At 38.0% G+C, this 123,649-nt stretch overlaps 4 protein-coding genes and 5 long non-coding RNA genes across 26 annotated transcripts; 7 read left to right on the plus strand and 2 right to left on the minus strand.

The window, feature by feature from the left end:
* Positions 1–21,560: 21,560 nt before the first annotated feature.
* On the plus strand, positions 21,561–23,990 carry LOC103407699 (rust resistance kinase Lr10-like). Its single transcript, XM_029094373.2, has 2 exons — positions 21,561–22,624; positions 22,768–23,990. Exons 1-2 carry the CDS (start codon positions 21,940–21,942, stop codon positions 23,874–23,876), a joined length of 1,794 nt encoding a protein of 597 aa, XP_028950206.1. The 5' UTR covers positions 21,561–21,939; the 3' UTR covers positions 23,877–23,990.
* Positions 23,991–36,094: 12,104 nt separating this feature from the next.
* LOC114821627 (uncharacterized) lies at positions 36,095–117,670 on the minus strand. Its single transcript, XR_011573696.1, has 3 exons — positions 117,550–117,670; positions 116,748–116,825; positions 36,095–36,140 (listed from the first exon to the last, which is right to left on the minus strand). It is a non-coding gene; the product is annotated as an uncharacterized lncRNA (long non-coding RNA).
* Positions 51,991–54,745, plus strand: LOC114821622 (uncharacterized). Of its 2 annotated transcripts, none has more exons than XR_003769272.2 (7): positions 51,991–52,078; positions 52,404–52,537; positions 53,236–53,380; positions 53,460–53,585; positions 53,737–53,824; positions 53,932–54,003; positions 54,591–54,745. It is a non-coding gene; the product is annotated as an uncharacterized lncRNA (long non-coding RNA). The 2 variants fall into 2 exon arrangements; XR_003769270.2 differs by having other exon boundaries at positions 53,482–53,585.
* Positions 54,740–55,027, plus strand: LOC139189909 (uncharacterized). Its single transcript, XR_011573694.1, has 2 exons — positions 54,740–54,876; positions 54,983–55,027. It is a non-coding gene; the product is annotated as an uncharacterized lncRNA (long non-coding RNA).
* Positions 59,568–61,700, plus strand: LOC108173599 (uncharacterized). The gene is made up of 3 exons (XR_003769306.2): positions 59,568–59,702; positions 61,345–61,367; positions 61,463–61,700. It is a non-coding gene; the product is annotated as an uncharacterized lncRNA (long non-coding RNA).
* LOC103447655 (rust resistance kinase Lr10-like) lies at positions 62,504–72,718 on the minus strand. 2 transcript variants are annotated; one of them, XM_070809057.1, is made up of 6 exons: positions 71,762–72,718; positions 64,781–64,810; positions 64,636–64,656; positions 64,491–64,526; positions 63,919–63,948; positions 62,504–63,771 (listed from the first exon to the last, which is right to left on the minus strand). In XM_070809057.1, the coding sequence occupies exons 1-6, from the start codon at positions 72,525–72,527 to the stop codon at positions 62,639–62,641; spliced, it is 2,016 nt and encodes a 671-aa protein (XP_070665158.1). In that variant the 5' UTR covers positions 72,528–72,718; the 3' UTR covers positions 62,504–62,638. The 2 variants fall into 2 exon arrangements, with proteins under 2 accessions (XP_070665158.1, XP_070665160.1); XM_070809059.1 differs by lacking the exons at positions 63,919–63,948; positions 64,491–64,526; positions 64,636–64,656 and having other exon boundaries at positions 62,504–63,803; positions 64,750–64,810.
* LOC103410480 (disease resistance protein Roq1-like) lies at positions 65,875–70,736 on the plus strand. 12 transcript variants are annotated; one of them, XR_011573665.1, is made up of 10 exons: positions 65,875–66,299; positions 66,564–66,641; positions 66,838–66,968; positions 67,111–67,157; positions 68,522–68,589; positions 69,169–69,311; positions 69,623–69,737; positions 69,908–70,013; positions 70,220–70,276; positions 70,526–70,736. XR_011573665.1 is itself a non-coding variant. In XM_070809077.1 (10 exons), exons 3-7 carry the CDS (start codon positions 66,935–66,937, stop codon positions 69,193–69,195), a joined length of 642 nt encoding a protein of 213 aa, XP_070665178.1. In that variant the 5' UTR covers positions 65,875–66,299; positions 66,564–66,641; positions 66,838–66,934; the 3' UTR covers positions 69,196–69,311; positions 69,623–69,711; positions 69,908–69,986; positions 70,220–70,717. The 12 variants fall into 12 exon arrangements, 8 of the variants coding, with proteins under 8 accessions (XP_070665178.1, XP_070665183.1, XP_070665172.1 ...); XR_011573667.1 differs by having other exon boundaries at positions 69,908–69,986; positions 70,220–70,409; XR_011573668.1 differs by having other exon boundaries at positions 69,908–69,986.
* LOC103414731 (rust resistance kinase Lr10-like) lies at positions 91,425–93,515 on the plus strand. The gene is made up of 2 exons (XM_029094343.2): positions 91,425–92,169; positions 92,317–93,515. Exons 1-2 carry the CDS (start codon positions 91,491–91,493, stop codon positions 93,441–93,443), a joined length of 1,806 nt encoding a protein of 601 aa, XP_028950176.1. The 5' UTR covers positions 91,425–91,490; the 3' UTR covers positions 93,444–93,515.
* LOC103418470 (uncharacterized) lies at positions 109,698–114,405 on the plus strand. 5 transcript variants are annotated; one of them, XR_011573684.1, is made up of 8 exons: positions 109,698–109,873; positions 109,966–110,110; positions 110,230–110,369; positions 110,846–111,019; positions 111,106–111,215; positions 111,855–111,927; positions 112,460–112,556; positions 114,323–114,405. It is a non-coding gene; the product is annotated as an uncharacterized lncRNA (long non-coding RNA). The 5 variants fall into 5 exon arrangements; XR_003769254.2 differs by lacking the exon at positions 114,323–114,405 and having other exon boundaries at positions 112,460–113,073; XR_011573687.1 differs by lacking the exon at positions 114,323–114,405 and having other exon boundaries at positions 110,239–110,369; positions 112,460–113,073.
* Positions 117,671–123,649: the final 5,979 nt, after the last annotated feature.

Below are 123,649 nucleotides of genomic sequence, written 5' to 3' on the forward strand. Positions count from 1 at the left end.
GATTCTCTGGTACCACCTCTATTTTTGGTAGTTCCCCTTCTTTGGGATTCTCGGGTACCACCTCTATTTTTGGTAGACGTATTTGAAAAGGTGTAGCTAATGACATTGAGGAAGTTTTGCTGGACCATTTTCACTTTTTTTTTGCTGGAGTGGGAGAAATTTTGGGTTTAGGATGATGGGCCCCCTTATAAACCTGTTTCACTTCGATCCAATTAGGATTCAGAATAGGGAAAATAGAGCAATGATTGATGACTATATTATTCCCCTAATCTCAAAATCGAACTGGGGAAGTCATCCAATTCCAATTATGGTGCTTAATAAGGATTTGCATTGCCTGATTGATCAACTCTGGTCAACACGCGCCAATATTCTTTAGGTCATTGTTCAGACAAGGGTTGCGAGAAGTGATGTTTTTAACTCTAACCCCTAAGATGTCACCCTCTCAATCACCATCGACTACCCAGACATCCTTGAACCAATCTTTATCTTGCCAAGGAAAATCTAGGATATATGGCGTTCATAATAGGCTGGGTTTTGGCATGAAATAGTAAAGGTCGTCAGAGGTTCTTCGCACGTTGTACATCATCCTGAATTCTTGGAGCCCGAGATCAGACCTTTACCAATGATTAGACAAAGCACGTGATAAGTTTGAAGGCAGCTAGGGCCAAGTCACATATAGCAACGTCATAACTGATCAGAATACCTTTTACAAGATTAGACAAAGGGAATCTTAGGCCTAGGGATTAGACGAAGCAGGAAGATCGACTTGAACATTTTGCTCAGGTTCCCACCAAACCCTACATTGGTTTAATAGGTCTTGATGGCTTTGAATGAGGGCCTTGCCTTCTTCTTGACTACATAAACTCATCAATGGAAGATTGTACGGAAAGTTCTTTGATGATTTTGAAGTTTTGCTCGAAGAAACAGCCATTAGAGAAGACTGAAAGGATTTAAAAATTTGAATGTGTGGGTGAAAAAGTTGAAACCTTTTTCCTTGACTGATTTGAGGATTTTTTGAAAGATGAAAGGAAAGAGCTTGAGGTTATATAGGTGGAATGTTGCGAAGTAGTCCAGCCGTTAAATGAAGTCCCACCTCTCTAGGGATTAATAAATTCGACAAGTATTTTTGACATAAATTTCTCCTTTTTCATGCATATGCAACAAAGATAAACTTCATCATTGGGACCTTTGGTGCGTTTGGTACGTGGGACGGGACGGGACGGAACGGGACGAGGCGTTCCGTCCCGCGTTTGGTGCGCCAAAAATGGGTGGAACGGGTTGTTCCACAGGACAGATTTTGGGTGTTTTTGCGTCCCACCTCCCCCCCTGGAACGGGTTTGTTCCACGTATGTGGAACGCAATGTTTTACCATTTTAAGACAAATATACCCCATGTCTTTTTCAAAAATTACACCTTCATTCCGTCCCGTTCCGTTTCGTCCCGTCCCGTTCCGTCCCGTCCCGTCCCGTCCCGTCCCGTTCCGTTCCGTCTGCGTACCAAACGCACCCTTATGGCACAATACTCGAGACAACACATCTCAATTTGGAATGTCTCGTCGACTCTATAAAAAGGGATCACCTAATGAAGATTGAAGGCTAAACAATCCGTATTCCAGCTTACTTTGAAAGGCATGGTCTTGGTCTTTGAATAACTATCCATCCTCAAGGGGAACAAGTTCCTTTTAGATACATATAGTTAGGGGCAATTGGGGGACCATGATTTGCCAGAGCCGAAGTCGGGCTAATCAAAATAAAGTTACCTCAAAAGTTCGGTTATGGTCTTAACATGTCAAAGCGGAGCTAGATTAACCGAGCTGTGGTGCCACCAACATCCTGTTCCGGAGCAGTGTCCAAAGTCCAAACGATTTCACTGAGAATGACCATACTTGTTCCGCAAGACACTGGGATATGATCTGGTATGGAATCAACCAAATCTTCTATATGTCTTGGAGTTCATACAATCTAGGAATTGGTATGCACCACAAGTAATCACACTCCTAAAGAGGATGCAATATCTACTTCTAGATATCCTCTAGGATTCTCCCAGCTTGACACAAGGATTCTATCCTAAAAATGTCTCTCTCATGACTGGTATAAATATACCCTTCTAGAGTTCGTTTCTAGCAACACAGTCGTCGCACTCTAATTCTCTTGGCCACTGATTGAGTCTTATACTTGCTTACTAACTTGATCGCCGAAAAGCCTTTGGCCGGCACACATTCCCCCTGGGCAGTTTTAGGCTTGCTCACGATTGTTTGTTATTTTACAGGTTGCTCGGATTTGTGCTTCACCATATGCGATGGTGTGCGAATTTGGTTCAAGCAACCGTGTTGACAAAAAAAGTCAACATAGGTTCAAGAACTGGACCGAACCATTCAGACCGTCCTGACATAATCGCTCCAAACTAAACCGAACTAAACCGTGACTATAAAAAATTTGTAAAAATAAAAATAACACAATTGGCAACCTGATTCTGACTACAACTCTAAAATCATCCTCCAGTGATCGGTGTATGTACTTTTGGAAATTGAATGCATTGTTGTTAAGGCAGATGAGTCTACAAAATTTGTGAAAACATATTTTAGATATAAACTACTGAAATGTGAGAAATAAGAACCAAATAACAGTGAAATGAATGATATAAGACTTATATTTCCGAACAACAATGCATTCGATTTCCAAAAGTACATTCAACGACCACTGGATGATGATTTTAGAGTTGTAGTCGGAATCATCCTCCATTGATTTGATATAAAAACATATTTGATGGGATTTAGTAGCAAATGTTGGATTGTAGAATCTAAAAACGGATTGAGAGGCTAAAGTGTAATTCGGATATTAGTACTACAGCCTAGTAGCGTACTTGTAAGTGAGAGATCTTAGGTTTGTATTTCAGGAATAAGGAGTTCATAGCGAATTTATTCCATATATAATTGTGCATATAAAATAATGTAATTCGAAAATTAATTTAGTGACCATGCTACAATTAATTATATCATCAATTTTGGAATCCCTTTCTTGGCTTATGTCAAAATTCAAACAAATTTAAACCTGTTGTAGGCCTATTTAACTAAACTACACTAAGGTGTAGAGAGAGAGGGGGCTGGCAGTAGCAAGAGAGAGAGGAGAGATTTAATTGTGAGATGTGTATTGTATCACCCCATTGTGCCTTTATTTATAGTAGTAGGATAGGTAAAAACTTTACCTTACTAGGATTACAATTTTTATTAAGTAATCAACTCCTAATAGGAATACAAGAGATATTCCTAGATTCACTAGGATTTACAAAATCACATTCTTATTCTAAATATGACTGCAACACTCCCCCTTGAGTGTGTAAATACTCAACAAGCCGTCGCATCAGATCTTCAGCAGATAAGGTAGAATAGTTGATGAAGTCAGTGGCACAATGGGTGAACGCAACTCTCAAATTTAAGAAAGTATCCATTGGTAGTAAAACTCATAAAACCTCGCTATAGTAAAACTCAACATGGGAGAAAAACTCATAGACTAAGGAGAAAAGTGAGAAGTATGCATAATGTCTAAAACAAACGTCACACAAGATGAAATTAGTGAACTCAACGGAGTATGATCATCCCAGGATAGGTGCCTCATCAAAATCTTGTTAGGTAGCAATAACCCAGTAGGAAAATGCTCTTAATCATAGGAAAAAGAGTTCATTAAGGTCAAGTGAGTATGCTTCTGGATACTCCCCCTGAGTTAGACATAACTTCTAAATAAGAAAACTACAAGTGATTCAACTCAGATAATTTAAGCATATCGATTCCTTGGACGAGCTTCTGAAAAGTAGACTTAGGTAATGACTTGGTGAAGAGATCAGCCAGGTTGTCCTGGGAACGGATTTGCTTGACTTTAATGTTCTGATGTTGCTGCTGCTAATAAGAGTAGAAGAATTTCGACACTATGTGCTTGGTGTTGTCTCCCTTGATGTATCAATTTTTAACTGCTCGATACATGTTGCATTGTCTTCAAAGATCATCGTAGGAAGGTCAACGACGGAAGTAAAACCTCTAGAGCTTCGAATATGTTGCATGGCTGCTCTCAACCAAAAGCACTCACACGATGCTTCATGCAGGGCGAGGATCTCAGCATGGTTCGAAGAAGTCGCAACTAGCGTTTGCTTGGTAGACCTCCAAGATATAGCGGTGTCTCCAACGGTAAAGACATAATTGGGAACGTGTCCTATATAGGTCAGACAGATATCCAGCATCTGCATAACCAACAAAGCAAGAATCAATCCAAGAACTGATAGGGGCTGCAACACTCGAAGATTCGGGGGTATAAAACAAGCCCAAATCCATCGTACCCTTGAGGTAGCAAAAAATGTCTTTAACAATATTCCAGTGCTTGCATGTGTACGCATTACCGTATCTTGCCAAACGATTAACAACAAAGGAAATGTCAGGTCTAGTGCATTAAGCCAAGTACAATATAGCCCCAATTGCACTTAGGTATTGAACTTCGAGTTCCAAAATCTCTTCCTCATCCTCCTTTGTATGGAAGGGATCTGGTTTAACATCTAGAGTCCGAACGACCATAGGTGTACTCGAAGGCTTTATCCTAACATCGCAACACCTTCTGGGTATAGTTTGGTTGATGTATTAGGATTCCATCTGAACAATGCTCGATCTCCAGGCCGAGGCGATATCGAGTTTTCCAAAGATCTTTCATCTCAAATTCCGATTTCAAGTGTGTAGCAATTTCTTCAAGCTCTGTGAGAGTTCCAATGAGGTTCATGTCATCGATATAAACTGCAACGATTGCAAATCTAGAATGTGGTTTCTTTATGAACATGCATGGGCATAATTCGTTGTTCACATAACCCTGACTTATCAAATATTCACTCAGACAGTTATACCACATCCGCCCGGATTGTTTTTGAATCCTTAGAGTGACATCCTCATTCTAATAGAGAAAGTGTTCCGTGGTTTAGAACTATTTGAACCAGTCAATGGAAGTCCTTCTAGAACTTTCATGTATATTTCTGTATCTAAATCCCCATAGGATACGCGGTTACCACGTTCATAAGCTGCATATTCAGCTTTTCAGAAACTACCAAACTGATAAGGTAGCGGAACATTATGACGTCTATTACGGGGGAATACGCCTCCTTGTAATCAATCCTAGGGCATTGAGAGAAGCTTTGCTCTACGAGGCATGCTTTGTATCGCACTATTTCATTCTGCTCATTACGCTTCCTCACGAAAACCCACTTGTAGCCAACGAGCTTCACATGTGGAGGAGTAGGAGCTACGAGCCCAAACACCTTATGTTTTGCAAGTGAATCAAGTTTGACCTAGATTGCTTGTTTCCAGTTTGACAAATTTGTTCTACATCGGCATTCATCAACAGAACGTGGTTGCATGTCATCACTAAGCATGATGTCAGTAGCTACTAAGTACGCGAATGCATCGTCGATGATCATCTCATTCTTATTCCAAACCTCATCCAATACTGCGTGGTGGACCAAAATCTCACGATTCTCAAGAAACCAGTTTATCTCATCTAAGACATCACCGTAATCTAGAATAACCTTCATGCGTTGGAACGGATGAGTGAGTGATGGTCAGATTCAAACTGGGGTCACTAGTTGGTGCTGATTTCCTCTTTCGGGTTTGTGAATCCTTTGAACCAAGGGGTCTACCACGCTTCAGGATTGGAGCATATGATTGGCTAGCTGCCAATGTACTAGGCCACGTGGAAGGTACAGCCTCCCCACCATCGGGGACGGTCCGGCCTTCCCAGGCAGGATAGTGACGTATATGGGATACGTATATCCTTGCAGGTGCGTTTGCAGCGGGTATATGTGATATTGTCACCTTTGCTAGATTGGTAAAAGCATCTAGTATGCTCTAAGCAATGCTCTGAAGATCTATAATTTGGCGCACCTCAGTTTCAAACTGAGCAGTGCGGGGTTCTAAATAAGACATAGTGGGAGCATACCATGACAATTCGTGGCATTCTCCAGGAACATTAGCATGTTTATCTCCTCCTAACGACAGGAAAACTGTCTCATCAAAGTGACAATTTGCAAAATGTGCAGTAAAGAGTTCTTCTGTTAAGGGTTCTAAATAGTGAACAATTGATGGCGAATCATAATCGACATAGATTCTCATTTTTCTCTGAGGACCCATTTTGGTACGTAGTGGCGGCGTTATTGGCACATAAATAGCGCACCCAAACACCCGTAAATGAGAGACGTCAGGCTCGTATCCAATGACCAACTGTAATGGTGAATGTGGTTGGGTAGCGGTGGGCCTCAGGCGGACCAACATAGCTGCGTGCAATATTGCATAGCCCTTGGCAGATACCGATAGTTTGATTCACATAACCAAAGTCTGAACTATTAACTGAAGGTGCTTTATGAAAGCATTTGCCAGGTCGTTTTGGGTGTGAACATAGGGTACATGATGTTCCACATCAATCCCTACTAACATGCAATAATCGTCAAAAGTTTGTGATGTAAACTTTCCAGCATTATCCAGTCGAATCGACTTAATCAGATAATTAGGATGGTAAGTGTGAAATCCCGTTCCTGGATTTCACTGTTATCACCTACATATTTGTATTATTGAGATTTTATATTATTTCTCGATAATTTATTTTAATTTGTTGAATTTAAATTTTAATTAAATTAGTTATTAACGTTTGAAGTTTGGGGCATTTTAAAAATAAATAGAAAAATCTAGAATTCTCTTATCAAATATGGTGTGCCACATGGGTGGCCCAGATTTAATGAAAAGGAAAATGGATGGTGGAGATGCAAAGGAAAGGACTTGAGAGAGGAGTGGAGAGCATGGGCACTGCCCAATTAGAAATTAAGAAAAGAGGGAAATGAGAGAAGAAAAAAATGAGGGAAGAAAAGGAAGAAACGGGTTTGTACGACCCGTGGGTATTGCCGGCCACCCATCTCCATTTTCCGACGAATTTCTTCAAACAACCACTTGGAAACACTCTCTTGACCTTCCCTCTACATGTTTCACCCTAAAAATCAAAGGTTTTGGACTTGAATTAGGGAGAAACCGCATTAAGGGTGCGGCGGGTGTGTGTGTCAAATCTCCCAAATCCCAAATGTTTACACACAATGACCAATCAAAAGACTTCCCTTAAGCCCCTGAACAAAGCCCAGGCAGTGGTGGAGGCGTCGGAGCAAGTTTGGAGGTCGAATTGGAGCACACCCAATTCTAGGGTTCTTACGGGTTTTAGAGAAATTGGAGCACTTCTTGATAAAATTGGCCTTGGTCACAGGTATAAATTTTACTCTACTCATTGAGATCTTCATTTCTGTAATTTTTGGTAATTTTTAAAAATAGTTGAATTTTCCGGCAAATCGGGGCGGCCGACCGCCACCCGCGGCGGCGACCCGGCCAGCAGGCCGACGATGTCCTTTTAAGTTCAATTAGATGCCTTGATTTCATAACTGACATCCTTATGATATAGTTTGATTGTTTGAACCTAATTTCATTACGATATGTGGTTAGGTCAAAATGTGATTCGACGATCCGACCGTTGGATCGTCAGCAAACTTTAATGCGTCATAGAATGTAATATTTGAGGATGGTTTGAATTGATGGATTGGGAATCCGATGTACTGATCTTCCTAATTTGGATTTCTAAGTTTGTAAAATCAAACGTTGGTCGCCACTTGAAATTGTAATTAGCGGGGATCCGACCGTCGGATCATGATAAAATTTTGGTAGGTTGTTTTAGAAGTATAATGTGGACTTTAGAAGGTTACGGATCTGAAATCCAATGTGCGGATCTTCCATATTGAATTGTGTAGAATTGTGGATCCTACCTTTGACCGAGAGTTGACTTTTTGTCAACATGTCTCCAAACGTTCTTAATGCTAAATTTAGTACTACGAGAGACTTAAGTGAAGTCTAGTGGACCTCCATTGGTCGGAGAGTGACTTGAATATTTGTGATACGGTTATTACTTTAATCATTTATGTTAAAATCATTTATGAATATGAATTCGTCTTATAAATATGATTTCTATTGAAATGTGATTTTCATATATTTAGCCATAGACTTATGTTTATTAAACATGATGTGGCTTGTGTACTGATGATAATGGTGAATATGTGTGTTTAATTATTTCTAGTAATGCAAAGGATAAGTATGATAGATTTTATGGCAATGTGATCTTAGAATCCTATTAGAAGTATTTTGTAGAACTTATATGCTTGTGAGACCTATTAGGTGGTGGTCATGAGAAGTGGATATGGTAGGTGACTACGTTGTAAGTATAGAGGGGATGAGGGTTAGATATACTTGGTACATTCAGTGGGTACCATATCCACATGGATTCCGTTGAGTGATGTTCCGGAATCATATCGTTGTTTGGATTCTGTTGATGATGTTCCGGAATCGTATCGTTGTTTGGATTCCGTTGAGTGATGTTTCAAAATCGCATCGTTGGTTGGATTTCGTTGAGTGATGTTCCGGAATCGTATAGTTGTTTGGATTTCGTTGAGTGATGTTCCGGAATCTTTGGATTCCGTTGAGTGATGTTCCGAAATCGCATCGTTGGTTGGATTCCGTTGAGTGATGTTCCGGAATCGTATCGTTGGTTGGATTCCTTTGAGTGATGTTCCGGAATCGTAACTTTAATATGTGTGATATTGGTGATTACCTATGTTTCATAATTATGACCCTCTGCAGATATAAATTGGTTTTATGAATATGTTTTCTATTGAATTGTCATTTCCAATACTTAGACATCGATTCATGTTATGAAATGGGGTTTGGCGTGTATATTTGAATTATGGTTTGATTTGTATGATTGGCATGTTGTGACGAAATGTGAGGACTAGTAATGGACTGTTAACCATTGTGATGGAGATTGGTTGCTTCGATATTGTTTGATTTTCCGCTTTGTTGATCAGTTCTAAATTTGGTACTTGTGCTTAATTTCCCTTTGTTGAGCTTTTGTAAATTAAGTAACTTGTGTTTGTCTCAGTTATTTGAGACGTCGTACATTATGGTTGTTAGCCTTTCGTGATTCCGTTGAGTGATGATCCGGGATCGTATTCACCTTGGGTTTTATTGAGTTTAGATTGTCATAACTTCATAGATGTAGGCTTCAGTCGAACTGTGTCGCTCTAGCTCAGCATTCCGATGAATTGTATGTGTTATTGATGATATGGTTATTGGCATTATTGATTGATGTGATAATTGGATGGTGTTGGAATGCATATGTGAGGGTGAATGACATTATGACTAGAGATTATTATTGTGCTTATTTAAATGTTCCTTGAGGTGCCACATAATTGAATTGTGGTATTATGTTGAGACCTAGTAGTCTATGTGATAAATGTTCGAGAGTAATGAAATGGTGAACTACGAATGGCTTGATCCCTATTGAGGGTACGTAGGCAGTCTAATGAGAATGTTAGATGCAGCCATAAAGCTAGAAAAGAAAAAAAATTATTGTGAAATTTGGACCTTGAGTGGCCTTCTTTCATATCCTGGAGGCAGGGTATGTTAGAAGTTCGAGTTTTCAGTAACATCACGTGTCGATCCTGGGCGTAGGTCAGGATCGGGGCGTGACAGTAAGCCCTTACCTTAATAATTTGTGCTAGGTGTTTAGCAAATGCAGCATTGCGTGTGGACAATAGGCAAACATGTGACCATCGTGTCGATGCATCAACCAACACCATAAAATATCGAAATGGTCCGCATGTTGGTTGGATAGGTCCACAAATATCCCCTTGAATCATCTGAAGAAACTTAGGAGGGGGTCATGAAGAAACATAAGGAGGTAACTGATGCCCATGTGATGATTTGAGGATACAACGCATCATGTCATGTCCAGGATGTACTAAACTATCATGCCAAAGTAGCAAAATGTTCTGGAACTCAGGCATAGGGTCGGCCATATGATGAGCTTCTATGCCACGAATGGTTGTGATGTACAACCCATTCGGGAGACGTTCCAACTTCTCATGAATACGTTTTTGGGCCATATTCGTAAGAAGTGATACAAAGAAATTCAGAATCATTATCTTCAGTGGTTTCAATATGATATTGATTATCTCAAATATCTCTAAAGCTTAGCAACGTTCTTCCGAAACATGGAGAATAAAGTGCCTCCTTAATGGTTAAGATTGTACCATTGGACAACATGATACAGGCTTTTCTGTATCCTTCAATCAGGTTGGATGGGCCTGATAGAGTTGTCATCAGAGCATTCTTGGGTATTAAGTTAGTAAATAATGTCACTCACGCAAGATGGTGTGCATGTTAGCATTATCAGCCAGACAATTAACTTCCCCACTAGACATACCTAGAAAGAATTTAATTGAATTGGTCACATGTATAAATGTAAGTCCATTCATTAAAATAAGCAATTCGAGAAAATAATATCCATCAAATAACAATCCATAATTCAAAACAAACCAAAACCAAACAAATTATTCCAAATACTTAGAAAAATTGTTCAAAATTAAACCATGAACCTAGAAAAATAGGGGGGAGGGTTCGGCCACTCCTAGTGAGTTTGGCCACTAGGGGTAAAACACCCTAAAACATGTCTAAAATTCATTCTTCCATCGGAGCTGATGCCTCCTGAAAATCCAATATCTCCATTGATGTAATAGTATCTTCCGAATGTTCCACATATGCAAAGTTAGACTCACGACGGGAATGATACTTGGCAATAGCCTTGGGGGTAGCTCGGCATACGCATGACCAATGATCCTTTGGTCCACAGCGGTAGCACATGTCCATTTCAGTGGAAGCAGACTGAACGGGAGCTTTGCCCTTGTTCTTGAAGTTTGGGGCCTTAGGGGCAACAGGTGGATGCTGCTAGGTCGGATTTCCTCCCTTAGGGCCGACACTCTATTGACTTTAGGCCCGTTGTTGGGCTTACCGCCTATTATCATAGCCACGACAATTCTTTCGTCGTTTGTGGCTGCTAGAATTTCTCGTATGTACTTCAAGCGAGGTGTTTAAGCTAGTCGGTCAGGCTTGATGATTCTTCATCAAAAGTTGGTTCTACTTTCAACAAGAAGTAGTACAGAGATCAAATCCAAAAATTTGGTGAATTTATGTGCCCTATATTGTTACTGCAGGACAATATTGGTTGCATGGAAGGTCGAATAGGTCTTCTCTATAAGAGATCTGATTCGATTAGTTCCACTTTACAGAACTTTAGAAGTGATCGGATTCTACAAACTTCATAGTTGTTTCATTCATGGACTTAAAGTCTTGGAAGCAAAGATGTCGCCAAACGTGTCTTGCTTCAGGCAAGTAGAGGTCTTTCTAGTGATCAAAACGGTTGGCCAGAACAAGCTAGAAGGTGTGTGGGTCCTCCTTAATGAGGTACTCGGTCTACAGTGCATCATGGATGTGTCTTCGAATGAAGATCATTGCAGTAGCTTTTTCATCTTTGTCGATGGGTTCATCATCAATTGGTTCCTCGATAGCGGCTCGAAAACTCTTTGCAGTTAGATGGAGCTTCACATCTTGAACCCACCTCAGGTAGTTTCTTCCAGATACTTCCAGAGCGGTGAAATCAAGCTTTTTTAAGTTCGACATGTCCCTAAAACAAAGGGTACAGAAAAAACGTGATTAGTCATATGGTGATCCATAGACATATATCGTAGAACATTCAGGTTCTATAGACATGTATTGGTTTAATTTATGCATGAAAGTTATAGGTTTCATGTGGTAAGTTTTGAATGAAAACTTCAGGTTTCAAAGGCACTAAATATGAAACTACAGGTTCAATTTAGTTTTATGAACGATTAGTTCATGAGTGAAAGGTTTCTGCAAGAAACACAGAATGCAATATGTTGATTTAAGTATAGTGGATTTGAGTTTCTTCGGGAACTCAAGTGTGAGAGCTTCGTTACTACGAAAGTATGCCAACGGTTCAAAGTATAAAAATAAATTATTAAATTGTTAATGTCCAAAAGTGATCTTTAGGTCAATAATTTTGGATTCATTATCATATTAATGGACTGCATGTCACTTTTAATTAATGCAATAGATCGGGACTAAACGGGGTCGATCGTGGACGCAAAATTATTTGGGAAAATGCCTTGCAGGTTCGGCTGCAAGCATGTTGGGCCTCGATGAGGCCAACAAGCCTCAGGCTGAAAGGCTTTGGGGAGCCCAATAGCCAAGGCTGTTGGCTTTAGGTCGAAAAACATAGCCCAAAAATTTGGGCTTGGGTTGGCTGCAGAAGGGCAACCCACTGGTGGCTGTAGGCCACGAGCCGAGAGGGGACACAGGTGCAGGCCTAGCGGATTGCTGGCCTTGGGTTCAAGTAGGGAACCCAGTCGAGGCTGGGTCCGGGTAGGGGCAAGCTTCAACCCAGTGCACAAGGCTGCGGGAAGCGGGGCAGGGCTCAGGACAAAGCCTAGCAGCCTTTTGCTGCTTGCAGTTTTGGGCTGAGAATAGAGGGAAAAATCCAGGGAAGGCTACAAGCTTCCGTTTGGAGGTAGGTTAGGCATAAGGCCCGAGTTAAGCTAGCCAGGCTGAGGCCTGGTGTGTCCATGTGCTCGCAACAAAGCCTAGAGGGCTGCTGCCAAGGTCCAAACGTCAAAACGACGTCATCCTGGTGGCGTGCTCCACACGGCTGAGCTTCAGGTCAATGGTGGTAGTGTGGCGGAGCCACGGTGGTAGTGTGGCGGCTGTGCCGCATGTTCCCAATATATATTTTTTTACATCCATAAGGTTTGAAAAACCCTATATTGCTTCTAATTTATTTATATATTTTGACTCACAATTCCACATTGCAATTTAATTGGTTAATGCATGAAACATATATATATGTATATTGAAAAAAATATGAAACATATACAATATATATATATATATATATATATATATCGGAAGGAAAATATAACCATAGAGGGGTTCATACATCATGGGGAGTGTTTTCATGCATCGTGGACGTTTCAAATATCTTCCTTTATTTTAAGCATACCTGATTTGCAGAAAACTAATAAGAGCCTTTGAATTTTGTGGAAGATAGCCTTCTCCTACAATCCGTCAGTTCCTCAGCTTCTGGCAAGAGCTTGTTGATAACGTGTTGTAGGTCTATTTAACTGAACTATACTAAGGGGTAGAGAGAGAGGGGCTGGCGGTAGCGAGAGAAAGATGAGAGATTTAATTGTGAGGTGTGTGTTGTATCACCTCATTGTGGCTTTATTTATAGTAGTAGGATAGGTAAAAACCTTACCCTATTAAGATTACAACTCTTAATAAGTAATCAACTCCTAATAAGAATACAAGAAATATTCCTAGATTCACTAGGATTTACACAATCACATTCCTAGCTATTCTAAATATGACTATAAACACGGAAATTCCTGAGATGAATGAGACAAGAACACGTGTATAAAATAATATTTTTGTATTAATGATTTTGGGGTTACAATCTCTCAGATTTAATCCTCTGATTCGATCTCTATAAGGTGTTGATTTGTGGATGGGCTGCTGATCCAAAGGGTCATCGGGGCTTGATCTTTAGGATGAGCAGTGGTGTATGGATCTTCAAGGGCTTTTGTGCTTGATCTTGAAGAACAGTGGTTGAATTTATTAATGTTGTTGATCCAAAGGGCCGTCAAGGGCTTGATCTTAGGATGAACGGTGATGAACGATGAACACTTTCTTCAAGGGCAGTCGGGGTTGGATCTTAAATTGGTGGAAGTTCTTCAAGGGTCATTGGGGCTTGATCTTGAAGGAGGATTTGACGAAGAATGGAGAGAGCTTTCTTGATCCTTCGGGATTTGCTTGGAAGATTTGGAGTTTCAAAGCTTCAAGGTTTTGGTGTGATGTGAATTGGTTATGAATTGGTCTCTAAAATGAATGCCTTGGCTTCCTATTTATAGAATTCCAAAACTTTAATTTTTGGATTTAAATGATCATTTGAAATAAATCATTTCTGCCAAATGTTGACACATGTCATGTTTGATGACTTTTCTGATGATTCTTGATTTTTCGTTAAGTCACATGCTATGTGTAAAATTTATGTGACACGTGAACGTTGAAATTTTAATTATTGATCAACATTTATTTCACCGAAATTTCGATGTTTACGATGACTACAGCAAAACCCTCATTTTTTCAGATTTTGGAAAGAATGGCGTCATTGAATTCAATATCGTGATATGGGAGATTGAGTAAGCTAAATTTGGAGTATTTTAATGTCACACTAAATATGGCACCGACAATAGACGTAAGCCAAAGTCATAGGTTTAATGCAGACAAAAGTGAATACTAAATACTATATACTGGATACTGAATGGAGGGTGGCTTTAAAGCTTTCGGCGTACCAAATTATGATACTAATTGACTTGATTCCTTCACATGGTATATAGGCAATCTAGCTCGAATGTTGGATGTAACCATAAGATTGAATAAATTAATATTTTATCATGTTCCGAAGTTCAGCACATGACATTATTGTGAGGTCTAGGTATAGTCCTTAGAGTGATAAAAACAAGGCTCCTCCAAGGAGGGCTAGTTGGAGGTGTGAATTGACATTTACTTCACACTCATAGGAAATCAGTCCAAGAACGAAAGCTTTCTTTCCAGTTGCTATCCAAAATTTTGGAATTATATGTGTTGTCCAAAGGATTATTCTTCTTTTATTAAATTTCTAAGGAAAATGAGCAAGAGGCGTAAAAGTTGAACGAATGAAATTTCAACAATCTGGAAAGGGATTGTGAGTTTGCCACACCATTTTTCTTTCTTTTATGCCTTCATGTTTATTAGAAGACAAAAATAAATGACTTTACATTGGAGAAAAAAAAAAGTATTTTCCTTTGAAAAAAAAATCAACTATTTATTTAAGAGGATGTGAATGATTGATGCATAATGTGAATACAAAGAACGACCTTAGAGGGAGACGAGACATTTATTAGAAGCCAAAAAAAAAAAAGTTACAATGATATAGTAAAAAGGCAAGAAAACCTCGTTTTCTAAGTGGCAGTCATTGACACACTACTTGATTAGAAGAAAAGTCATAGTATTTTATTTACTTTTGTTGGAATGTATATTAATAATTATAATATTTAATTCAAAATATTGAATGAAAAACACATAACCGTTTGAAAGGGATCAAGGCATTCCTTGGTAAAACGGTATCATCTAATAGATGAATGTTTGTATCTCTTAATCAACCAATATCTTAGGTTTTATATAAACTCATGTTAGTATAGCCGTGAAAGATATAGAAAATTAGAGTTAATTTTTATTCTTGAGAAATAGGGTTTCCCCGCTTTGTTTCTCTCATGCTTCGTATGTCAAATTCCAAGTCGTGTCTTGAGAGTACGGAATATATAAAGTTCGCCAGAGTCCGAAGATTGAAGTGTTTTGACTTCGAATTATAAATTGTTGAATCCTGGGAGATGGACGCCTACCAAACTACAAGCACAAGAGTAAGGGCGAAATTCTATCTTTAGGACATTGCATTTATGCAAGCCTCAATCTCCAAATTTATCAGTTTTTCTAACTTTATCTTTAGTTGTTTATATTAATCTTGTAAACTATTGATGTTGTTATTTACTTTATGATTATTATCATTGGAATTCTTGTGTTGTTATCATATTTTCTAATATTGCCTCAACAATCTAAAGATAGAAGTTTTATCCCTATGGAACAATCAGAAAAATATGAATGTTCGCAGTTCTCATATTGAGAGTTTAAAGCTGTGGCTTTAAAAGTGTTGGACAACATAAGGTGTCGTATTTGATGTGAAGCCAAGAATTGAATGTTTCTTGACATTATACTGTGAGTTTACTCTCGTTAGTTTCTGATTTAGGTGAGAAATAAATATATGTTTATGTGGACTGTATGCAATAGGGTAAATCTAGGTTTGTATCTCATAATTGAAAAGGATTCGATACAGATATGTCTCAGAAAATGCATTCAATTTGTATGGGCATTGCCACATTCAATAAAAAGTCATATTGGTTGACTGCAAGGGTCAGATGGTTTGTGGTCAGACCAATGGATATTTGGGCATCCCCGATGACTTTTCTCAACAGATGCCTTGCTTGATCAGTTTGGTTGGCGATTGCCGAGCAAAATGTCTGCATCATAAACTTTCAATTCATTCCCACAAGGACTAGATATGCATGATACAAATGATCGAAGATTTTGATTTTCGCATGGGTTTCATTAATGTCAGATTTGAAGATAATTTGATGAAACCAAAATTTTCCTTCAAGACTGATCAAAAGGATTTGGAATGTTTCGAATGCATATACACATGGCTATTAGAAGATATGTATATAATGAATGATATGATGCCAATCCAATTCTAGGTTGGAACTTGAGCATGATGGGAATATTTAGAAGATTATACTTCTAAAATCTTTTTAAAGGGAAAAATTATGACGGATCTTGGGTGAATGACCAAACTGCCTATTTCAGATAGGTGCATACCAAATGTTTATTGGTTAATAAAGAAATACAATAGTAATATGCATATATTTATCAGATTTATGTGTGTATTCATAAAATCCATGCCTGCATTACCAGGTATATAGAAATGCATTTATTATCGTTTGTCATATCATTATTGCAGATTTGTATTTCTCCATTGTATATCAAGTGTTGTACTATGGAGAATTATGAGTACTTTCTCGAAAGAGGAGTAATGTAATGGGAACCATGTTCTTCATGGTAAGACGATGAAATTTGACTTTGAGTAGTGACAATCAGTCGTGATGTTGAGACGATCAGTCGTGATGTTGTCCTTAGTTAAATTGTAAAGCATGAAGTCATTTTGTTTGAGTTATTCGTCTTGAAGATGACGCTTCAGTTGTGGGGGCCAAAGTCTGCTTTGAAAGGTTTAAGCACTCTAAGGTGAGGCTTACTGTGGAAACTGTGTACATGCTACAGACAAACCCCTAACAATTGAAGATAGACTTAAAAATGACTTGTGTGTTCTTCATGCCACAATGCGATTGTTCTTTCTTCGGGATAGAGAAGATAGCCCTCCTTATGTCCGTATGTGGCTATGAACTTTGGTTTGTGACAAAGAGAACCATTGATTTCAAGGTCATTGAAATGAAATGGGCATGACAATATCCATAGGTGAGATCAAAGGCCAAAGATATAATTGGAAAGCCTAACCATATTGTCTATAAAGCAGATTTATGCCGTGTTTACAAACCACATGTACATGGTTTTTGTTTGCTCCCTAAGTCCGCCATGGTGCCTTGCGGGCAAGCCAGGGATTTACTTCACATACGAGATTGGTGGGTGCGGGCGTGCCACTACTAGATGCCGCTAGTAGACGGGATTTGAATGATTGAGGTTGCGCCTTTGGACTTCAAATCAAGAGATTGTGCCATTTGAGTGGGAATTGCTCAAATTAAGGTTCTTTGTTTGCCTTGAAAATAAGGACTTTACTTATATGGAGAGATAGAACAATATGTAAATGATAAGGTTGCTTGGAAATATAAATGACAGAGGAAAATGACTAATATTGCAGATTGCTTGTGACTGGAAATGAGTACATAAAAGCTACAAATGAGATCGATACCGCAAATGAGCAGCAGAGCTAATAAACTTAAATAAAAGAAGGCTTTTGGCAAATCTGGTTTGAGCAGAGTTTGTGCTTTTGTTTGTTTGTTTGAGTGTCCATAATCCTTCTCCATCTACTTCTTTATATAAGGATCTGGAAGAGCCCCCTTATTGAGATCTTTGTACTTGCCCGAAAGAAGCTTGGGCAGCTTGCATTTCCTTACTTGGGTAGCTTGCATTGCTTTTGCCAACTTGCATGTAGAAACAATATTAAAAGGGGAACTTGCATCTCCACCATATGTTTTTAGCACATGTTTTCCTACTTGTAATAAACTAACATTTAAAAGAAGCAAGTTGGCTTCTTTCACATATTTTTTGCATCCACATCCGTAAGTTGCCTTCCAACCCTTTTGCAAGGATGCATGCATCTTGATTAAACAAAGCTTGACAAATCTCCACCACCAAAACAAATTGGAAGAACAATATTATAGTGTCAAACCCCTCCACTTGCCTCTAAATATCTTTCCAAATTAGCTTTCTTGCATATTAATCCTCTAAATGCCATATTTTACCCAAATTACCCAAATAAGTAAAAATGGGTATATTTTGAGTGCAAACAGTTTTATTACATTCGGGCAAAAGATTTGGTGAAAGAAAATAACCAACCAAGTCATTTGGGATAATGGGATTTCACGAGGATGATGGAGGAAGATTTAGTCTTCTTTATATCTTGTTCAACTATTAATAATTAAATGTGACAAAAAAAAAAGAGTTTTGCTCATAAGCCAAGTTAGTCATGGATAAAACCAAAGGACATTCCTTTGAGAGAAATTATACACTGAAAATGTGGGGGTCTTTTGGAAAGAAAAAGATGATACATTGAAAATGTGTGGAGCATCTTGCAAAATTAAATTAGACATGATGATGCTTATTAAGTAAGCATATGAATAGTCATGCATGGTAGTCATAATATGGAAAGGATGAAAGTCAAGAAGTGCTTTTCCCATAATAGCTAGTGAGGCATGAAGGCCTAGGAAGATAAATACATAAGGTCTTATCTTTAGTTGTTTCCTACTTTTTAAAGAACAAAACATGATCGATTTAACAATAACGTTAGAAATTAACCACAATTATCGAAGAATTGTGGGGGTAGCTTAACTATTTTTGAGATATGAGATTTACTTACAAAGAATGGAAACATAATTTGCTAATCAAATGAGACAATCAAGATGTCATCTCTTGTAATGAGTAATTGTTTAAGGTATGGCAAGGTTATAGACCTTCTATAGATACCTTAAATGTGGGGGAAGTCTACTTCGGTATGGCAAGGTTATAGACCTTCTATAGACACCTTAAATGTGGGGGAAGTCTACTTCCTAGTGTTAGCAAATTATTACATAAGTCCTAACATATGTTTCGAGGACTTAACATTGGAAAACAACTATTCTCGTATGAAAAATAATTTCATAATATGGAAGTGCACACCATAAGAGTAGTCAACCTTAGTGGTACCAATTAGTAAATGTTTGACTAGGGAGTAAGTTAATCATCGAGGGGAATGAGGCTGAAGCCAACATAACTAATGAATCAGTCGGGCGAAAACCTAACTTAGTTGATTGGGGATCCCATGGTCTAAGTTCAATAGGCAAACTAGTTGGGCATGATTCAAAGAAGTTAACATACTATATACCTCATTCCTATGATGGAAGAAGTGTGTTGTCTGCAGAAGTTTTAGGGTGTATATTTATACTTAATGACAGTGATATCTTATAAATAAGAGGAATAGAGCAGACTATTTTTTATCAGTGGTTACCTATGTGAGAATAGAAGTGGGTCGCTTCTGTGAGAATGAGATGGCTAAATTCTCTAAAGCTCTCATGAATCCGAGATTTGTTCATGACCAAAATAAACACAACCGTATGAACCAGAATATATTAGGATTAGGGATGTATGTTGCTTATTGTCTCGGTTTACTGCTGCGGTGAACAGTTCAAGATTCCATATCCACTGCGTCACCAAGTAAATCCGATAAGTATTCACTAGGGTAGGTTCAAGTCCAAAAGACACCTCTCCTGATGCATATCTTGTCCGCCTGTACTCTCAAATTCTTCCTAATTTTTCATTCATGTAGGGGATTGTTGGAATTTATATATTATAATATTAATAATTATAATATTTAATTCAAAATATTGAATGAAAACCCCATAACCGTTTAAAAGGGATCAAGGCATTCCTTGGTAAAACGGTATCATCTAATAGATGAATGTTTGTATCTCTTAATCAACCAGTATCTTAGGTTTTATATAAACTCACGTTAGTATAGCCGTGAAAGATAGAAAATTAGAGTTAATTTTTACTCTTGAGAAATAGTGTTTCCCCACTTTGTTTATCTCATGCTTCGTGTGTCAAATTCCGAGTCGTGTTTTGAGAGTACGGAAAAGACAATTTCTATGGGGAAAAAGTTGAAATAGGGGATGAAGATTCCCGATTTTAATTTCGTTAAATAGGTGTAATTTCACAATTCCAACTACAACAAGAATCACAAATTCATATGCGGAAAAATCTTGCGAGCACCAAACTTTACTATTAGGGCGCCAAATTTCATGATAAAACCTGATAAGGGGTTTAGGGCTGCATCTTTCACTCTATTAACTCTCCAATCTTCGAAGGGATTTTCGGCTCTTGCATCATCTCTTGCTTTTGTTCTAGGTCAGCGTCTCTACTCTCTTCTTTCTTGAATTATTTTAGCTTTTCGGGTATACTCTTTATGCCAATTGTGAATTTTGCTAGTTATTTTTATTTTATGATAGTCATATGTTTGCTGTGCTTTTTTTCTTCCGATTGAATTGTGTATTGGTTGGATCTGTAACACAATTTTTCAGTTTTTTTTATGGACTTTGGTGTTAGTTCCTTGTTATAGATATTGTGCTTTTGAAGGTTTAACAATAGGCAAGGCTGAATATGATGATTTCGGTGTTAATTACTTTCTCATGGTACTATACCAGATTGTTCTCTCTTTGCATTTACATGTAACTAACTGTTCATTGTAGAAATGTAGTATTTGGAAGACCTTTTTTTTCTGATTTAGTGTATGTTTGTTGGACAAAAGAAACATGTAGAAGAGAAAACATGATTAATAACATTGTGCGTCTATTTTTTTTTTTTTTTGACAGAAGCGATAGAGTATTCTATTACTAAAAACAACCAAATACAAGAGGTGTCATGGCTACAATTTCTCCATGGCAAATTTTTTGCAAACATTTTGTAAACGCTCTACGGCTACCACAATAGACCATTATAAACAGAGATTCCGGATAAAACTGTCACAAGGACGGCAGACACGACAATCCTCACACCCGTACCCTAACATAAGAGCAACTCCATCCATGGAGCCCTACCCCCTGGCAATCCACTATTCAATCCACCATATTGAACAGTAACTGCCTTAAATGAATAGTAATTACCATTAATGAACAGTAATTGCCATTTACATCTTCATCCTTGGAACCCTCCCCCTAGCAATAAGCAATTAAAATAATAGTTTTTTTTGTTTGTTTAAATAATAAAAAATTGCAAAAGCTCTGGTCCCTCTCTCTCTCTCTGACACAAAAAAAATAAAAAATTGCAAAGCCCTCGGGCCACATGCCCATCGACTCCCCACCCCCCCCCCTTCGCTCGGGCTCTCACTGTCGCTCAACCTCCACACGGCTGGACCTCTCTCCACCGGCCCTCGGGCCCTTTGTCCTCGCCTGTCGCCCGAGCAACCAGCCTCCGCTGGAGTTGCTCTAAAGCCATCGACAATGAGGCTAAATAAATCGCTTAAGAGATACAAACAAATCACCGCAATAACACAATCTACTTAACCCGCCCAAGGCGCTACAAACAAAATCTTAAACCTAAAGTCGATGACATGTCCACATGCATGTCCAAGGGGAAGAGACGTTGCAGGAGGCATGGGTTGCCCGACCATGTGGGTCTGTCGGTGGCAAGGACAACAAAGCAATACCAAACTACTTCTATCATTCTCCTTAGCGCTATATTTTTCCTTAGCGCCATAAATTTCGCTTAAAAAGCATAGGAAGGAAGGCTAAAATTAAGGCGAAGAACCTGCCTCCACTAATTTCCATAGGGGAGAGAGAGAGAGAGAGAACACCAAGCAGTATTATAATATAGGTGGTCTTAAATAACCTTCCGTGGAGTCGCAGTAAGGACTTCAAATATCCCAGAGAAAAGTCAGTCAATAGTTTTTGACAGAGTCAGTCAACGGCGAAGACAGAATTGTGTATCATAATGCTCTCTCCCTCTCTCTCTCTCTCTCTCTCTCTGTCGTCAATGGATAACACCATATAATTACTACGTGTATATCACTGCTCAATTACACAATAGAAAAATCCTTGCGCATTATTTTTGTTCTTATTAGCTCAGAAATGCAGAAATTGATCATCTCTTACTTTTGCATATTGTTACTGGTTTTCTTCAAACTAGTTGGAGCAAGCCATGCGTGCCTGGAATCCAAGTGTAGCGATGATCAAGGCGCAGCTATCCATTTCCCATTGCGCATCAGCCGCAAACATCATTGTGGAAATCCTGGGCTTGAATGCAATGTAAGATATGAGCAGCAAATACTAGTAAAATTATTTGTCAAACACATAGATTACAAGCGTCAGGAAATCCAAGTGTATCCCCCAAGTGATTGCCTGCTGCTGAAGCCTGTCGAAGTCACAAACATAGATTACAAGCGTCAGGAAATCCTAGTGTCTCCCCCAAGTAACAACTTGTCATATTCTTTCATCAGAAACTTAACCTTATTCAGTTGTCCTACTTCTGTTGCAAGAGATACATATGCGTATCAAGTCCACTGCCTCGGTGACCCTGGCAGCAGAATTTATGCCCTTGATTCTACATATCAATTAGAAAATCTCTTCGAGAATCTACAATCTTGTTCAAAGATGTATGATGTTTTATCTGGCAATTGGGAGGGTAATGGTTCTGTTCTTCAATTCAAATGGTCAAAACCAAATTGTACAGAATGTGAAGCGGAGGGAAAGATGTGTAGATGGAAGAACAATGGCACCAACAGTGAAATTGAATGTCAACGCGTGAGGAAACCAAGTAAGGAGAACATTATATTCATTGCTAGTTTTAAACATCGTTACATTTATGTCTGAGTAATTATTATTTGAAGGATGTTGTCCGATCCATTTTTCTGAGGATATTAATTGTCAGTCTCGATTTAATTTGCAATTCTTTTACAGGCAACACATGGAAATTAGTGGTTACAGGTGGAATTCTGGGTGCTTTGCTTCTTGTTCTACTGATGATTGCAGCATATCGGGTATATAGCACTGATAGGAAGGAAAAAGAGAGTCGATTAAGAATTGAAAGATTCTTGGAGGATTATAAAGCACTCAAACCAAGCAGGTATTCGTACGCAGATATTAAGAGGATTACAAATCAATTCAAGGACAAGTTGGGCGAAGGAGCCTATGGAACTGTCTTTAAAGGAATGCTCTCTTCTGAATTCTTTATTGCTGTCAAAGTCCTCAACAGTTCAAAGGGAGATGGGGAAGAGTTCGTAAATGAAGTGCGAACGATGGGTCATATCCACCATGTCAACGTGGCTCGCTTGGTTGGATTTTGTGCTGATGGATTTGTACGAGCTCTTGTTTCCCTGCAGGATTTTATTTCATCTGCAGATAGTAAGAATTCACTTCTTGGTTGGGATAAGCTGCAAGATATTGCCCTAGGCATAGCCAAAGGAATTGAATATCTTCACCAAGGATGCGATCTACGAATCCTGCATTTCGATATCAAGCCCCATAATGTGTTGCTAGACCAAAACTTCACTCCAAAAATTTCTGATTTTGGTTTGGCCAAGTTATGTTCCAAGGATCAAAGCTTGGTGTCCATAACTACAGCTAGGGGGACCATGGGCTATATTGCACCTGAAGTGTTCTCCAGGAATTTCGGAAATGTGTCTTACAAGGCAGATGTCTACAGCTTTGGAATGCTGCTGCTTGAGATGGTAGGAGGAAGGAAGAATATTGGTTCAACCACGGAGAACACTACAAATGAAATCTACTATCCACAGTGGATTTACAATCTTCTAGAGGAAGGGGATGACCTACGAATCCGTATTGGGCAAGAAGAAGATGGTAAAATTCCAAAGAAACTTGCTATTATAGGGTTATGGTGTATCCAATGGCACCCGTCGGATCGTCTTTCCATGAAAACAGCCGTTCAGATGTTAGAAGGAGGAGGAGGAGAAAGCTTGACCATGCCGCCTAATCCCTTCATGCCTACAGGTCCTACAACTAGAAATGCAAGACGCCTAGAGCGAGAAGCAATTGCTGAATTAGAGTAAAACGTATATGACAGATATGTAGATTCGTATTGAATGTGTAATGATTCAAACCTAAAGGGATATTTTGATAACCATTTCATTTTGGCACCAAACAAAAGAAATTTGTTTCCACTCCATGTTTAAGCAATAGATGCCGATTATTGTTTATCATTTATTAAATTTTATTTTTGGTTACGGTAGAAGCCTAGAAGGCAATCGAGCACCGGACTTACCAAATTCTAACTCATTTCTACACACCAAGAGCTTGATTTCGGTTCTTATTTTTACTATTTAAGCTATAAGCCGTGATAATAATTAGAGCACTATCATTTGTTGTGAGCTTCAACTGGTTATTTTGTATGTTTTAAACTTTTAATTAGAATTTATTTTTCACTTAGACTTATCTTTCCGTATGGCATGCCATCCCAACCCTAGTTTTTCTCCTCGCTTGGAGTTTGGGATACGAAAACTTGCCAAACAAAGTAGATTGATTAGTAACCGAAGCTAATTATTCGACTGAATATTGTTTAGAATTTTAATTAACAGAAACAATATGAATCTTTTTTGTTTGTTTTGAAAACTAGAGATTAAATTGTTACTTGTTAGAAGTAGAGTGATTGGTAGACATCGAATCCTTACATAAGTGCATAGGCATTATTGCGTGAGGATGACGTGAGGGCAAGGGAAGTAGCAGCAGACCGTGTGGGCTGCTGTGGTTCATCTGCTCGGGTGACAGGATAGCCTTTTTGACGAAATTATAAAGCGCATAAACTTTTTGACCAAGAGAGTGGTCAACTAGGGGTGGGCACTTGAAATCGAAAACCGAAACCGAAACATGAACCAAATCGGACCGCACCGAACGATTTGGTTTTGCGGTTTTGAAACCGAACCGCATTGTAGGAAACGGTTTGGTTTTGGTTTTGGCTTTTGAAAACCGCACCGAAACCGAAACCGTATCTCAAATTATATGCCATGTTTTAATTAGTTGTTTGTTAGAGTCCATACATTTAGTATGTACATGTCATAATAATGATTATTTTTTCCAAGTTATATCCCTCATCAAGCTTGGCATCTCAATGTTTCTTTACAGGAAAAGAAGAAAACTTTGTCACAGTTATATCCTTAGAACCCTAATTTTCAAGTTTAGAATGATAGCCTATATAATATATTAATCAGAAATGCAAATGAAAACTCAAAAGGAACAATGAGCATCAAATAAGAGTAGTCACAGAAGGAGAGATACAAGACCGAATCTCTAATCAAGTAATAAGTTGCAGCACTTCATTTGGGTACTTTTTCCTGCTCACAGAGTTTATCACTTGTGCAAGAGTTTATCATCTGTGCAATTAGCTAGCTAGAGTAAAGAAAAGAATTCTCATGTGGGTGGTTAATTAATGTATGTGTGGAAAATGAGACTGTGGTATGTGTAAATAAGTATAAATTTTAAATTGTAGATTTTTTTTTCTAAAAAGCCAAACTTAAACCGTTTGAAACCGCACCGAACCGATCGGTTTTGACTTTAAAACCGCACCGAACCGCACCACAAAAAGTTGTGATTTCGGTTTTGGTTTCACTCAAAACCACACCGAACCAAACCGTGCCCACCCCTATGGTCAACAAATGGGACATGGATTCGTCGAATCCAAATCCTAAGAATTCATTAATCTATATTATTGAAATTTGATCAAAAGATTAAAATTATTATAATTTTAAAATAAGCTCGTATTTGTAACTGTTGAATCAACCTTTAATGATCCAGATTGATAAATCCTTAAGATTAGGATGTATGAATCCGAAAAGGATCAATGTCCCAAAAAATATGCAACGTTTTGCAAGGGTATTAAATTTATGAGTGGGATAGACACAAATAGCAGACCGTGTGGGGTGCTGTGGTTGATCCACTAGGGTGGCAGGATAGCCTTTTTGACCAAATTATAAAGCAGACTTTTTGACCAAGAGGGTGGCCAACAAATATGCAACGTTTTACACGGTATTAAATTTATGACTGAGGATTTGGATCCTCTCCTGAGCTAATGGAGATGATCTTCCTGACCAACCATTATGGGTTGTTGGATTTTTATCCAACGGTTATAATTATTATAACTTTAAAGGAACTCCCTTTTTATAACCGTTGGATAAAAATCTAACAGTCCATAATGGTTGGTCAGGATGATCCTCTCCATTGGCTCAGGAGAGGATCCAAATCAGATGGACACAAGTAGCAGACCGTGTGGGGTGCTGTGGTTCCTCCACTAGGGTGGCAGGGTAACCTTTTTGACCAAATTATAAAGCAGACCTTTTTGACCAAGAGCGTGGCCAATAAATATGCAACGTCTTGCACGGGTATTAAATTTATGACTGGGATGCACACTCATCTTCTTCCTCATTCGTTGTTTATGTAAAAAAATGTAATAAATTGTAATAATGATCTTTCAACTTTAATTAAATTGAAACAATAGTTTTTTAATTAAAATTCATTATTATTAGTCTATTAACTCATTAAAACGTGTAGCTATAGTCATTTTCGTCAACTCCTTCAGAATTCTGTCAAAATAAGTTATGTTGAAAGGACCATTGCTATAATTGGGTTAAAGTTAGGGACCATTGCTATAATTGGGTTAAAGTTAGGGACCATTGCTCTAATTGAGTTAAATTTGAGGAATCATTTCTCTAGTTGGATTACAGTTGATGGATCATTGATACAATTTTTCTTATTTGATTTTTCATTGTGCCCCTTGATTTAGCCTCAAGTGCATGACATGTGACTATTTTGACGGAAGTTCTAATGGAGTTGACGAAAATAATCATAGTTGCACGTTTTGATGAGTTAAGAGACCAATGATAATGAATTTTTAGTTGAGGGATCATTGCTCCACTTAGATTAAAATTAAGAGATCATTACTATAATTTACTCTGAAAACTAAAGGCCTCCTATTTTAGTTATGTTTGTACCATACTTGACCAATCCCAAAACTACTGAGCACCGGTCAACGTTATACCATCAAGGATCCAGAAGAGTTTCTCTCAAACCAGGAGGCCAATCACAACACGACACATGTCGATATCAAAAGCCAATCATAGCGCGACACGTGTCAACATCAGAAGCCAATCACAACACGACACGTGTCAATGTCAGAACAAAACTAAAAACTCTCTTCTATAAAAGGAGATCATTCTCCCTCAATATTTCCTAATGTTCTTTGTACTAAATCATTCACTAGTACTGACTAAATGAGAGTTTGAACCTATGTACTTGTGTAAACCCTTCACAATTAATGAGAACTCCTCTACTCCGTGGACGTAGCCAATCTAGGTAAACCACGTATATCTTGTGTTTGCTTCCCTGTCTCTATCCATTTACATACTTATCCACACTAGTGACCGAAGCAATCTAACGAAGGTCACAAACTTAACACTTTCTGTTATACCAAAGTCCTCACTGATTTTGTGCATCAACAAGTTGCATTGGAGAATCCTTTCAACCATCCAAATCCAAAACATGGATCTAAGGAGCCAAGAAACAAAGAGGAGTTCGTCCATATTCATGGATACAAGAAGCTATGAGCAAGGGAATGAGGACCTCACTTTGGGTGACTATCATTTACTTCTGCAAAGAGGACCTACAAAAATATAAAGTCAACTCACTTTGCTTTGAATTTGAGTTGAGTCTTTGACTAACTACTAGACTCTGAATTTCATGAGTTAAGTTTTGTTTTTGAATGCATATAAGCATGCTAGAGCCTTTAATTGTTAATTACATGTATATGTGTTGCTCAAATGAACTTAGTTTATCAAATTTTTCTCTCAAGACCAAGGTATTAAATATCGATGATATCGGAAATATCGGTAGTCCAAAAACACGGAAATATCGATGGAAATATCGATGGAAATATCGGGATATTATCGATATCGATAAAAATAATATGGAAACCACGGAAATTGTAAGAAAAACTTGGAAATTTTTATTGAAACTTTGCAGAATGTTTATTTAGTCAATTATCTATTAGTTTATCACAAAAATTTGGAAGGAAATGCATTGCATGATGGATTTAACTGATTTAAGTTGATTATATAGCGAGCTGGCAAACATTGTGAGTGTAGAAAATATGTAGTAATTAATGAAAGAAGTTTAAACACACCATAATCATTTATATATAATGAATTAGTACAATATTTTACACTTTATACATTGCATGGTAAGATACATGAGTGACTAAGTACCACATAGAGTTCCTATGAGGTTCAAAATTTTCACTATCTTCATCATCTCTATGTGTAGAGTAAGTGTATTGTGAAGAGTAGTCAGCAACCATGGCAATGGCTTTCAAGAACCGAAATCCAAAAGTCAATAGGAAACCGAATACTTCGGTATTTTTCGGGATTTCGGGATTACCAAACAAATGGGATTTGGAAACCAATCCCATATCGAAAATTTCGGTATTTTTCGGGATGGGATTCCCGAACTTCGGGATGGTTTTGGTTTGGGATTTTTCGGTTTGGGTTTGGGACTTTTTCGGTTTGGTTTGGGATTTTCGGGAATTTTTTCCAACCCTACATGTAAGTGACCAAATAAAAAATAGAAAAATTAAAAACCACATGCCATTGACTAAGTAATTAATTGACACAATTTAAAATATAATACCACAAAAAATTTGGAATATGTGCAAATTTGTTTCTTGCAAAAAGAATTCAAAACAAAACCATATATATAAATATTTTAGCATGTTTTCACAAAAACATAAGTGGTATAGTGGTCAAGGCGCTGAAGGAGTTAGATGGGAGGGGTTTGAATCCCTCTATGTGCATGTTTGAGACTTTTCAGAAATTTTCAAATATTTTTAGGTTCATCTCGCGATAATATCGATATTATCGCGATATATTAGCGATAATTAAAGGAATACTCGTGAAATATCGTTATATGAAAAAAACGATAATATCGGCGATGTTTCGCTGATATTATCGATATTTTCTTCTATGTTCAAGACCAACTTCTATGGCATGCGTGGTGTGTTTGAGACTTTTCAGAAATTTTCAAATATTTTTAGGTTCATCTCGCGATAATATCGATATTATCGCGATATATTAGCGATGATTAAAGGAATACTCGTGAAATATCGTTATATGAAAAAAAACGATAATATCGGCGATATTTCGCTGATATTATCGATATTTTCTTCTATGTTCAAGACCAACTTCTATGGCATGCGTGGTGTCTCATGCCAATCACACAAATGTTATGTAAAAAGAATTTACACGTTGTGTTGCATGATTGACAATTAACGACACAATAGTGTTATAACCGTGTCAATGTTATGAAAGTTTTTATGCAAAGTCACTTGATATGCCGCAACAATTAGTAAACAATATTAGAAAGACCTAGAGGAACCCACAATTAATTCCAATTCATTAAGTAGCTCATGTGCAAGCAAAGTATGGGCTTCCCATGGGCAGGAGCTGGAATTTACCCATATTTGGTAGTTATGTAGCATTATACGAGGAGCCTGCTCAGCATTCAATATGTTCACCCACATGATGTTGAGTGTAATCCTTCTTAAGGTTCAACGATATTGTTTCTATTAACAAATATAAATAAAAAAATAAGCGAAATACTAGAGAGATTACACGTTTATATTACATTGTTGTACCATATTGTGATATGGCTGTGTACATACCACGTCTTGTAATGAGTTTATCTCATTAGATGTTAGACTGTTGGTTATTTGTATTACTTATTACATCATATGGTACATCAATGTGGTATAAATATGCAATCTCTCCAACATTACCCTTAGGAAAATTTTATTTGAACCCATCTAACCTCTTTCTACACCCAACTTAAATTCTAAATGTGAATTGTCTATTTTATCCTAATGCATAATTACCATCAAGTACAAGATGAAATTAAGAATAAAACTAAAATTTATCAATAAACCCATACTCAATAATTAAGTTCTACCATCACACAATTTTTATCCTACATTCATTTTGAATAAATTCCTAAGGGCTGCAATAAAACCCTACGATCACCTAATAATCAAATCCGGTTGCTTTTTGTTTCCTCTCTAGCTTCATGTTAACTCGATCAGTAAAAACAAAGTATTCAAAGTATTCATGTATAAAATAAGCCAACTTGGACTGGACTTGCTATAAACCTAAAAACATAAGCAGAATCCCAGTTGCTAATTCCACAAGAACTCGACTTGCGACCATTCAAAACCCAATAAAAATTCAAGAAAACCAGAACTTACCAAGTGAACGTTGACGGCTGAGCCAGAGCAGCAACGACGAAAGGAAGCATTGCAGATAAGACCTGAGACGACGAGCCGTCGGAAGCCCCTTTGGATATTTCAGCTGATGGGTTTATCCCAAACGACAGCATCAACGCGTTGCCTTCCTTCCTCTGCGACCCGACTCTGCTGATGTGCAATGTGCTTACTCTTGTAATCACTCCATGTGCCATGTGCAAACAATCGAAGCACATCGAGGTAGACATAATTTTCAGTTCCTTCAAGCTGCACATATTCCACAGTAAAAAAACAAATGCATATGAAACAAGACCCTATAACAATCAACAATTTTATTTTGACTTTGGCTGCAACAAAATTCTGATTATACATCCTTTGCTCAAATCCAGAAACTACACCACCAAAATATACACAGAAAAATGAAACTTCCACAATAAATAAATAGAAACATGGGAACCTGAAGAACATTAGGGACATCGATAATTTCCGAAAAGGCAAAAAGGGCAGGGTGGGAGGTGACTTCTGCGACGAGGGGGCCGAGGGCGGAGCCATCGAGTGATGAGGCTTGCTTCACGAAGTGATCAAAGGCCTCCTCTTGCTTTTGCTTTCTAAAAGGGTGTAAAGATGAATTTTTATATATTGAATTGAGTTTGTGAGGGTAGTTTAGATAGTAAATTTGGGTTTAGAGAGAAATTGATTCTTTAATTAAAAATAATATGGGTGTAAAGAATAAGTTAGGTGTAGCAAGAAGTTGTATGGGTTCAAATAAAATTTCCCTTACCCTTATCAGAAACCCTAAAAGACAAGAAATGCTCTATACTAAGACGTGTTTATCAAACCGGAATGAAAGTGTAGGAAATGGAATTGCACGAACTCCAAGTCATTTTAGTGTTTACTAAACCAGAGGGAATCAACATTCAGGTGGGACCCACCCAAAATCCGGAATACAATTCCTTAAATACCCGGAAATGGATTCTTGACTTGGGAGGTGGGAATTGAGTTCCTGAAAATAGATTCATCAGGGATCCAAGTTTTCTACCCATACTATCCTCATGCTTTTTTGGTAAACCCAAATATCCCTCACAATTTCACCTCCCCAGTTCCATGACCAGTGTATAGACCCATCTCTCTTCTCCCCAATCCCACCATTTCCTAACAGAGGAGCTTCGACTCCAGTGAAATCCCGACCCCTTTCTCCTTGCCCCGTCGCCGCAGACTATCCAAAATACATGCATGAACGCACAAAGAGAGGGGAAAATGTATGGCGTGGCCGCATGGTCATCTAAAAACAGGGGGTGGGGACGGTTGTGATAGGTGGTGAGGAGCTGGGTTTGGGGATGTAGGGGGGAGAAGATGGCATCGCAGCTTTTTGTGTTTTGGGTTTTTTTATGTTATTTTATATTTTTAATAAATTTGTTAATTATTTATTTTGCTGAATAGTTATGTTTTCATGTAGCTAATTGGATTTTATGAGCATATGTGGTTATCAAAATTAACCATTAACTAGCATATAAAAATATAATTTATAACAAGGGCAATTTAGTAATCAAATAGGTTTCAATTCCGATTCATGTGAGTGAGTAAATAATTTTTATGTAATCAATATCATTTTTATTCCGATTCCAGATAGTTTAGTAAACAGATTCAACATGAATCCAATTCTAATTCCACTTCATTCCATCTTCTTCTCAATTCAATTCAATTCCTCATACTCTGATTACGGATTAGTAAACGGGTCATAAAACGGAAAGAGAAAAACATTGTTCATAACCAACAGTGTTTTTACTTTTTTGCCCTCATTTTTAATGTTTCTGTGTTCCCACTTTTATGCCTCTATACAGTGAAATCCCCAATTGCCCTATGGGCATAGGTGTGTAAAAAAATTGTTTTGCACACGTGGCATGCTAGGGAGATTTCTCTGCTGCACCGTTTCCTTCCAGCTCCACTCCGAATCGATACTGAATACTGCTCAACCAAATTTTTTCATCATTTCATTCCGTCCTTGTCAACCTCTTCATTCTTGCTCCACCATGAATCGAAACAAAAAATTGCTCATCCAAATCAATTTCAGTTAACTCAAATCCCTAAAACCCAAATTTCTCCAGATCTTTGGATTTAGTTTACTTTTTGTTGTTGCGTAAAGCTTAAATTTACGTACAATTTTTTTATTTTCTTGATTGGAATTTGGAAAGAATCAATTGTTCTTTGAAGGAATTACAGAAAATTGGAAAGGGGAAATGGGAAATGGGAAAGCGAGGAAATGCGGGCAAATGGGTTTTGGGAAAATGACTTTTTTTTTTGGCATTCGCTTTTGGCTTTCATCCTTTCTGCGTTTGCTTTTCCTCATTTTTTTTCTCAAGAACCAAACATAAAATAAAAAGAACCTAGAAAAAAGAAAAGGAAAATCACAAGATTAAGAATCTGGGATTGCAACAATGGAGCTTCTGTGCCGAAATATCAATTGGGTTCCGTTTGATCTTCGGTGCTTCTTCTGCATTCAAAAAGTTGGGGTTTTTTTGCGTGATGGGAACACATTTCCAAATTCGACCTCAATCCCAAAGGAACCATCCACCAAATAACCCTTCCTCCCTTTCTATTTCTCTCTCTGTAATTTCCCCTGACCGAATCACACAATCCAACCAACTCTCTGTGTAAGGCTGCCTCACAAATTCCATGGATTTCATGGACTTACCCTCTCTATGAGCCTCCCTCGCCGAATCCAACTAATTTCCTTAGGCCCGTTTGGGATTGAGGTGATTTTAAAAAAAGCAATTGTGAAAAAAAGCTGAGGGTCATTTTTGTGTTTGGTAAACTGAAAAAAAATGGCTTATTTTGAAAGCTGCTGTGAGAATAAGCTGAAAATCAAAGGAAAAGCTGAAGCTGCTATTTGCTGCTTTGAAAAAAAGCCAGTTTTTTCAAAGCACACGGAGCTACAATGCTCCTTTAATGAAAAGACACACTATCATCCTGCTTTTTTTTCCAAAAGCACTTTCACAAAAAAGTTTACCAAACACTCTACTGGCTTTATTTCACAGCCGCTTATTCTCACAGCAGCTTTTTTTCAAAGCACAGCAATACCAAACCAGCCCTAATTCCATCGATAGCCACACCCACCCCTCCCAACTGAAAATGACAATAATGCCCACCCAACTTTTATTCTCTGCCTTTAGATCTCAAATTAAAATGGGTAATAAAGTCCTTTTCACACCAATACCCGCTATTTAACAGCTCAAATGTACACAACCCAAACAAACACATGGCCTAAAGGGCCTACCCCAGACCCCCGGCCCAAAAATATAAAGGAAAACTAATGAAAATTGCTTGAAAACTTTGAGTTTTAATGATAAGGACAAAATAAAGGGTAAAGTGAATAGTACCAGGATTGACTTTTTAGTGTAAAAATGTGGTTTTTCGTTAAAGTGAACAGTACCGGGTGCTTTTCGTTAAAGTTCCCAAAAAATAATTGGAAAAAGAAGTGGCAATTTGGTAAATAAAATGTTACCTTTTTCCATTGCCCATTCCTTTTGGAAAAAGAAATGAAATTAAAACTCTTCATTTAAAATGGTCTTAAGCCAAATTGTATTGAATGTGAAGCAGAGGGTAAGAGGTGTAGATTGTAGAACAATTACACCTAGAGCGAAATTGAATTTGTTGACAGGAGGAAACCAAGTAAGGATAACGCGTCTAAATCTTATTTCGCATCTATTCTGCTCATGATTTTTCTGCTTTCATGTAATTAGCGGCTTATATTTGTGGTAACGATATTGATTAATTTCGAGAAATGACAGTCTAATTTTCGCAACTGTCTTTTGCAGGTAAAACAAAGACGGTCTAATTTTCGCAACTGTCTTTTGCAGGCAAAACAATGACAGTCTAATATTCGCAACTGCCTCCTACAGTTAGAAGCAATTGTTGAATTAGAGTAACACTAGAAAATGCACCCGCGCTTTGCTGCAAGCATTGAATAATTAGTCACAACATTCATGAATAGCATTCCAATAAAGCAACTAAAAAGACGTCGTAATACGTAAGAACCATCGAAGTCAAATTTTGCTTGCTATATATGGATATGCATGCTATAAGAAACATCTATTTATAGATTGTATTGTGTCATCAATATCATAGTTGCAAGTAATCAGCCTACTACATGGAAGAAAAACACAGAAAAGGGAAAGTAGAAAAGTAGAAACATAATACTTGAGTACCTGGCAAGAATAGTAAGTTCTTGAAAAAATTGCTAAACCGTCTAACAAATTCAATCGTTAAACGTTATACTGTAACCCAAGACAAAAATAAAGTATATTGTTTGTTTACAAATCAAAACGAAGTGCTGCTACAATCCTCAACAGCTATGAATCATTTTCAAATAAAGATACTCAGATTTGACGGCACATCAAATAACCACCAAGCGAAGCAAATTACGCCATGTGCTAATAAGAAACTAAAACAAAAGCAAGATTAAATATCGAAATTTTTTTATAAGGCATCAATTGACAAAATGCTTCTTAATGTGGTCTTCCAAGAAATGAATGCAGCTCACAAACAACTTAGAAATCATTGTCACCTCAATCTTACTAAATAGAAGCATAAATGGACATGATAGCTCCCTAATTTTGTAATAGAAACTCTAACAAAGAATATCAGGCTCCAAAGGCCCTAACTTTTCCTAGGCATAAATCTATACATTGCAAGTTTAATTCCAACGAAGCAAATATGCGTGCAAAGTAAAAGGCATCAACACTACATGTACTGCTTACAATCGTCTCAAGTTGCTGACAACAACAACAACAACAACAACAACAAAGCTTTTTCCCACTAAGTGGGGTCAGCTATATGAATCCTAGAACGCCATTGCGCTCGGTTTTGTGTCATGTCCTCCGTTAGAACGCCATTGCGCTCGTCTCAAGTTGCTGACACAATGTTTAAAATATTCCAAGACTCAAAGATTTTCACACAAATAGAGCACCTTACCAAAACAATAACCGAGGTTGTCGTATTTGAATCAAGCAGATGCTTTGCAAGGCCTTCTTCAATATCGTCTCATATTCCCTTTTCATTTTTCGTATATGATACAATAAACTATTCAAATCTAGACATAAATAAGAGAATCTGCTACACCCTACTATCACAATTGTCAGTCCTGAACAATAATGCAAGTCTAGTGGCAAAAACCACCTCAATGAACAACTCACACACACTGATCATACATCTCTAACTCTCTTTTTCAAATAACACACACTCTGATCCAAAACAGGGTAAATAAAATGCACATCCTTATACATTTCTAACTTTCTTTTTCGAAATCCAAAATAGGGTATTCTAACTCTCTTTTTCATTCATTTCTTACAAACCAATCATACATTTAAAATAGGCTTTGAATAAAAATAGGGTATATAATTATATACCTCAAAATGCCTAGGAACCAACTTCCCCCTCCAACGATTCAAATTCTTGAAATTGCCAACACAGTAAATCCATTAGTACTATATAAATGAAAACACAATTGAAACCCATCAAACAAAACAATCCCACAATTTAAATGATTCAATCCTACTACAATTGAAATTCACAGAAAGAATGAAAAACCAGAACAAAACTGCAGCACCTAAAAAGTTGTCATACAAAAAAACATGGAATGTAAAAATATGTTAAGAAATCTAGTTCGTTAATTTCCAGCTGCTAAGTGGCATTATGTAACTTTAGTAGTATAACTAATTAACTACTTATCTGGTGGGTTGCACTTCTATCCAATTGGTAAGGAAAGGAAAATAAAAATCAACCCCTTGGTCTTAGTTGTGGCTGCAAAGTGCAGGCCACCACCAAGTCTCAGTGTTTGTGTTTTAGCAAAACACTTAAATAAATTAAATTCTGAAATGTAAATTATATTCCTATAACTTTAAGATGCACATATAGTATTGTTGAAGTCGAACTGAAAGCACTGACAATTCCAAGCAACAGAGCAGCAATTATTAAGAGCCAAAACTCATTCCTAGTCTCCTCATCCTGGTACTCAACTCTAATCTTCGGTCAGCATCATTGACTGAAATTAGGAGAGAAAAAGAAAAGGAATTTCAGAAATTGTCTATGAAGCAAAGGATACTGCAGTTACTTCAAGACATGTAAATTGCATATGTATAAAGTAATTTTCTACATAAAGGAATGAGGCATAACTTTCTCTCTCCTCTTCAAACCCTAAACAGTGCAAAGCCACAAACTTTACAGAGATTAGAATGAGAACTGGAATTAATAGAACAATGACTGAAAAGTAACATACTTGAGGAGTGAATGATTTAGTGTTTCCATCATCGGAACGCCGGAGTAAGTCGCTAAGAGAGGTCGCAAACAGCCCAAAGGGACAAACCCAGACCCCCGGCCCCGATCCATACCCTTCCCCCTCAAATCCCGACGGCCCCCATACTTTTCTCTGACTGTACACCCTCTCCCACTCATGAAATCGAGGATCTGCAGCAATGGTACTGAGATCCCCACTCCTCCCTCTCCCTTTCTCTCTGTCGCTCTGTCTCCCTCTCCCACTGTCTGTCTATCTTTATCCCAGAGCGGCATGGTCTCCCATCCCTGAAACCCTCACCGAAAGGTGGCAATTTTGTAAATAACTTGAAATCCACCAACAGCAGGAGCAGAGAATTGAAACAAACATTTAGGCTCGTTCGATAACCATTTAGGCCAAAACTGAGCACACCTAAACCATTCCTACTCGTGCCAAATGTTAGTGGGGAAGCAAGATGATGACTTTATTGTTCAAAACCAAAAGAAAAAAAGAGAGAAAACAAAATAACAAATCTAATGGTTGTAGTGTAAAAGCTGAGAACGTAAATAAACATGCAGAGAAAAAAATTGAAGATACAAAGTAGCTGCATCATGAAACACTTACTCCAATTAGACGCAAAAAGTGATGGTGATGAGAAGAGAGAGAAAATGCAATCGTTTTGATTTTTCTGGCTTTTAAAGGGAGCAGCTTTCTTCGACCACCCAAAAAAGGAAGCTGCTTCGTATGGTTGTGATTTCCTGAGTGTATGTGAGCGGGTCTATGGCACTTGCACTTTTTGTGTCGGTTACGGTAACCGGGCGAGCTGAACACGGCGGCATGGGACTGAATTCGGAGAGGTGAGAAAAATTAAAAACACAAAAAGAAGGTGTTCATTTTGTCACATTTTTATTACTAAAAATTCAATAAAGTACATTCATTAGTATGGTAACTTAACTATTTAATTCCATCTCATTAAACTAAAAAAAACAATTACAAAAAAATAAGGGAAACCTTGTCCAAAGAGACCTGAGAGAAAGTGACGACTTCTCCTCTCATTCCACTCCATACTTGATCTCTAAAGTCCATTTGGCATGTAATTGATGTTCAATTTCAAATTTAGTGGTAGCAATTAGCAAAGCTAATGAAAGAATCAAATAAAATGAAAGAAAAAGCATCATGAAATAAATCAAGATGAAGAATGAAATTTTGGCAACTCCCCATTCTCTTCTTTTATATAAAAGATACATCCTATTTGTAGTGAAAACAGGTCCCGACAAGCCCATTTATCCTCAAGAAGTATTTTCTATGACTTTAAAAACATAATCTGTGAAATTATCTCTTGGCAGAGAACAACAACAAATCTTCATGCATAGCTTGTAGAGAAAGACATCAGGCATACAAAAGAACACGCAAGCATAAAATAAACGACGCAGGGAAAACAAAAAATACAATTAAATACGCTGTCAAAAGAACATGAATAAATGAAAATTACAAAACAAAGAAGTGATGAGAAACCAAAGTACCCATTTCATAATCTAATTGTTTTTTAGTTTGCTGCCAGCCATCCCTGAGTAATGCATTCACTTCTGAACCCCAAACACACTGAAACAAAAATTCACACACATGAACTACAACTCCGCTATGTAACAAGAATTAAAAGCATCTCAAAACAAAATGGCAAACTATAAGAGCACTGTAAAAGTAAAATTGCAAGAAATCTAATACTTGGAGGGCAAGTACTAATCAGACGAAAATGAAAGATTGAACTACTTCGCGTGGAACTGTGCCTTGGTTTTTTCCCATGCTTACAGGAAGCTTTGCACTGAGCCCTTATAGCCCAAATTTTCTCTGAAGGAAAAAAAAACACAATTTTGAAATAAGATTTTCATATTATACCTTAAAGAGAAGAATTAGACAACAAAAAAGAGAAGAATTAGACAACAAAAAAGAGAAGAATGAGTACTATTCATCATATATTGTTAGAGTATGTGGTCCTCTGGTCCAATGGTCCTGCAGCCATATTTACTTTATAACTCTTTCTTTTAGTCTTAAAAACATCTTGGATCTCAAATTAACATGTTAGCTATGCGTTAGAACATATTGGGTTCAATCCATTGTCTTGAATATCACCCCCAGTCACAGCTGTCTCTTCGGGGCATACAGAAGGCCTGAGAGGCATTTGCAGACATTCAATATCTGCTCCAAGCATTTCGACAACTTTGGACAACGAAGGGCAATCACTTGGTTTCATTTGAATACACCACAAGGCGGTTATAACCATCTTTCTTATCACTTTCTTTTCATCCTCTGTAACATTGTCTATTTCCAAGTCATTTCCCACAATATATTGATCATATACCCATAACGGGAAATAGATTTGGCTTGGATGCTCTACCGTTGCATTCAAATTCTTCCTTCTGCTTGCCATTTCCATCAACAACATTCCAAAACTATAGACATCGGCCTTGTATGAGACACCTCTAATATTTTTGTAGAACAACTCAGGAGCAATATATCTCATTGTACCCCGTGCTGCCGTCAAAGAGACAATGCTATTATCTACTGGATACAATTTTGCAAGCCCAAAGTCAGAAACCTTTGTGTTTGCACTCAAAATATACCCATTTTTACTTATTTGGGCAATTTGGGTAAAATATGGTATTTGAAGGATTAATATGCAAGAAAACTAACTTGGAAAGATATTTGGCTGCAAGTGGGGGGGGTTTGGCACTATAATATTGTTTTTCCCATTTGTTTAGGTGGTGGAGGTTTGTCAAGCCTTTGTTTAATCAAGATACATGCATGTATTGCAAGTGGATGGGAGAGCTTTCGGGCAAGAACGTGTAGTGAAAGAAGCTAGTTTGCTTCTTTTAATTATTTTATTGCAAGTGGGAAAATACATGTGGTGGAGATGCAACTTGCTTCTTTTTTAATTGTTAGTTTATTACAAGTGGGGAAACATGTGCTAAAAACATGTGGTGGAGATGCAAGTTTCCCTTTTAATATTGTTTCTACATGCAAGTTGGCAAATGCAAATGCAAGCTGCCCAAGCTTCTTTCGGGCAGGTACAAAGATCTTAGCAAGGGGGCTCTTCCAGACCTCTATATAAAGAAGCAGATGGAGAAGGATTATGGACACTCAAAACAACCAATCAAAACTCTACTCAAATTAGCTCATCAGCTTCCTTGTAGACATTTATTTTTAGCCAAGCATCCTTTGCTTTTCTTGTTTATTAGCTCTGCTACTCACTTGTAGTATCGATCTTATTTGTAGCTTTTATGTACAACCCTCTTTCAGTCATTTAATCTACAAGCAATCTGCAATATTAGTCACTTTCCTCTGTCATTTATATTTCCAAGCAACCTTGTCATTTACATATTGTTCTATCTCTCCATATAAGTAAAGTCCTTATTTTTAAGGCAAACAAAGAACCTTAATTTGAGTAACTCTCACTCAATGGCACAATCTCTTGGTTCGAAGTCAATCTCAGGCGCAACCTCAATCATTCAGAATCTGTCTACTAACGGTATCTAGTAGTGGCATGCCCGCACCCCACCAATCTCGTATGTGAAGTAAATCCCCGGCTTGCCCGCAAGGCGCCATGGCGAATTTAGGGAGCAAACATATTTTGGCACACCCGGTGGGATACCTTAAATAGAGTTATATTATGAGCAATCCTTATGTTCATGATTTTTCTCAATATGCTTTTTCGGAGTATGAGGAGGATGACGGTGTTGAAGAGCGCCCAAGCTATGGCTATCACATAGAGCCAACCTATGAGTTGTCAACTTATGGGTACATGGCTGAAAAGTACTCAAGTCCCATGGAACATGATTGTCGGCCAACTAATGGCCATCAAATAAATAATAATCTTGAAGATTGGCCAACTTATGGCTATGATGAAGGTTATTATTCTTTTGAAGACAATCATATTCATGAATACTATGATAGGCCAACAAATGGCTTTGAGTATCAAAATGCTTCCAATGAGTACATAGAGCCAATATATGAGATACCAACTCATGATCATCCAGATGAAAAGCTCTACAAAGAGGATGTGGGCAAATTAGAGAAGGTGTCCAAACTCCATGTGGCAAGCATCGATATGGTGAAGAGGTGACCAAGTGTTTTAGAAAGGTGGAGGAAAGCTATACCACTTTTGGAGAAACTTTGAGAAAGTTGATAGATCAAATGTGTCAAATCCCCTCTACAAAGCACACTCACCCTACTACAACCAAGGAAGAACAAATCATACACGTTGATGAAGGCCAAACAATGGCCCCACCCAATGAAAAATCCATGAAAATGGATATGGTTGTAGAAGGCCAAGCCGACATATTGAAACCGATAACGGCTAAGATGGAGCTTATGGCTATTGTAGGCCAAACACCAACGCTCGGGGGGCTCGAACTCACACCTCATGTGGAGCCCGAAGAAGAAGAAAATATTTCCCACTCTCTTCTCCGCCAACACAAGCATGTCATCCATACCAAGATCTCAAGAAGGGCAAAGCTTGGGATCAAACATAAATGGCCACCTCCTATTGTTTCCAAGCTATATGGTATGGCTAATTTAAATGGTGGATCTAATCTCTCTACACTCAATTTTAAAAAGAGAAAAAGATTTGAGTGTTAAGAGATATCTGGGCAATCAAGGGGCTTAACCAATATGCCCAAGTGGGGCTTATTTTGTTGTTTCCTCTTTTGCCTGAAGTTGAACTCCCAGTCTTCCTTTTCTTCTTTCCTTCTCTCTTTCCTTTTCTTTCTCTCCTGTTTCCTTTTGCCCGAAAGTAGGTGCCAAATCCCTCCTCTATTCCTTTTTCTTTATTTCTTTCTCTTTGTCTTATCTTGTCTTTCACTTTTCCCAAAAGGGCTATATATATACAGAGAGCTTAAGGGGAGGGATCCCCATTTTTTGAAAAAAATGGGGATTAGGTGTGGGGCCCACTTCACATTGAACTTCAACAATCCGAACCGTCTATTTTGTTAGTCTCGATTCATAGATCATCCTTGCAAAAATTCAATTCAATCCGAAACCATTTGCCTATTTAATTATCAAGATCAAATTTCATTTTTTCTTATATAACAAAGTATTCGTTTATTTCATTGAACCCAATTAGATGTCTTAAACATTTCCAATTTAGCTAATATTTTGCAAGGATGATCTATGAATCGAGACTAACAAAATAGATAGTTCGGATCGTTGAAATTCGATGTGAAGTGGGCCCCACACCTAATCCCTATTTTTTTCAAAAAATGGGGATCCCTCCCCTTAAGCTCTATATATATATATATATATATATATATATATATTATATGTGAAAAGAGGGGAATGGAAGTACTTTGCCCGAGTGGGCTTGTTATATATATTATTTTATATATTATATTATATTATAGTTTTGAAAGTCATTCAAAAAAAAAAAAAAAAAAAAATCTGAGCAGTTTGCCCGATTCCCTTTTCTTCAAAATTTGCCCAAATTGGTTCTTTCTTTTACTTTGGTCTGTGTTACCCGAGAGGGCTTTGTCCCTTTTTGTTTCTCTTGCTTTGGTTGCCTGACAGTCTTCCCTTTTATTTGTTCTTTCACTTTTTCCAGCCAACCCAACAGGGCCTTTAATTTCCTTTTTCTGTTTGCCCGAAAGGGCTCTGTTTTTTTTGTGTGTTTCTTGTGCTGTTACAAAGAAAAAGATATAAAAATTAAAAATTCCAAAAATCACAAAAACATTTTGCTTTCTTGCTTTTGTTTTTTCTTGCTTTCTTTCCTTTTTTGTTTTCTTGCTGGGGAACTTTACAGAAAATATCAAAAAGTTGGGCAGCTTGTGAGTAGCCATTTTTACCTTTCTTTCCACTTTTCTCTTATCCAATGAGTGTATTTAGCCCGAACCCAAAAGTTGAAATTAGAAAACCATCTAGTGGCTGTACCCAAATTCATGGAATGAGGAGTTTCATAAAAAGCCGAATCTATGGCTTTCTTGCTGAAAAGCATGTCATCTGTGTCTCAATGGCTATTGCAAGAAAGCATGGGGCTATCTTGCCCAACTGGTGGTGCCCGATGGAACCATAACCATGCCTGACGGTAATGACGTCTTCCCTACTCACCACCAACAGACTCTGCATGTCTCCCTAACGCTCACCAGTTCCTACAACCAAGGGTCGGGCTACTTTGACGACTACCATTAGAGGCTACAGTAAGAGCTTTTGATGTGGCTACTATTAATCACTGGAGACTAGTTTTCATGGGTAAGAAAATAGAAAAATGGAGCTGCATCTAAATGTGAAATCCGAAAGCTGGAGGAAGATGACAGAAAATTATGTTGCTGTTGCCCGAGGATGCTACAATCTTGCCCGATGAGCATGACATCTTCTCTGTTGCAATTTGTTTAGATGTTGTCAATCATATATGGGGCCCCATGCTTGATCTGGCAAACGTATTTGAAGTGTTCATGCCACTACAACCAGCAATAAATCAAGACCAGATCTCTGAAGGATTCTGCAGATCGGTCGGTTCACTCAGACATAACCACCTCCCTCCGAGCGGAACAAAAGCAACAGTGCAAAGTAGACAGCATTACCTTGATTTGGGAAGCAGAATTCTGAACCTCAAGCAGGATCTCTTGATACGCAGGAGTTGGAGTAAGGAAACAATGGCAGCCAACATAATAGCCGCAGCTTCGAAGCCAGACCTACCCGGCCTTCGGTCGTCATCTTTAACCCCTTGGAGCTTCACCACTGGTTGAAGGAAGTATGCAGAAATTTACCTTTGCAGACGGAGCTTGGTTTACATTTGCCCAGTTAAAAAGGAGGAGGAAGGGATTGGATCTCCAACAAACACTAATAGCTTTCCGTTCTTTCTGCAACAATCAATTTTCATGATCCGTGGACTTGGGTTATTTTCTTCACGCACGCACAAGGCATACCCTTTCATAGCTCCAGGAAAAATCACCACTCTCTTCTCATTTGACCAGCAGCTCTCTCTCTCTCTCTCAGACTTGGATTATGGTTGCCGCACCTTGATCTTTAAGTGATACCTCGAACAGAGAAACAACTTCTCTTTTGGAGAAGAGGAAAGGCTAGAGAACGACCCACGTTCATCTTTTTCTCTCTATCTCTCTCTCTCTCTATCTATCTCTTTCTTTTTCCTTTTCTTTTTCTTTTCTCTTGCTTTCTGTTCCTTTTCTTTTTCTTTTCTCTTGCTTTCTGTTCCTTGTCCCTTTCTCAAGGTATGTCCTTCACTTGGCCCGAAAGGGCAGCATACTATATATATTATAGTATGTGGCCTAAGAAAGAAAGTCTAGTCCTTTTTATTATTTCTTTTCCTCTTATCTTTTTGTCTCTCTCTCTTTCTTTTCCTTCCTTTCTCTTTCTTCCTGTCTATTTTTTCTTTTTGTTTTGAGTTGCCCGAAAGGGCTTTATATATATATATATATATATATTATATTTGAAAAAGGCAAAAAGAAAAAGATAAAAAATAATAGTTGCCAAAGTTTATTTATGTTTTATCCTTCTTTTCCAGTTGTCCGACTTCGGGCATTTTTTCAGTTTATTATCTATGTAACCAGTGAAGATGCTCTTATGTTTTTTGGTATCAACAAGAAGGATGCACAAGTCAGACAACATTTTTTTCCAATGCTAGTTGCACTACCAATTGCCTTGCTCCTCTTGCCAAAGTTTATCAACGACGGCAGGACCGAAGAGGTAGACGTGCCTCTTCCTTCGACATCATTCTTGGCAGCATTAGAGTTGTAAGTTTCACAAACTTTGCTCAAATTTGTAAAACTTGGGGGGCACTGTTTGCACTCAAAATATGCCAATTTTTACTTATTTGGGCAATTTGGGTAAAATATGGTATTTGAAGGATTAATATGCAAGAAAACTAACTTGGAAAAATATTTGGCTGCAAGTGGGGGGGGGGTTGGCACTATAATATTGTTTTTCCCATTTGTTTGGGTGGTGGAGGTTTGTCAAGCTTTTGTTTAATCAAGATACATGCATGTATTGCAAGTGGATGGAAGAGCTTTCGGGCAAGAATGTGTAGTGAAAGAAGCTAGTTTGCTTCTTTTAATTATTTTATTGCAAGTGGGAAAATACATGTGGTGGAGATGCAACTTGCTTCTTTTTTAATTGTTAGTTTATTACAAGTGGGGAAACATGTGCTAAAAACATGTGGTGGAGATGCAAATTTCCCTTTTAATATTGTTTCTACATGCAAGTTGGCAAATGCAAATGCAAGCTGCCCAAGCTTCTTTCGGGCAGGTACAAAGATCTTAGCAAGGGGGCTCTTCCAGACCTCTATATAAAGAAGCAGATGGAGAAGGATTATGGACACTCAAAACAACCAATCAAAACTCTACTCAAATTAGCTCATCAGCTTCCTTGTAGACATTTATTTTTAGCCAAGCATCCTTTGCTTTTCTTGTTTATTAGCTCTGCTACTCACTTGTAGCATCGATCTTATTTGTAGCTTTTATGTACAACCCTCTTTCAGTCATTTAATCTACAAGCAATCTGCAATATTAGTCACTTTCCTCTGTCATTTATATTTCCAAGCAACCTTGTCATTTACATATTGTTCTATCTCTCCATATAAGTAAAGTCCTTATTTTTAAGGCAAACAAAGAACCTTAATTTGAGTAACTCCCACTCAATGACACAATCTCTTGGTTCGAAGTCAATCTCAGGCGCAACCTCAATCATTTAGAATCCGTTTACTTGCGGCATCTAGTAGTGGCACGCCCGCACCCCACCAATCTCGTATGTGAAGTAAATCCCCGGCTTGCCCACAAGGCGCCATGGCGGATTTAGGGAGCAAACACTTTGCTTTAAAGTTCTCATCAAGAAGGATGTTATGAGGCTTGATGTCGAAATGTAGAATTTGCATTTTGCAACCTTGATGTAGATATTGTTGACTTTTGTATTTTAGGTAGGATCCCTAATTGATATGTAATCCCATGTAATCACTTGTAATTAGTTTTTCTTTCCTTTTATGTTAGGGTTGTACACCTATAAGTTCCTCTTATTGAGAAGAATATATCATCATTCAAAGCATTCTCTTCTTGGCACCAGAGCCTAGGTTTTGAAAAGAAAAAAAAAAGAAAAGAAAGAGGAGACGAGATCGTGCTCTGTACGGAAAACCATAACTACCAGCCGCACAGCCAGTTGTGCAGCGCCGTCCGACCAGCAAGCGACGCCGTCGTTTCTGACCCGAGAACCCGAACTACCCGCCATGCACCCAGGTGTGCAGTGTGCCGATCAACCAGCGAGCGACGCCGTCGTTGCTGATCCGAGTTCACCGAGCCACTCCCTGCATCTACCACCACGAACCGAGATTCAACCCACTGCCTGAAATTTGTCCCAGATTTCGGCCTGTGTATCTGTTTTGCGTGCCCAGATTCGATTGAACCGAGTGCACCCACTTCACAATGGCTCCCTGTGCTTGTCCTTTTTCAAATGGATTTGACCGAACCGGACATGAGAGTAGGACCGATCGAGACCAGTTCAAGACTTGTGATCCCCACTGTAACAAGTCGTGTACCTCGATTGTCGAATCGAAAATAGATTCTAATATAGGTAACAAAGGTAAGGCTTTAAAAGTTTCTGCATCTGTTACGAATAATACATGGATAATTGATTCCGGTGCTACTGAACATATGACTTGTGAATCTAGGCAGGTACAAATCCTAAAACCACCCACCAAAACTGTTGTGAGTGTTGCCAACGGTAATGTTGTTCTCATTATTGGAGAAGGCACTGTCTCCCTGTCAAATACCCTTAGTCTTGATACCGTGCTTGTTGTTCCTTCTCTTGACCATAATTTATTATCTGTTGCTCAAATAACTGTCGCCCTGCATTGTCTTGTGATTTTTTGGCCTTCCTTTTGTGTTTTTAAGGACATTCGGACTCACAAGACGATTGGTTATGGTATTAGGAAGGGGAAGCTCTATTACTTGGAGCTGACATCAAACAGTTTTCGAATGTTGACTCACGCTCTTGCAGTGGACGGAAATTCGGGGGATAGGAATAAAGCTTCGGAGGTTTGGTTGTGGCATCGTCGACTTGGACATGCTTCTTTCGGCTATCTACGGAGGTTGTTTCCTAGCCTATTTGTTAAGCATGATGTTTCTAGCTTTAAATGTGGTGTTTGTGAACTAGCTAAAAGTCATCGTGCTTCGTTTCCATCCAGTTTGAATAAAAGTTCTGTTCCATTTATGATAATTCATTCTGATGTTTGGGGTCCATCTAAAACTGCTACATTTGGTGGTGCTCATTGGTTCGTTACTTTTATTGATGATTGCACACGTATGACTTGGGTTTGTTTGATGAAATCCAAAGGTGAAGTTACTTCTTTGTTTCAACAGTTTTACAAAATGGTACAAGTACAATATAAGTCACAAATACAGGTTCTCAGGAGTGATAATGGTGGCGAATATGTTAACTCTGAACTTCGTGCCTTTCTTGATCATCATGGGATTGTTCATCAAACTACATGTCCATATACTCCACAACAAAATGGGGCTGCCGAATGCAAGAACCGTCAGCTTCTGGAGGTTGTTCGTGCTTCTTTACTCGAGGCTCGTCTCCCGTTATCCTATTGGGGAGAAGCTCTCACCTCAGCTGCGTATCTCATTAATCGTGTTCCATCCCGATCGGTTGATTTTCAGACACCCCTTCAGGCATTTTCTTTACATGTTGATGCTCCTGCATTCCCTAATCTTCCACCTCATGTGTTTGGATGTGTGGCCTTCGTTCATCTTCATAAACAACAGCGAAGTAAGCTTGAACCTCGAGCCTTACGATGTGTGTTTGTGGGGTATGCATCAAGGCAGAAAGGATACCGTTGTTATCACCCACCGACGAATAAGTTGTTTGTCACTATGGATGTTGCGTTTCATGAGAATGATATGTACTTTGCCAATCTCGAGTCTTCACTTCAGGGGGAGAATCAGAAAGAAGTTCAAACTCTTGATTATACTATTCCAGATATAGATAGAGTGAATGATTTGGATTTAAGTGGTGATGTCTTGGAAATAAGTGGTGATCATTCACACGAAAATAATGATGTGAATGAATTGGAATTAAGTGGTAATGTCTTGGAGACAAGTGGTGATCATTCACATGGAAACAATGTTGAAAACCTTGAAAGGGATGAGTCGACATCGCCAGATAACTCACTGCCTGATAGCTCACTGCCAGTTTCCTCACCACCGGACAACCCTGTGTCGCCAGCTACCTCACAGTCGATCTTGAGTCCCAATAACCATAATCAATCGTCTTCGATCCCGGATGCACCACCACCACGTCGTCTCCCTGATCGCATCAACCGAGGTATTCTTAAACTTACTTATGAAGCCGACCCTAAATGCAAAACTAGGTATCCGGTGAGTAAGCCCAACCCTGAGTCTAATGTGTTATACCCGTTAAGTAATTATGTGTCTACCAGTCACCTGTCAGAATCAAATAAGTCATTTGTGCATCAATTATCTACTGTATCTATTCCTAACAGTGTGTAAGAGGCTTTAACTGATCCACGTTGGCAAGTAGCAATGAATGAAGAGTTGAAGTCTTTGAAGAAGAATGCTACCTGGGAGATCACAGATTTGCCAGCTGGCAAGAAACCTGTGGGATGCAAATAGGTCTATACTGTGAAATACAAAGCAGATGGGACGGTGGATCGTTTCAAGGCAAGACTGGTAGCAAAAGGATATACTCAAAAATATGGAATCGACTACACAGATACATTTGCAGGAGTAGCCAAGATCAACACAGTTCGTGTTTTGTTGTCCTTGGCTGCAAATCTTAATTGGCCTTTACAACAGTTCGATGTGAAGAACGCCTTCTTGCATGGAGACTTGACAGAATAAATTTATATGGATCTTCCACCGGGATGTAATGCTCCAGATAAATACAAAAGAAAAGTGTGCAGATTGAAGAAATCTTTGTATGTCTTGAAGCAGTCCCCTCGAGCATGGTTTGGAAGATTCACAAAATCTATGAAAGCATTTGGTTACAGACAAAGTAACTCTGATCATACTTTGTTCCTGAAAAGACAGAATGGGAAGCTTACTGCACTTATTGTGTATGTAGACGATATGGTGGTAACAGGTAATGATCCGGAAGAACGTGCGGCCTTGCAAAGATACCTGTCTACAGAATTTGAAATGAATGACCTTGGATCCCTGAAATATTTTTTAGGGATTGAGGTGTCGAGAAGCAGTTCTGGAATTTTCTTGTCTCAGAGGAAGTATATTATTGATTTGTTGCACGAAACTGACATGTCAGCTTGTCAGCCAGTAGCTACACCATTAGAAGAAGGATTGAAGCTTAGTGTTGATCCTAATCAAGTACCAATTGACAAAGGAAGATACCAAAGGTTAGTAGGCCGTTTGATGTATTTGGCACACACAAGACTGGACCTTGCTTATGCCTTGAGTGTAGTGAGTAAATACATGCATGATCCTGGAGAACAACATATGAATGCCGTGACGAGAATATTGCGATATTTGAAGGGAAGTCCGGGCAAAGGAATTTTGTTTAAGAGGAATAATCACTTTAGTGTTGAAGGTTATACTGATGCAGACTGGGCAGGTTCCATTGATGATAGACGCTCAACATCAGGTTACTTTACGTTTGTTGGGGGTAACTTGGTTACATGGAGAAGTAAGAAACAGAATGTGGTTGCCCGTTCCAGTGCAGAAGCAGAATACAGAGGTATGGCTTTGGGGATTTGTGAAATTTTGTGGCTTAAGCTTCTGTTAAGCGATTTGGGTATACAACATGATCAGCCCATGAAATTATTTTGTGATAATAAAGATGCTCGTGACATTGCACATAATCCGGTACAACATGATAGAACAAAGCATGTTGAAGTTGATTGGTTCTTCATCAAAGAAAAATTGGAAGGGAAAATAATTGAAGTACCAGCGATAAGAACAGAAGATCAGTTGGCAGATATCCTCACAAAAGCTGTTTCGAGTCACAAGTTTTCAAGTTTCTTACACAAGTTAGGCATGATCGACATATATTCACCAACTTGAGGGAGAGTGTTGACTTTTGTATTTTAGGTAGGATCCCTAATTGATATGTAATCCCATGTAATCACTTGTAATTAGTTTTTCTTTCCTTTTATGTTAGGGTTGTACACCTATAAGTTCCTCTTATTGAGAAGAATATATCATCATTCAAAGCATTCTCTTCTTATATTCGATCCCTTGACTCCAAGAGAAATCTTGTACATAGTCTTGATAGTTAAGGGAGACTTCCTTATTTGGAATAAATGTATTTATCAAGAGAGTCATTAGGTATGAAGTCATATATTAGAGCGCTCTTTGATCCCTCGACACAATATCCAAAAAGTTGCACCACATTGGCACGGTGAATCCTTCCGATTGTAGCTATTTCGCTAATGAAATCTTGGCCATCAGCTTTGGGCTTGCCCAAAACTTTAACTGCTACAAATCGGCCACTGCGTAGCTTTCCTTTAAATACAAAGCCAAAGGCACCTTCGCTCAACTTGTCCTTAAACCTGCAAGTCATTTTCTTGATGTTCGAGTAAGAGTACCTTATAGGCATGAAGTTATTGCATTGCAAAAAATCTTCTATTGTGCTATACATTGATAAATGTCTTTTGCGCCATGTGTAGATTAAAAATGCAGTCACAACTACAACTCCAAAAACAAATCTGGCTAGGAAAAATAACCCTGCATGCATTGACATTAGTATGTTAGATCCACTGTACTACTTTTTCTTCCCTTTCTTTCCAAATTACTTTGTCTTTGATGTAATTAAAGAGAGAATGGGAAATCTACATATGCTGATAATACAATCTCGTATTAGTTCTTACCGATGCATATGAGTATAAACCATCCACGTACTGCAACATAATTAATCGACAATGAGTTTCAAAAGTGCATAAAGTGAAGAAAAAAAAATTTGAAAAAAATCAAAGGGTGCCTCTATTGACACCCAAATTTTAGTTAGTTTCACTCAACTAAAAAAAAAATTCATCGAACTTTTTAATTTGCCTTCGAAATTGAGTTCACCCAACCCACCAACCAGCAAGCACCACTCAACCAAAAAATGAACAACACAAAGAGCTGGCATCGACGCTGTCGATGAAGGAGGGACATGAGGATGGTGTAGTTTCGTCTGGCGCGCGGTAGTGGTTTTGTCTGTTCATTTTCTCTTTCTTTTGGTAGGTGGAGGCTGGTGTGGATTTGGGCGAACTTAAAAATGAGGGGAAACTATGAAGTTTGACAAAATGTTTTAGTTAGGTGAACTTAACTAAAATTTGGGTGCTAAAAAAGGTACCCAAAATCAAAAGGCTTTTGTTTACCCAATGCTATGTACAGGTTTGACTTTTGTTTATATTCTTGGATCTGTTGCTTGGTTGTATAATTTGGATGTGTGTTTTGTTTCAAGATAATTTGTTCTTCGTTTCTTGAGGCTTTTGTGTGTAGATTTGAAACCGTTTAGCTTTCAAGCCGTTTATACTCAAGGTAAATAATTTCGTTTTTTTCTTTTTAACCTTTTTTGTAAGAATTTTTTATTTAATTTTGTGAGAGTTGTGTTTTCTATAGTATGAAAATTGAATCTTTGTGATCTTATATCCTTAGATATGTTGCTTGGTTATATGATTTGGCTGTGTGCATTGTTTCAGGACAATTTGTTCTTCGTTTTTTGGGGCTTCTGTGCGTAGTTTTGAAGCCTTTTGTAGTCAACATAAATAATTTTATTTTTCTTTGTTTCTAGTCTTCTTTGTAAGAATTTCTTAGTTAATATTTTGAGAATTATGTTTACTATAGTATGAAAACTGAATCTTTGTGATCTTCTAAGTGATGTAACGTCATTGCACCATGTATGACTGCCATTATCGAACATGAAAAGCTTTTTTATTTCTGTACTCCGTCCTTTCATACGATCTGCCTCAAAAATGGTTTCATTACAAGTTCTAACATGATTTTTGCGATGTCTTATGAAAAAACAATGTCCACCAAAACAATAGGAAAACGTCGCCGTCTGCTCTTCTTGGCTGAGCTTCATGACTGGCCGAATTCCCCTATTCCCTTCCTCTTATACTTTTTTGTATTCGTTCACCAAAACAATAGGAAAACGTCGCCGTCCGTTTGATTGACGGCGAAAGAAAAAGACAGAGAATAAAAGCCTGACGGAATATTGCGATTTGAGAAAAAAAAGAAAGAACCACGTTGACATAATATACTCACAATAGGTGTACAAGGTTAATAAAGCTTTACTGTGGTTCCATTTTTTTGCATACTTCAAAGGCTCTGAATTGCTAATGGAATTAGCCTTTAGTTTTAGGAAGAAACTTGGAACCCCCTCCGTCCGTTCTATCCCCAATGGAATTAACACTTGGATAGTACTATGACAATGTGTCATTATTTGATGCATACCTGTATAAATTTAGGCTAAGTGTTTTATACACAAATTGGTACAGATTAAGCTTCTGGGAGCAAAATCATATACGGGAGAGCTAACTATACAATGATACATTCTTATCTGTTAATTATCTTTGGTTACCAGCTATCCATGTTGCTGACATATTAAATTACACAACATCTATTGTAATTTATGTCTTATTAGTAACATAATGATCTGGTTTCAATTTGCTACAGGCATTATTTCCTGACAATAGCTATGGTTTTGATTATAGCTGTGACTGAAAAATTATTCCGAAACTAACATTTGAGGAATTCAAGGTTTGTTAGTTAATTTGTACATCAGAATACCATGACAAACTGTGAAGTTGTAATTGTTGACCTTACAATGTATCTTTTTTGGTTTGGAGCATTAGACTTATATGTGCTACTTTCACTTCATGAAGGCTAACTCTTTATTTTAGGCCTTAGAATATAATTTCTTGGAGAATCTACATTGTTGTTGATAATTTTTTGAACAATATTATCCCCAAAATTTCTCCGCATGTTACCCTCAACGTAGACATCATATAACCATCATTGAACTTCTGAACCAAAAATTTGAGTTTTGTGATTATAACTAAACATCTATAAACACATGATACAGATTGAGACGAACGTCAAATTTAAAATGGCATTAATCAGGACAGCTGCAAACTCTGATTTGCGGCCTTTGAAATGGAGAAGTTACTTCTTGCTTCACTTCAGCAGCATAGTCCAGCTTCTAAATTCAGTTCTCAGGTATGAGGTTTCTCAGTTACCTCTTTTTTGTAATAAAACATTTGACCAGTACTTGCCAGGATATCCAATTAATTAGGTCAGTTTTTGTCAGCCGTAATAATTTGTTTTTGCAACTTTATATGTGTCTCTGTCTCCAAATATGATGATCTCTTAATTTGCTTCTATAGCTTTTGTAATATGATGATCTCTTAATTTGCTTTTGCATATCTTCTTTGCTTCCTCTGCTAGCTCTATATGAGATTCCATCTCCAAATAATTATTATTATTTCCTATTTTTACAGGAAGCAAATCATTGAATACACATGGAAAATTAAAAGGGTTTTAGTTTTTGGATTAGTTTAAATTTTTTGTTTGTTATTGCTTGTATTGCTGTTAAATATTTGATGGGTAGTTTGAAATGGGGAACTTGGTTGATCGAGTATTAACTTTTATTAAATTAATATTCTTATTCAATATTGAATTAAGACTCCTCTTATTAAATTAAGACTCTTAAGGCTCTAATCTAATTTTCATGCTCAACATCTCCTCTATCTTTCTACAATTGGTAAAACTTTTGTATTATTATTCCAATTTTGGTTACTGGGTTGTGGAATTTTCCATTTTTTTCTGGGTAATCAATACTATATATATGCATGAAAAGTATAAACAATATTTTGGGTCAAATTTAGTTGTTTAATTTTTTATTTTTTTTGTGACAGTGAGATTATGGTAGGATTTCGTTTAGATTCCGTGGCCCAATGGGAGTCTCTGCTTTGATAAGATTGGGGTTGATGCCAAGAAAGCCTTTCTACTGTGGACGCCGCAGCCGCCTAGCGCTGTTTTCCAAAATCCTCTCTCACTTGGGTAAGCAATTACGACTTTTTGGTTCAGTTTTTATTATGCCCAATTTTGTATTTAAACTGATTTGGGGTTACTGAAATAGGCATGCTTGATGAGTGCTGCAGAGCTGCCATCCCTGAATCAGAAGATGTTCAGAAGGAAGAAGGAAGAACAAGAAGAAAAAGAAGAAGAAAGTCGTGGAATATCAAAAGCTTTTAGCTTTGTGAAGGTATGCTTTTTCCCAACTCATCTCTTGCTTTTGTTGCACTGAATTGGTAGATTGGGTTCAAAATATATATATATGTGATTTTTTGTGTAACTATTCTTTACATAATTACCAATTGGAGGTGATTTGAGATCATGTAACATTTCCTCGCCAGAACCGAAGATTGCCGTCGCTCAAAGCTGCGTTTCATGAAACAAGTTCATCTCCTGCCAATTTTGTGTACCCACTTTTTATTCATGAGGGTTGGTGCTTGCTTGCAACATAATTTGGTGCTATTAAGTTTTGCGGTTTTACAATCTGTTCATGCTTAAACCTCTTTCAAATTTTCATTTCTGTGTAAATCTAGCAGGTAGGTCGACACACCTATCTGGGCAATGTCGGGATGTCTAGGCTTGGGTGGAGACATGGACTTATGAAAGAGGTGAAGTAGCTTAGTTCGATCTCATTAGCTCTTATCTAAAAAGTTCTATTGATTTTATAATCAAAGATACATATATTATAGAAACATAGGGTATATCATTAATTTCTTGATGTAAACAATTATAACTTGAGCAACCATTTAAAGTATTTTGGTAATCAGCATACTTAAACTTAAATGTGATATATCCGTTTAGTTTTTTTTTTTATACAGTGATAATACTCAAGTATAATTTACATCATATATCTTTTGAAGTACATGAAACTATGAAGAAAATGATAAACCAAATCCCATTCCATCTCCGTTTGCTACTGCACAATCACAATCCAATTCCAACATGGAATCCTCAGACGACATGCCTACTGCAGAACAAGTTTCATCTTGACTTAACTTCTATTTAGTCCACTTCTTGTTTAGATTGTAATCCTAGTTCTACGTGTGTTTGTATAGTACTCCTATAAATATCAATGAACATCGCTCACTCTAATTAAGAGTTGAGATTCTGCAAATCATATTTACTATCTTTCATGGTATCACGAGCCAGGGTCTAACGACAACAGTTCATGTTATAATTTTTTTCTCTTCTGCAGATCCTAAACTATGGCATCTTCTTCCTCCTCCGCTGCTCCCTCCGTCTCAAATTTTCTTACGATTAAGCTCGACCGCAACAACTACCCTCTTTGGCGTGCTCAATTTCTTCCCTTGCTGCGCAGCCGCAACTTACTCTCTTATGTTACTGGCGAAACTCAATGCCCCTCTGCCTTTCTTCTTGATGACAATGGTAAATTCACAGACAAAGTCAATCCATTATATAATGAATGGATCCAGACTGACGAGATGATCCTATCTTGGATTACGAGTTCTCTTACTCCCAAGGTTCTTGCTACGATCGTCAACAAAATTGATAAAGCCTCTGCTTGGTCGTCAAACCCGAATTAATCTGATTATGGGGGTTTTGTTTTATATCAATATATTGCAGCAGAAGTCGCACTTTGAAGAGTTCGTGCTGCACAGAAAGATGATGAAATGCTACCTGTTGAGTCTATCATTGCTCCATTGGAGACAGAGCTGAAGCTTGCTGCAGGAGTTATACATTTGTTATGCAATATGACCCCTTTAATTTTATTTTAAAACTGATACAAAAATACTACAAAAATTTATGTAGTATTTTTGTATCAGTTTTGAGTGTCTATTTTGGCTTCCATATTTCGTCTGTACATGTGAGAGGTATAGTGTTCAATATGTATTTGGTTTCTATATTGTTAATGGATCTTCTTTTTTTTCTTTTTTTTTCTTTTTTTTTAAAGATAACCAAGTTGCAGGATGACAGCAGAACACTTGATCTGCAGGTAAACCTTCAATTTCCATATGAAGTTTGCATGTTCGTTGTTTCTGGAATTTGAGTTTTTATTATTTATCAATTCTATCACATAGATTACGATTTCACATATGGGATTATTAATGGCAATTAGATGATAGAAGAATTGGGATTGGAAGAAGATATTGAGTTGTTTATTTATGGGGATTAGAAAATGATTATCATACGAGTGATATTTATTTTTGTGTGGATTGTTAATATATAAAACTATAAGCTTTTGAGATTGGGAGACAAAACCCACACATTCAAATCAGACAAAATAAATAAAAAATTTAACTGACTTAAAGATCAAACTCCAAAAGGGTATTAAAAACAAGGCTTATTTGATCCATTGAGTGTGAAAGTTTTGAGCTTTGAAGAAGCAGAGGAGGAGAGTTGTTAACCAAGCTGCATTATCCATGTATTAGGATGTTGAAGGTAGGCAGGAAAATTACTTTTTGACGCCATATCCAGAGGAGCATAACGACAGGCCTGCATTTTTGCAGCAATGACCAAAACAAGTAGAAGTGAAGGCTTGACTGTTTGGGTATTCATCCTAAACCTAATTATTCTTATTTAGGTTTAGGATAAATGATTGAGTGTGTCTCGATGATTGTATTACTATGTTTGATGAATGATTTGAGGAGTTGGAAATGGTTTATTGCTTATCTTTTTTTTAGGTGTGTACTTTGGTTATTTCCGAGCTTTTCATGACTTTTGATACCTAATAGAGAATATGGAAACCCCAACTTTAATTTTATGAATTGGTTTTGGTGCCTAAAATGAAATCTAGCATAGTGAAATCTTGCATAATGAAATTATGACAAATTTCCCTTCATCTTTAGATTTTCATTTAATTCAATTCGTATGCAATTTAGGGTTATTCAATTCATGAGTGATCAAATTATGTTTTTAATTCCTTCTTTTGATTTACAGTTCAACATTGTCGTACAAAATGAAAAAGGCGCCAGTAACAGAGTTATGGATTTGGATGCCTTTAGTGGAATAAAACTGAATTTTTTAACTTTGTATAGTTGTAAACATAAAATACTCCATGAGATAGACTCATAGCTTTTGAAAACAATCCTTGAGGATGGCATAACAACATCTCCAACTTTTGTCATGTAATGTATGAATGTCAATAGCACTTCGTAAACATATGGATGTAATATATGTATATAAACACTCTTTAGCATGTATATTTTTCAAAACTTTCTACATCTTCAACAATGTTTCAATGATTTCTTGATGTAAACAATGATAATTTGAAGAACCATTTAAAGTATTTTGGTAATCAGCATACTTAAGCTTAAATGTGATATATCCGTTTATTATTTTTTATACAGTAATAATACTCAAGTATAATTTACATCATATATCTTTTGAAGTACATGAAACTATGAAGAAAAAACCCTAATTAATCTAATTATGGGGGTTTTGTTTTATATCAAAATATTGCAGCAAAAGTCACACTTTGAAGAGTTCACGCTGCATAGAAAGACGATGAAATGCTATCTGTTGAGTCCATCATTGCTCCATTGGAGACAGAGCTGAAGCTTGATGCAGGTGGTATACTTTTGTTCTGCAATATGATCCCTTTAATTTTATTTTAAGATAGATAGGGTTGAAAAAAATTTATGTAGTATTTTTTTTTTTCAGTTTTGAGTGTCTATTTTGGCTTCCATATTTGGTCTGTACATGTGAGGTATAGAATGTTCAATATGTATTTGGTTTCTATATTGTTAATGGATCTATTTTTTTTTTTAGGTAACCAAGTTGCAGGATGAAAACAGAACACTTGATCTGCAGGTAAACCTCCAATTTCCATATGAAGTTTGCATTTTCGTTATTTCTGAAATTTGAGTTTTTACAGGATGAAAACAGAACACTTGATTTGCAGGTAAACACTTGATTGGTTATTTCCGAGCTTTTCACGACTTTTGATACCCAATAGAGAATATGGAAACCCCAACTTTAATTTTATGAATTGGTTTTGGTGCCTAAAATGAAATCTAGCATAGTGAAATCTTGCATAATGAAATTATGACAAATTTCCCTTCATCTTTAGATTTTCATTTAATTCAATTCGTATGCAATTTAGGGTTATTCAATTCATGAGTGATCAAATTATGTTTTTAATTCCTTCTTCTTTTGATTTACAGTTCAACATTGTTGTACAAAATGAAAAAGGCGCTAGTAACAGAGTTATGGATTTGTATGCCTTTAGTGGAATAAAACTGAATTTTTTAACTTTGTATAGTTGTAAACATAAAATACTCCATGAGATAGACTCATAGCTTTTGAAAACAATCCTTGAGGATGGCATAACAACATCTCCAACTTTTGTCATGTAATGTATGAATGTAAATAGCACTTCGTAAACATATGGATGTAATACATGTATATAAACACTCTTTAGCATGTATATTTTTCAAAACTTTCTACATCTTCAACAATGTTTCAATGATTTCTTGATGTAAACAATGATAATTTGAAGAACCATTTAAAGTATTTTGGTAATCAGCATACTTAAGCTTAAATGTGATATATCCGTTTATTATTTTTTATACAGTGATAATACTCAAGTATAATTTACATCATATATCTTTTGAAGTACATGAAACTATGAAGAAAAAACCCTAATTAATCTGATTATGGGGGTTTTGTTTTATATCAAAATATTGCAGCAAAAGTCACACTTTGAAGAGTTCACGCTGCATAGAAAGACGATGAAATGCTATCTGTTGAGTCCATCATTGCTCAATTGGAGACAGAGCTGAAGCTTGATGCAGGTGGTATACTTTTGTTCTGCAATATGATCCCTTTAATTTTATTTTAAGATAGATAGGGTCGAAAAAACTTTATGTAGTATTTTTTTTTTTCAGTTTTGAGTGTCTATTTTGGCTTCCATATTTGGTCTGTACATGTGAGGTATAGAATGTTCAATATGTATTTGGTTTCTATATTGTTAATGGATCTATTTTTTTTTTTAGGTAACCAAGTTGCAAGATGAAAACAGAACACTTGATCTGCAGGTAAACCTCCAATTTCCATATGAAGTTTGCATTTTCGTTATTTCTGGAATTTGAGTTTTTGCAGGATGAAAACAGAACACTTGATTTGCAGGTAAACACTTGATTGGTTATTTCCGAGCTTTTCACGACTTTTGATACCCAATAGAGAATATGGAAACCCCAACTTTAATTTTATGAATTGGTTTTGGTGCCTAAAATGAAATCTAGCATAGTGAAATCTTGCATAATGAAATTATGACAAATTTCCCTTCATCTTTAGATTTTCATTTAATTCAATTCGTATGCAATTTAGGGTTATTCAATTCATGAGTGATCAAATTATGTTTTTAATTCCTTCTTCTTTTGATTTACAGTTCAACATTGTTGTACAAAATGAAAAAGGCGCTAGTAATAGAGTTATGGATTTGGATGCCTTTAGTGGAATAAAACTGAATTTTTTAACTTTGTATAGTTGTAAACATAAAATACTCCATGAGATAGACTCATAGCTTTTGAAAACAATCCTTGAGGATGGCATAACAACATCTCCAACTTTTGTCATGTAATGTATGTAAATAGCACTTCGTAAACATATGGATGTAATATATGTATATAAACACTCTTTAGCATGTATAATTTTCAAAACTTTCTACATCTTCAACAATGTTTCAATGATTTCTTGATGTAAACAATGATAATTTGAAGAACCATTTAAATTATTTTGGTAATCAACATACTTAAGCTTAAATGTGATATATCCGTTTAGTATTTTTTATACAGTGATAATACTCGAGTATAATTTACACCATATATCTTTTGAAGTACATGAAACTATGAAGAAAAAACCCTAATTAATCTGGTTATGGGGGTTTTGTTTTATATCAAAATATTGTAGTAGAAGTCACACTTTGAAGAGTTCACGTTGCATAGAAAGACGATGAAATGCTATATGTTGAGTCCATCATTGCTCCATTGGAGACAGAGCTGAAGCTTGCTGCAGGTGGTATACTTTTGTTCTGCAATATGACCCCTTTAATTTTATTTTAAGACAGATAGGGTTGAAAAAAATTTATGTAGTATTTTTGTATCAGTTTTGAGTGTCTATTTTGGCTTCCATATTTGGTCTGTACATGTGAGGTATAGAGTGTTCAATATGTATTTGGTTTCTATATTGTTAATGGATCTATTTTTTTTTTAGGTAACCAAGTTGCAGGATGAAAACAGAACACTTGATCTACATGTAAACCTTCAATTTCCATATGAAGTTTGCATTTTCGTTGTTTCTGGAATTTGAGTTTTTGCAGGATGAAAACAGAACACTTGATCTGCAGGTAAACACTTGATTGATTATTTCCGAGCTTTTCACGACTTTCGATACCCAATAGAGAATATGGAAACCCCAACCTTAATTTTATGAATTGGTTTTGGTGCCTAAAATGAAATCTAGCATAGTAAAATCTTGCATAATGAAATTATGACAAATTTCCCTTCATCTTTACATTTTCATTTAGTTCAATTTGTACGCAGTTTAGGGTTATTCAATTCATGAGTGATCAAATTATGTTTTTAATTCCTTCTTTTGATTTTCAGTTCAGCATTATCGTATTTTGGATGCCTTTAGTGGAATAAAACTTAATTTTTTTAACTATGTATAGTTGTAAACATAAAATACTCCATGAGATAGACTCATAGCTTTTAAAAACAATCTTTGAGGATGGCATAACAACATCTCCAACTTTTGTCATGTAATGTATGAATGTAAATAGCACTTTGCAAACATATGGATGTAATATATGTATTTAAACACCACTCTTTAGCATATATATTTTTCAAAACTTTCTACATCTTCAACAATGTTTGAAGCCCCGCAACAATGGGCGGGTACACTTGCTAGTATACATCTAAAATTATAAGACTAAATCCTTTAGTTCTTGGATTCATCTAAGAACTACTTATTCCAGCAGATGTTATGCTTGCACTACTAGAATTTATGGCTTGCCCTGTCAACTATTGCGCGACAGAAGACTTCGTCGGTTTCACCTTTTTTAACCGACATAATATAAGTTTAGTAGGGCAAAATCAGTCAACAAACTGGGTTGACTGAATAGATTTACAGGATGTCTAGAGTTCGTAGGTTAAGACATCAGTCGTTGGGCAAACATTTGGAGCGAAGATGTGAGTGTTTTAACTGACGAATAAGCTGGTCGTCATGTAGATCTTCTTTCCCGACTGATGGTTCAACGAGTAGCTCTTTGGATAACAATTCATCTTCAAGGGGAACAGGTTGCCCCTCAAATGAATGGTTAGAGGCAATTGTGAGACTATAATTTTCTAGGGCCGGAATATCTATAACCATCCACCAAATACCCCTTCTTCCCTTTCTATTTCTCTCTCAGTAATTTCCCCTGACCGAATCACACAATCCAACCAACTCTCTTTAAGCCTCACTCATCGATTCCATGGATTTCATGGACTTATCCCACCCTCTCTCCTTCCCCCTATATATAGCAAGTCCCCTTGCCTCAGTGTCCCTGGCAACAAAATTTATGGCGTGTATTCGGTCTTTCAATTATTTGAAAGCTTCCCTGCCTTGCAGTCTTGTACAAAGGCGTATGGTGTTTCATTAGTTCCATTTGGTGGTTGGGTGGGAAATGAAATTAAAACACTGCATTTCCAATGGTCTAAACCAAATTGAATCAAATGTGAAGCAAAGGGCAAGAAGTGTAGATTGAAGAACAATGGCACCAAGAGCGAAATTGAACTTGTTGACAGGAGGAAACCAAGTAAGGATAACGCGTCTAAATCTTATTTCGAATCCATTCAGCTCATGATGTTTTTAATGATGATGATCGGTATACTTTGCTACATGCTGTGATTTTTCCGCTTTCATGTAATTAACGGCTTATATTTGTGGTAACGATATTGATTAATTTTGAGAAATGACAGTCTAATTTTTGCAACTGTCTTTTGCAGGCAAAACAAAGACGTTTGCAAGGGTGAGTTATGTAGGACCAATGTTTAGCTTTGTTTCATGTCCAAATGACACTTGAGAATAAATGTTTACTCATGGATAATATCTATCTATTTGCAGGAGCAACCCTGGGTTTATTTGTTCTTTTACTACTGGTCATTGCCGCATATCACGCCTATAGCACTGACAAAAGTAAAAAGAAAATCGAATGAAATTTGGTAAGTTTTCAGCGGACTACAAAGATCTTAAGCCAAGCATATATTCCCATTCAGATATTAAGAGGTTTACAAATCAATTCAAGTACAAGTTGGGCCAAGGAGCATACATAATTGTTTTTAAAGGATAGTTTTTTTCTGAATGCTTTGTTGCCATGAAAGTACTTAACATTTCCAAGGGTGACGGGGAAGAGCTTGTAAATGAAGTGGGGAACAATGGGCCATATTCACCATGTCAATGTGGTTCACTTGGTTGGTTTTTGTGCTGATGGATTTAGATGAGCTCTGGTTTATGAGTTCTTTTCCTTTGGTTCACTCCAGGATTATATTTCATCAGTAGATAGATTTCTTTCCTTGGTTGGCATAAGTTGCAAGATATTGCTATCAGCATAGCCAAAGGAACCAGGGATGTGATCTACAAATCCTCCATTTCGATATCAAACCCCATAATGTTTTGCTCGACCAAAAAATCACGCCAAAAATCTCTGATTTTGGTCTGGCCAAGTTATGTTCCAAGGATCAATCAATGTGACTAAAGCAAGGGGGACCATGTGACTAAAGTACCCGAAGTGTTTTCCAGGAATTTCGGAAATGTGTCTTACAAGGCAGATGTCTTGAATGCTGCTGCTTGAGATGGTAGGAGAAAAGAAGAATATTGGTTCAACTAGAGGACACAACAAATGAAATCTACTATCCAAAATGGATTTATAATCTTCTAGAGGAAGGAAATGACCAACAGATCCCTATTGAGGAAGAATGTTATGGTAAGATTCCAAAGCAACTTGCAAGTTTAGGGCTCTGGTGCAGCCAGTGACACTCGGTGGATCGGCAGTCCATGAAAACGGTGGTTCGGATGTTAGGAGGAGGAGAAAACTTGATGATGCAAGCAATCCTAAAAGCCTCATACAGTTAGAAGTAATTGCTGAATTAGAGTAACATATGTATATGTATACGCACCAACACTAGTCGTTCTTAGATGAATCCAAGCCAAACAATTACAGACAACAGTTATTCACTAAATCACTTTAAGGCAAGAATTTAATTAATAATACATTACTGCACTTTCTTAACCATTTGACCATCACCTAGCAGACAATGAACACGTTAGCTCCGCGTTAGAACATCTTGGGTTCAATTCATTGTCTTGAATATCACCCTCTGTCACAGGCGTCTCTAGGGGGCATAGAGAAGGCCTGAGAGGCATTTGCAGACATTCAACATCACCTCCAAGCATTTTGACAACTTTGGACATCGAAGGGCGATCACTTGGTTTCATTTGAATACACCATAAGGCGGTTATAACCATCCTTCTTATTACTTTCTTTTCCTCCTCTGTAACATTGTCCGTTTCCAAGTTATTTCCCACAATATACTGATCGTATACCCACATTGGGAAGTAGATTTGGCTTGAATGCTCTACCGTTGGATTCAAATTCTTCCTTCTGCTTGCCATCTCCATCAACAACATTCCAAAACTATAGACATCTGACTTGTATGAGACACCTCCAATATTTTTGTAGAACAACTCAGGAGCAATATATCCCAGTGTACCTCGTGCTGCCGTCAAAGAGACAATGCTATTATCTACAGGATACAATTTTGCAAGCCCAAAGTCAGAAACCTTTGCTTTAAAGTTCTCATCAAGAAGGATGTTATGAGGCTTGATGTCGAAATGTAGAATTTGCATTTCGCAACCTTGGTGTAGATATTCGATCCCTTGAGCCACTCCAAGAGAAATCTTGTACATGTTCTTGATAGTTAAGGGGACACTTCCTTCTTTGGAATAAATGTATTTATCAAGAGAACCATTAGGCATGAAGTCATATACTAGAGCGCGTTTTGATCCCTCAACACAGTATCCAACAAGTTGCACCACATTGGCATGGTGAATCCTTCCGATTGTAGCTATTTCGCTAATGAAATCTTGGCCATCAGCTTTGGGCTTGCCCAAAACTTTGATTGCTACAAATCGACCACTGCGTAGCTTTCCCTTAAATACAGAGCCAAAGCCACCTTCGCCCAACTTGTCCTTAAATCTGCGAGTCATTTTCTTGACGTCCGAGTAGGAGTACCTTATAGGCATGAAGTTGTTATTGCATTGCAGAAAATCTTCTATTGTGCTATACATTGATAAATGTCTTCTGCGCCATGTGTAGATTAGAAATGCAGTCACAACTGGAACTCCAAAAACAAATCTGGCTGGGAAAAATAACCCTGCATGCATTGACATTAATACGTTAGATCCACTGTGTACTACTTTTTCTTCCCTTTCTTTCCAAATTACTTTGTCTTTGATGTAATTAAAGAGAAAGAATGGGAAATCTACATATGTTGATAATACAATCTCGTCTTAGTCCTTACCGATGCATATGAGTATAAACCATCTACGTGCTGTAACAAAATCAATCGACTATGAGTTTGAAAAGTGCATAAAGTGAAAAATAAATAAATAAATAAAATCAAAGGGTGCCTTTATTGACACCCAAATTTTAGTTAGCTTTACTCAACTAAAAAAATTTTGTCATCAAACTTTTTAATTTGCCGTCGAAATTGAGTTCACCCAACCCACAAAGCAACAACTACCACTCACCAAAAAAACCAACAACACACATCCACCAGTACCACTCACCAATAGAAAGAGAAGGAACACACAGACCCACCAAGGAGCCGGCATCGACGCATCTACGAGGGAGGGACCGGAGGGTGGTGTAGTTTTGTTGGGCGCGCGGTAGTTGTTTTGTCTGTTCATTTTCTCTTTCTTTTGGTAGGTGGAGGCTGCTGTGGATTTGGGCGAACTTAAAAATGAGGGGAAACTATGAAGTTTGACAAAATGTTTTAGTTAGGGGAACTTAACTAAAATTTGGGTGCCGATAAAGATACCCAATATAAAAAATACTTGAGCGTATAGACTAATTAAATGAAGTTGATCTTACCGATCGGGTGGCTGTATGATGAATACAACTTGCCAGCTGCAATAGATACCACAGAAAAGTGAGCAAAGACATACAGTTACTAGGTTTAAGAAGTACAGATAGAGCACACAAAAATAAAAGAAGCTTTTGGAGAGAAACTTCTTACGCAAATATATGTATTCATGACCTACAGTGAAAATTGTGAAGAAGAATACACAACATTAGCAATAGCTCACCCAGTCTTCAGAATTTAAAAAAATCAAGTTTGTCGATCGAAAACTTGTAAATAAAACAAAAAGAGGACCCCTTACTGATTTGTTGCCATAGATATTGAAAGAAACCTACAAGAACAAAGAAAGAACAAGACCACATGCATTAGCATAACAAGTGTGAGGTGTATAAGTCGTTAGAAAATAAATTTAGAATTCTAGTGCTGTCAATACATTGATAATATAATATATATGTGTTATTTTTTCTGAAAATTTAACTTTCCCCCTCCAAACTCATTTTTCTAGCCTCTAGCCCATCATATAATATTTATCCGAATAAAACCCAATGATTAGGATCCAACTAAGAAACTTACCAAATTAAGTTTGTGTGTCCATTTTTATATTTTTTGGATCGCTAATATACCCCATCTAAGCCAGTATGGAAAGTTCTTGTAATTTTGTTTTAATTGATCACGTGCATTGAATTTGGCAAGGTCTTGTAGCCATGAAAAATGGTTCTAGATGGAGGAATTAATTGGGATTTTTTTTTTAATTTTGACAACAAATTTCAATTTGAATATACCTAATTTAGTGTTTATTTTCAACAATATCTATTGTTTAATTTTATGAAAATAATTTACCTACTATGAAAATTAATTTTATGAAAACAATATCTATTGTTTAATTTTATACCTATAGGATAATTACATGAAAATAGTTTACCTACTATGAAAATTAATTTTTTCAAAACAATATCTATTGTTTAATTTTATGAAAATAATTTACCTACTGTATAATTACATGAAAACTAATGTGCCTATTTTTTAAATTTGTTACAAAATTAATTTACCTACTCTTTATGGTATTAGTAATATATGTCCGTACGTATTTGATCTAATTAGGTTTTGGATTGGAGGAGTTGACACAAAATTATAAATATATTAAACAAATTTATCTATCCTTAAGTTGGAGGGGAATTGGCCTGCACATTGCTACGGTAAACAAATGCCACTCGATTTCACGTTATTTACAACAAAGCTATCAGATTTGGGTTGGGTTGGAGGGTAATTTTGTGCATAGGGTTTAGGTGCCCTCCTATATATGACCCTTGATTTTACTTTATTTACACCACTGCCATCAAATATGTGGCTGAATTGGAGGGTATTATTAAAAGTTAGGAGGATAGTTTTGTCCAAGGGGTGGGGGCGACATTCGCAGACAGGGGGCGATGGGAGCCATGCCCATTGCACAGAAACAAAGGGAGTGATGGGGGAAATTACAGACAGAAAAGGAAGGGATGGGGGGATTTGATGGGTGGTCACAGAGAGATTGGGTGAGGGATGTGAGGGGACATTACAGAGAGATAAATAAAAGGGAGGGATCGGGTGATTTGAGGGATGGTCAGAGAGAGAAATAGTGAGGGGGATGTGGGGCTGATTTTCGGTTCCTCCTTCCAGATTTGTTCCGTAAAACCTGTTGGGTACAATTCAATCCCTCCCCCTTTCCCCTGAACGAAAAATTCGAAACCTACAACTCAAAACTCACTCATTTGTCGCCCCTCCTTGGCTTTCCGCTTTATTCATCTCCCGGTGTTTCTTTCTCTCCATACGATTCGATTTCGGTGAGTTCTTCGTTGCCCTCATGATTTCCCAGTTTGATTTTTTGAGCGTCCTTAGTCGTTGTTTTTATCTGGGTTTACTGCGTTGTTGCTTTTAGTTTCTGGATTTTTATTTTTTCCGCGGTTGGATGAATCGTGGTTAATAATTTCACACCATGGGATTTTCGCACTTCTGATGGAATTGAGCGCGGGGATTCGGGGTGGGGTTTTACTGATAATTTGTCTTCATTCAAATGAATGGTTAAAATTTCTGAAGTGAGTGTGCAGGTGGGCCCGTTCACTAACTAAGCTTTCAAGGGAACCCATCAACGGTTTGTTTGCTGGGGGAATTCGGAGACTACCAGTGTATGATTTAGTTATCATTTATTTTTTTACTTAATTTTATCCATATATAATATGTGGGTAAATTTATACTAAACAATTGTGATAAGCCAATATGCCATACGACTTTGAAAGCATTGATTTTGTGTTTAGTTTGCATTTTTGCATTGTGAATGTTGAATTTTGTATTTAATTTGGATTTTTGTGTTTGAATTTGTAGCATGATCTTCCGCTGCAGCATCCAAATTTTGCATTTGTAAATTGTCAAAGAAAAACGAAGTATGAGGAAATTATAGGAGATTGTGTCGGCTTTGGCCATGAAGGGTATCAGCAGCTTGTTCCCCCATACAGGTGATTAATCGTTTTTCAGTCTCTGTTCTATTTGGATGAGAAAGTGATTGAAAAATATGATTTTTTATTTGTTGGTTGATTTTGTATGGACGATGTATTAATTTTATTTTTTTTGGGATTTTGTGTATTGGGTATTGTGTAGAACCAGCAATGCAAGAGCAGGATCTGATCAGTCACGCCCGAAAAGGGGTTTGTTTCTCAAATCACATTAATTAATTAGATTATTAACGTGCGTTGGAAGGCTCTTCAATATGATTTCTAATTTCTCCTTTCCAGCATTCTCTTTTTGGTTTTTGGAGTATGTATGTGATTTGTATTTTTTTATAGAATAAAAATTAATAAAACACGAGATGCAGCAATTAATTTGCATCCTTATGACAACACATATGAAAGTGCATTCAATTTCAATGTGCGAATGTGTGACAGGATGTGCCTGCCTCCTTGAAAACACTTTATGTGAACAAGTGTGAGGTTCTACATAAAAACAGGGCCAGTAATACCCTGAACGTGGAATCCTTACGAGGATCTCTTGAAAAACTGACAATAAATGGATGCCCGGGTCTCTCATTGTTACTAGAGTCGACGGAGACGCTGCCGTCGCTTCAGAAGCTTGATATTGATAGTGTTGGTGGGAAAGAGTTGTTGGCGCAAATGGTGCACAACAGCAATCGTCTTCAAAGTTTGACTTTATATAAATGTTACTCACCCTTGTCGTTCCCTACAAATGGTCTGCCCACCACGCTGACGTCACTGAGCATAACAGATTGCAAGAAATTAGAATTCCTATCACGTGAGATGATGGCCAAATTGACTTCCCTTCGGTCTTTGCGTCTATCCAACAGCTGTGAACGCAAAGGCTTGAGTATTTGCAGTTTAGTTTTTTTTTTCTTCATTTTAGAGATTTTTCTACTGTTTGGTTTTTGGGTTTTGTCTAATTTTTGTGGTCTGCTTTATAGATTGTTCTCTTTGGAAGCTTCTTTCCAGCCTTGACCTTCTTCTTGCCTGGTGCCTTCTCATTGAGTATTGGAGGAGCATTAAAACACAGGTGTGTGTGTGTTTTGTCGACGTAAGAGATGAACGACATAAAAACATCCATCTCTGTATTTTTTTGTGCTTTTTCTAACCCATCAATTTCTTTTGAGTCAACCAAATAGTCCCAAATTGCAACTTATGTTGTGAGGTATTATTGTCTAAAATTAAGTATGCATGTATATTTTATGTTTATGCCCGCGCACACCTCCGCATGGTGTTAATCTCTGTGGGTCATCTATGTATATGTAGATATATCTATATGTGTATGTGTGGAATGCAACATATCGGATTTAGGTTATACTGTGCATAGTTTTATTGCCTGTTATTATCTACGATATCACTATGCCATTTCTATACTGGCTCTGAAAGTTATTCATGAGCTTATAAGCACTTACCATAATTTAAGCAGTCTGTTTTGGGTTCTTTTTCATTAGGTCATTAGCTACAGATTAATGGAGAAACGAGGACCATGCCACTGATTTGGGTTCTTTTTCTAATTTTCTGATTTTGGGGTTTTGCAGGGAGTACTGATGTACTGATTTTCTGGGATTTTTTTTTGTCCTTGCAGGATTTTTGGTCTTTGAAATGGGTATGTGTTGTTTTTAATGTTTCAGTTCTAGCGTGTTCCGTTCTTCGTTGCTTCGTGATTCTCATTTTTCAGTGTTGGGTGATGGAAATTTGTTAAAGTAGTTGGTAGTTTTTTGAGAAAGTTGGCATTTTTAGTTATATTTTCTGTTTAATCCTAAATGTAAGACTGGAAAATCATTGAAATGATGGTTTTTTAAAAACTCATAATTTTTTTGTTCTGGGATTTAAAAGCATCTTTTCCAGATTGGTTACAAGGGTTATGTTCTCTTCAATTGGTTCACCTAATTTTGATTAGTTTTAAGTTTTGTCCTTTTAAGTTTGTCTTTTAAGTTTTGTTCTTTAAGTTTTGTCTTTTAAGTTTTGTTCTCTAAGTTTTGTCTTTTAAGTTTTGTCTTCTGTGCTGTAATGAGAGATTTCTGTTGGCTTTTCGGATTTTGGCATGGGAAAGTTCACTTATTTGTCTAATTAGATTGTGTATGCCTTCGATTCTTTATTTAATTGTTCTGTTTGCGTTCGGGTGTGATGATCTAAATTTCATATGTTTGGAATTATTTACTTAACACCAATTTGTTACATTCAGATCTCCACCCCACATTTCACTAGTTGAAATTCCATAGAAGTCGGTTACTGCAGATTGCGTCTACAATTAGATCAGAGATCAACTGCTCTTTTGTTATCCTGCAGAAGATTGCTTTTGGGAAGGATCTGAAGTAGTTTCTCTCTGTATGTTTATTCCCATGTAGCTCTGTCTTTTCTAATTGATGGTGTTGATATTACACTGTAATTCATGATGATGATTTAATTGTTTATTGATTTGTAATTGATTGTGAATAATGTGGCATATATGAATTGCAATCTGTGTTTGTATGAAAGGGATGGCATATTATGTTGCTGACTTAATTGTTTATGTTTTTCATATTTGCAAATGGTGTTATGATCAATTAGGTGATTGCTGACCTGTGACTTTGTTTGGAGCTCAAATTTTGTGAGCATTACATTGGATTGTTTTGATGTTGTTTTGGTTAACAATGCAGCGATAGGAGAAACAAAGAGGATGACACTTATAACTGCCCTTCCCCATCGGCCGTCTTCAAATTTGGATCACAAGAAGGGAGCAACATAGGTGTTTTCCTTCTTCATTTAGATATGGTTAGTGTAAATAATTGGACAAAAGAGCCAAACAAACCCTGTTCTCTCAAATGGAGTCGATGATGTGGTCGACGGCCACCAGCCCCAACTCAAGAGTTTGGCCTTCATATAATTGGATTGTAGTATAATTTTATTTTGGTTCATTTCTTTTTTCCTTTATATAAGTGCAGGTGTTGTGATGTTTTGAATAAAGGGTGATGAAAGGTGGTTCACACACTTCCTCCTTACTTAAAGCAAGTGGAGATGACGGTTTGTATAAAAAGAAAAACTTGCCACGTACTTCAATTTTCTATTTTATTAATTATTGTTTGGTTTTCCAAATGTTGTATTCACTAAGAGAGACCAATTATGTCTTTGAGAAACAAGTTTCTTTGTCTACATTGCGAGAATTTGCAGTTTGCAACTTTCATTGGTTATTATATTTGATTGAGTTAAACTTGGATTTCTGGATTTTGACTTTTTCGTTTGTTTCTTTGTTGCAGAGTTGGCTTCATTTCATTCCAGGAACTGTCTAAATAGGGCCAAGAACTCACTAATAGGTAGTCAAGAAGAATTCAGTGTTGCCTTCAATTTTTGCCTTCTGTTTACATTCTTCCTGGATGCACTCTCACCGCTTCTCTCGCTTACCACTTTTGTCTCACTCACCGCTTCATCTCTTCTGTTGCTTACAAGGTCGTGTCATATATTTTTTTAATTTTGTGTGGTTTAATTTATTGAATATTTGAAAAAAGAGATAAAATTTTCAATTTACAATTACTGATATGATGTTTGTTTTGAAAATCATTAAGGTGAATGGAGAGATTTACAACCATGAAGAGCTGAGGAGCCGTTTGCCAAATCAGATTTATAGGGCTTCATCAATTATAAATAAACGACTTTTCATTCCCAATGACCTTTATCGTTTTTCTTAATGGGTTAGCTGAACATGAGGTAGATGCTGACTTTATCAAATATGAGAATGTTTTAGGATTTCATTCTAATTTTTTGGCTGTTTGATTACTTTGCTTTTCGTAATTTGATTTGCTTATCGTCAATTGGATGGGATAAAACATATTTTTGTAACCAGTTTGTACTTTTTTTTTCTTTTTTTTGTGGAAACTAACCAGTTTGTACTTTTACCAATTACCATATCGGTTTTGATGGAATTGGAGCTTTCAGTAATGGGTTCTGAGGGAATTGGAGTTCTGAGTAATGGGTTTTTTTTAACAACTATAGTATCATTTGTGATTCATTTATTTATAAGATATTATATAGGAAACTGTTTTTAGCACTCTAAAAATCTTATTCTACACTCTCGACAAATGTATTTTTCTTTCTAATTATGAAAAGTTTGGAGGGCAAAATGAGAATTGTGGAGTGCCAATAACAATTCCCTATTATATATAGCTCTACTAGGAAGGCGACTGTATGTCTTCATCCTGTTAAATTGTATATGGCTCTTGATGTCGGCTGAATTAAATCAAAATGAAAACCAAGCTGCTGATCTTACCAGCCCATATCACTTATCACTTGCTTATTTAAATTATTTGAAGATGCGTATGTGGATTGGTGATTTTGTTGGATTCACTTGGCTCAAATATATGTTATCTGAGTCGCTACATTTGAGAATGTGATTTTGTTCCTACCACCATTTTGCCCACTTTTTGTGGAAATTATTTCTGCTTGTTGTGAATGATACATTCATCCCCGGCAGCAAAGTGCGAAGTGCGGGCGCATTTTCTAGTTTAAGTTAAATCACACAATGGGTCATCAATAATAACAAACTTGTCATTTATGAGAGTCAAACATGAGGCCACCTACCTACTAGTTTAGTGGAATACCACAAGTGACATGTTGATACCTTTAAATCTCATATAATGGATTGCAGAATTAGGATATTCCTAGACTAATTTAGTTAGTGCGTGAACCCGAACAATTAACAAGGGTTTTATTCTTGCTTGAATGTTTGTTATATGTTCCTAGTTTGACAAGGCAATTATATTTCCGACTACAAAAGTTATTAATTTAGTCGAGAATTGACGCACCTGAAATGGTGTGAGGAAAACATGTATCCACATGAGCCGCAGTCCACTGTCCTTGGCATCTATCTTTAAAAGGCTCGAAATGAAGCTCAAAGCCATACATGAGGGCATTGTGTATGTCTTTATAAGAGAAGTTGCGGTAGTCCTCAACGTAGCCGGCAGCCAAACTCATCCACTCTACACTGCAACCATCATCCAATTCCCATACCTCCCTGAACCTGTCCCCAACATATTCCCCGACCATGACATAGCTATTCGTTTTTGGTTGACTCGAAGAAGAAGAAGAAGAAGAAGTATTATTCAAGCATGGAGCAGTGTCCACGTACAGAGAAGAATTCGATGGATTCGAACACTTCAAGTAATATATAGATAGAGAATTAATGTCATAGGCGGGCCAATATAGAGAATTGATGTCCTCGGTGGTGGGCGGAATATTTTGAGACATGGAAGAGCAATTGTTGTTGTCAAGCCCAGGATCTCGAAGTCGGATTGTTTTGTTATTATAGTTGATTGCCTGGACATGGTACTTTCCGAAAGAAGGTAGGTCTAGTACTGTAATGTTGCTCTCACAGGACAGAGTATACGATATGTTGCCACAGTACTTTGGATCATCGTTAAGTCGAAAAGGATGGCTTATGTTGTGGATATGGCCGCAGGATGAAGTGCAGGACTTGGCACTACTGTTGTCAGCGTTACAAGTTTCACTGCAAAAGCAAAGAAGAAGAAAGGCTAAACTTAAGGTGAAGGACCTGGTTCCACTAATTTCCATTGCTCTGAGAGAGAGAGAGAGAGAGAGAGAGAGAGAGAGGGTACCATAGCTTAAACACCAAGGAGTTATATAATATGGGAGGGGTTAAAGCACCTCGCTTACAGTTGCAGTAAGCCCGTCAAATATCCTAGGGAAAAGTCGGTCAATGGTGTCCTATAGAGAAAAGTCGGCCTTGGTGTTTGACACGGTCACTCAACTCTCTCTCTCTCTCACATTGACGAGGGACACTGTAATTGAAAAAAAAAAATGTTCTTCAGAGATAGATCTTGAAATTCTTATTTTATATAAAAAAAACACCTAATATTAAATTATTAATCATTCAAATGAAATTCTTAAAATTAAGTATAAATAATACATAACGAAAACTGAGCACATACAATCAACGGTCACGATCGTGAAATCCTCCGGATCCTCAGAAAAAAATCCGACGATGATCTTTTTCTGTGTAAAATAATTTGAGGGTATAATACTGGATGTGGAGCCAAAAATATTCGCTAGGCGACACGTGGACTTTTGGACAAAAGAGGACAAAAATACCCTCGAAGCATACAAGGATTCCTACGCGCGAGCAGTGGGCAATCATCTTTCAATCAAGTCAAAAGTGCCCAAAAAAGGTAACAATTAAAAACCTCTCTCATCAAATCCTTTCTATAAGGTATTTCCCAAAACCTAGTATTTTCTATTTCATTATTTAGCTAATCAATTAGCTAAATAATATAAACCTACCATATCTCCTAAAATCACCCAATTAATAGCCCAAAACCGGCCCCCACTATTCACATCCTCATCTTTCCCATTTTCCTTATTAAAATAATCATTCATTTTTATAACCACCCATTTATTATTTTCATATTTAATTAGCCAATAAATTGGCAAATTAAACATGAAATTAACCCCCACAAAAACCCTATGGCTGGCTACTATTATTCAAAATAGGGCAAACCCTAACTCTATAAATAAACACATATTCTCACCAAAAATTCATTCCAACTCTCTCACAAAAAATCACAAATACTCTAAACACTATTTCTCTCTAAAATTCTAACTTTGGCATCAGAGGTTCTTCGGCCAAAGCCCCCCCCATTCATCGTGGGCGCGTGAGGCTCTTGGCCTTAACCTAAGGTGCTAGTTGTTTTGTAGGTGCAAAATCGTCCAAGATCGAAGAGGAGAAAATTTGCATCCACAAATTGGTGCTTTCATTGAGAGTTGAAATCCATACTCGTAGAAGACTCTCGCACAAAAAGGTTTTTTCTTTATTTTCTAGTCCATTTGAATATTTTTCATACGTTCTTATTATTAGAATTTTTTACTTGCAAAGGTTCTTTGATAAAACGTATAAGCAAAATATAATGGCTAGAAATTTAGAAAATTCCACAAGTGAAAATTCTAATGTTCAAGAAATGGGATTGCGGAGATCCGTGAGGCTAAATGCGACAATAAGGGGAGCGGCATCATCATCACGAGCTTCCACCATGGGAACCACCATGGTGGCTACCTCGGTAGCCACCCGCGGCGAGGTCCATGGTGCCTTCACCACGGCCACCATGGGAACCACCGCGGTGGCTACTTTGGTAGCCACTCGTGGCGAGGTCCATGGAGCCTTCACCACGGCCCGGAGATCCGTGAGGCAAAATGCGACAATAAGGGGAGCGGCATCATCACCACAAGCTTCTACCATGGGAACCACCGTGGTGGCTACCTCGGTAGCCACCCGCGGCGAGGTCCATGGTGCTTTCACCACGGACACCATGGGAACCACCGCGGTGGCTACTTCGGTAGCCACTCGTGGCGAGGTCCATGGAGCCTTCACCACGGCCCGAGCCGTGCCATCCAAGGCTCACGGTACCAAGACCACGATCCAAGCCGTGCCATCCAAGTTTACGTGGACCCAAGCCCAAGCCTCGCATTCACATGCACCGCGCATTGAGCAGCCTGTTCCCGTGATCCAGCCTGTTCCCGTCAAGCAACCCACTCTCACGGCCCAACCTGCTCATGCCGAGCAGCCTGCTCTCGTGACACAGCCTGCTCCCGACGAGCAGCCCACTCCCGTGGCCCAGCCTACTTTCGTCGAGCAGCCCACTCCGGTGGCCCAGCCTGCTCCTGCTAAACAGCCCACTCCTGTGGCCCAGCCTCCTCTTGCTAAGCAGCCTGCTTTCGTCGAGCAGCCCACTCCGGTGGCCCAGCCTGCTCCTGCCAAGCAGCCCACTCCGGTGGCCCAGCCTGCTCCTGCCAAGCAGCCTACTCTCGTGACCCAGCCTGCTTCCGACGAGCAACCCACTCCCGTGGTCCAGCCTGCTTCTTTCGAGCAGCCCACTCTCACGGCCCAGCCTACTCCTGTGGCTTTCCAAGCAGCCCAAGTCGGCCCAAGACTATCTCCCGGACCTACCATCGAGCCGAGGGCATTCTCACCACATTTTTTCACGGATTTGACATTTCCCAACTCAAATCTCGCGCCCGGAGTCTACCACATTTCCACTGCCCAAGGAGGCGCATTCCTTCCAAGCTCTTCCAATCCAAATGGCGAACAACACTTGTCTCGACAAGTCATAGAGTTGACGAGCGCCCTTGCACAACAGAAAACCTTGGTGAATCAACTTTTGCAACGTATCGGGATCCAACGTGCCCCGGACGAGGTATCCCGAAGTAGGACAAGGGCAAACGAACATTTCCAGCAGCCACTCGACCAGCCACGAGCCGAACGTTTGGGCAGTGTACATTCCCGTCTTAGAGCGCGAGGGAGCATGCACTCTCGACTAGGCCCACGGATGAGCATACATTCACGGTTGGGGTCATACTCCGATAGTCAACATGAGCAACCTTCCGGGCAAAGTGTCTATTCGCAGCTAAGCCCACAAGGAGCGTCATCCACCTCACATCAGAGTAGGCAGCACGACGGACGGAGAGAAGCAGTCACTCAATCCAGCTCAAGTTCAACCAGCAGCCTGCGAAGAACTCGCTCGCCTACTAGGAACGCACCACATGCACTGCATTCGCGGCATAGACGAGCCAAACACATGGAAGAGCAGCTTAGACCAGCAAGTCATGACTGGAGGCAGCCAAGAGCTCCGCTACCCCAACAAAGGCAAATTCAGGAAGAAGTAGAGAGACTCTTGACCAAGCGATTGCATGATTTCCAACGCAACGAGGTCACCGACGAGGCACTACGACGGAACATGACCAACATAAGCAGGTCACCCTTCACGGACGAGATCGAGCAGGCAGAGCCTCCACGAGAGTTCAGCATGCCACATTTCACATCTTTCAAAGGGGATGAAGACCCGGAGAGACACTTAAAGCGCTACCGAAGCGCAATGATCCTTTATCGAAACAACGATGAGCTTATGTGCAAGATATTCGCCACCACTCTACAAGGCGAGGCGCAAGATTGGTTCTACACCCTGCCGTCACAATCCATCCGGAATTTCTACGAACTTTCTTTGGTTTTCACCAAAGAATATTCATCCTATCGCTCGATCAAAAAGAAATCTGATCATTTGTTCAACGTCAAGAAGAACCCAAAGGAGTCAATTCGCGACTATGTGAGGAGGTTCAAAGTAGAGAAGGCAAAAATAGTCGGATGCAACGACTCGATAGCTAGAGCAGCCTTCCAAAAAGGACTTCCAGCAGACCACCCGCTATTTGGAAAATTGATCATGAAAGAAGATCTAACTCTGGCAGACTCTTTTGCTTTGGCAGAGAAGTATGCACTTTGGGATGAGGCTCGCCAATGCACATTCAAGGACTTGAAGAAGTACCCGACATCACCTCCCTAGAAGCAGCGGAGGACTTATTCACATGTTTGACGATATCTAAAGTAGCAATAAGCTCTACCATCATGCGAGAAGAGATGGGGGCCCGACTACCTGTATTCCACAGTTACCTGTATTCTACAGTTCAAAAGCTCTCCTCGATGTTATTAAAAATTCAAAAGCTAACTTTGGTGATAGTTGTTGCAACCCAGAAGCACAAGTTTTACTTTCAAACGCATGCAATCATCCTAATGACGTACTATTCTGCCCAATCCAGACGCGCGACGATAAAGGTGTAGACCATGGCGGATGTAAAGTTTTCTGACGAACGCAACACTAGAAGGACACACTCGAAAGCAAGTTTTGTCCTCGTCACCCTAAAAGATTCTACATAGGAGCAACATGTACCGGCAGTTGAGTACCATTTCTTGCTGCGCATCACACGGCCCTAGCCGACCCTTGCTCAATGATTCAACTCTAGAGTGGCCCAATACCGGCAGTTGAGCATCTCCTGTTGCGTATGACATGGCCCCATCTCCACAGCTCCCTACTGCGTCTTCACGCCGAGCCTAAGTGACGTAACAGAGCAGCCCAACGATGCCTCAGAAGTAGCCGAGCACACTCTAGCTGCGCCTACTCCACCCGATGGAGACTTTTGGCATTTGCATGTCGACGACGCAGAAAAGCCTTCATCACTGCCGGCAGAGAAGGCTCCAAAAAGATGGATCCCATCTGGGAAGGTCCGTACAAGATCAGCAGAGTAGGGGGCAAGAGTAATTACACCCTCACCACCATGAAGCAGCAAAAATATTGAAAAGAAATGGATGGCCTACAATCTGAAGAAGTACCATGTGTGACCTCCCGCTACATCAAAACCCGAAGACTCAATAAGCTCGACGGGCACCACCTCACAAGCTGGGGACTATCCAGTTGTTATGCAGTTCCTACCTTACAGCTAAAGTTCTCGTTCGTTTCACTCGTTTTTCAATGAGGAATTTAGAAGTAATCACAACTTGGCTTGGTTGCATGCTTACAACAACTAATCACTCCTGCACTTCAAAAGAAGATTGCGCCCTTCTTAGGGACTCATCGCAGGAATTGCGCCCCCCGAGGGACCAACCATGCTCTCCAGTGCGAGAGGGTAAACCAATTCTCCGACACCCATATGGGTCAGCTCTCCAAGACGGGAGGATAAACTTTACACTCCGAATATCCAGACGTGGATGAGCCTGGCTGCCCTAGTATAACTAGATGCACGATGGCTTGCGCCGGGATTCCTAGAAGTAGCCGCAATGGTCTTTTTCAAGGCTTAGCTAACTGAAGGATTTTGGGTCTCTTGGCCTAATCCGTGGGGAACCGGGCCCTAGAGACGGAGAGGGCACATTACGCAGTACATCCGATGGACGGCTGCCCTGGAATCCTAAAGCTGCTACCGAGTGCACTAAGGTAGCCTACGGATTCCGGAAGACTGCCTACGGCTTGCCCTTCGAGCAGTGAAGCCGCACTAGACTTATACAACCGCACATTCTTGTGAAAGGTTAAACAAGCTAGCGCGCATATACGAAGTTTTATCCACTGCCGACATGCTATGTAGTTGATAAGCTTCACCTCTGCCAAGCGCGGAACAACCTACACCAAGTCCTAAAGTGTTGTGATACTTGCTACGCAACCTACGGAATTGAAAAAAGTCAAGGTTAACAGCCGAGTGGTTACGCGGACTTGTCTACTTCTGTAAGTAAGGCATCCGGCTGCCAACCCTATGGCTAACAACTTTGCAAAGTTCTACACCAACACCTACGGCTGCATAGGCTACGCGAGTTTGTCTGCTTATAAAAAAGTAGCATGCCTGCCACTGGTCTATCAAGTCTAAAGGTTAGGGCATGAACAAAAGAAGTGAAGATGAAGAAAAACGAAGGAAAACATGTTTATAAACAACTAGCAAAGGCCGAATGAGTTCAAGCAAAACAAGAGCTACAAGGAAAAACAAAGAAAATCCTAAAGGCTACCTAAAATACTACACTACAGCAGCTTGGACATCCCACGACTACTCGATCGCCACACCTTCAACAGCCGTAACGCTCTTAGCAGCGGCATCATCCGGCGCTTCACCCCCGGCTGCCCTAGTCTGGGCACTAACTTCTCCAACTACTTCACCAATGGAAGCCTTAAAAGTAAAAGCAAACAAGTCTTCCGGAGAAATAGAGAAGGTCTTAAAACCTCAAGCCCATCCTTCTCACCCTTCAGCTGCTCATTCTTCTTAAGCAGACTAACACGGACGCGCTACAGCTCATCCACTCTCTTCTTAGCATAAGTAGCGAAACGAAGCTCAGAAATTGCAAGCTTAAGATCTTGAATCTGAGGCGAATCAATCTCAGCAGCAAAGGGAGCAGGCTTTGGCGCCACTTTAGCAGCAGAGTCCACCTTACCACTCTTCATAATAGCAAGTCTCTAAAAAGGTGAACCGGACTTGGCTCCCAAAGAACGTCCTGGTACAAACTTCGGCACTGGGGGCATGATAAAACCTTTACGCTGAGTAATCTTATCCACAATTGTACTAGCCATTCTCAACATGGAAGACGCCACATGCTCAGATCTAGCAGCCTTACATTTCTTCCCATTGGAAGAAGTCATGTCAATCACATACCTCTCGGTAGCAAGTGGACCATCATGAGCAGCAGAAGAAGTCTTCAATTTTTTCTTAACTGGCATCTCATGAGCAGGTGGGGAAGATCTCTTCTTTCCATCTTCATTCATAGTAAGCTCCACGATAGCGATCAGATGAGCCAATGCATCCGCCTTGATCCTCTTTACCTCCTCTTTCCGGAGCAGCCCACATTTCTTTCAGCAAATAGGACTAAGCAGCCAACGACATTCATGGTACTCAGCAGGGGAGCTCAACCCAGTATTCCAGCAGGCAGGAGGCCTGCATGCCCAACATTCCAGCAGCCCGTGAGACCCGCAATCTCCTTATTTCTCTCAATCGCAAGCCTGGCCTGAGTCAAGTCCAATAGCCCAAAGGACATGAGTCATGCGATTCGCCTAACACTGCGCCTCAGCGCCACAATCCTCGACCCCAGCTGCACAAGCTGCCCTTGGTTCTAGCCAAGTCAAGCAGCTTAAAACAGTGGTCCCTACCACAATACCTCATCGGCCCATGTCGAGCCGACTCCTGGCCTATGCCAGCCGACGTGCCGCACCACCCCGATGGCTGCCCTGCAATAGCACTATCCAAGAAGAAGGCAAGAAAAATTAAATTTTTCTTACATCGGTGCGGCACGAAAAAGACGAAGAAATCAACGAAAGACGGTCTTTTGCACAGGCAAGACGTAGAAGATTGCTAGAGGAGAGGGAACAAATATCCTCTAACTTTCTCTCTCTTGTTGGGTAGAATAAATCGCTCTCCAAAGTTGATTTAATAACCCACTTAAGGTGGACTTAAATAGGCTTTGAGAGAAATTTATTTCCCTTTCCTAGAAGGATCTAATTTCCATTTAAAGAGAGAATCAACAACAAAATAGGAATCAATTTAGAGTTGCCTAAAGCGAGAAAATCTCTACACCTGTTGCCCTTTTCTGCAAGCAGCCCAACAGGTGTGGGGGCATTTGTGGAGCCAAAAATATTCGCTAGGCGACACGTGGACTTTTGGACAAAAGAGGACAAAAATACCCTCGAAGCATACAAGGATTCCTACGCGCGAGCAGTGGGCAATCATCTTTCAATCAAGTCAAAAGTGCCCAAAAAAGGTAACAATTAAAAACCTCTCTCATCAAATCCTTTCTATAAGGTATTTCCCAAAACCTAGTATTTTCTATTTCATTATTTAGCTAATCAATTAGCTAAATAATATAAACCTACCATATCTCCTAAAATCACCCAATTAATAGCCCAAAACCGGCCCCCACTATTCACATCCTCATCTTTCCCATTTTCCTTATTAAAATAATCATTCATTTTTATAACCACCCATTTATTATTTTCATATTTAATTAGCCAATAAATTGGCAAATTAAACATGAAATTAACCCCCACAAAAACCCTATGGCTGGCTACTATTATTCAAAATAGGGCAAACCCTAACTCTATAACTAAACACATATTCTCACCAAAAATTCATTCCAACTCTCTCACAAAAAATCACAAATACTCTAAACACTATTTCTCTCTAAAATTCTAACTTTGGCATCGGAGGTTCTTCAGCCAAAGCCCCCCATTCATCGTGGACGCGTGAGGCTCTTGGCCTTAACCTAAGGTGCTAGTTGTTTTGTAGGTGCAAAATCGTCCAAGATCGAAGAGGAGAAAATTTGCATCCACAATGGATGTGCGATTAAACCGAAGAACCCACCACCTCCATCTTCTCCGACCAACTTGAACCCAGCCACTACTACATGTCATCCCGACAACCCACTCTCAGCTTCCCAAACCGCCATTTTTCACCCACTCACTTACCTCTCTCTCTCTCTCTCTCTCTCTCTCTCTCTCTCTCTCTCTCTCTTACCCAAGCCACTGCCATTATTCATTCAATCAACCCAAAACACGAGAGCCACCCCATCTCACCACTCGAACAGATGCAGCCACCCACCCATTTAATCCCAGTCCAAAATCAAACCCTCTCCTAAACCCACCCCAGAATCCAATAATTTCAAAAAATGGCTGATTATATCATTTCAAGAACCTCACAATTCCAAAAACTAAAAACCCACTTCAAAGATGTAATATTTTTCTCTCTTCCTCTTTTTGGGTTTTTTTTTTTTATCAATTCTCTTCTGGGTTTTTGTTTACAGTGTAAAATCAACACTAATTTACTAATTTTGCTTTGATTTTTCAAACACTATTGAGGCGTGATAACCTGTTGCAAGCTCAGCCATGGCGGCTACTGCAAAATCTAACGGAAAAACCATCACAGACTCTGCCATTTCATCCAAGGTTCCGACAATAGCAAACCCTTTAACGAATAGCTGTCGCAGATTTCTTCCAACATCAATCACCACGCGAAATTAATTGTCAATGAAGACGATCCCATTCCCCTTCGAAATCTGCTGGGGGAAAGAGGCCTTCTTTCATATCTGCTCTGAGACCTGTTTATGCGAGAGAGTGGTGAGCCTGACGACAGAGAGAAAGAAGGGCAGGATTGGAAAATTGGAAAGTTCATTTATTGGTTACTGTTTATCCGTGTTTCTTCGAAATAAGCTGCTTTTTCCAGCTTTGGGTTTTCAGTATTTTTTTAACCCATAATTTTGAAAGAAAAAAAACTGATTTGAAATGTTTATCAAACACTTAAAATGTTCCAATCTTTTTTCATACCTATTTTTTTTATTAAAAGTTAAGCTAAACAAAAACCAGGATTAAGTTTACTACTTTGAAGTTTCTTGCTTTTCAACATTTCATACATTGAATTTTTCTCATCCAGTGTCATACCTAAGGTGAGAATTGTGGGACACTTTTATACATCCGTTAGATTTTCTGTGAATTATGGGACACTTTTATACATCCGTTAGATTTTTTGTGATAACCTTCGCTGACCCACGATGCGGCATGCATGTGGACATTAAAAAAAATTCAAAAATTCAAAAATTCAAAAATTTTAAAATTTAAAATTCAAAAATACTAAAAACCTAAACTTTTCATAATATTGAGTTGAGAGACTGAATCTTTTCACACTCGGCCAAATTTTCTTTGAATTTTAATTAAATGAAACAATGAATCTTGAACAAAGCAAAACAAAACGTAATATTGAGAGATTCAGTCATTGAAGTGGACGTGGATGTTGGGTACTCAATAGTCCAAGAATGAAAATTCTCATATCAGTTTCTATCCAAAATTTTGGAATTATGTGTGTTGCAACGATTGTCCAAAGGATTATTCTTCTTTTATTAAATTTCCATGAAAAATGAGCATGGGGGCATAAAAATTGAACGAATGAAATTTCAACGATTTGAAAAGGGTTGTGAGTTTGACACGTCATTTTTCTTCCTTTAATGCAATCATGTTTATTAAAAGACAAAAATAAATATGACTTTACATAAGGAGAGAGAAAGAATAGTTTTCTTTGAAAAAATCAACCATTTATTGAAGAGGGATGTTGATAAGGAGATGAGACATTCATTAGAAGCTAGAAAAAAGAAGTTAAAAGTGATTTAGAAAAAAGCAAGAAAGCCACATTTTCAAAGTGGTGGTCATTGCACAATACTTAATTAGAAGAAAACTCATAGTATTGTATTTACAATTTCAAGTCTTTATGGGGAACGAGAGTGCAAATTTTCCAATTGGAATATGATATGAAATTTCTAGATAACTATATATGACAAAGAAAGAAGTCTAAGTTTCTAAGTGGTAGGGCTTCCAATTGATGTGAGTTTGTTGAGAAATGTAGATGAAGATGAATATTGTTGTTGATGTTAGTGAACAACAGAACAAGTTGCTTCTCCTTTGGCCTTCTAACATGATATCACGGAAAACAAGTTGTTGCTAATAAATGTATCTGATTGGTGGACTTAGACGTGCGCGGTACGATTTTTGATAACGAGAAAAGATGGACAGTGTCATGACAAAATTTATCCAAGTAGACCCAAAGGAAAGACTTAGGAACTTCATATGCAGTGGGATAAAATCTTAAGCTAATTTCCTTACCTATTTTATAGTCATTAAGTAAAATGTATATGTATATTTCTAGATGCTGACACACCAATGTACTTACTATTAACTCCTTTCAAATACCCATTCGCAGAAACGCAAATCTCTCTTGCATGCTTGTTGTAATGCTCATGTAGTGCGTATCTAATATCTTATGTGTATAATTTTTTGTGATCCATTTTTTCATCACTATGCCAAAATCCCTTTAGAATTTGCAATTTATCCATTTGGTTATGGTAAAAAAAAAAACTCGGAATTTCATTTAAACTCAAAAATCTAGAATTGGGAAAGCAATTTTCCCTTGTTCGGCAACTTGTAGCGATAGCAAAGGCAAATTGTACAGGAAAAAAGTGGAAATTGGGGATGAAGATCCAATTTTAATTTCGTCAAAATAAGTGTAATTTCACAATTCCAACAACGTTGAGAACAAATGCATTGCGGGGAAATCTTGCGACCACCAAACTTTACGATTAGAGGGCCAAATTTCATGATAAAACGTAATAAGGGTTTAGGACTGCATCGTTCACTTTGTTAACTCTCCAATCTTCGACGGGATTTTCAACTCGTGCATCATCTTTTGCTTTGTTCTAGGTCAAAGCCTACTCTTTTCTTTCTTGAATTATTTTAGCTTTGAGGGTATACTCTTTAGGCCAATTGTGAATTTTGCTAGTTATTTTTATTTTCTGATGGTCATATGTTTGTTTTGTTTTTTTTTTCTTCCAATTGAGATGTGTATTGGTTGGATCAGTAACTTTTTTTTTGGATTTTTATTTTTATTTTTATGGATTTTGGTGTTAGTTCCTTGTTATAGATGTTGTGGAGCAAAAAATAATCTCAAAAATCGTGGAGGTGACACACGGATTTTTGGACAAGAATGACAAAATTATCCTCGAAGCACATCAGGATTCCCACGTGCATGCAACGGACAATAACGGCTCAATCATGGAAGAGTCAAAGGTGATCAATATGGTATTTATTCAAATCCCTCTCATCACTCCTCATCAATCCCTTTTTTATTTTATTCAAAAGGTAACTCCCAAAACTTCCTATTTAATTTAGGGATCATTGTCATGTTAATTGCAAGATATTATTTCACAAAATATCTTGTAATTATTCTTCAATTACCACCATGTATGGCCGGCCACTCCTCACATTATGGGCCGGTCACTCCTCACCCTATGGGTCGGCCACTCCCTATAAATAGCCCTATTATTCCACTAATAAGGAAGCCATTTGCTACCCACAAACTCCTAAACACATTCTTTCAGAATTCTAACTTTGGCATTGGAGATTCTTAGGCCAAATCCCCCCTCCCATTCATCATGGGCGCATAAGGCTTTTGGCCTTAGTCTTAGGTATTATTATTTTGCAGGTGCATTTTTGTCAAAGACGAAGATGGTGAAAATTTGCATCCACAAATTGGTGTTTTCATTGAGAGTTTGATTCATAAGCTCGAAGAAGACTCACATTCAAAGTTTCACATTTCTCATTCATAAGTAAATTTTTCATACGTTCTTATTCCTAAAATTTTTTAAATCTTTGAATAGACGTATGAGAGAAATACAATGGCTAGAAATTTAGAAACCACGACGAACGAAACTTCCTACGTTCAAAGATCCAGATAAAATGATGGAAATTGCGATGTAGCCCCACCACGACGATCCACGAAGCTCAACGTGGTGGCAAAATGAGTAACTTGGCCACCACGGAGTACCACCACCACCATAGCCAAGGCAACCCATGTTGCAGTGGGGAGTGGGACAGCTTCATGGCAGCAAAGCCACGAAGCAACAATAAATGCCATCTTGCAGTAATGAGCCCAGGCCCGTGTCACAAGGCAGTCAACCCAGCGCTAGGTAACCTAGATCTAGTAGGCCCACGACGTTGCCATAGCAGCTGAGGCCTAAAGCAAGGCCCAAACAGTTGCGGTTGCGGCAAATGGAGCAGCACAACACTGGCGGGGCCAATGCACCCTTGGCCTAATGCTAAGCAGGCTAAATCGCACCACACCCACTATTCAAACTAACCCTAAGTTGAGTAAGTAGCATTGAAGGTTGTCAACCGCAAGGCGTTGAAGTACGAATAAAGTTACACACCCCGCACATGACTTGGCCCACTTCCGCGGCCCAACTTGCTCGCAAGGTCCACCTAGTGATCCCGACTAGTCGAAGGCCAGTTTAATCATCCCATCTTCAGATTTCTGGACTGACGATTGAATCGGGGGTATTTTCACCCCGATTTTCTACAGATTTGACATATCTCAACTCAAATCTCGCACTTGGAGTCCATTGCACTTCCATTACTCAAGGAGACGCATACCATTTAAGATCTTCCATCCCAAATGGCGAACAACACTTGTCTCGACAAGTCATAGAGTTGACATGCGCTTTTGCGCAGTAGACGACCTTAGTGAATCAGCTCTTGCAACGCACATAGATGCAGTGTGCCCCAGACGATGTGTCCCGAAGTAAGACAAGTACAGATGACGATTCTCTCCAGCAGCGTCCCAACAAGCAGCCGCTCGACTAGCCACGAACCGAGCGTTCTGGCAGTGTACACTCCCGTCTAGGTCCTCAAGAAAGCGTATACTCTCGTCTTAGCGCGCGAATGAGCGTGCACTCATGGTTAGGCCTATGGACGAGCATACATTCACGGTTGGGACCATACTCTTATAATTAACATGGACAACCTGCTAGACGAAGTGTTCATTCGCGGCTAGGCCCGCAAAAAGCATTTTCCACCTCATATTGGAGTAAGCAGCACAGAAGACGAAGATAAGCAGTCAATTAATCTGGCTCAAATTCAATCGGCCACCTGTAAGTAACCAGTTCGCCTGCCAAGAACGTATCATATGCAATGTAGCCACGACATAGACTAGATGAGCACAACGATAAGCAACCTAGACTAACAGGTTACGACTGGGGGCAGCCAGAAGCTCTGCTGCCCCAATAGAGGTAAATTTAGAAAGAAGTTGAGAGGCTCATGACCGAACAATTGTGCGATTTCCAACGCAACGAAGCTACTGACAAGGCGCTTAAACGATACACGACCAACATAAATGGGTCACCTTTTATTGACAAGATTGAGCAGACAGAACCATCCTACATACACTGGCGGATACAAAGATTACATCTATTTTAACATATGCATCAACTCAGCCTAATGGCGTGTCGAGGGCAAATGGGTACCAGAATGGCACACCAGCCCAACCACCAAGAACCAGGGCCAAATCTTATTTTCATCACTCCACACGATTCAATACTTGAGCAGCACATCACCAGTAATCGAGCACCGCAGACCTAATGGTCCAATTCCTCCTGATGCACACAAGCTCACCCCAGCTCCACGCTCAAAGCCTTGCCTACCTGCTCCACAACACTCAGCCACCCTTGATTTGTCACCATGGCTCACAATTATGCCAATTTTGCACCACAGCTCATAGCCGTGCTAATCTTGCCATGCGGCTCTTAACTACGTTAACCAAGCCCACGATACTTTATACTTCAAAGCATCCAACGACGGAGTAGAACACGAGGCTCTACTAGCAGCCCCTGCTAGTGAAAGACTTTGCGGTGAAGAGGCTTCCAATCCATTCAAATTCTCAGTTGACCACCTGTTGGGTTTTACGACTCAAAATTAGGATGATGCAAAAAAAATTGTGTTACCTATTTGGTTTTGGTGTCGTATTTGGGTTTGGATTTTGACCTCTTAGTTGGTTTCCGTGGTGGAGAGATTTTGTTAATTACCTATTTGATTAGGATTTGGATTTACTTCCTATTAAGATTCTTATTGTAACCTAAGTCTTATGCACTATAAATAGGACCTCAGGGTTAGTGTATTTTGTGTGGCTCATTCGTGTGGCAATTTGGTGAGAGTCAATTTGTGAGTTTGTGAGTTAGAGAGCAATTTGGGAGAATCTTCTCCGTTAGTTTTGGGTTCTCTACTCGTTTGGTTTAGGGTTTGTAATTTGTGGGATTTGGATTGTGAGAGTCTGAACACTATTTTGTAATCTCCGTTTGTTTAGTGAAATTTCTTGTCATGCTTCGCTCGTGGACTTAGATTTTACACCGAACCACATAAATCTCTTGTGTTAGTTTGAGATTGTTTGTTTTAGTTTTCACCTACGACGTTGATATCGGTACTTTGTTAGAATTCGCTTTCCTTTGCTCATAAAAGTACAACAAGTGGTATCAGAGCCCGGCTTTCGGCTTGGGCTTTGCTTGGCAATCACTATGAAGCCTTCTGTGTCGTCGGTGAAAGTTGATATTGAAAAGTTCGATGGCAATGACTTTGGTATTTGGCAATTGAAGATGCGTACTTTGTTAATTCAACAAGAGCTTTTAAAAACGCTAAAGGGTGTGAAGGCTTTCCTGAATTCGTGGACTGATGAAGAAAAAAAAAGATGTTATGGAGCGGGCACTTGGAACAATCCTGCTAACTTTATCGAATGAAGTCTTGCGTCAAGTTGGTAGCATCAAATCTGCACCGAAGTTGTGGCTAAAATTGGAGAGTTTGTATATGACCAAATCCCTTGCTAAATGGTTGTATTTGAAGAAAAGTTTGCGTACTCTTCGTATGGATGAAGGTACGTCAATTCATAAGACCAAATCCTTATTGCTGCCAAAAGTCCTCAACAGTTCCAAGGGAGATGGGTAAGAGTTCGTAATAGTGAGAGATTGAATCTTTTCACACTCGGCCAAATTTTAATTTTAATTAGATGAAACAATGAATCTTGAACAAAGCAAAACAAAATTTAATACTGAGAGATTGAATCATTGAAGTGGACGTGGATGTTGGGTACTCAACAGTCCAAGAATGAAAACTCTCATATAAGTTTTTATCCAAAATTTTGGAATTATGTGAGTATTGCAACGATTGTCCGAATGATTATTCTTCTTTTATTAAATTTCCATGGAAAATGAGCATGGGGCACAAAAGTTGAACGAATGAAATTTCAATGATCTGCAAAGGGATTGTGAGTTTGACATGCCATTTTTCTTCCTTTTATGCAGTCATGTTTATTAAAAGACAAAAATAAATATGACTTTACATAAGGAGAGAGAAAGAGTATTTTTCCTTGAAAAAATCAACTATTTATTGAAGAGGATGTGGATGTTGATTGATGCGCATTGTGAATAGGAAAAAAATAACCTTGAAGGGAGACGAGACATTCATTAGAAGCTAAAAAAAAGTTATAGTGATTTAGAAAAAAAAAGTTTTAACGAAACATTTCCGGTACTGTTTACTCTTTACGAAAAACCACATTTTTACCTTTCCTAACTACTATTCACTACATCTTTATTTATCATTTTTCATTAAAACTAAAGTTTTTGTTTTAACTTTTCGTTAGTTTCCTTTAGAAAAAAGCAAGAAAGCCTCATTTTCAAAGTGGTAGTCCTTGAAACAATACTTGATTAGAAGAAAAGTCATAGTATTGTATTTACAATCTCAAGTCTTGAGGGGTAACGAGAATGCAAGTTTCTAATTGGAATATGATATGAAATTTCTACATAACTATATATGACAAAGAAAGAAGTCTAAGTTTCTAAGTGGAAGGGCTTCCAATTGATGTGAGTTTGTTGAGAAATGAAGATGAAGATGAATATTGTTGTTGATGTGAGTTAGTGAACAACAGAACAAGTTGCTTCTCCTTTGGCCTTCTAACATGATATTACCGGAAAACAAGTTGTTACTAGTAAATGTAACTGACTGGTGAACTAAGACATGCGGTACGATTTTTGATAACTAGAGAAGATGAACAGTGTCGTGACAAAATTTATCCAAGTAGACCCAAGGGAAAGACTTAGGAACTTCATATGCAGTGGGATAAAATCTTAAGCTAATTTCCTTTTTAATCTTATAGTCATTATGTAAAATGTATATGCATATTTCTAGATACATACACACCAATGTACATAATATTAACTCCTTTTAAGTAGTCATTTGCAAATCCCTCTCGAGTGCTCTTTGGAATGCTCATGTGGTGCCGTTCTAATCTCTTATATATAACTTTTTGTGATCCATTTTTTCATCAATATGCCAAAATCCCTTTAGAATTTGCAACTTATCTTTTTGGTTACGGTAAAAAAAAAACTCGGAATTTCATTTAAACTCGAAAATCTAGGGATGTGAAAGCAATTTTCTCTTGTTCGGCAACATGTAGCGAGAGCAAAGGCAAATTGTACAGGAAAAAGTTAGAAATTTGGGATGAAGATTCCCAATTTTAATTTCGTCTAAATAAGTGTAATTTCACAATTCTAACTACGATGAGAATCACAAATATATTGCAGGGAAATCTTGCGACAACCAAACTTTACGATTAGGGTGCCAAATTTCGTGATAAAACCTAATAAGGGTTTAGGGCTACATTGTTCACTCTGTTAACTCTCCAAATCTTCGACGGGATTTTCGGCTCGTGCATCATCTTCTTGCTTTGTTCTAGGTCAACGCCTCTACTCTCTTCTTTCTTGTATTATTTTAGCTTTTCAGGTAGACTCTTTATGGCTGTTGTGAATTTTGCTAGTTATTTTTATTTTCTGATAGTCATTTGTTTGTTGTGCGTTTTTCCTTCCAATTGAATTGTGTATTGGTTGGATTTGTAACATTTATTTTTTTTATTTTATTTTATGGATTTTGGTGTTAGTTCTTTGTCATGGATGTTGTCCTTTTGAAGGTTAACAATAGCCAAGACTAAACATGATGATTTTGGTGTTAATTACTTTCTCATGATACTAATGCCATATTGTTCTCTATTTTGCACTCACAAGTAAAGAGAAATATCCTAGACCCTAACTGGATATGTTATTGTCATGGTCATGCATTGGTATGGTAACAATATGTTTGGATAAGGAAAATAAACTTAGAATTTGACAAAAGATAAAATTTATAAATTGATACAATCAATTCCTTTGTTTAGATTCATAAACATAGAAATTTAAACTTTCCGCGTGAGAAAAAACTTGGAATTTGGGACCTTCAATTCTCATGTTTAAATTTTATGTAAATAGGTGTCATTTCTAAATTTCAGTAAGTGAGAATTTAAAAATAACAAACATGTATTCAAATTTCATTCATCTTTTAGGTTAACCAAACAAGAAATTTTATAAATTCTAGAAAATAAAATTTCGTTATTTCAATTTCTGTTATTTTAAAATTAGTAATCTTAAATTTTCTCATCCAAACAAAAAGTTTCCTTGTCATAGAACTTTCAATTGGGATCAAGGAAGACAATCTTTTCACAACTGATTATTCTCACCAAATTTTATTATTATTTTAAAGCAGATCAATACCAAACTTCAAAAGCAAAGTAGGAAGGCTAAAATTAAGGTGAAGAACCTACTTCCACTAATTACCATGGGAGGGAGAGAGAGAGAACCAAGCGAGAGAGAAGAGAGAGAAAACACCAAGTAGTATTATAATATAGGTGGGGTTAAATCACCTTTCGTGAAGTTGTAGTAAGAGCAGCTCCAGCGGGAGCTCCAACTTGATGTACCGGTGAGATTTCCTACCCAATAGCCCCAGCTCCTTGCTCCAGTCCATGCGGGTGATTGGGCTGAGGGGGGCCGAGTGAGAGGCCTGACTCGAATCGGTGGCCTGAGAGCCTGAGACCAAAAATTATCTTTTTGGATAATGACACGTGGTGCAACGAGAACGATTAAAAATCTTATCCGAAATTACAAATAGAATTATTTTGTATTATTTTATAAAATAAAAAATACTAATATTTTATTGCTTATTGACATGACTATTCAATTACGGGTGGAGATGCAGAAGACAATTATTATTCATTAAAGGTAATTATTGTTCATTGGAGGGGATTGAATATGAAGTTGCACTAGAAGGCCTTTGTCACGGCAATAGGCAATTACTGTTCTAAGGACTTCTATCCTAGAAGAGAGACAAAAACACCAAGTAGTATTATAATATAGGTGGGGTTAAATCACCTTCCGTGAAGTTGCAGATAGAGTAAGGACTTCTATCCTAGAAGAGAGACAAAAACACCAAGTAGTATTATAATATAGGTGGGGTTAAATCACCTTCCGTGAAGTTGCAGATAGAGTAAGGACTTCTATCCTAGAAGAGAGACAAAAACACCAAGTAGTATTATAATATAGGTGGGGTTAAATCACCTTCCGCGAAGCTGCATTAAGGACTTCTATCCTAGAAGAGAGACAAGAACACCAAGTAGTATTATAATATAGGTGGGGTTAAATCACCTTACGTGAAGTTGCAGTAAGGACTTCTATCCTAGAAGAGAGACAAAAACACCAAGTAGGATTATAATATAGGTGGGGTTAAATCACCTTACGTGAAGTTGCAGATAGAGTAAGGACTTCTATCCTAGAAGAGAGACAAAAACACCAAGTAGTATTATAATATAGGTGGGGTTAAATCACCTTCCGTGAAGTTGCAGTAAGGACTTCTATCCTAGAGAAAAGTCGGTCAATGGTGTTTGACACAGTCAGTCAACGATAAAGACAGAATTGTGTAACCATAATTCTCTCTCTATCTCTTTTTCATTAACGGAGGACAGTGTATAATTACTACGTATACATCTCTGCTCAATTATTGAAAAGAAAAATCCATGTGCATTATTTTTATTATTATTATCTCAGAAATGCAGAAATTGATCATCTCTTCCTTCTGCATATTGATACTGGTTTTCTTCAAACTAGTTGAAGCAAGCCAATATGTGTGCGCGAAATCCAACTGTAGCAATGATCAACGCCCGGCTATCCATTTCCCATTGAACATCAGGCGCACACATCATTGTGGAAATTCTGGGCTTGAATGCAATGGGAGATATGGGCAGCAAATACTAATAAAATTATTTGTCAAACACATTGATTACAAGCGTCAGGAAATCCAAGTCTATTCCCCAAGTAACTGCCTGCTGCTAAAGCATGTTGAAATCCCAAACATGCCACCCTCTCCCTTCAACGTGTCAGTCGATGACTACATGAGTACCCTTACCTTATTCAGTTGTCCTACTTCTGTTGCAAGACGAGATACGTATCAAGTCCCCTGCCTCGGCGACCCTGGCAAGAAAACTTATGCCATTCGTTCTTACTATGATTTTGGAACTCTCTTCCAGAATCTACAATCCTGTACAAAAATGTATGATGTTTTATCAGTTCCAATAGCCTATGAATATTATGTTTTTCGTTTCAAATGGTCTATACCAAATTGCAGAAAATGTGGAGAGGGAAAGAAGTGTGGATGGCAGAACAATGAAATTAAATGTCTTCCCTGGAGGAAACCAAGTAAGGATAACATATGTATTCATTGCTAGTTTTAAACATCTTTACATTTATGTCTTAGTAATTATTATTTGAAGGATGTTGTCCAATCCATTTTTACTAGGAATATTACCTGACAGTCTCGTTTAAATTCGCAATGATCTTCTACAGGCAACACATGGAAAAAAGTGGTTACAGGTGGAATCCTGTGTGCTTTGCTTCTTGTTCTACTGACGATTGCAGCATATCGGGTATATAGCGCTGATAGAAAGGAGAAAGAGAGTCGATTAAGAATTGAAAGATTCTTGGAGGACTACAAAGCACTCAAACCAAGCAGGTATTCGTACGCAGATATTAAGAGGATTACAAATCAATTCAAGGACAAGTTGGGCCAAGGAGCCTATGGAACTGTCTTCAAAGGAATGCTCTCTTCTGAATTTTTTATTGCTGTCAAAGTCCTCAACAGTTCCAAGGGAGATGGGGAAGAGTTCGTAAATGAAGTGCGAACGATGGGTCATATCCACCATTTAAACGTGGCTCGCTTGGTTGGATTTTGTGCTGATGGATTTGTACGAGCTCTTGTTTACGAGTTCTTCCCCAATGGTTCCCTGCAGGATTTCATTTCATCTGCAGATAGTAAGAATTCATTTCTTGGTTGGGATAAACTGCAAGATATTGCCCTAGGCATAGCCAAAGGAATTGAATATCTTCACCAGGGATGCGATCTACGAATCCTGCATTTCGACATCAAACCCCATAATGTTTTGCTAGACCAAAACTTCACTCCAAAAATTTCTGATTTTGGTATGGCCAAGTTATGTTCCAAGGATCAAAGCTTGGTGTCCATGACTACAGCTAGGGGGACCATGGGCTACATTGCACCTGAAGTGTTCTCCAGGAATTTCGGAAATGTGTCTTACAAGGCAGATGTCTATAGCTTTGGAATGCTGCTGCTTGAGATGGTAGGAGGAAGGAAGAATATTGGTTCAATCACGGATAACACTACAAATGAAATTTACTATCCACAGTGGATTTATAATCTTCTAGAGGAAGGGGATGACCTACGAATCCACATTGGGGAAGAAGGAGATGGTAAAATTCCAAAGAAACTTGCAATTATAGGGCTATGGTGTATCCAATGGCACCCGTCGGATCGTCCTTCCATGAAAATAGCGGTTCAGATGTTAGAAGGAGGAGGAGAAAGCTTGAGTATGCCGCCTAATCCCTTTGTGCCTACTGGTTCTACAACTAGGAATGCAAGACGCCTAGAGCTAGAAGCTATTGCTGAATTAGAGTAAAATGTATATGCAGATATGTAGACGTATAGATATAGTAATATTTATATTGAATAAGAGGCCGTTTGATAACCATTTCGTTTTCAGCTTTTAATTTTTATTTTTCACTTTTTTGAAAACTAAAAACTAAAATCTTGTTTGGTAAATACTTTTAGTTTAAAAAAATTATGAAGACTGAGAACTAAAATGTGAAAGCTCAAAGGAAGTAGATTAAAAGTAGTTACCAAACAAACTGGAATCTCAATAATAAAAAAAGATTGAATTGCACAATGCAATCCAAACCAATCAAAACATTAAAATAGCAAAAAAAATTAAAATTCTAGTTGATTAGATTCTAAACGTAGTAAAAATGAACAGATCCAATGAAAAAACAAAAAATTCTCAAATAAAAATAGGGATAAAGTAAAATATTTATAAATAGCTCTTTGTCTCTTATGTCATCAATTATTTCTATAGTATATACAGGTTTTTGGAAAAATTAGGTTCTCATCCCTTATTTTCATATTACATTGATTGAAATCTTATTATTTTTCTATTTTAGATCAAGGTCCCTTGACTTATTCCATGTCATCATTTTAGTATTTAAAATATTACACGTCATCATAAACGAAATCTCATCCCTTTCTGCATTTAAGGCAAAATAAACTATATGAGTAAGTTTAAAACAAGGAAAATCCATTTGAACTCCTCCATTCTTCTTCTTCCCTTATGCACATCTGGAATCTACAACACCCCAAACCCAATTTTCTCCATTTTTTCTCCATTCCTGAATTGATCCAATGCATATATGTTGAATAAACCTATTGTGATTAAAATACAAATTAGCATCAATGGTTTTATCGGCTTGTGAGATTTGTGTGGCATAGGCAAGGCAATGCAGGCATTGCTTTCTCAAGGAATCTGGTTGATTCAAACATGCAGAGACTGTAGAGTGAGCGGGCTATGTGAAAATTGTACCATTCTGAAGTCATTTTCTTTTGTTCTTTATATTTTTTTTCTTTTTCTTTTATTATTATATATTAGTCTTGGTTATTCAATGTCTGGTTGGCTACACTTATATCCATGGGTACATTTTTAATCTACATGTTTCGTTCTAATATATCTATTGCTATAATATGTTTTGGTTGGTTCAAATTTGTTTTACATAAATATATGGGTACAAAGTTTTTGGAGAATATTATGTAAAATGGTTTTTAAGGTTGCTGCATTTTACGTTCCCACATATGCATGTCTATAAAACAATGTGGTATGATGTACATTCTTTTCTTTGAGTTTTTAAATGTACCCATGAGTTTTCTTGTAAATTCGTATGTACCCATATGCTATTTATGTTATGGGTACATACATTATTTTTGGTCTAAGTTCAGGATACATTGCTTTTGTATGTATGAATTCATGGGGTACATTATTTCCCTTAATACTACTCAATAAAATTCACAAAAATATGTGTAGTGTGCATGATTTTTTATTGTAGAAATTGTTTGTTTTTTTTAAGTCTCATAATTCATGAAATTTGTACATATATGATCCCATAAATTTTTTAATTTTATTAAATTTCTGTTAGACTTGATCGATTGATTGAATCTCATAATACTAGGATTTTGAATTACATAAATTCTTGGATTTGAATCCCTTAAATGTTGGACTGCAATCAATATTTTAAATTACAGTTTTTTGTTTAAGATATCAAAAAGATGACATGGGAATATAGTAATACTAAAATGCTGAGGTGTACAAAGTCAAGGGACTTTGATCAAAACATAAAAAACAATAAGATTTCAATCTAACAATTGAATTGACTAGGGACCGGAACCAAAATGACCCTAGATTTTTATTGAGTTTAATCTTAATCAAAAAAAGACTTCTTGTATCACAGAAAATACAAGAACCATTATTTGAATGAAATAAAAGCTATGGGATGGAGATATAAATGGATCCTTTTATTCACAATCGGATTATATTTATTTGATACACTGTTGTCAATATGAATGTTGAGAAAAGACTACAAAAGAAAAAACAATTTATAAATATAACTAAAAATTCCAATTTCAATCAATTAGATAATTAGAATTATAAGAAGAAAAAAAACAGAAATCTCAGTTTTCAGTTTAAAAAAAAATGAAAACAAAAACTGAAAACTGAAAACAAAATGGTTATCAAAGCCGTCCAAATAATAGAAGTTTGTTTCCACTCTTTGTTTAAGCATAGATGCCAATTTTTGTTTATCATTTTTTTAACCTCTATTTTTTGTTACAGTAGAAGCCCTAGAAGGAAATCGAGCACTGGACTTACCAAACTCTTAACTTATTTCTACACACCAAGAGCTTGATTTCGGTTCTTATTTATACTATTTAAGCTATAAGCCGTGATAAGAATTAGAGAACTATCATTTGTTGTGAGCTTCAATTGGTTAGCACTTTGTATGTTTTCATTAGAATTTATATTTCACTTAGACTTTCTTATTAAAAAAGGGATCATTTGGTGACTTCACCATGACAGTCCAATTTTATGGGGGCCATGAGTACTCACAAAGGTATTTCAGCCTCCCCCTATATCTACCGTCGCGTGATTCACCATTGCCGGGAATCGAACTCAAGACGTGTTGTATAGAATACAAGCCTAAAATTCGTTTCTAACCACTGAGTCACCCCGCGTTTGATTATATTTCACTTAGACTTATCTTGCGGTATAGCATGTCATCCCCGCCCAAGTTTTTCTGTTCGCATTGAGTTTGGGATACCAAAACTTGCCAAACAAAGTAGATTGATTAGTAAGCGAAGCTAATTATTCGACTAAACATTGTTTAGAATTTTAATTAAAAGAAACAATATGAATCTGTTTTTTTTTTTTTTTTGACAAACTATAACGTTAAGGAGTTAAATTGTTAGTTGTTAAGAGTACAGGGATAGGTGAGGATCGAACCTCCACCAGAGTGCATAGACATTATTGGTTCTACAACTGCGGTAAATCACATAAAACAAAACGTAATACTTTGAGGATGGAAGACACTTCGTGGATAGCGGGCAATCAACACTATCAGTCGCTATCCAAAACTTGGAATTATGTTTATTGTCCGAAGGATTTTTCTTCCATTAAATTGCTAAGGAAGATGAGGATGGGTGGAGTGTCTAAATGTCAAGGTTGATAAGAAAGTGTATGGTGTTCAGCATGCGATTGAGATTTGTTGAGTGGCACAACAAACCACATAAAATTTTCTAAATGATAAGCAATGATAAGCTTGAGTATAATTTTTTACCACGTATTTATCTTTAAAATCATTATAATTAGATTTTCTCTTAATTAATATAGACCGTTAGATTGACCCAAGTTTTTTTCCTCTTTTCTTTCCCCTCGTTTTTTTCTTCTCTGATTTTCCATTCACCGTGTAGCAGTCGTTCTTCCCCAACTAAGTTTCTTATTTTTCTTCACAAAAAAATTGTAGAAAATATTAAGAAAAGAAAAGTCATCAATATCAGACTCGATCAGGTAATCGTTCCAACCTTCCCAGCAACTCTCAGTCTTAACAAGGCACCAAATTTTCTCCGCCACCTAACTCGTCATTCATTCATGGGTGTTTCAAGCTTGGTGAAAATTGATAGAGTTCCATGTGTGTACAGGGATGTGAACATATTGGCCACTCTCTAAGAATGAGTCATTGGAAAAGTTGAAGGAAAGATGTAACCGATGAAATTAATGGATTGGAATTACAATGAAGTCTGTGTTGGTTTATCACAAAGAACCCAGAAACAAAATTTTAAAAGCAAACAATTACAACTTCTCAAATATTATGTAACAAACTTTCAATGAAATGTTGCTCATAATTGAAAAAAGGTTGACGAAGGACGGAGTTGGGATTATTTTAGATGGGGAAGAGTTAAAAGAAGGAAGCACCATTTAATTACTAAAAGTAATTGGAGAAATGGTAATTCAATGGTGGGCGTTTTTAAGGTGTGGACCTTGTGTCACACCCCGATCCCAACATACATTGAGGATCGACACCTGACATGGGGACCTAGGGGACATAAATCTTACGTAAGATACAGAATGAAATACTATAAATAATATCCCAAAATGAATATGATAGTGGGTTCACCCCCTATAAAATATATACAAGTTTGTACATTCACAAAAAAAAAAAAAAAAAAAAACACACACACACACACACAAAACTCTTGCTAGGCCAAGACTTGCCCATGGTTCTCAAAGGAAAGTCCTAAAAGAAATAGTACAATGAAGGATAAAGGGGTAACCTAAACACTCCAAGTCTCTGATCTCTGCACTGCTACCCCCACCGGCTCCTCGTAATCTACCTCAGACCTGTCACTTGTACAAACAGTGCCTACATTGTGGGAATGGTGCACCGGGCAAACAAAAACCCAGATAAGCTGCAAAACTCGTGTGGTAGCCGGCCTGGGACATGGGAGGGGGCCGAGTCTTTCAGAAACCCTTGGGTCATTGATCTTCAAGCTTACATGGATGGGATTGTCTCGACGTTGCTTTAGGAAGTCTCGACAGTCGTGAAAGACGGCTTTCGATCCTTCCACTCCTTCTGTAAGAAGGTGTCTTCCTCCACTCCTTCTGCTTCGGGTTGAAGCAGCTGGGTTGAGAGAAGTCTCATGTTGGTCGCGATTTCGATGAGTAGCTCGCTCCTCAACAGGAATACCCATGTCGAGGGAAAATGAGCCTCTGTGTTGGAGGCACCCAGTTGATGGTTGACTTCCACAGGGGTGATGAGCTCGTGTGTTTTAGTATATCTAGCCTCGTGGAGCATCTCGAAGACCTTTTCATACTGCTCTTGGAGGATCTCATTCTTCATCGCTATCTTGTTGTTCTGAGCCTCCAGCTCATCGACTTTAGCCTGAAGAGCAAACTTCTTTTGTTCCTTCTTTCGTTGTTTCGCACCAGGTGTAAGAGGGGTGTCATTCTGTGTGCCGTGGCTTCCTTCGCTCCCCATGTTAGAGAGGGATGCCTGGTCAAAAGAGAGAGTACGAATGGTGGAAACCAGCTTGGCAAAGCTAAAGAGAGTGGGAATAAGTGTCGTTCCCACAGACGGCGCCAAATGTTGATGCACAAAATCAGTGAGGACTTTGGTACAACAGAAAGTGTTAAGTTTGTGTCCTTCGCTAGATTGGTCCGGTCATTAGTGTGGATAAGTATGTAAATGGATAGGGACAGGGAAGCAAACACAAGATGTATGTGGTTCACCCAGATTGGCTATGTCCATGGAGTGGAAGAGTTCTCATTAATTGTGAAGGGTTTACACAAGTACATAGGTTCAAGCTCTCCTTTAGTGAGTACAAGTGAATGATTTAGTACAAATGACATTAGGAAATATTGTGGGAGAATGATCTCCTTTTATAGAATAGTTTCTAGCTTTGTTCTGACATTGACACGTGTCATGCTGTGATTGGCTTTTGATGTTGACATGTGTCGCATTGTGATTGGCCTCCTGGTTTGAGGGAAACTCTTCTGGGTCCTTGACAGTATAACGTTGACAGGTGCTCAGTAGTTTCGGGATTGGTCAAGTATGGTACAAACAAAGTCACTGAAAACTTCGAAGGAGTCACCCAGACATCCAACGACTTTTCTAAATCAAATCTCAGAGATTCCCAAAACTATCGTTCACAAATACACTAAAAACTAAGGCTAGAGTGACACAGTTTGGCCAAAGCCTACATAAGTAACCAAATAAGAAGTGGCCCCCCCATAGCGGATTAATCAAGTAGAGCCACTCCTGAGAAAGTAACCAAGTAGGTAGTGACCCCATCACGAATTAACCAAGCAGAGTCACTCCTACGAAACTGTTAGGTAGTGATCACCCATCGCGGATTAACTAAGCATGATCACCCCTAAGTACGTATGGCCATACCTAAGAAATAAGGATCGCCCATCGCGGATTAACTAAGCATGATCACCCCTAAGTACGTATGGCCATACCTAAGAAATAAGGATCGCCCATCGCGGATTAACCAAGCACAATCCAAAAATATTATGGGTCCCCTATCGCGGATTAACCAAGCAGGACCATCCATGTACCACTGCTACATGGTGCAGATTCGGTGTCACCTAACCCCGTGACACTAGGGTAACGGTCCTCTACTAGCCCTCACGTTTTTCAAACATTTCAAATATATAATTTAAAACACAATTCATAAACATTTCGAATAGGGAAGTCACATAGTGTTTAATAATGTAGGTCAATGGAAAACTTTAAAAACAATTATTTAGCATAAAACATATTTTAGAAATCCATGCTGTATCCACAAAGTATACTAGCACGGGAGATTTTCAGGGTAATAACTCTATCACATATATTAAAGTCACTCACCTGGAGTCCGCACTAACGCACCCTAGCACGAATATCAAGATGTCACGTACTATCATTTGTAACATCCCACATCAACCAACAGAGAGGGGGTGATGTGTCTTATATGTACATGCCCACCTCTATAGCACGAGGCTTTTTGGGAGCTCATTGGCTTCATATTCCATCGGAACTCCAAAGTTAAGCGAGTTTGGGCGATAGTAGTCCAAGGATGGGTGACCCACTGGAAAGTTCTCGTGTGAGTTCCTAGAAACAAAACCGTGAAGGCGTGGCCAGGGGGGCCAAAGTGGACAATATTGTGTTACGACGGAATTAAGACTGAGATGTGACAGAATGGTATCAGAGCCGCTCTGCCGCGTGGTGCAAGTGTGCCGAAGAGGACATCGAGCCCCTAAGGGGGGTGGATTGTAACATCCCACATCGACCAACGAAGAGGGGGTGATGTGCCTTATATGTACATGCCCACCTTCATTTAGCACGAGGTCTTTTGGGAGCTCACTGGTTCCGGGTTCCATCGGAACTCCGAAGTTAAGCGAGTTCGAGCGAGAGCATTCCCATGATGGGTGACCCACTGGGAAGTTCTTGTGTGAGTTCCCAGAAACAAAACTGTGAGAGCATGGCCGGGGCCCAAAGCGGACAATATCGTGTTATGGCGGAGCCGAGATTGGGATGTGACATCGTCACCTAAGACAAAGTACAAGTCCACATTTAGAGTTCTTCGAGTATTCACATAATCAAAAATTTACATACGCACCCTACAACTAATGAAGAGAAATCGAGACACGTTGACAAAAAGTCAACCGTCGATCAACGGTAGGGTCCACAACCCTACGTAACTTAATCCGTAAGATCCAGCCACTGTATTTGTGATTCATAAGTTCCTAAGGTCCTCAAATCTTACGTACAATAACATACTAAACTTTAGTGACGATCTAATGGTCGAATCATCATTTACTATAATGTTCAAATGACGCAAATTCGTCAATCGGATGTCAAATATGGAATCGGTCATCGAATTTAGCCTAGGAAGATCAAGTGGTGTCTCAAGCCACGCACCACCATGCGCAGCAGTTGGCAACCCAGATTCGTCGAAAAAATCACCTGATTCCAAAATGAATGTCGTGAGACGTGGAGTAAATTGTATACCTGTGAGAAGCCCAATTTGGCCAGGAAGTGGCCTGAAATCACTTTAGACCGTCGGAAACCCTAAAATAGGTGAATCTCGATTAGTCATCTCTGGTATTCCACCGTCCTCAAACTTGTTTAGGGTTCTCAAAAAAATGCTAATGATGATGGTGATTGAAGGAGAACGTTTCAGAAATAGTGAATCGCCGGCGAGGGTTTCACGGAATCGACATGGGTGTTCCTCGTGGAACCAAGACCAAATCTCAACGGTTTTGGCTAGAAATGGATGCTGGGATGTCGTGGTGAGGTTTGGTATTGATGGGAGGTCGAAGAAAGTCAAAAAAATCGACGAAAAAACTGTCGTCGGAGTCACAGGAAACGTGTTAGAAAAATGAGTCGCCGAGTTTGAAACGGGTCGAAGGCTTTTGGGACAGCTACTTAATCTCTCTTCTCTGATTAGTCACTCCACTCACTCTCTCATTTGATTGGTCCAGCCTTCCCACATGGTGGGAGTTCCCTCATATAGTAACCCAAAATTTACTATTTAAATTTGGTATCAAACGTCCGTAACTTTTTTGTTATAGTTCCGATTCACAAACGGCTTTCGCCTACGCGCTCGTATGATCGAATTATACTTGAAAACATTAATTGTGACCTTAAAAAGGTCTACAAGTTTTAAAAGATTAATTACAAAAATTCACACCTTGTAACTATACGATTCAAATTCTAAAATTAACGGAATTAAAATAAACTAAAAATAATGTAAACACGAAATACAGACTTTAATAATGAAATACGTAATTAATAGTGGAATTCTGGGGATGGGATTTCACACCTTGCGTCCGGACCTTGAGTGCGGATCAGAATCCAAAGGTCGTGATCTGACGAGCTCATGTATAGAACAGAGTTGTTGTGACCCAATGCAATTCAAAACTTTTATGTTTTTTTATTTACTGGGTACGTTTTTGTAGGAGGAAAAGGGGAAGTCGAGGGATTCTTTGCGCAATAAAGAGGGAAAGAGAGAAAAGGGGAGCTAAGAGGTTCTTCGCGCGTTAAATTTTTGCTTCTGATTTTGCAACCTAGAAATAAAGTATTTTCTTTATGGTTTATGGTTCAAGAATATAATGGATGCAACCTAAAAATGTTTATTTTTTTATTTTTTACTTTTTTTCTTCTTATGTTGGCTTTTGGTTTATTCTTATAATGCACTATATATTAACTAAATTTATAAACATTTTGTATCTTTGTTGCAGTCAAATTAATCATATGGGTTGGCATGACGAAGTTCGACTGAGACATACAGATGTTTTGCAATCTTAAGTCTAACCTGACACACCCCGACCTCAATATCCAGTGGACACCAAAATTGAGGTGTGATGGCCATCATCCGGATGGGTGACGAAACCATTATATGCATGAAAACATAATTACCCAAACACGTCTTATTAAAATATTGAGTAAATACCATACAAGATAGAATACGTCAGAGCTGTTGCAAAATACCTCAACGTCCGATGTAATCACTGATAGAATTACTGAATCATGTATAAATGGAAAGCTGATAAATACATGTAATTTGAGTGGATACTTACCAGCAGCATGGATACAATATCATCCACCAGTCGTAACTAGTGAAAGTTGGATAATATAATCATGTCATTGCCGAGTAATCTCAAGGCAATGACAAGATGAGAATGTAACTGAGTAATCATATCATTACTAAATAATCTCAAAGTAATGACAAGCTAAGAGTATAACCGTATAATCATGTCATTACCTCGTAATCTCAAAATAATGATAAGCTGAGAGTATAACTGTAGTACCTCTTATTAGTGCAATGCATGATATGAATTCCATCTCACATATATATGCAAGCCATAATCAAACCAATAAACATCCAACAAAAGCCACAATCCTTTTAACATTCGACCACAAGATCAATTTTCATATTTCCCAAACCTAGGTTCCAAAGCATTGTTTCGAATTATTAATACAAGAAACCACCACCACCTCAATCAACTCCTATTCACAAGTGTAAGCAATTACTAAATGCATCACTTTCGACTCTAGTCTTAATTAGATTACTTGGGATACTCACACCATCAGATCCAAGTACTATTTTGATAAACTTTAAATAGCATGGTTAAAATAAATGAAACACTTTTAGAAAATAAGTGAAGATGTTGTTTACAAATATAGATGCATCTGTATATAAAAGCTTTGGCGGTTGATCCGTATACACACTTCCAGAGATATAAGCAAGTTCATTGGAATATACATACATAGTTAATGTATTACAATATAATTAATAAGAAAACAATTGCATCCCTTTCAGATTATATATATATATATATATATATATATATATATAGACACACACATACATACACACAGGCCCTTTATGCAAAGGAATTTCCATTTTTTTTCAAAAAATGGGGATTAGTTGTGGGGCCCACGCTGCATTGAACTTTAACGATCCGAACAGTCTATTTTGTAAGTCTCGATTCATAGATCATCCTTGTAAAAATTCAATTCAATCCGAACCCATTTGCCTATTTAATTATCAAGATAAAATTTTATTGTTTCTTATATAACAAAGTATTCGTTAATTTCTTTGAACTCAATTAGATATCTTAAACATTTCCGATTTGGTTAATATTGTGTAAGGATGATCTATGTGGTGCAACTTGAAAAATAGACGATTACGATCGTTAAAGTTCGATGTGGTGAGAACCCTACAATTAATCTTCATTTTTATAAAAGAATGGGAACCCCTTCCCTTAAAGGTTTCCTATGTATATATTTGTTCTCCAGACATATGCAAAAGGTAATGTAAAACCAATGAGAACTTAAATAGATATTCCATACATAGGACAATTCCATATATGCTTTTTCAACATTTATATCGAAAAGCCAAATTGTTTTGAGGAAATTAATTGTAGCAATGATCCCTTAACTTTTATCTTATTGGAGCAATGGTCTCTCAACTAAAAATTCATAACCATTGGTTCCTTAACTCCACACAACGTGTAGTTATGGTCATTTTCATTAACTCCGTCAGAACTTTTGTTAAAACAAGTAATGTTAGAAGAATCATTGCTACAATTAAGTTAAAGTTGGGGACCATTGCTCTAATTAAATTAAAATTGAGGGATCATTTCTCCAAATTGCTTAAAGTTCAAGGACCATTTCTACAATTTTCTCATCTAGTTTCCCATATTTACCCCATGATTCAGCTTCACATGCATTGCACATGACTCATTTTGAAATTTTTTTTAACGAAATTGATGAAAATGACCATAAATGCACGTTTTGAAGAGTTAAGAGACCAATGGTCGTGGATTTTAGTTGAGGGATCATTGCTCCAATTTAGTTAAAGTTAAGGGACCCTTGCTACAATTTTCTCAAATGTTTTGTATGCGAAAATAGGCATTTGTAAAGTTTGGCTTGTTCATGGCATTATTACTTTAGTCTAAAGTAAGGCTGGAAATGGCACTGTAGAAATGAATAGTGTTCCAATCCGAATTTCAGTTTAATTACAACAATGCCATTGCTCTTTGTGTTGCCTTTAGGTGAGCAGCCCGGCTTGCAGCCAGGCCCAAATGTATTGGTTTTAGCTGAGAAGCCCGGCCCTTAGTCAAGCCCAAAATTTTAAATTACAGTTTTGCCCATACAAAATAACAATCCGATTGTATCGAGAAGGACAATTTTGTCCTTTCAGTTTTGGGTGAGATAGGGGGTAACAGGGTAAGTTTCATTTGCTGTCGTTGAATGAGGGTTTCGAGGATGAGGGCTCTGTGTGTGTGGGTGTGTGAGAGAGAGAGAGAGATAGAGAGAGATAGAGAGGGATATGGCGATGGAAGGAGAGCGAGGGGGAAGGGAAGGGTTCTCGGCACTGTTGCTGCATGTGAATTTCACAAGTGGGAGAGTGGGTATGGTCAGAGAAGACCATATAGGTCGTTGGGATTTCAGGGAAACGGGGTAGGGGTCATGAATGAACCCTGCTGAGAGTGGGTACTGGATCTTGCGCTGCATGCCTCAAATCAAAGATAAGTTCGTTTTTTTTATTGTATTTTTTATGGTAGCTTAGCTTTTGGAATTGTTTAGTATGTTAGGTCCGATTTTGGGGGATTTATCTTTTTAGAGAGAGAGATGGACAGGGAGATAGAGATAGAGAGAGAGAGAGAGAGAGAGAGAGAGAGAGAGATGAGGAAGCATGACTGTGTGCAATTTTTTATGTTAATTAATGGGTTGGTGCGCAGGGTGAGTGACAGAGTGACAGAGTGAAGGAGGGACGTGTGGGAGGGTATGAGTTTTCAGTTCTTTCTTTTGATTCAACAGGTTATACACTGTTTGAAAAACCTTTTTTTTATTATTTTGTTCTCGTTTGCTTTGTTAAAACCATCATTTGAATTTTTGGGTTTCATTGTGCTTATTTCTCTGCTTCTTCATAATTTGCTGGTGTTTGCTTCTCATCCCTCTGTTGGTAGATCTTTTTCTCATTTCTTGGTTCCTTATGTATTCTTTGGTACAAATCTGTTTACTTTTTGGCTGTGTGATAATCTTAGCAGGTGAACTATATGAACGTTTTTTTGAAACGAGTTAAGAAGATCCAGCTGAAAAGAGCATACAAGATAGAGAACTGGTATGCTGCTCGCCAGGGAAAGGCTGCTGGAAAGGTTGAGACGGATGCCTCTTTCAGAAACCAGGTCAGTTTCCTGCTGCTCGGCGTCTTAATGTATCCAAATTGTTTATCTTTTGATGAAATTAGCTGGCTATATTTTCTATTTTATTTATCTGCATATTATTTTGGTTTGTTGAAATTTTGACTATAGTCATTGTCACATGGGCGCCTAGCCCAACCCAAATTAGTTGAGGATATTTAAATCTTCACCATGGTATTATAGTACTCACTCACAGTTGTGAATACTAAGGTGCATGCATGGCATGAAGAAGTGGACCGTGCACGCCAAGGTCAGAGGGATGCAGAAGGCAAGCTTTTTTCTTTGGAGGTAAGTATCCTTTGTTTATTGCCCAACAGTGTTGTTATTATCAATTTGTAGCTTTGCGTTCTGAATTTTTTGCTTTGTCAAACAACCTTCTTGAAATGCTCGATTTCAAGCCGAAGTCCAAAAAATGAAAGTTGAGATGGCTTCCATGAAGAGGGATGTAGAGCATTACTCGCGCTAGGTGAAATCTGCTTCCTCTCTTTTCGTATATCTTCATATGAAGAGTTTTACTAAGTTATATTGAGAACTATGTTATTTATAGGTTATATTTTCCATTTTGCAGGAACACATGGAGCTAAGGAAGAGCTATCGTGAACTCACTGATCTACTGGTAATGTCACTCAAACTGCTTTATTTGTGCATGCTGCTACTATGCGCTTGAATGCATTTTATTACTGGCGGGATGCGAAGAAAGCTAGATATATGTGCTGGATCGCTTGATTAATGTTAGGGTTTTAACAACTAATTGTTAGCAGCTAGAAGCCCTGGTTAGATTAATGCTAATTTGATTTTCCTTACAGTACTTGAGTGCCAGTTTCATATTGTTTGTTCCCTGTTGGATACCTGCTGTACAGTTTCATTTCTGTTTCTTCATAACTTTCTTGGCCCTGGGATATATGCATATTGAGTACAATGAATATCCATTGTTCTCTAACTGTTGGGCTTTACTATCTTTGTAGCAGCCTGCCTAACATTTTTTAGGCTCTACACTCTACCATCCAATTTATGAAAAATTCAAAGATTGGACGATATTGATTGCAGAAATGAAAAAAATACTATGATATTAGAAAGGTGAATGTAATTGTGTTAGAATAAGCGTCTAGCATGATGGGTAATATTTTAAGTTTGTATTTCTAAAATTTTTTCGTTCTGGAGTATGATTTACCTCAATTGTTTTGTACTTTAATCTTTACTAATTTTCATTGTGGAGTATGATTTGCCTCAACTAACAACTTTTCATTGTTTAACTTTTTCCTCCCTTAGATAGTTGCATATGTTTGATTTGTTAATCTGCTTCTTACACATGTTGTTTCCTAATGGTGTAGGTGGGTTGTCGGATGCATGTGCAGATTACTTGAATAGACGAAGCTAAGAATGACTTAGTATTAAGTGAGACAGAAGCTTGGGTCAGTTGGATTTTGACATTTGATTTATTCATGTTTTTTGTTGCTTGCAATGTTCTCGCATTGTTTGTTCTGAGATTCTGTGATCTTATTTTTCATAGGAACTGACATTGGTTTGCCATATAATGTTTCAGGAACTAATACAACAACTAATCACCTTGCTTAGCTCTCAAGACACATACTTAACAGGTTAACAAACACTAACCTATAAACTGATCTGCTAAGCTGGACCATTAACCTCTGTTTATATCCCTGCCACTCATCTTTTGGCACTTATCAATAGCAAAATCTAGAGTTGTTGAAACCCCAATTTTAATGAATATTATTTTTAGTTGATAATTAAAATTAATTGATGATTAATCTATTCCATTGTGCATTATTTTATCGCCAAATACTTTGAATATTCATTAGCAAAAGATATAGGGTTCACTATTTAATGAATAGAATTTTGATGGTGGATTGCATTTCCTGAGTTATAAATGTGGTGAATCCATTATTTACTAGCTGAATAATCATAATGTTTTGGCCACTTACCTTGAATTTTGTTCAAATTGAAGAAGTCACATGTTTCTTTCTGTTGTTGAGGTAATCTCTCTGTTGAAAGCTTCTATTTCTTTTTTTTTTTTCTTTTTTTCATTTGGGTAGATTTTTTTTTTTATGGATTTATGTATTTTTTTTCCAGAGAATTCGAAATGAAATAAGAATAGCGGATTGAGCATAAACAAATTGATGAAATTTTTATTTGAGTGTTTGTGTTAGTCCTTTTTTGATTTGTTGAGGTTTGGAATTATTTGAGTTTTTTTTGCTGTTAGTACTATGAAGGATGCTTGGCAATCGCGAAATGGGGGCTACCTCTTTGGAAAGAGAAGTCTCGCTATCCAACCTCTCATGAATTACAAACAGGGTGATTTCTTGCTGAAAAACCACTGAACCAGTAGAACTTTCCTCGGTTCTTCAATTCGATTCGAATAATTTTTTTACCCAGAAAAGCCAGCGTTTCCTGGTGGGTTTTACAGCTTTCTCAATGTTTTTGTGATTTTGGATTTGCAAATTTGTTTTCTGTTCAAATTTCCTTTTGTGATTTTGGAGGTTTTGTTTATCGATTCTCTCACTCATCTCTCAGCTCTCTCTCACTTTTGAGGTACATGCCGTTGGATTCCGTTTGCTGCTGCTGATCTGTAGGTAAAGCTTCAATTACCATATAAAGTTTACATTTTTCATGATTTCTTGAATTTGGGTTTTAAACAAAGGAAATATTGCTAGATTCTTATCTTATGTGCAAATTACTGGCTATTTGGATTGGTGCCTGAGATTTAGAGAATGCCTCGCAGCTTTAATTTCTTTTTCCTTCATTATTACTGTTTTCAAAATTTTTATTGCTGGGTATTGATAATTTGTAGTATGTGAGGGCTTCAATATGTTGGAATTTTGAATGGTTATTGCTTCATCGGAATTTGGGTGGTCCAAATTTTGAATTAGAAGAAACCCATTTGATTAATATTTTTGGTGGATTGGTTCTCTGTGTTTTCCTTGCTATTTCTCCCCCAGTTGGAAATTGGAAGCCCCAACTTTGAGCTCAGAGCTTGAATTTCTCAATCGTTCGTTTCTCTGCACTCTCATCAATCACTCTTGATCCTCTATCTAAAGAACTGGGTAATTTTCCAGCTCTATCAAGTAATACTCCATTTAATTGCTTAATTGAGGTTTTTTGTTTCTCTTTTTCGCTCTTTCATCAGTTCATTGACTTTGATGTTGAGCTTAAGTAAATGGGAGATCATTAATTGGCATTGTTCAAGATATAATTCTGTGTTTTTGGATTTGTGAAACGATTTGCCTAATGATGATAGTGGTTAAAATAAATTTTTCGTTATGAAAGAGAACATTGTTCTTCATTTGCCTACGGTTTTAACTACAAAGTTAAACTACTATGCTTTTGTTCAATTGACTGCAACTCATGCCGCAGTTTGCTTCACAAACCTCTACGGTTAGCTTCCATACAGTATGTTGCAAGTTTGAGGATATCTTTACATCTTAATTTTTGCTCTCTCTGGTTGCTTCAAGTTTGTAATTTTACGTGTTACATTGCTACTTGATTTGATTATAAAAATGCAAAACAAAATCCGTTTTGCTTTTATTCAACTTAAATGTATCCTTTTGTTTGTTCATAATTGTGTTGAATTTATTCAACTTAAATGTGTTTTATTCATCTATTTACGCTTAAAACAACTGGTTCCCCTAGCAATGCGCGGGCCTAATTTCTAGTACATATACTAAAAGCCAGCAGAAAATTACTGTTCATCATGGGAGATAGAGCACTGTTCATTAACAGTGAAAGGGCGAAAATGCCCTCGGTTTCTTCTTTACTTCACGTACTGTTTACGAATTGCTACAGTATAAAGTCCGTTTTGTCCTTCCTGTCCACACATCTTTCATCGTCCGTTTCTCTTGCTTCGACCGTATCTTTTTTGCTTTACCTTTCCTCTTCATTTTTCGCATTCGTTAGGCTGCGATTTTCGGAGGTGGATTGTTTGCCCTCCCATTTCCATGCTCTCCCCATGCCTATGTGGTCACAGTTAAACCACGTCAATATTTTATATTAATTTTTTATAAAAATAATAAAACAAAAAGTAATAAGAATATAAAATATTGACGTGGCTTAACGTGGTCCGTGATCACAGTAGGCATGGAAATGGTCCGCGACTTTCTCCCTTTTCGCCAGCCCCTCTTTTGCTCTCAAATCCTTGCTCTTTCTTTTGCAAAATAGTCTCAGAAGAGATCCTGGGTTTATCGAATCCTTTGTTGTTCGGCGTTTTGTTCTCATCTTGTGATCGTCGGGTCAGCAGCTTTAAGGTAAGTTTGTTTTTAATGATTTATCCTCATTTTACGATGTCTGGGCTAACAAATTTAAGATCTTTATTTTTCTTTTTGCTGCGGATCTGCAGGTTTTGACAAGTTTTTTGTGAAATTGGTGCTGTCAGTGGGTGTTAACATCAGGTACCCATGTTCAGTTTTTCGTTTTGATTTGAAGGAATTTCTTGCGCAGAAGTGCTAGGGTTTCTTGGTGAGTTCTTCGGGTTGTGCATATGGGTAATTTTCTTTTCGGTTTAACCCGCTGCTTCTGCTGCTCTCTCTCTTTCTCTCATCCCTGCCTGCTCCTCTCCAATTGTTTGCTGTTCTTAAATATTGTGTTCATTGCCTGATACAAGGAGCTGCAGCAATCTGTTTTATCCTACACGGGACAACGAGGCAATGGCGTGACAACAGGTGAGCTTGGATATCCAAAGAAAGAGAACAGTTGGTTCATCTGCTGGAGTCTGAAGCTCAGAGAAGTGGAGGAAAATTGCAGGTGTGCGAGAAATTTTATTTTGCTGATAGGACTCCTTATTTACGGATGCATTTTGAAATAATTGAAAAGTTGGATTTGAGTTAACAGCTATAAAAATGTAGACATGATTGCTGAGATTATGCTATGAAAGTGGAATAAAAAAATGGTAGTTTATAATATTGCGTACCAATTTTTTTCTCTCTTTTTTACCAAATGATAAGGGTGGTGGCTCAGGCCGCCCCCCCTACGCGTCCCCACTCTTCGACAAGTTGAAATCATGGTGATAGTTTATGGGCTGTGGTCTTGGGATTCTGCAAATAGATTAAAAAACAGACACTTAACTATCTTGTTATTAAACATTTCTGCATCATTCAGTTGCTCTTGATTTTCGTCTTTTAAGCGATCTTATTTCTGCGATCTGACTTGAGGAGGGTTTTTAGACCTATGGTTGTGGGTGTTTTGTCTGACCCCATTAAATTGGTTTCCGAGATTTGTAGACTTGCGATCGGCAGTCAAACATTTTGTGATTCTTGCTTTTTTTCCGACTGGGATTGACGAATTTTGGCCGAATCTGTTTCCTGTTTTCTTCTCTGTTTGAGCGGCCGCTGCCTTTCGGTCGTTGAGCGCCGGCAGTCTTTAGATCTTTGGCAAATCAATTTAATACAACCGAGGTATGTTTTATAACTGCTGTCTTTCAATTTTTGTTCTGTATTTTTGTTAATTTGGATGAAGCTCTAATAATTTTGTTTTGGATCAGTTGTGGTCCTCTGTTAGGATTTTCCTGGCTAAGAGGGTATTTGCGTTTTTGTTGCTTGGTTGGTCGATCACAGATTTACGAACAGCTGTGGTGGTCCTGTTATTTTTTTGGTATGTTTTTTCTCCTTTTTGGTTTTTTCCCGGTTTGAGCACCCATTCATGAAGAATTAAAATGTGTTTATAGTTTTTCAGGAGAGATTAGAAAAGTGATTTCAATTTGGGAAAATTTAATGTTGGTTAAAATTTGTCTATAATTTTTGGGAAGGAATGAGAGGACCCATTGAAGTATGTGTTGTGATTATTTTTTATTCATATTTTTAACAAATTGGGCATGAATTGGTAGGTTAACTGTGTGTGTTTATTATTTGAATCGGCCATGTTTGTCTTTCTATGGTTCTAAAAAATTTGTAAAGGCTGTTAACTTGGAAGAAAATGGGATCGAGGGTGAGGGGAAAACGGCAGAGAAAGCATGGAAGAGAGATTTGGGATTAGGGGTAGGAAAACAGATGAAAAGAATATGATAGAGGAATGAGTTCAGTTCATTTTCACTATTTTTTTTAACTGATTTGGATTTTGTTTGGGTTTGAGGCCATCATTGGCGTTAAGACGTTTATTATCAGATCGTGTGTGTTTTTTGCTAACTTTTATTGGTCATTTTTATGTTGTTCTTATGATTTTGTGTGGTAGGGTTTCTGAATTTTATCGTTATTCATTTGGTTTTTTGTGTGTGTTGGTTTGTTTATTTTGCAGGTTGTGTTTGTGCTGGGACAACATTTTCCACCTTCTGTTTGCACTGGGATGATTGCGTTTTAAAACTGTTGGGGTGAGATTTACATATGGAATCATTCCATTTTTTTTCTTCCAAATATGTGCATTTAGTTCTTTTTATTTTAAATTTTAAAAATTAAATCGTTATTTGAGTAAAATGTTTTATTAATTTATGTTATGTGTTGTGATCAGGAATTCTGTTGGATTTGCAAATTTTGGTTTGATGAGAGAGATGAGGAGTTTTTTTTGTTTGAATTTTTTATTGGACCGATTTTCAATTGGATTGCATTCTGCCTTTTTGCACCATTCTTATGCAAGCAATTCATTGTTTTAAATACAATTTGAAGAGAGCTGGGTTGCGGGTTGGATATAAAATGTTAAGGTGAGATAAAATCGAGATACCAAGGGTGGAAGAATGATTCAGAATTGGGGGAGGAAAACAGAGGGAAGATGGAAGAGTATAAGAGAAGGATAGGGTTGACCTCATTTAGAGTTTTTATTTACTTTTTTTTTTATTATTTATAAATTGATTCAGGACTAGCATATCATTTCTAAATTTCTAACATTTTTGTTTAATTTGACTCCAGTTGATGGAAAACAGAGCTCTTACTCCTATCAATCAGTTGGTCCCGTACATAAATGCAGAAAAATCAAGGTTCGAGTTTGCAGAGTATGCAGACCAAGGTTTCCTGAAACTACTGGTGCTGTCACGCCCCAATCCCGACCTATGTCCAGGATCGACACGTGACGTTAACAAATACCCATATCTCTAACATACCCCGCCTCCGGAATATGGGCAAAGCACAACTGCGTAATAATTTTTCGTATACTTTATGGCTGCATCTAACATCCTCGTTAGATTATCATACCTTATGGCTACATCTAACATCCTTGTTAGACTGCCTACGTACTCTCAAAAGGGATCAAACCATTCGTAGTTCACCACACTCCAATCCACAAAAATTTGCACATGCACTGATTATAAAATGGAACTGCACCTATAGAAACCTAATCATAACCCGTGGGCGATTTGCTCCCACATAAGAAAGACGTCCACAGTACCATGAAATACTTCCACATCTTTCCTTCCCATTTACACAATATTTTATTTCACCTCCCTGATAAATATAGCATTTACATTACATGTGGCAGACAAATTTGCATATTCAACTATAATAAAATACAATCTTAGTAGGAAAAACCTACAAGACCACCACTCGTTTGAGCCAAACTTTAGCTTAGCACTCAACTGGTGCTCACACCATGTGAGTGCACGATCCTTTAAGATGGATGCGATGGTTCTCTTTTGAGATTAATTTTGTTACAGGTATAACATAGTTGGCAACCGTTTAGAAATAGATGCCTCATGTTCAAAACTCTCATTACCAAATGTTCTAACAAGTTAGTAGAGAAGGTAAAAGAACCCAAATGGCGAGAAATAGTGTCCTGATGAAACAAAAGATGTAACCCTCATTCAAGCACGAACATCATTTCCTTGAGAATCTGCGATTTCTTCCCTCATTTGGTCAATATAGCTTGTATTCCAACTGCAACTTACTAATAGCATTTGTTCTCTCCTCGAATGAAACCATAACCAGCCATTTTAAATAAAGCTGAACAGTTTCACGTTGGGAAAATAAAGATTATAACATACAGGTTTTGGATTAGATTCCCAAACCAACAGAAAATTAAGATAGGAATCTATTTTGGGTTAACTGAGGTATGAGTGGTATACAAATGAGAAATTCCCTACAAAAGTCAATAAAACCAGTTACATAACATGTTGAATATAATACAACATGAAATAAGAAGCACCACTTGTTTATCTGACTTTTTATACATGTATTTTCCTAAGGGATAAAAACGTGCGGGTTTTGGGATCAATCTGAAGAGGGCTTCACCACGAATACATAGCCTTTGACCGTGCATGATTTCGTTGCCGTATGAGAAAGTTATCATTTTTTTTTTTTGTGAAGAAGAATTAAGGGGGAGAAGAACAGCTGCCCCCTCTGTTTCTGCATCTGCCCAGCGGGGAAAGAAAAAGAAGAGAAGCCCTTGGCTTCTAGAATACTCCCTCCCCAAAATTACAATTTTGCTCTCTAACTTTGATTGTTTATATCTTATTCGTTATAACTCTGTTTCACGAACAGCTTTTGCTTACATGCTCACATAGTCGTCATCTATTTAAATATATCAAGAAATACAATAAAATACATCCTCGTATAAGTATGTTAACCAATTAGGGCACTTTCGTCATTTCCACTTATCGATAGATTTTAACACGTTAATTATAATAATGTCCGGAAACAGCTTTAAAATTTCCAAATTCTATTTCCATAACCATAAATCGATTTATTAATTTTTCAGGGTATCACAGGTGCATATTCAGGCTTGCATTGTATATTACTTTCCTATTAAAAATTTGTTTGGAATTTGCTTTTCCCACAAAGGAGAAGAGCTGACAGTTACGCTGTGGGCAGATGTTGCTCGAAGTATTGCTTCTTTATCCATTGAATCATTGTCTCTGCCGATCTTTGCGGTTTTCACAAGTTTAAAGGTCAAGCTGTACCTAGGTGTTTGACTTAATTAAAAACTAATCTATTTATTTCGGAGGCGGAGCAAAATGCTATCTGTCTTACCCCTCTTGGTGATCTTAGTCGGAAAGATCGGCTAGTTTGGGATGTGAGTAAGAATGGGCAGTACTCGGTTCGATCGGGCTATCATTGGCTGCAATCTAGGTCTGTTGGGTTCAGGGATCAACGCCAGCTTGGTGCTTGCTTAGTTCCGAGGCATTTGTGGCGCATGGTTTGGTAGTTGAGTGGGCCTCATAAGCTCCGTCATTTCTTTTGGTTATCTTTGCATAATGCATTACCGTCATTTCTTTTGGTCCGTGACCAGGCATGAGGAGAGCATGGAAATGAGAGGGCAGACAATCCACCTCCGCGACTTTCTCCCTTTTCGCCAGCCCCTCTTTTGCTCTCAAATCCTTGCTCTTTCTTTTGCAAAATAGTCTCAGAAGAGATCCTGGGTTTATCGAATCCTTTGTTGTTCGGCGTTTTGTTCTCATCTTGCGATCGTCGGGGTAGCAGCTTTAAGGTAAGTTTGTTTTTAATGATTTATCCTCATTTTACTAAACTATTTATGGTAACTTAGTATGGTAACTTAACTAAGTAAGTTTGCTTTTAGCCCAAGGGTTGGAGATGGTCTTAGTATGGTAACTTAACTATTTAATTCCATCTCATTAAACTAAAAAAAACAATTACATAAAAATAAGGGAAACCTTGTCCAGAGAGACCTGAGAAAGTCCACCCCTAAGGACTTTGCGCCAGCACCCAGCGTATTTATCTACTCAAGTGAACAGTAATAGACTGGAGTGAACAGTAATAGGCCAAGGCATCTCCACCCCTAAAAAAATGCGCTGGCACCCAGTGCATTTATTTGGTGTGTTTTTTTTTTAAAGTTTATTTCAGATAAGATTTTTAACCAATTTCGGATAAAATTTCAAATAAACTTAAAAAAAAACACTCTAAAATAAAATTACATACTCATCAAATAAACTTAAAAAAACACACTAAAATAAAATTACATAAACTCATCAAATAAATTAAGGATGAGCTTTTTGGTATTTTTTTTTCACACAAAAAGTATATGAAAGCTTTGGTAGAAGGTCTAGAAAATATTGAAATGTGGTGTAAGGTGGAAGATGAGGGTTAGGTATTTATAGAAAAAAAATAATAACTTTTTTAAAATTTTACTGTATTTTAAAAAAAAATCTGTATTTTTTTATATTTTTAATTAATTTTAATGTAGTTAATTAATTTGGACCGTTGGATTTGAAAAATATTCAAATCCAATAGCCCAGGATCGGCCACGTGGCCAACGCCAGCAAATGGCCCAGCTTCTTGGTCAGCCTGTTTTGTGCTGGCCCAGAGACCAGTTTGGGCTGGGTGCCAGTCTGTTTTGTGGGCTGGAGTGAATGGACAGGGTCCCAGCCTGTTTTTTGTGCTGAGTGCTGGCCTAATCCACCACCGGTGGACTTGCTCTGAGAGAAAGTGACGACTTCTCCTCTCATTCCACTCCATACTTGATCTCTAAAGTCCATTTGGCATGTAATTGATGTTCAATTTCAAATTTAGTGGTAGCAATTAGCAAAGCTAATGAAAGAATCAAATAAAATGAAAGAAAAAGCATCATGAAATAAATCAAGATGAAGAATGAAATTTTGGCAACTCGCCATTCTCTTCTTTTATATAAAAGATACATCCTATTTGTAGTGAAAACAGGTCCCGACAAACCCAGTTATCCTCAAGAAGTATTTTGTATGACTTTAAAAACATAATCCGTGAAATTATCTCTTGGCTGAGAACAACAACAAATCTTCATGCATAGCTTGTACAGAAAGACATCAGGCATACAAAAGAACACGCAAGCATAAAATAAACGACGCAGGGAAAACCAAAAATACTATAGAACACGTCGCTGTCAAAAGAACATGAATAAATGAAAATTACAAAACAAAGAAGTGATGAGAAACCAAAGTACCCATTTCATAATCTAGTTGCTTTTTAGTTTGCTTGCCATTTTTAGTTCTTCAATTTAGAGAGAAACGATAATTCAGCACATGAATAAAGTGAAAACGTAAAAGATATGTGGGATAAGCTGACAGCCATCCCTGAGTAATGCATTCACTTATGAACCCCAAACACAACGAAACAAAAATTCACACACATGAACTACAGCTCCGCTATGTAACAAGAATTAAAAGCATCTCAAGACAAAATGGCAAACTATAAGAGCACTGTAAAAGTAAAATTGCAAGAAATCTAATACTTGGAGGGCAAGTACTACTCAGACGAAAATGAAAGATTGAACTACCTCGCGTGGAACTGTGCCTTGGTTTTTTCCCATGCTTACAGGAAGCTTTGCACTGAGCTCTTATAGCCCAAATTTTCTCTGAAAGAAAAAAACACAATTTTGAAATAAGATTTTCATATTATACCTTAAAGAGAAGAATTAGAAAACAAAAAAGAGAACAATGAGTACTATTCATCATATATTGTTAGAGTGTGTGGTCCTTTGGTCCAATGGTCCTGCAGCCATATTTACTTTATAACTCTTTCTTTTAGTCTAAAAAACATCTTGGATCTCAAATTAATATGAATACGGATTCATACGCATGCATTGCATTACAACCACAATGCAATATCTCATTAGAAATCCCCACACAAAATTTTTTTATTTCTACTTTGATTTTAGTTTATATTTTTTCTAAAGCACGAGGGAGCTAATTTTTTTTTAAATTTTTTTTATTCCAATAATGTTATAGGGTTGAAAGGATATTATCAATTTAATTGATTGTATTTGATTGGTGGAACTTCTATATCTATATTTCAGTTTTTCAAATTCAGCACTGGGAGAGTCATTCATAAAATGTTTGACAGTGAGATTACCTCCATGGATTATGCTCACAATGGACAGCTCATTTTCCGCAGTGATGGGACAATATATTTCAGTCATTCGCCATTCAATCAATTCAAACCGAGGAACAAGCAACATCAAGAAGAGGATCTGCCATGTCAGGATCACTGTCGTCCAATTAATACAAAAAATCTAGATAAAAACGATCAATTTACATAAAAGCCTTTCATTTTCTCAGCAACCAAGCAAAAGAAAATACCTATCCGTTAAACACTCGATTTGGGAGTAAATGTTGCTGAAACTGGACTTCAATCCCCTCAACCGCAACAACCGAATCGAGGTGTGCAAGTCATTGAAAAACTCACCCAAGATTTCAAAATCTGCATAAATAAATAAATAAGCACATAAATTAGCCAACCCTGTTATGATCCCACATCGGGTACACAAGAAATTGTGTAGTGGTACTTAAGTGCAAGGGGTCCTCCCACCTATTGGACTAGTTTTTTGGATTGGGCTCTTCCCTTGGGCTTGAGTACCTAACATTGGTATCAGAGCCTAGGTTCCCGACGCTGCGGGACTTGGCGAGTGGTGCAGCCTCGTGGTGCCGCCTTGAGAGTATGGGCTCCTAAGGGTCTTGGCGACGGGCAAGGTATGAAATGCCGATATTATCGCGATATTTCGCCGATAATATCGGTTTTTTGAGTTACCGATATTTTAATACTTATCCACTGAGTTTTCGTCAAAATATCGCGATAATATCAACAATATCGCGATATTACCGATAATATCGCGATATTTTGGAGATGTGCGAATCGGAGAAGAACGCCGGAGCTTTTACAGCTCCGGCCGACTGTAAAAGAGCACCCTAGACTCCGATCTAGGTATCAAAATGAAATACAAGATGAGAGGAATGTTTTTATAACTTCCGTTTGCCGTGAAACGGTCGAAGGTGTTCGGAAAGTTCGTCGACACCCACGGCCTCGCCAGAGATGGGTGTGCCTATTCCCGAGCCGATTTCGTCCCAAAAACCTTGCAAAAACACGAGATAGAACTTAAATTTCACGTCTAAGCTTCAATCTAGAATAGAATGAGGTAAACCCGAAGCTTACCTAACCGGAGAAATTCAAGAAACTCGTCGGAGGGTTCCTGCGTCGCCGAGTTGCAGAGACGAGAAGGAGAGGGAGAAAGACGAGGTTGCTGATGACGATGGGTGTCTTCCTCAAGCAAGTGCGATGGTGTGCGTGTGTGTATGTGGGTCTCGGTGCAGAGAGAAAGGAGAGAGATGAGAGTTTCGAGAGAGAGACGGCACCGACGAGAGCTATTTGTTTTTTTTTATCTTAAAAAGAGAGAGGTCTAAGAGAAATGGGAAGAGAGGGCCGAGTGAAATGAAAGGAGGTCCTTGAATTATTGAGAGATATCTCTGAGAGAGGCCTAGGATTTCTAAAAGGTAATCATAAATGGGAAAAATGGGGCACATCTTAGCCTTTATTTTGGAATCCTAAGAAGTTCACCACATGGATGCATGACATGTGTGCATGCCATGTTTGTTGAATGGGAAAAGTCTGACACGGAAAGACAAAGAGTCGTTTGGGGCTCTGGGCTCGAGGCAAGACAGAAAGTGCTAGGGTTTTTTTCTGAAATGAACATAAGCTGCTAAATTCGCATATATTATAGTTGTTGCTAAAGATTGTCACTAGTGTGGACTTGGACGTGTTGGTCAACATGTCCTCACAATCCCCAAGTTCTCTGGTTCGAACCCTTGCGCCCATCAAATTTTTCTTTCTTTTTGATGCGCTTTTCCCATGGCTCTAGGTCTTGATTTCGAATCCAAGTGAGCCCTTTCCTTTTTCTTTTTTGTTCTTTTTGTTTTATTATTTGTTTATTTTAATTTATTTGTTTCTTTTATGTTTTTCTTTTCTTTTAGTTTCTTTGTCTTAGGCGTTCGTTTTTATTAAAGTAGGATGTAAAATCAATTATCTTAAAATTATGTGTTTTTAAATTTTGGACTTGTTTGTTGGATACTTTTTTTTCATTTTATCATTCTTTTATTATGAAAATATGCTAAAATATGCTAAAATATCACTTATGTTTTTGTGAAAATATGCTAAAATATTTATATATATGATTTTGTTTTGAATTCTTTTTGTACTAATTCATTATATATAAATGATTATGGTGTGTTTAAACTTCTTTAATTAATTACTACATATTTTCTATACTCACAATGTTTGCCAGCTCGCTATATAATCAACTTAAATCAGTTAAATCCATCATGCAATGCATTTCCTTCCAATTTTTTGTGATAAACTTGTGAACACGGAAAATTCCTGAAACGAAAGAGACAAGAACGAACGTGCACAAACAAATATTATGTATTTGATGATTTTGGGTTACAATCTCTCTCTATTTGATCCTCTGATTCAATCTCCGTAAGGTGTGTATTTGTGGATGTGTGATTGATCCAAAGGGCCGTTGGGCTTGATCTAATGATGAACGTTCTTCAAGGGCCGTGGACTTGATCTTGAAGGTGGATTTGAGCGGATCTTCAAAGGGGCTTTTGGGCTTGATCTTGAAGAACGGTTGGATGTGTGGATTTGTCGAAGTTGTTGATCCAAAGGGCCGTTGGGGCTTGATCTTGGATGAACGGATGATGAACGATGGTGCTTTCTTCAAGGGTCGTCGGGGCTTGATCTTGAATTGGTGGATGGTTGATCCAAGGGCCGTCGGGGCTTGATCTTGGAAGAACGATGAACGAAGAACGAAGAACACTTTCTTCAAGGGCCGTCGGGGCTTGATCTTGAATTGGTGGATGATTGTTGATCCAAAGGGCCGTTGGGGCTTGATCTTGGAAGAACGATGAACGAAGAACAAAGAACGCTTTCTTCAAGGGCCGTCGGGGCTTGATCTTGAAGGTGGATGATTGTTGATCCAAAGGCTGTCGAGGCTTGATCTTGGAAGAACGATGAACGAAGAACACTTTCTTGATTCTTCGGGAACCTGGACGCTTGAGAGCTTCGGAGTTTCAGAGCTTCAGAGCTTCAAGGTGTAATATGAATTGGTCCCCCCTAAATGAATGAAATGGGCTTGTATTTATAGAATTTTCCAAGGCCTAATTTTGAATATAATATCTCAGATGAAATAAGTCGTTTCTGCCAGGTGTTAACACGTGTCCTATTTGATGACTTTTCCAACTCATTTCAATTTTCGTTTAGTCACACGCTACGTGTAAAATTTATGTAATACATGAGCGTTGACACTTTGATTTATCGGTCAACATTTATTTACCGAAATTTCGATGTCTACAAATGCCCCCACTTCAAGGCACGTCGTATACCTGTGCTTGTCACGTGTAGGAGATGCGTTTTGAAGTCCCTTACCGTAGATGCCGATTCAAGGGCCGTTGAAGCTTGATCTTGAATTGGGCTTGAGATTTCTTCAAGGGCCGTTGAGGCTTGATCTTGAATTTTTGTTTGAAATTTCTTCAGGGGCCGTCGAGGCTTGATCTTGAAGGTTGAAATTGGGCCACAAGGAGCTTCATGTGGTAGATGATCTTTGGCTTTGGTAGTGGATGAATCGGCACGTATTTTATTGCGCTTGTTGACTTTCCACAGCTTTGATCTTGAACTGGGTTGGAGGATTTTCTGGATTCCTCCAATTGTTGATTTTCCACAGCTTATTCTTGAACTAGGTTTTGATTCAAGGGTGGTAGACACTTGATCTTGAATCGGACTTGTGATTTCCTCGATGGCCGTCGAGGCTTGATCTTGAATTTGGTTGGAAACTTCTTCAAGGGCCGTCGAGGCTTGATTCTTGAAGGTTGACTCGAACATATGGCAAGCAGGCACGAGGTGAAGGTGACGACTTGTTGCTTTGTTCAATCTTTCTAATTCACACCTGAGCAGTTTGGTCAACGGTATGATCCTCAAGATTGATGGGCTCTTCTTCCAGTTGGTGACTTGATCTTTAAGGATTTGATTCAAGGGTGGTGAATCGGCACGTGCAGCCCACAACGCCTAGTAAGCCGACCCAAGAATTTGAGGGTCAAAACGGATTCACCGTCAGAGTGATTGCAACTTTGATGATATGAGATACTCTTGCTTTTGAAGAAGTAGTGGATGAATCAGCACGTGCTTTGTTGCGCTTGTCTCCACATGCTTCAAGGTATCATCTTTATTTCCTTTATCTATTCCTCAGGCAGATGTGGCATCTTCTCGAGTTCTTCATCTCAGACTCTTTCTGCTGAGTTGACTGTTCATGCTGCATTCTTCTCTGCTTGTTCATTCTGCACGTTGTCTCCACATGCTGCAAGGTATCATTTTCACTTGCCTTATCTGTTCTCCGGGCAAATGTGGCAGCTTCTTTGAAAGTACAGTAGCAGCGGGAGGCGAGTACTCGAGAGCAGTGCTAGGTAGGCAATCAGGGAAGGGTTCCAAGCAGTCGGTTCCTTACCCGAGTTTGAGTGGAAGTTCCGGCATATTGTTTTTTTTATCCTTGTCTTTGTAGGTAAGAACAAGGACAAAGGAAAGGACAGGGAGAACGCATGATATGAGATACTCTTGCTTTCTACCCTGGTGATATGAGATACTTTTGCTTTGGAGTCATTGGCTTGCAGAGGTACCCCAAGGAATAAGGAACACTGAATGACTCGAGAGGCTTCGTTGGGAAAACATCTTTGGAGATGAAGAAAGACTTTGTGTGTCTGCCTTGCTATGGAAGGCGAAGGTAGACAATTATAGGAAGTTCTTTGATACCTGTAGATGTACTATTCTTTCACTCGTGTCGGCAACCAATGCGTGATTGATCTATATGGCTTCACGTGCTTCCTTCTTTATCAGAAATCTTCGACAAACTGTCCGTAATTTCCGCCAAGCTGAGTGTGCATGTGATAGGTGTTGACGCGGCTGAAAAAGACTGGCGCTTATTCGATAACTGGGATCTGCGCTTCGACAAATTACCCGTGATTTCCGCAAAGCTGAGTTTGCGTGTGATGGGTGCTGACGTGTCTGGAAAAGACTGGCGTCTCTTCGATGTCTGGGATCGGCACTTCGACAAATTGCCCGTGATTTTCGCAAAGCTGAGCTTGCGTGTGACGGGTGCTGACGCGTCTGGAAAAGCAAGATGCTTCTTCGATTTCTGAGCTTGCCTCTTCGATTTTTGAATGGCCTCTTCGAATTCTGAGCTCGCCTCTTCGATCTCTGAAATCCCGTCGAGTGTTGATTTTTTATAGAGGCATGCTGTTCGTTTCAAAGCACACTTGAATTTTACTTGTGAAAACTCCCTTCTTGCACTTCTAAGATCTTGATTCGTCTGACCTCTTCTTCCTTCAACACTTTGAAAATGTCTGGACCCTCCGACCGTCGTTTTGATTTGAACTTTGGTGAAGATGTAGTCCCGTCTTCTCCAGATAACATATGGCGCCCATCCTTCATATCCCCTACTGGTCCTCTTACTGTTGGGGATTCGGTGGTGAAGAATGATATGACCGCTGCGGTGGTGGCCCGAAACCTTGTCACTCCCAGAGATAACAGACTACTTTCCAAACGGTCTGATGAGTTGGCTGTTAAGGATTCTCTGGCTCTCAGTGTGCAGTGTGCGGGTTCTGTGTCCAACATGGCCCAACGCCTATTTGCTCGAACCCGTCAAGTTGAATCGTTGGCGGCTGAAGTGATGAGTCTTAAACAGGAGATTAGAGGGCTCAAGCATGAGAATAAACAGTTGCACAAGCTTGCACACAACTATGCCACAAACATGAAGATGAAGATTGACCAGATGCAGGAATCTGATGGTCAGATTTTACTTGATCATCAGCGGTTTGTGGGTTCGTTCCAACAGCATTTGCCTTTGTCTTCTGGGGCTGTACCGCGTAGTGAAGCTCCTCATGATCAACCTCCAGCCCCTCTTCTTTCTGGAGTTCCACCGAGTGGTGTGACTTCAAACAGTCAACCTCCGACGTCTCTTTTCCCTAGAGCTCCACCGAGCACTGAGACACCACCTGAGCAATAAAGACTCCCTCCCGTTTGTTTGCACATTTGTAAATTTTTTTTTTTTTTTTTTTTTTTTTTTTTTGGTATGTAGAATGCAATTTTATGTAAAATTTCCAGAAAAAATAAATAAAATGGATTTTTATTTCTCTTAATGCTTTTTTTTTTTTTTTTTTTTTTGCTGTATATATTATACACACACATTTATACATACATATATACATACATATATATATATTTTCACGTGGAGTGATCCACCATCCCAAAACCCATTTTCCCTTTGTTTTTTTTTGCATGGTGCTAGCCACCAAGAATTCACCTTTTTTTTTTTTTTAATTAATTAATTAATTTATTTATTTATTAATTTATTATTATTAT

The sequence above is a fragment of the Malus domestica genome, chromosome 02, assembly GCF_042453785.1.
Source record: "Malus domestica chromosome 02, GDT2T_hap1".
In the NCBI taxonomy this organism is placed as follows: domain Eukaryota; kingdom Viridiplantae; phylum Streptophyta; class Magnoliopsida; order Rosales; family Rosaceae; genus Malus; species Malus domestica.

Bases quoted from the DNA above. Each gene is read 5' to 3' on its own strand.
- LOC103407699 (XM_029094373.2), top strand. From the start codon at position 21,940: ATGCAGAAATTGATCATCTCTTACTTTTGCATATTGTTACTGGTTTTC. The intron at 22,625-22,767 runs GTAAGGAGAACA...ATTCTTTTACAG, and splicing joins TCAACGCGTGAGGAAACCAA to GCAACACATGGAAATTAGTG.
- LOC103410480 (XM_070809071.1), top strand. From the start codon at position 66,935: ATGAAGGGTATCAGCAGCTTGTTCCCCCATACAG. The intron at 67,158-67,394 runs GTTTGTTTCTCA...AATGTGTGACAG, and splicing joins TCAGTCACGCCCGAAAAGGG to GATGTGCCTGCCTCCTTGAA. The intron at 67,840-67,924 runs GTTTAGTTTTTT...TCTGCTTTATAG, and splicing joins CAAAGGCTTGAGTATTTGCA to ATTGTTCTCTTTGGAAGCTT.
- LOC103447655 (XM_070809057.1), bottom strand. From the start codon at position 72,527: ATGGAAATTAGTGGAACCAGGTCCTTCACCTTAAGTTTAGCCTTTCTT. The intron at 64,657-64,780 runs GTAAGGGGTCCT...TTTTCACTGTAG, and splicing joins ATATCTATGGCAACAAATCA to GTCATGAATACATATATTTG. The intron at 63,772-63,918 runs GTAAGGACTAAG...CAATGCATGCAG, and splicing joins GTTTATACTCATATGCATCG to GGTTATTTTTCCCAGCCAGA.
- LOC103414731 (XM_029094343.2), top strand. From the start codon at position 91,491: ATGTGCATTATTTTTATTATTATTATCTCAGAAATGCAGAAATTGATC. The intron at 92,170-92,316 runs GTAAGGATAACA...GATCTTCTACAG, and splicing joins TCTTCCCTGGAGGAAACCAA to GCAACACATGGAAAAAAGTG.